The following is a 144,179-nucleotide window of genomic DNA, read 5'->3' as shown; positions in this document are numbered from 1 at the left end:
TACACATAGAATTCATCAAATGCTGGAGCTATACTTCAGAATCTAATGACACATATCTCCCCTCATTCCAAATTTGCCTTTTTATGCTCACAGTATTTGAATGCACTTTACAGTTGAGAAGTTAGTGGCTAGATAAATGAACAACTAGTAATACATTCAACAGCAGTAAATAGCAAGATAATCAGTGTACTATTGGTAAATCTGATGAAGACAAAGCCTACAGATCTATTCCCTATGCACCTGGCCTCCCCAACTCCAATTGCAGGAGATTAAAACTGCTTATAAGCACTGACTTAAATGAAGATTCTTAATTTATGATCAGGTTACTCACAGGGAAAATAATTACCCTCTTTCATCACAACTATCCCATGGGATCCAGATCTTTAGCATCAACCAAAGCACACAATACAGATTACACTAAAATAGCTAACCCCAATTTCCACTGGTAACATTAGAGATTCATTTAGGCAGAAGTGTAACTATGGTGACACATGTGATATTTAATCTTAAGGAAAATAAACTGAATGTTTTCATAATAGCAAACTTACTATAAAGAAATGAATTTCTAATTTATATTATATTGTATCACATAATTAATTAACAGACACTATTGCTCAGAGTCAGCTAAAGTATATAGTAGGTACAATATAAGTTTATTATTCTGTTCAAAATCCTCTACCAAATTCTCGTTCAATTTGTACGTTAGCTGATTATAAATAGGTAGGTGTAGGCATCCTCTGTTTCAACACAAAAAAAATATTCTTTACATGTCATTGAACCATATGACACTGATGTTTTTGTAACTCCAAAATCTCAAGTATCAGCAATTTTAAATAATTTGTCCTAACAAAAACTTATCCAGTGAACTCTTTAAATGATAAACTTTCAATAAGGTTTTAACATAACTTAAGTTCTAATACTATATGTTACATACATTTCAGAAACATGGGTTGTATAAAACAAGGTGTATCATAAAAAGCTTGTGTACCATATATTAGGTAGCAAATGTTAATTTAAACAAGGAAAGATGGGTTCATCTAGCCTAACTTTTCTATCCATGCCAAATCTGAAGCTTGGGACTAATAAGTGAGTTTGACCACTGCAGATCCTGTCATACTTTTAAGTAGGTATAATTGGGTGCATTTAGTGCATTTAAATGGTATATTTAGTTATACATTTTACTCACCTGAATTTATACAAAAGAATTTTTAGCAAAAATTAATAATTGTATGGAAGAAAAATGCATATCTTTTGTTTGATCTCATTTTATATTTGAAATGTATTCATATTGTATAAAAACTTAATGTTTGCATTAATACTTAGCATGTCATTTTGAGTTCTGAACAATAAATGCTGAATGTTTTCTTTTCTGATACCAAATATCTATTGTCTGATGAATGTAAAGAGCAGTACATTATTTTCTTCATCCCAGCATAAATTGTAACAACTATAAATTTGTGGGACTAATCATCTTGCAGTCTCATTATTTCCCCTATCTTCTAATATCCCAGGTTTTATTCTCTCCCCATTTGTAAAGTGATTAGTGCATTTGTTTTACTAGTTGTAAGCTGTATTAACCTATACAAACTGTCTATGGCCAAAGATGGTGACAGCCAAGGGAGAGTGAGATCAGATGTCTTAAGTGCCAAATAGCCTTTTCTCTTCTCCTGACTAGGATATTTTTAAATGCAACTTACATTTGGTGCTTTCCTCATTTGATCATCACAGCAATCGTATGAATAATAAATAGGATATGATGAACTCTGTTTTACAAAACAGAGCAAGAGCCCAGAGAGATTTGTGAGGCATTCAAAATTACACAGGACAGATTCAAAATTATACTGCAAGTCTTTGTACTTCTAGTTTAGTTCTCTTTTTTTTTACTATGTTTTGCTTTGGGAGCACAGAACATGTATTTCAAAGCCATCCTCACTGTAACACTCCCAGTATGCAAACAACAGTTGTGCTCTCTAGGTGATTACTTCCCTATGTCCAACAACTCAAATCAAATAAGAGTTGTGCCACCTCCTTCATTTTATAGATTTAGCAAGACAGCCTAACAGACTTGGGGGAAGTGTATACAAAGACAGCTCCTGCAGCTTTAATTTGCATGGATGAAAGGAAGAGGCAGAAGTATGGATGGATTGTCACCCATAGTGCAAATCCCAGTTCTGATACTTGATTTAATGTTCACACTTACTGTCATTCCTTCCTAAGCATAGTTGTTATCCCTCCTCTTCACCTCACAAATAACACCTTTTAGATGATAATAGTCTTCTTATTTTAAATTGTATAGTGATTTAAGTGAACACAGCAAATCCATTTGTATGATAAAAATAAATACTATGACATTAAAAAAGAAATAATTGCTGACTAGAGAATCTTCCTCTAGTCACATAGAATGAATCAAGTAATCAGAAGCATACATACTTCTGAAAAATTTATGCCTCCTAATAGTTACTACAGAGTTAAGCACAGACTGTAAAGTGCTGTAAAATGCCAACATGAAATTATGAGTGAAAGGATTGCAAACTTGAAGGATACACTCCTATACTTCTTTATTCTTACTTTGGGAATATGCCATTTTATAGAAGATAAAATTTAAAAATATGGAATACATGGGGAGGAGGAAAAGAAATGCTCACGATGGGTGTAAGTGAGGCTATTTTGAAGAATAAATTGAGCAATTTTACATATCCAACTCATGCTAACATCAAGTATTTATTGATTAAATCATATATAAACATAGAGGAGGAAAAGAGATTGTACAATGCACTGTGTTAGGGCTGGGAAGGTGGCTCCATGGTAGAGCACTTGCCTTGCATGCATGAGGCCGTGGGTTTGATTCCTCAGCACCACATAAGCAAAAAAGAAAAAAAAATGGAAGTGGTGCTGTGGCTCAAGTGATAGAGCGCTACCCTTGAGCTGAAGAGCTGAGGGACAGTGCCCAGGCCCAGAGTTCAGGCCCCATGACCGGACTAAAAACAAAAACAAAAACAAACAAAAACACCAATGCACTGTGTTAGGTTGCTGCCTGATCTGACCTAGAATGGCAGAGAAGATTTTCCTGAGGAAATGGTATCTAAACTAAAATCTAATTGATGAGCAAAGAAGAGAATAGGGCAAATATTCCATAGCAGAAACTGTATGAGTGGGTGTGCTGAAGTCAAAGTTGGCATGCTTGTAGAAAGACAGTGAATGAGAAGTCTCCATACATCCAGAAAAGTTGATAGGAGCTGCATCATGCAGGGCATTATGGTCAATACTATTAGACTTCTAGCTTTATTATAAGTATATAGAAGTGAACTCTAGATGCAGTGTAGAGGATGGATGGAAGAAAAGCAAAAGATGATACAGATAGATCAATTGAGGAGCTATAAAAGTGATTTAGGAGAAACATGTACTATCTTAAACTCACCATACATCAAGCGGTAGTGGATAGAGGTAAATAGAAGAAGTACATATCCTTGAAGTAGATTTATGAGAAAAAATAAAACTGGAGTATTTAGATGAAAACTCTGGCTCTGGGAGTCCTAATTGGACTAGCTTTAACCATCATTCCTATACACCAATTAAAAACAAACACTCGAGGGAAAAGATGACACTGTACAAAAGGAAATGTACTTATACCTGACTCATGTAAATGTAACCGCACTATATATCATTTCTATAAAAACAATAAAGTGAAATTTAAAATAATAAAAAAGAATAATTCAGGTAAGAAAAGAATTTTTAAAAAGGAAACAAGCACCAACAATTAGCAGAGAAAAGAGTTTTAATTGAATGCAGTCAGGTTGAGGAAACAAAGAGACTCAGTGACTCCAAGATTGTCTTCGGGTACTGACATAAATTTTAGAGGGAAACTTGAGGGCAGAAACTGAGAGGTATGCAAAAGTCACAGGTGTATTTTGTGGTCATATGTGCAAACTGCAGTCACAGGACTGGTTAAATGGGGCCATGTTATTATGTGTCATTAATTCTTGGCAGGCTGTCTGGTTCTTCCTGTATTCCAAGATGGCTGCAAAGTGACTGTTATATTGGTATGTGAAATTAGGTGGTTCTGGTCAAAGATGTTCACCAATTGATAATTATCCTAAGATGTTTGAATATCCTTATGTTAGGATTTTGGGTGACATCTGGTCCTGATAAGAAGATAAAACTATGGGGCTGGGAAGGTGTCTCAGTAGTCGAGCACTTGCCTTGCATGCTCGAAGCCCTGGGTTCGATTCCTCAGTACCACATAAGAAAAAAGCTGGAAGTGGCGCTGTGGCTCAAGTGGTAGAGTGCTAGCCTTGAGCTGAAGAGCTGAGGGACAGTGCCCAGGCCCAGAGTTCAAGCTCCACGACCGGAACCAAAAAAAAAAAGAAAAGAAAAGAAAAGAAGATAAAACTATCTGAGGGGCAGTTTATTTGTCATAAGATGCTTAACCATTAATCCTGACCTATCTGGACTCCCTGACTCAGGGACAAAAAGGTTAAAATGGCAACAAGGGCTAAAATGGAGTTAGATAGGACAGTGAACATGACCCTCTTTCAAATTTAGCACTACTTGGTGATGAAAGGGACATGGGGTAAGAAGAGATTAGAATGATTTACAGATTTCTGGTTCAGGCCTGGGTATGATGGCTATATTCACTGAAACAGAGATCGAGGGGAAAATCAGGTCAAGAAATAGATGGATTCATTTTTAGTTTGACACATCCAGATACAAAAGTTAAATAGACAACTGAATAATGAGCCTGGAACTCAGGAGAGAGGTTTGGACTGGAGACATGCATTTAGGAAATACTAATGAATGAAAATGCCCAGGGAGGGTTATTGATTTCACTGACAAATGAGTGACAATAATGCAACATAGAGTCTTAAGCCTAAATATACTTGTCCCTTGTATTTGGAGGTTTAGTCCCTTATTAGGCAGATTTGGAAAGACAATTAGGTTTTAGGATTCTCAAATTAAAGTGGATTGCTCAAGAGATACTTGGGAACAGGAGAGATAGAAGACTGAGTCATGGTAAAAATCCTTGGAGAAGAAGTAATACTCTAAGCTAGGAAACCAAATACGAACTTTACATAAGTATGAAGGTTAAAAGCAGCACCACACAAAAGAGGAAAGATTGGGCCATTAGAAGCTAGAAACTGGCAGTCTCTGGTGGCTTACACCTGTAATCCTAGCTACTCAAGAGATCTCAGGATCTCAGGAAAGTCTGTGAGACTCATGTCCAATAAATCACCAGAAAACCAGAAGTGGCGCTGTGGCTCAAATGGTAGAGACTAGCCTTGAGCTGAAGAGCTGAGTGACAGCACCCAGGCCCAGAGTTCAAGCCCTAAAATCGACAGAAAAGAGGAAAGAAAAAGAAATGTTTAAATGTTAATGTAGGGACTATTTACAATGAGGGAAACAGAATTAAGGGACAAAGAAGAAATGACAAATCATCCAGAGAGAACAGTAATAGGAGCTTTACCATTCCTAGCCTTCAAGTCTATAAGGTTAAAAACTGTTGACTGGAATCTGGAGTGTGCCTTGTAACCATGTAAAAAGAACTAAATGTGGCCTCAGTGAATGAAAAAAAGTAAGAAGTTGGACAGAGAGAAGACAAAATATAGAGCAAAAATAGTAAATTTGGTAAAAATAAAAACTTGGAGTCAAAGGCAAATAAAGAACTTTACTCCTAACCTTAAATTCTAAAATTTACTAGCTATGTACATGTCTAAGTTTTGTTTACCAATCTCATATAGATATAGGTGATGCAGAAATCTGCAAATTCTAACATTTATACACTAGAATTCACACATGTGGGTCAAGTATACTGTGGTGAATAAGTGGAATGGATTTCAAACCTTTGAAGGATTTCCACATTAAAGTGGTAAAGAAAACCTGTACACTTTCAACAAAACTAATACCAATGAATATAATATAATGGGAAAGAACTTGGGTTCATTGTGTTTCTAGTGACAAAGGTGTCTACCAAGTATAGCAGGTAAGGCCCAATTATTATTGAAACAGTTAAAATAGATACTGATAACTATTTATCAGAGATAATGATAATAACAATTATAAACGTATTTTGTCTCAAGCTCCATGCTTCCTATTCTATGTACATACTTAATTATATACATAGTAGGCATTACTATCAAACCCATTTTATCTATAAGATAATGAGGCAAAATAACTTTCCCTAAGTCATAGATCTAATAAATCACACAGAACTATCTACTGACGATTGATTTCAGAACATATATTCTACCATTAAGTTATACTGGATAGTAACCTCCATGCAAATGGACAATATATTGCTTAGTATCTTAAATCAAATGATTATTAGAATTTCTAATTCTGGCATTTTGTGTGTATGTGCATGTATAATTATGTATATGTATACACATGAGATATATCTCCACACATAAAACATATACATGTATTTTTTTTAATTTAATTTAATTTTATTTGAGAACATACTGTACAGAGGGGTTACAATTACATGGGCAGGATAATGCATACATTTCTTACCAAGCATTGCAGCCTCCTCCTTTGTTTACTCTTCACCTCCCTTCCCAGCCTCCCCCCTCCCCCCCACCCAATCATACCCCCCCTTCCTCCCCCCCCCCCACACCGACATTGTAAAGCTGGTTTTGACATGACATTTTGTACTTCTCATTGTTGCAACAGGTCCACCTGAATCCTTAAACGACTTGTTTGTCCCCATCTCCTCCACATGTTATACTGACATCAAATATAGTGAAAGCGGGGGTTATACTGTGGGGGAGGGACATACAAAGCAACAAAGGAATAATCTTATAAATGCGTTAGAAACACATACATATACATGTATTTAATATATCCATATATCTATTCATAAAAATGCATACGTGTGTGTGTGGGTATAAAAGTGATCAGTACCAAGAAAAAGCAATGATTCCTCTATTATAATTGGAGACTTCATCAGTATGTGACAAAAGTAATAGGTAGAAAATAAGAAGGATGGCTGAGAAGGTGGCTCAGCGGTACAGTGCTTGCCTTGCATGCATGAGGCCCTGGATTCAATTCCTCAGCACCACATAAGCAAAAAGAAAAAAGCCAGAAGTGGTGCTGTGGCTCAAGTGGCAGAGTGCTAGCCTTGAGCTGAAGAGCTGAGGGACAGCGCCCAGGCCTAGAGTTCAAGCCCCACAATAGACAAAAAAAAAGTTAAATAGAAGTATTGGAGATACGACTCAGTTGAAAGAGTACTAGACAATGAATAAAAGCATCAGGTACCAAGTTCAGTTCTGGTTTGGGGCCCCAAAAAAACCCATTAAATATATACAAGCTATCTAGTCCATGTAGGTATTTCCTTAAGATCAAAGAAAAATATGTCTATACAATGACTTATAAAAGAACATTTATAGAAACTGAAATTGTAATAATCTTAAACTGGAAAGAAGTCAACGTCTATCAAGAAGGGAATAGATAAGTTAGTAATAGAATATCTGAACAATGAAATACTGGTTGGTCAAATAAAAAAAGAAATATTTTATCAATATACACAACAACATTGATGAATATAAAAACCATTATGTTGAGTATAAGAAACCTGGCCAAAGAGAAAAGACCATCATGATTCCATCCATACAAAGCCATACAAATACTCAATTTACAGTGAGAGGAAACAGATCATTGATTACTTGGTGACACATCAAAGGGAGAGCTCAAAACACTACTTTGGGGGTGATAAACACATTCATTATTTTGACCATGAAGTTGATGGTATAATATATACAGAATGCATATAATTTATCAAACTATGGACTTTAAATATTGGAAGTTTTCTTCATATGTCTGGTGATCCTTGACTCATTTTCATATTGAAAAATGAGATGCTTGGCCATGTTCCTTGTATTTCTGCTGTTAGTTCCACCCATTTGGAGACAAAAACCACACTGGTACAACAGTAGGACAGTCTTTTTTTTGGACTGGAGCCAACCTGGTGTCTTGTAGATGTATAGATCTTAGAGTTTCAAAGTTATGTGTAGGTGTTTTCCTATTTAGCTCTCTCTTTCTTTGCTTGGAGAGGGATATTGTGGCTTTGGGGTCAAGATTATGTATACTTGTAACTTTTGAGACAATCTGGGTTTGGCTGATAAGTAGTCTGCTGCTTAGAGTTAACAAGATGGGCCCCTTGTACTCAATATAGTCAAATAGATCCAATTTTGTGGTCAAATATAGAACCAACTGTAAGTTGGGTCAGATATTAAATCATTAGGGATCAATGGGCTGGTACAGATGGAGAAGTGAAGGCTTAGGATTGGAGAGATATGAATTCAAGTTCAGAAGAGAACTTGGGTATAACGATAGTAGAGGGGTAAGAACACCTTAGGGGAGGGGTATATGTAGTAGTAGGAGAATAAAGACCTTGTTACTGAGTGTAAGAGGTAGATAAGAATTCGAAAAAAGGTTATGTGATTCTTTTGTAGGTTCTTCTCCCATGGTATAACCTCTGTTTTCACTGGATTTGAAGCTGGTGTTCTGCATCTTGTATATACATTTTGTAATTTGGGGAGGGGAAGGGATATTGCAGAACACTTAAATGAGGATGCAGGCTGACCCATTGTGATGACGAGATGTACAGGACACTGTATTGAAAATGAATGTTACAATGTGGGGGGGAACGTGTTGGGGAGGTGTGGAGGGAAGTGTGGTAGGGAAAATAAAGGAGGAGGTAACAATGCTTGTAATGACATGTATTCATTACCCTACTCATGTAACTGTAACCCTCTGTACAACATTTTTACAATTTAAAAAATGAATTAAAAAAAGAATGAGATGCTAAAAATGCTAAGGGAAAACTCAGTGTATGTGGATGTAGCTTGTTTATTTACAGGTGTCACCTCTGTTGATGAGTATGGTGGTTCATGCTTGTAATATTACCTATTTAGGAGGCTAAGATTGGAAAGATTAGGGTTTGAGGAAACCCATCTCATCCAGTGAAGAGTTATGTGCAGTGGTATATGTCTATAATACCAGCTATGCAAAATACCTGGGCAAAAAGTAAGACCCTATTTGGAAAATAAAGCAAAAAGTGCTGGAGGAAGCATGACTTAAGAGGTAAGCATGCATAGCAAGTTCACAGCATTGAGATCAAACCTGTACTGCAGAAGAAAAAGAGGAAGAGGAAGAGGAAGAGGAAGAGGAAGAGGAAGAAGAAGAAGAAGAAGAAGAAGAAGAAGAAGAAGAAGAAGAAGAAGAAGAAGAAGAAGAAGAAGAAGAAGAAGAAGAAGAAGAAGAAGAAGAAGAAGAAGAAGAGGAAGAAGAGAAGGATGAGGAGGAGGAGGGGGAGGAGGAGGAGGAGTGGGAGGAGGGGAAGGGGGGAGGGAGAGGGGGAGGGGGAGGGGGGGAGTAGGAGAATTTATAGCATGATTAATAAAGCTTTCCATCACCTTACTTACATTTCTTGATTTGCACAATATACTCCAATAGACAACTTTCTGCTCTCTGTGCTATTAAGTTTTTCCTACTTATGTATCCACAGTATATTGTCATTCACTCTTCAAAATTATTTGGTCTAGCCCCATTGAATAAGTTCATCACTTTCCCTAATTCTTCCTCCTGAAAACCAGTTAATTATTTCCTCTACATGACCTTAATGCTTACATTTTTGCATTAATGACTATACTGCAATAGTTCAATCATTTCATTCAATCTATTCATCTTCAGTGAATAACACAATACCTGTCACATAGTAGATATTCAATATACTGCATAAGTATCTGCATGGCTAAATATAACACTTTTACTTTCATACTTCACTTCTTCTAATTGTTACAGATGAATTTGCTAAAGGGAAAGGATTAATTCCATGATCTGTCTTACCTAGTATATTCCAACTGGATATAATTAATCCTAGTTACTATCTACTGGGTCCTAAAAGACAGATACAGAGAATATTTTAATTGCCATTACTTAAAGGTGGCTTTTATTAAGAAGATTGTTCCCTTATATAGCCTGAATGTGATACTATTTCCCTCCTCCCCTTGATGCTGAAGATGGAACTCAGGGCCTTGCACATGCTAGGAAAATACTCTACCACTGAGTAACATCCCCTGTGTTTTCACTATGCAATCCAACCTGGCACAGGCTTCAGTCCTCTTGTTTCTCCAGCTGAATTGCTGGGATTTCAGGTATGTACCACTACACCTGGCTCTTTATTATTTACATATTCATTAACTTACATTTTCTTAACTGTTCAGATTCTGGACATTTCCGATTTAGTACAGCATAAATGTGTGGAATTTTAGTTTACATTTAGAAGAAAAGTATAATCATAAAGAATTTGGAATATCACAATTACTTCCTCCTAGCATATGCTAGTACCCCTTTAAAATATTTTTGACTCACTAGTCAGAATTTAGGTTTAAATGACCCCATGTGCTTTCAGTCAAACTTTGTCATTGCTACATTTTATTAAACAGTCCATTTCACTTTTAAATTGCTTATATGCTATCACTATTGTAGAAATTTATGATGGGGGGCTGGGAAGATGGCTCAGTGGTAGAGTGCTTGCCTTGCAAGCATGAGGCCCTGGGTTGGATTCCTCAGCACCACATAAGCAGAAAAGCTGGAAGTAGTGGCTGTGGCTCAAGTGGTAGAGTGCTAGCCTTGAGCTGAAGAGCTGAGGGACAGCACCCAGGCCCAGAGGTCAGGTCCCACAACCAACACAAGAGGAAAAAAAGAAAAGAAAAGAAATTTGTAATAGAAATTAGTAAATAAACAAACAGTATTGTATTCAATTTTAAAAGTAGAAAGAATGGAAATACAATAAAAAAGTACCTTGCTTACATTCAAATACATATGATAATTAAGGGGAAATCACATGCAGAATTTTAAAAGCAAAGTTTAAATATACCAATGACTATTTCATCAAAATTTAATGGAAAAAAACCTTTTCTATGACAGCTATGCACATTTATATTGTATTCATGTATATAATCAATCACAACAATCCAGTTACATAGTAATGACTAATGTGATAATAATGAGTCTCCCAACCAAGGGCAATTGAATATGCATCAACTGCTTTTCATATGCAAATTTTATTACTAACGGAGCATTACTATTCTCTGATATTTCTACATAACACTATAATTAATAGAAGTATCCTGTAGAATAAAGGGAAGAAAGGATCCCAATGTTGCATTTTAAAATTTACAAAAGCAAACAATTCATATTTAAAGCAGCAGAAAACCTTCCTTACCTGAGCACTTAATTATGTTTTAAATGATAATTCAGCTAACAGATTTGTATCTAATGTCGAATTTGGCTACAATTTCTAAAGGGTAGCTGTGCAAAGGAATTGCCATTCAAAAAAGCATTTATGTGTCTGGATCAATGTTACCCCTATGAATCTTCTCACTCCTCCCTTCAAATTCCTACTTCCCTCACTTTTTTTTCTTTTTTCTTTTTGTCAGTGTGGCTTGAACTTAGGGCCTGGATGCTGTCCCTGAGCTCTTTTGCTCAAGGCTAGTGTTGTAGCACCTTGAGCCACTGCTCCACTTCTGATTTTCTGGTGGTTAACTGGAGATAAGAGTCTCGCAGACTTTCCTGCCTGGGCTGGCTTTGAATGGTGATCCTTAGATCTCAGCCTCTTGAGTAGCTAGTATTACACACTTGAGCCACCAGTGCCTGTCACCCACTTTTCTTAATTTTGAGGGTACGCATTGAAATTTTTACTGTATTGTGCATGGGTTCAAGTACATGTACATTCTGTATCCTTTCATGTGAAGTTATAAGGTCTTACCTTTCTACTTTGTCTAGTATAATTACATCAATAAGCAGGGTGGTTTACCTCTGAAGGGAAAATATAGATTTCTAGGCATTCTAGCAAAAGGGAAAAGGTGGCCTAGAATCCAATAGTCTTACTTATTTTTGTCTTTTATTTCCCTTAGCTGAGTTAGTCAATGATATTCACTTACATCTAAGTATTTAATCCCCTTATAAACACCCTGGAGAAAAATCAGACCAGATTCTATCCCTGCCCTCATGCAGCATATAAACTGGATGGGGATTCATGATGTAATGAGGAAGCATGAAAATATTCACAGTTCTCTTCACCTCTGGAATGGCATCCTTGCTCAGGTCAAAAACATTTAAGAACACCAGTGGCTCCTGCCTGTAATCTTAGCTACTCAGAAAGAAGGCTGAGATTTGAACATCATAGTTCAAAGCAAACCTAGGCAGGAAAATCTGGGTGACTCTTATCTCCAATTAACCATAAAAATAGTCGATCATATAAATATGTTAGAAACAATAGCAAGAAAGAAGAAACCACTTGTGTCCTTATCATGGGGTTCATTTCATTTAACATCTTGTTGTGATTTTTTTTTGTTGCTTTGTATGTCCCTCCCCCACGGTATAACCTCTGTTTTTCACTGTATTGGATGTTGGTATAATTTGGGGAGTGGAAGGGAAAAAACAGACTTTAAATAGGGATACAGGTTGACCCATTGCAAAAATGAGATGTACAAGACGCTATGTCGAAAAACAAACTTTACAATTTAGGTGGGGGGAGGGGCGAATGTAGTTGTGGATATGGGAGGGAAGGTATGGTAGGGGAAAAACAAAGGAGGAGGCAACAATGCTTGATAAGAAATGTATTCATTACCTTGCTCATGTGATTGGTAACCCCTCTGTACTATATTTTCACAATAACAAACTTATTTAAAAAAATAGTCAATCTGTGGCAGAGCACTAGCCTTGAGCACAAAAGCTTGTCCCTAATTTTCCCCATTTAACTGAAGGTCAATATCAGTAACCCTGAAGACACTGGAAGTTGGCTGAAGTGTCAGTCTTCTCATAGTATATGTGCACCATGCAATCTCTTTCTTTGCTATATTTCTTGCCTAATAAATTTTCTCATGTCAGATGCAAGGATCCAGGTTGAATAGCAGAGCTAACTTGCCTGTAACACCATGCTAGACCTCCTGCTTTTCTACAAATACATCACACTAGATAAACAATTTTTTTCCCTTCAGCTCCCCAAATTATACCAACATCAAATATAGTGAAAACAGGGGTTATACCGTGGGGAAAGGACATACAAAGCAACAAAAAAAAATCACGTGGTACCTTATAAATATGTTAGAAACAATAGCAAGAAAGAAAAAACCACTTGAGTCCTTATCTGAGGTTCATTTCACTTAACATCATCTTCTTTTTTTGCGGGGGGGGGGGGGGGGATCCGGTCGTGTGGCCTGAACGCTGTCCCTCAGCTCTTTAGCTCAAGGCTAGCGCTCTACCACTTGAACCACAGTGACACTTCCAGCTTTTTTCTTTTTGCTTATGTGGTGCTGAGGAATCGAACCCAGGACCTCAGGCATGCAAGGCAAGCACTCTACCACTGAGCCACCTTCCCAGCCCCACTTAACATCATCTTATCTGACCTTTTCTGCTTGTCTCAGATATATACTAGTTATTGACAATAAGGGAAACCATAGAACCTACGTTTCTTTGCGTCTGGGGATACAGGTTGACCCATTGCAGCAATGAAATGTACAAGACGCTATGTGGAAGAATGAACTTTACAATTTAGGGAGGGAGGGGGATGTAGTTGTGAAGATAGGGAAGGGATGGTAGGGGAAAAACAAAGGAGGAGGCAACAATGCTTGATAAGAAATGTACTCATTACCTTGCTCATGTGATTGTAACCCCTCAGTTCAGTAATTTCACAATAAAAAACTTATTTAAAAAAACACATCACACTAGAGATTGAACATACAGACAATAGCCAGATCATATGTGAAGATTCAACTGTGACTCACAACCATTCCAGGAAGCTAGTTTACTATCTACAAGTAAGATTTATAGCAAGTTAGAAACTATGTCTAACAACCAATCCAGGAAGCCTAACAATAATCTTAGTAACAATCAGCTGAAAACAGGAACAATAACCAAAAGCTTCCCTAGATTTGCCCCATTTCCAATTTAGAAACAACTGGAGAAAGCCAAATGTGTATCCTTAACCAGTCACATAGGATGTTCTATATGTGTGCACATCCAATCCACACAGCCTCCAATTGAAGATTATCTGAAACCATCCCTTGTTCCCCAAAGAAAGTTTCCTCATTGTACCTGACTTTGAATCTCTGTGAAATACAAATAATTATGGTTTTGGACTCCTGTCTCATAATGAAATCTAGAAAAAATACTCTCAGCTTGTTGTCATTTCAGTGGTTTTTTTCAACTGAAGGTTGAATCCAGGGCCTTGGGCATTCTAAGCAAATGCTCTACCACTTGAGCAATGCCTCCAGTGTTGGAAAAAGTCATGATCAATAGTCTTACAACAATTATGTTATGACACTCATTTGGGGCCCCACCAGCATTTCTGGTAGCTTACTGACCCATTCAATCACCTTCTCAGAAGCTAGCTGGGAGGCTCTTGATACCTGTCTATTCCCGGAAACTGATCCTTCCTCACTCTAGTCTCCAGTTTCTGGAAAACTACCCAAACCACTAATTGACACCAATTAACCACAATTTAACAATTTTTGAATAAAATTTGGGGAAGAAGTTGATACTGGAAAAAGAGATATAGTTAACCAGAGCATACAGTTTATAACTGAATGTATAAGAGAGTATAAGAAAATGCAAGGGGGAAAAACAAATTAATAATGGCTGGAAAGATCAGAGTGACCACTAGAAAAAATTCATGCCCCACAAGCAGAAAAAGTAGAGTACTTTATAAAAGGAAAATTTTGTTAACAAGAACATATGCTGCAGAGAGAACAACTAGGGCTTGCACTTGACAAATTGGAACTTCTTTGGTCATATTATCAAAAATGTTTTAGTAGAGTGGTGGAAGAATGAATTATGCAGGCATTATAATTAATCTACTTCAACCGAATGATAGATTTTACTTACTGGCTGATAGGTTTTCCTTTGAGAGATTAATGGTATATTGATTGGAACCTCTCAAAAAAGACTCTCTTTAATGGAATGGCTGGTCACTGAAAATGAATTTATTCATCTCTGCATTAATCAGAATTTTAATCATAGAATTCACTCAATAGATGATTATTAAATGGGAGATACTCACTTTCCTAGGGCACTATCACTCTCTCTCTCTCTCTATGTGTGTGTGTGTGTGTGTGTGTGTGTGTGTGTGTGTGTGTGTGTATAATATATATACTTATTTCATAGCCACATTGTCCCCTCCTCCTCATACCTGGGAATCCTAATTGCTTGTGTGTATAACTGGCTTCAAGCTTTGTTCACCTGGAAAGTCCTTTTCCTCAAACTTCATACTTGGTTATCCTGAGTATACCATATGTGCAGAAACCTGGAAAGAAACAGGACTTATAAACAACACACATAGGGTGGTCCAACGTGCTGATATATATCATATGTGTATATATATACTCATCTCTTTCTTAGCTTCTTGCTATCGATTTTAAAATAATTTCATGAATCCTGTGTTTTAAGAAAAGTCTTTTGGGAGTCAATAGGAAAGGGGTGGATGAGTGAAGAGAGGAGGGGGAGAATGTAGTCACGAATCCAATGTATATCTTACAAAACCAAGAGTAAGGGAAGGGGTGGGGAAGGGAGTGAGGAGTGAGAATATTGAAAGGGTTGACATTAATCAAGATACATTGTATTGATAAACTCCTTTGTACAACTACTTAAAGATAAAAATAAAAAAGAAATTTGCAAAAAAAAAGTCTAATTGAGATATAATCCACACACTATGCAGTCCATCCACTTAATGAATGTGGTGGTCTTCAGTGCACTATAATTTTATCAGTCATGGGACTTGAACTCTGGGCTGGACACTGTCCCTGAGCACTTCAGCTCAAGGCTAGCAGTCTACCACTTGAGCCACAGAGCCACTTCTGGTATTCTGATGGTTTATTGGAGATAAGAGTTTCACTGACTTGCATTCCCTGGCTGGCTTTGAACTGTGATCCTCAGATCTCAGCCTCCTGAGTATCTAGGATTACAGGTGTGAGCCACCAGCACCCAGCTACTATAAATTTTTAAGCTGTTAAAAAACACTAACAATTTCAGGTGTATAATCCAGTGGAATTAAGTATATTTCCATGTTCTCCAACCTATAATAAGCTATTTGTAAACTGCTTTAATTATTAACCTTTTCTAAACTGCTTTAATTATCCCCCAAAGAAAGTCTAAAACCATCAAGCAATAATTCTACATTTACTTTTTGTATAATCTTCATAGTTCATATACTTGGATCAACTTGCATAATGTTTTCTATGTTCATTCTTGGTGTAACATCGTTCAGAATTTTCTTTTTATGGGTGAACAGTACTTCATTGTATGTATATATCGCATTTTGATTATTAATTAATTTGTTGATAGGCACTTGGGTTTTTTCCACCTTTTACCTATTGTAAATAATGTTGCAGTAAACATTAGCATACAAATATTTGTTTCAATCCCCACTTTTAGTGTCTGTGAGTACAGTACCTAAGAGCAAATGGTCTATGTTAATTCTATGTTTAACTTTTTGAGGAACTGCTAAACTATTATCCACAGCAGCAGAACTTTACTGATTCCTATCAGTATTGTTTGAGGATTCCAATCCTTCTAAATTCCTTCCTTCATTCCTTCCCTTACTTCCCTTCTTCCTTTCCTTTTTTGTTTTATTTGTTTTTGTTTTTCTGTTTTAGAGCCATCCTTGGTGTGAAGTGGTATCTCACTGTGATTTCATATGAATTTCTTTAATGCACTTTTTTTAGCTTTGCCCAAACAACATTTCCTAAAAGCAAATTTTGGAAAACACTTTCTATAAAGATAGAGAATAAGTAGTTTTGGAGTTTGTAGGTAGTATAGTCTTTTGGTTAGCCATTAAACTCTACCTGCTGTATCATGAGGCAACCATATAATTACATAGACAAATTATTGATTGCATTGGTAGGCTGATTTAACTTATAGACCATAGCTTCAGCCTCCCCCCCCAAATTCCTGCTGAGTTCGATCCATATTCAAAAACATGAATATGGAAAAATCAAGCTATTATTTATTCAAAGATACTATATGCCTATATGCCCAATTAGTAGTCCTAGGTATCCAGTGGTGAACAAGATGCAGTTTTGCTTTCCAGGAACACTTTGTAAAGCTTAGAAAGTTATTTTTTCTTTTACTAGGAAGGCTTTTTATTTATTTTTCTGATGCAATTAAACAATTAGCTCTGTTATAGAGATAGTACATTTTCATTACAACAGGGAACAAAACAAAATACCCCACAATTAAAGGTTTGAATTCTCCTGAGAAAAGTTCTTGGCTCTATCCATTTGCTCTTTTCTTTTTTTTTAAACCACATTCAATTATTTAAGGGAACAAGAGATACTCTGAACTCATGCAATTTTCTTGAATGCTTAAAGTGTACATTTTAATGTGTATAATTTTTAATTGTGAAAATACCACACAGAGGGGTTACAATTACATGGGTAAGGTAGTGTATAATGATTTTTAAACATACTTTCATTGTATTAAAAAGCAAAGTTTAGGAATAGAATTTGATAGTCTTTTAATGATTTTTGCATGTTTAATCCTTTTTGTTAGGCCTTGCATACTCAGTGCTATCCCTGAGGTAAGCAGAAACTGAATGTGCAAAATAAAAAGGGTGAAAAGGACAAAGATTAAGTCAAATATGAATGTAGATAATCAAGTTTTAAATTAATTTAACATGTCCAGCTCACAAAAAGATACTGGCAGCAGCAAAATGATCCTGGATTAAATCAAGAAAGTCTGGGAATGAGAAGAGACATCTAATAGAATTATTATTGTAAGTGTATCTTATTATTAAGATGAATGCAATTCAAATTTTATGTGAACTTCTTGATACCTGCTGAGCAACTGGAAGAATGTTTAAATAAGCCACTAGAAGTCTTTAGACCAGGTTAATCCCCTTCAATTATATAAGTGCTTAAAAGATTACTCCTTACTGAGCTACCTGTGTTTAAAAACTAAATTCAATTTGACAAATGAAAGAGATTTAATTTAAAGAAGAACACAGGGTAAGGTATAGCAATGAGAACTAAGTACTTTAAATTCTCAATTCTAGATTGATTAATGAGGACAGATGGATAGAAAGAATAATATGTAATAGAACAAATAAAGTAAAATGTTAGCTATAAAAAATTGGCATAAAATCATCAATTAAGATGATTTCTTGTATATTGGACAATTTTCCTAATAAAGTAGGAGAAATCATTAAAGTCCTCAATTCTACCTAACTAGTAAAAAAAGCAGTATATTCCCACATTGACAATAAATAGTAGTGTGTGTATGTGTATATCTGTATACATAATCATAGGATAGAAAATAAACAGACAAGAAAGTCTGAGAGAGGCTTATCTTCAATTCACCAACAGAAAAGCGGAAGTGGCACTGTGGCTCAAAGTAATAGAGCTCTAGCCTTGAGTGAAAAAGCTCAGGGACAGTACCCAGCACCATAATTAACAAAAGAAAAAAAAGACACACTTCAATGGCCTAAGTACCTCACAGTAACTCCCAACTGTTGAATATTCCACCATTTCCTAATAGTAGCTCCCTAGCCAACAAGCCTTAAAAACATGAGCATTCAGGTGACACTATCCATATTCAAACAATAACTAAAGAGCCATTGCCTTGGAAATTAACCTTGTTACATTATAATACAATATAGAGGCTTTCTTAAAATTTTACTACTTACCTGAACAAGTGGTTCTTTGTAACATTTAATCTTTTAATCATTCTAATGAGGTAGATAAGAGGCATATAATGACATAATGATAAATAATGTGATCTCTCTATGAGATTGTGACTTGTCCAAAATTACAAAGATATTTTATTGCAAACTGAAGTCCAGAATGTAAGTGTCCCAACAGGCTTCCAGTCTTTTGTTCTCTTTTGTAGCACTATGCCCAAAGAAGCAAATAATATAGGTTATTAGTCGTACTGAATTTGTCACATTCCATTTATAAAGAATATTTTGTCCATTGGAACATATCAGATTAATACACTCTAGGGGCATTTCAGGTGCTTTTCCTGATATTCAGGAATTAAAAGGCAAGGAAAGTGTTTAAGGTAAATAGTAATTTTATTCGAAGTTGAAAAGAAAGCCATACAAGGAAGTAGAAATAATTTGCAGACACCTTAAATGGGGAAGGCATCTGCTGTCATCACATGAGGGAAATCTGAGCTTTTTTATCTCAGTATTTTATCCTGAGGCCTCTCCCCCTTGGGGGAATATATCTTTAGTTTGATTTGTTAAGCAGTGTTCATAAACTGCCAAAGCCCTTTCTGATTGGATGTAGCTTCTATCTTGTTAGACCCATCCATCCTGGATGAAAGTGGGGGGGGGGGGGCTGACCTTCTGTTTTTGTTCTGATCCTGGAAACTGCTGGACAAGAACAAGAAAGGTGGGCTGGGAAGTTGGCTCAGTGGTAGAGCACTTGCCTTGCATGCCTGAGGCCCTGGGTTCGATTCCTCAGCACCACATAAGCAAAAAAGAAAAAACCTGGAAGTGGCGCTGTGACTCAAGTGGTAGAGTGCTAGCCTTGAGCTGAAGAGCTGAGGGACAGTGCCAGGCCCAGAGTTCAGGCCCCATGGAGCCCCTCCACAAAAAAAAAGGACAAGAAAGGTAATTGATGTCCTTTCTTTGTTTCCTGGTATGTGGGCCTTTGTCCCAATTGCCTTCTGTCCCTAACTACCTAACTGCAGTCAAATACTTGTCCCTAAAGTTCATCATATAAAATAATTTTTTAAGCTGAATGCAAAGCTGGAAGAATTGAGATCTGAGGATATTGGTACAAAGCTAAATCAAGCAAGAAAGTCCACAAGATTCTTATCACCAATTGACCATCAAAAAGCTAAAAATAGAGCTGTGTGGCTCAATTAGTGAAGCACCAACCTTGAGCAAAAAAGCAGAGCAAGGCCCTGAGTTCAAGCCCAGTACTGGCACAAAGTTAATAGGTAAATAAACCAACAAACAAATACTAAAAAGCTGAATGCAAGACAGTACAGTGGCTTATACTTGTAATCCTATTATCAAGAAAATAATATTTCAAGGCTAGAAAAATCCAATCTCAACAAATAAGCCAAAGTGTGGTGGTGCACATTGTTATCCCAGCTTTATGAGAGCTATCGGTAAAAGGATTACAGTCAAAGTCCAGCTTCAAGAAAGCATAAGAAACCCTTCTTGAAAAGTAACTAAAGCAAAAAAGGGCTGGGGATGTCATTGTTAAAGAACAGCTGCCTAGCAAGCATGAAGCCCTGAGTTCAAAAAGCTTCTGTCATTATATTCTGAAAACCAAAAATAAAGTGAAATTTCTAAAATAAAGTGAAATTTCTCACAGGAAATTAAGATTCTATCTAACAACAATGTTGACATAGGGAATTTTAATTGTGACTGTAATATAGTCAAATTATTTTAACAACACATAATACATGCATCTTAACAATTTTCTAAAATAAAAAGAAGAGTTAATCCATGGATACAGCTATCACTTGAAAACGTTTTCTTCATTTTGAAACTGCTGTCTAAGCAAATTTATGAGTTAGAGAAGAAAAATTAAACAGAAAATTTATAGTCGTACAACATACAAAATGGATGGGAAAATTTTAATCAGTATGCAGCTAGTACTTAGGTAGGATTCGAAAAGCTACAGAGTTGGGAACTGATTCAATGAAAATGATTAAAGTGCACAATTAATTCTGAGTGAATTAGCAAACACCCAGAATGGCTCAGTGATAAATTGTGTTACAGGAAGTTGGCAGAGAAACTAAGCTAAGTAATGTACGTAAGTGAAAGGTTATGCTATGGCAGTAGTTGGAAAGAGCAAGCAAGATATAAAAACCTACAAGCTGGGCTGGGAAGGTGGCTCAGGGGTAGAGCGCTTGCCTTGCATGCCTGAGGCCCTGGGTTCAATTCCTCAGCACCACATAAGCAAAAAGAAAAAAGCCGGAAGTGGCGCTGTGGCTCAAGTGGTAGAACGCTAGCCTTGAGCTGAAGAGCTGAGGGACAACGCCCAGACCCAGAGTTCAGGCACCACGACCGGACCCAAAAAAAAAAACCTACAAGCTGACCTTATGTGAGATGGAGAATTCTAAAAGTGACTTGGAAAGCAGATAAGCTAGGTATTATACCAATACGTTGTTGAGTTTTCACAGAGAGAATCACACCAGGAATCAAAGGACAAAGTGTAGAACTGCTCTACTTAAGAACTCTTAAAATATGATCTTATACCAACATCAAATACAGTGAAAACAGGGGTTATACTGTGGGGGAGGGACATACAAAGCAACAAAGAAATACCTTATAAATATGTTAGAAACAATAGCAAGAAAGAAAAACCATTTGAGTCCTTATCTTTGGGTTCATTTCGCTTAACATCAACTTATCAGACCATTTCTGCTTGTCTCAGACATATACTAGTAATTGCAAATAAGGGAAACCATGGGACCTATGTTTCTTTGGGCCTGGCTTACCTCATTCAATATAATTTTGTCCAAGTCTGTCCATTTTCTAACAAATGAGGCAATGCCATTCTTTCTGAAAGAGGCATAGAATTCTATTGTGTATATATACCACATTTTCTTGATCCATTCATCTACTGAGGGGCATCTGGGTTGGTTCCATATCTTAGCTATGGTAAATAATGCTGCAATAAACATAGTTGTGCTGGTAGCTTTAGTATGGTCATATTTGTGATTATTCGGGTAAATGCCCAAGAGTGGGATTGCTAGGCATAGGGGAGCTCTACGTGGAGTCTTTTGAGGAACCTTCATACTACTGTTTTCACTGTATTTGATGTTGGTATAATTTGTGGAGGGGAAGGGAACAACTAAATTGTTTAAATAGGTATACAGTTGGACCCACTGCAACAATGCAAGACTTTATGTTTAAAAACGAACTTTGGTGGGGGGGGGGGGGATTGGGAAGGGATGGAAAGGGGAAACAAAGGAGGAGGCAACAATCCTTGATAAGAAATGCAGCACTGGTAGAAACTATATTGAAAATGAACTATACAACTTGTGGATGGGTATGGGAAGGAAAAACTCGGAGATAACAAAAAGAAATGTACTCATAATCTGACTTATGAAATTGTAGCCCCTCTGTACTTCATCTTTATAATAACGATTTAAAAAAATAAGAAAAAAATATGATTTTAGTATTTTTGTTGAGATACTACTTGCTTTATGTTAGGTGAGTTTTGCTTAAACTTTTAAAAAGCTGCTATATTTTGGGCACTTGTTTTTGGCCTTAACACATATATTCCAACCTCCTAATGACCCTAAGAAATGGACATTATTATTTACATTTTCAAGATGAAGAATTGAGAATATTTGACTCCCATTTCCTGTATGAAGCACAGGAAATGTTTCTTTCTGTTCTCCATTTCTCCCTAATTTAACCCTGTTTACTAAAATAAATCCTTGCTAGAACTTTCAAAAAAAGAAAAAGATTAAGAATCTGAGAATCAGTTGTAACCAAACACAATAGGTTCACATCTTGGTGTGTATAAACTCAAAACAAGTTCAATAAAGATACAGAAGAGTGGAAAAAATTTCCTTTAGCAAGTAAAGAGATCTACAGTAGTCATTTCCAAAGTAGTTCCCTCCCTGAACATAGGAAGCCTGGTATTTTATTGTAAAACCTATATATATTCAAGTAGAAGGTCATTAGGGATGGACACATTCGTGAGTATGCTTAGCTTAGGGTCATAATTTAAGAAGGAAAACTGGTAGACATAATTTGGAGCATTCTTAGTTCAAGGTAACAGAGCACATGCTTGAAAGGTTAAAATGCTGCAACATTTCTGAGCATGCTCACCTTACTTTAGACAAAAAAAGACATGTTGAGCCAGGTGCTGGTGGCTTATGCTTGTAATACTAGCTACTCAGGAAGCTGAGATCTGAGGATCGAGTTTCAAAGCCAGCCAGGGCAGGAAAGTCCGAGAGACTCTTATCTCCAATAAACCACTAAAAAACAGAAGTGGTGCTGTGGCTCAAGTGGTAGAGTGCTAGCCTTGAGCTCAAGGGCGCAAAGACAGCACCCAAGCCCCATGACCAAGAACAAAAAAAAAAAAAGACACTTTGAAACTACAGTAATGTATAACACCTTTTCTCTAAATCTGTCTGCCTCATTTAGCAGCCACAAAATAAGGTTGTGTTTTGCCTAACACAGTTTAGGAGAATGACGTTATTTATTTATTTACTTACTTACTTACTTAGTGCCAGCACCACGGCTTGAAGACAAGGGTGCTCTCCCTTAATTTTTTCTCTCAAGTGTACTGCTTTACCACTTAAACCACAGCTCTACTTCTGGATTTTTTGCTGGGTAATTAGACCTAAGAGTCTCAGAGACTTTCTTGCCCTGGGTGGCTTCCAACTGTGATCCTCAGATCTTACTCTCTTGAGTAGCTAAGCCACAGGCAACCGATAAGAACTACTTTAATCCCTTAAAACTGAGTAACTCTAGCTTCATGTTTTGAACATTTAGAGAAATCAAGAAAGGAAGATGTCAGTTACTCAGATGTAAAACAACTTATGAGCAGAATATACTCTGCTCAGTATTATGGAAAAGAGAACTAAAGTAAGAACTCATGGGAAAGGATTTGGTTAATAGCAACTGAATTATAAAGTAGCAATTTACCTATAAAGAATAAAATAGAAACCCACTTGATAGATAATATTAGCCCACAAAGGGTCCCGGAGAAAGGTTGATTTTGTACAGTTACTAAACTAGGATTACAAGATTATTTTGTTTGTTGTTGTTTGTCCTGGGGCTTGTACTCTGGCTCTGGGTGCTGTCCCTGAGCTCTTCAGCTCAAGGAAAGCAAGCACTCTACCACTTGAGCCACAGCACTACTTTCAGTTTTCTGGTAGTTAATTGGAAATAACAGTCTCATGGATTTTCCTGCCCACGCTGACTTTGCACTGTGATCCTCATATCTCAGCCTTCTGAGTAGCTAGGATTACAGGCATGAGCCACCAGTGCCTGGTCATGAAATATGCTTAATGAATAAGAAAATAAAATTGTAAGTCTATTTATCTTATCTTTTTTTGCTCAATAATTATTATCTTAACATCAGACAATATTCCAGAAACTACGGATCTTTAATAGATGAGAATGCTAATAGATATAAAAAAAATTGCATGATGGCTGTCTTCAAAGCTAGCAAGAACATGTCTATCTTTTCCTAGTGCCTCCTTTAAAGATACTCCTCATTAACTCAGTACTACCAAGAATAATGGTTCTTTGTTTATCTCAAAAGCAAGTGTTTAGGGGCTTAACTATAGCTATGTAATCACTTTTGCCATTATATCCATAGGACCTAGCCATGATCAAGTCGAATGTATTTGAATTTCTAAGATTCTGTACCTATATGTCCAAACAGTGGATAATGGATTGAAGGATTAGTTCTCCTTCATAGTTCATTAGTTCAAATGTGCCTCAATAATTAGCTTGTAGGAATAGCTTTATTCTCATTCCATTATTCTACCTATCATTTTCTCTGTCTCTTTCTATGTGTTGAGCACACATGCGCACAGTGTGTGCGTGTGTGAGTGTGTGTGTGTGTCCTTCCTAATCCTAAAAGCTAAATTTCCAAAAGAAATAAATCAAAAGCAGCCTTTTAAAAACTGGATATATGATGCTAGGAGGATGCATCTTCACAGAGGTGAAGAACAAAAAAGTTGGAATCAATAAAATTGGCTCAACACTTGAACTTGTAAAAGACCCTACACTATTTTCTGGCTGACCTATCCCATAGCATAATGTAATAAAAAACTAGAGTAGCATTTGAACTGTATAGATCTATATAATATTGACATATACTAATCATAACTACAATGTTTTACATAGTGTTTATTATTATTTTACTCAGCTTGAAATGTGCAGAACACACTCACAAATGAAATTTAATATTAGATTCTTTTTTTAAAAAATTATTGGGTTAGTAGACTATAAGTTCCCTAGCAACGATAGCATCTCTTGATTTATGAACACTGGCATTAGCCTGTAGAATCACACAAAGCAGCCTTGATGAAATGTAAGCTGACAGGAATACCATATTGTTGAATACCATCTTATGAGAGCCAAGGAAACTAATTCTTCCAATCACCTCTTTATCCTGGGCAATGGTTATATATAGCTCTTTTGTGTACTTTTTTCTTTGTGAGTTCCTTTCAAGCTGAAACTAGGAACTTATACATCTTTTAGACTTTTTTTAAATTTGCAAAGAAGTCAAACAATGCTTTGAAAACAGCAATGTAGTTAAGAGAAAGTGTTAGAATGCTCACACCTTTAGTTCATCACTGTCTACAGAAGGTGCCTGGTGAAATCTTGCATTATGTGACAAACCAGCTTGGTTGTCCTGTGAATAGAGATGCTTATATATACCAATATTATCATAGCCATGTTGCCTGGGTGTAGTAATAAATTAAAACCTGAAGTCACAAACATAACTAAGCCCTGATTTCTATTTTAGAGAATTTTATAGTCTAATAGGGAAGTCAGAGATACAAGAAATTGCCATACACAGCATTTAATGTACATATGTACAAAGTGCTATAGTACAAGAAAGGAATGATTATGATCAAACATAGAGAGAGAGATAATGAAAGTCATATGAACAAAGTCCGAGGATGTCATTTTAGAAGAAGGTAAAAATAATATCAGGTAGACCCAGCACCTGTGGCACACACCTTTAATCCTAGATACTCAGGAGAGTGAGACCTGGAGGATCACCATTTGAAGTCAGCTCAGGAAGACAAATCTGCAAGATTCCAGCTCAAATTAATAAGCAATATGCTGTACTGGAAAAGTGACGACCAAGCTTAGAGATGCTCTAAGTTCAGGCCCCAGTACTAGCACAAAAAAAGAATAAAAATACCAAACAGAAAGAAAGAACAACTTAAATAAAATGTATGGACACTATCTCTTACAAATAAAATAAAAATGTACATTGTATTTCATTGATATTACATTTTCTTTGACCTCTTTAGATAAAATGGTTAACTTGTTTTTCTACTTTAGCAGATATATCAGCAAAATGCTTTTACATCTTGAATGTAGAATTACATATTTAGTCATGTATTCTAACTCAAAGTTAGCTATAGCTACAATGAAGATTTTTAGGAGATATCTCAAACACTATATACAATGTGATGTTTAAATTCTATTATATGTCATATATCTAAACATGTTACCCTAGAAATATGTACAGATTTTATGTGCTAATTAAAAATAACTTTAAAATTTTGATTATAAAAGCCAGGCACCAGTGGCTCACGCCTGTAATCTTAGCTACTCAGAAGGCTGAGATTTGAGGATTGCAGTCAAAGCTAGCCCTGGCAGAAGAGTTCCCATAAGACTCTTATCTCCAATAAACCACTCAAAAACCAGAAGTGTTGCTGTGTCTCAAAGTGGTAGAGAGAGCATTAGCCTTGAGCACAGAGACTCAGGGCCAGTGCCTAAGACCTGAGTTCAAGCCCTATAACGAATAAAACAAAAAGATATTAAAATTCACATACCAAGTGGGTTTTTTAAGTTTTATCTTCGAGATAATTATGTAATAAATTTCTAAATGAATTTCACTAAAGTTGTCTCTTCTTCCTTTCCTTTCTACATGGAAATTCTTTTACTTTTCAAAAGTGATCTTTTCTGGCTTTCTTTATCCAATGGTCATTATCTCTTTGTTACCTCATAATCATTCCTTTGTGTAAAACACACACTCTCTACATGTTTGCCTCAAATGAGGTATAAAAGATGGCTTTATTTTCTGAAATTCTTGTCTAGAAATATTGTTTTGATACTTTGGTTTTTAAGTTCATCTTTCTGAAGTGTAGCATGTTTAAGTTTCATACCCAAGGTTCTTCTTAAAAATGCTTAAACTTGGACTAGGAAGGTGGCTCAGTGGTAGAGTGCTTGCCTTGCATGCATGAGGCCCTGGGTTCGATTCCTCAGCACCACATAAGCAGAGAAAACTGAAAGTGGTATTGTGGCTCAAGTGGTAGAGCACTATCCTTGAGCTGAAGAGCTGAGGGACAGCACCCAGGCCCAGAGTTCAGGCCCCACGATTGATAAAAAAAAAAAAAAAAGCTTAAACTTCTGCTTAGTGAATAAGAATATGGAAATAAACATAGCACTTACATATTACCATTCTAGGGACTTTAGCTCAAAGGTTTAGCTAAGATAGATTTGTTTTCCAGAGTACTGTAGAATTGAGAAGCAATTGCATATTAAATGCCTAAGGAATTTTTTAGAGAGGATTATGTGTACATGCATGTGTGCATGCAGGTATTATAAAACCAGGTTGTTGATATTAAACATAGAGGAAAAATATTTCTTCAGTGTATCCAATCACTGAAGGCATGTGAATTAAATTAATAAAAGATGGTCAAGAGAAAAATAGCTTGTTTAAATTTGCAATGTACATATCTGTGGAAGTATTCAATAAGGAGTGACTCAGAAGGATAGACTACACAGTATGTATACCTAAGGAAAAGGGAAAAGAGAAAGGCTTTTTATGGAAAGAGCAAATGGATATTTTTTAAGAAGGACAAAGAGGTTTCTAGAAGGAAACTTGAAGAAAAGTTTGTGATGTTTGTTTATTCAGGTGCAAGTGGTCCTTTAAGTTCATGGCTATGAACTCTCTCTCAGAGAGCAGATTTATAATAGATTTAGTCTTAGTCTCTCTCCTGACAGGAGAAATCACCCCAAAGAAAAAATTTGTAACAGTTCTGATTTTTCAGAGGTACCTGTTTTTAGTCATGTAAGAGATACTCCAAGGAGACCTCTTACTGTTCTGTTCAATCTCAAATATCTTCAGCATAATACTTAAACATTTTGAAGAGGAAACCATTTTGTAATGTAGTGCATCCAGTTATTAAAAACCATGGCATGAACAATTATATCTCAGTAAAGCTGATAAATTTTCTGAACAGATATTTTTATTCTAAAAGAGTTAGGCAAACCAGGAAAATATATATTTAAAAACCTGGGCATGGCAGATTGTGTATCAGATATAAGCAAGAACTAAAAACATAATCTCTTGCCCCTGTATTAGACTATTTTAAGGGCAGTCATAAATTCCTGTCCCTCTCTTAAACAATACTGATATCCAGCATGCATTCTTATCCTTAGACTAGGACTAGGCATAAAAGTTAGCTACTCCAGGAAATCTTTGCTCTTGGAAGAAAAGTTAACTAAAGATTATCATCTTGGGTTGGGAAAGTGGCTCAGTGGTAGAGCACTTGCCTTGCATGCCTGAGGCCTTGGGTTCGATTCCCCAGCACCACATAAGCAAAAAGAAAAAAAGCTGGAAGTGGCGCTGTAGCTCAAGTGGTAGCGTGCTAGCCTTGAGCTGAAGAGCTGAGGGACAGTGCCCAGGCCCAGAGTTCAGGCCCCATGACCGGACCCCCCCCAAAAAAAGATTATCATCTTTGCTATGTTCACCAGTCCCAAGTTATTAGATCATAAACTCTGTCCAATCTGTGCCAAAGTCAAGTCCCTTACTTAAAAACACCTACCTGAGTCTCCAACCCCACAAAACATCAGATAAACATCCTTCATCCTTTCCTAATTTCTCCATTTTGAAACAATACTAGGATTACCATGGTGTTTTATTCTTTTACCAGAAAATGTCTAATAAATTTAGTATCACTTGACCAACAGATTGTGCTAGTATATGTAAAAACAGTGCTGAAATACAGCAGAAAAAAGGAAAGTGCTAATAGGTGTGCTTATTGTGATGTTGTCAAATAGACCTCTAGAGGTTATTTGCTTTTTATTAAGATCTACGTGTTTCACTGTCTTTAGGCATTTTATGATTATGTATGTTTAAGAGAAATGGATTATAATGTAAATTACTTCTATCCATAAGGATATAAATATATTTTCCTTCTTTATGATGTAATCAATTGAAGAAAAGATGATTATATCACATTTTATTTCCTTGTGGGAATGGATCAGTTTAGCATCTACTAGGAAATTTGTTTGCCTATATAAGTCTGATTTTTTAATTCTCTTTTCAATAAACCAGTTTTAACATTGTTGCAGTTTGAATACAGTTAAATATACCCCACAAAGTTCATGTGTTTAGAGACTGGTCCCTTGTATGTCATTGCCAAAAATTGATAAGCATTGTTTGATATGTGGGGTCCTGTGGGAAGTCATTTAAGGTAGCTCTCTAAAGATGCCTGAGATTTTGTGAGAATGAGATTTTGTCAACTTCTTTTTTGGTACTGGAGAACAAGCCCAAACTCTAAATTGCTGTCTGGCTTCTCACATACACTCCATCAGCCCTTAAGCCCTTACCAGAAACCAAAACAATGAGGCTGCCTGATCTTAGACAATAAACCTCCAGAATGGTAAGTTAAACAAATTTTCATTATGGTAATGAATTACAAACTAACATATGCATCTTGTTTTTTTTTTATTAACGGCTGTGTTAAATAAACACTTTAATGTATGTTTATAGTTCTATAAACTATCATTTTTACTTTTTGAAAGTTTCCTTTAATATGATTGGTTTTTGGAGGACAGTGAATCTGACAATGGAACATGGAAAAGAAAGATATGGATAAAAATCAAGGTTAATGTGATTTTTTTGTTTCTTTGTATGTTCCTCTTCCACAGTATAACTGCTGTTTTCACTGTATTTGATGTTGGTGTGCTGTATCTTGTATATACACTTCTCTAATTCTGGGAAAGGAAGGGAAAAAACAAAATGCTTAAATAAGGATACAGGTTGACTCATGGTAACAATGAGATGCACAAGACAGTATGTTGAAAACAAACTTTACAACTTTGGCAGGGGTGAGAAGGCAGTAGTTGTAGAGGTGGGAGGGAAGGGATGGTAGGGGGAAAACAAAGGAGTAGGCAACAATGCTCAATAGGAAATGTACTCATTACCTTGCTCATATAACTGTCACCCCTCTGTACAGTATTTCCACAATAAAAAACTTATTTACAAAAAAAAAATCTAGGTTAGCCAAGTGCTAGTGGATGATACCTAGCTATTGAGGAAGCTGAGATCCAGAGGATTGCTGTTCAAAGCCGCCACAGGCAGAAAAGTGTGTGAAACTTCATCTCCAAGTAAACAGCAAAATGCTAGAGAGAAGGCAAGGTTCAAATAGTAGAGTGACAGCTGTAAAATGAGTGGAAGTGTAAGACCCCTGGGTCCAGGAAGAAGTAGGTCATTGTGGCTCATAATTGTACTCCCAGACCTCTGGAGACTGAAGTAGGCAGATCATGAATTTGAAGCCAAACATGGCTGCATAGCACAGCCTTGTCTCAAAATGCAAAATTTAGTAGGGTGCCAGTGGCTCATGCTTGTAATCTGAGCTACCCAGAAGGCTGAGATCTGGGGACTTGTGGTTTGAAGTTAGCTCAGGTAGAAGATAGACTCTATCTCCAAAAGTGAGCAGCAAAAAGCTGAGCTGTAGGTGTGGTTCATATGGTAAAGTATTATCTAAGGAAGCAAGTAAGTATGAGGCACTGAGTTCAAAATCCTAGTACTAGCAGAAGGAAGGAAGGAAGTTAGGAAGGAAGGAAGGAAGGAAGGAAGGAAGGAAGGAAGGAAGGAAGGAAGGAAGGAAGGAAGGAAGGAAGGAAGGAAGGGAGGGAGGGAGGGAGGGAGGGAGAAAAGGAGGGAGGGAGGGAAGGAGGGAGGAAGGGAAGGAGGGAAGGAGGGAGGGAGGAAAGGAAGGAGGGAGGGAGGGAGGGAAAGAAAGAAAGAAAAAAGGAAGAAGGAAGGGAATAAAGAAAGAATGAAAGGAAGAAAGAAAAGAAACAGAAAGGAAGAAAGAAAAGAAACAAAGAAAGAAAAGAAAGAGAGAGAGAAAGAAAGAAAGAAAGGAAGGAAGGAAGGAAGGAAAGAAAGAAAGAAAGAAAGAGAAAGAAAGAAAGAAAGAAAGAAAGCTGGGTGCCAGCGGCTCATGCTTGAATCCTAGCTACTCAGGACACTGAGAACTGAGGAGACTTAGGGTCACAGCTCAAAGCCAGCCCAGGCAGGAAAGTCGGTGAGACGTATCTCCAATTAACCACCAAAAAACCAGAAGTGGAGCTGTGGCTCACACAGCTCTACACAGGTAGAGTTCTAGCCTTGAGGGGAAAAAGCTCAGTGACAGCACCCAGGCCCTGAGTTCAAGACCTTCAACTAAAAGAAAACAAAAAGATGGAAGGAAGGAAGGAAGGAAGGAAGGAAGGAAGGAAGGAAGGAAGGAAGAAGGAAGGGAGGGAGGGAGGGAGGGAGGGATGAGGGAGGGAGGGAGGGAGGGAGGGAGGGATGAGGGAGGGAGGGAGGGAGAGAGGGAGGGAAGGAAACAGGGAGGAAGGGAGGAAGCAATAGAGCAAGCTCGGTGAAACACCATAATATCTTGGTTTAGTATGTTTTTAAATGAATTGGACAAGGGAGATAAGAAAGAATTGCTGGTGTCAAACCTTCCTCCAACTCCAAGAAACTTGGAAATTGATGTCTATTGCTTGTGAATGAGAGCAAGAATCAAATCCATGCCTTAGACTTGAAATTCAGTATCACATTCACCAGAGTAAGGTACTAGGAAGATCAAAATGACTCCCACTTCCAGGCCAATACCCACTGACTGATCTATTGGAATTCTGTTAGCCAGGTGGCTAATCATCTCCAACCCTCTCCCACCCCCAAACATGAGCAGCAAAACAGGAAGCAAGACTTTACCAGCTGGGGACAGGGCACAAAATGTAGCATAGAACCTGGTCTTGGAGCTCATGTTAGGCCTGCTGCAATGAGACTCAGGACCAGGCCAGAGCTCATGGATGATATCTCTTGACATCCTCGGCCACCCCCACCCCCCACCCTCCCCACCCCCACAACATCAGGCTGAGATCAATGCATTCGGTGGGACAGAGTCAAGCTTTGATCTATACCAGTTCAAGCCTTACAGTAGAACAAGGCACTCTGCTCCTTAGACTGTGCAACTCTCCACCACTGTACAACCTAGGGTGATCTAGTTTAGTGTCACTCTTAATAGCCAAAGACTGGCTCTCCCACCTAATATCCAACCCCAGGTATCAAAGTTACCATTAGTCCATTGCTCACAATTCTGCCTCTAGAATTTCACTGTCACAAAGCTAAGAACAGTACCCCTCAGTGGGATTGACACATGTGATACTTCTTGTCAGACTGTGGGCTCTTGGGATGTGACTTAGCTTGTGGCCACCTGGGGTTTGTCCATACATGGTGATTCTGCAAGGCTCTGGATGACCACAGACCAGGACTCTCAGGGAGAGAATTAAGGAAATGGGGTATCCTTTTTAGTTTCTCTTCAAATTGATGTTAACAGCAAGAGTGGATTTGGGACAAATCTAAGCTCAGATCGCCCCCTAGTGCTGAAACAGTAGAAACACACCAACAGCTGATATGTGGCAATTCTGAACCCATAGTGAATGCTGGTACTAAATTATACGTATTATAATTGGCTCAGAGAAAATAAGCAACCTGCTTTGGATTTCTGGAAAGATGGTCACAAAGTCAGATTACGAAGACTGGAATAAATGCCTACTCTTTCAATATCCAGTCACCACCACATATCAATAAGGATCAAGAGCTTTCAGAAAAATATGCCCTTCTAGCCATACAACGGACAAGGGTCTCATATCTAAAATATACTTGGAACTCAAAAAATTAAACCACCCAACAACAAATCCTCAAAGAAACAACTGCCCAATAAGTAAGTGGGCGAAAGACTTAAAGAGAAGCTTCTCTGAAGAAGAAAGAAGGATGGCCAATAGACACATGAAGAAATGTTCAACATCCCTAGCCATAAAAGAAATGCAAATCAAAACAACATTGAGATATCACCTCACTCCAGTTAGAACAGCAAAAATCAAGAACTCTAACAACAACAGATGCTGGAGGGGATGTGGACAGAAAGGAACCTTACTTCATTGTTGGTGGGAATGTAAACTTGTTCAACCACTTTGGAAAGCAGTATGGAGGTTCCTCAAAAGACTCCACATAGAGCTCCCCAATGACCCAGCAATCCCACTTTTGGGCATTTACCCAAATGATCACAAACAAGGCCACACTAAAGCTACCAGCACAACTATGTTTATTGCAGCATTATTTACCATAGCTAAGATATGGAACCAACCCAGATGCCCCTCAGTAGATGAATGGATCAAGAAAATGTGGTATATATACACAATGGAATTCTATGCCTCCATCAGAAAGAATGACATTGCCCCATTTGTTAGGAAATGGAAAGGCTTGGAAAAAATTATATTAAGTGAAGTAAGCCAGGCCCAAAGAAACATAGGTCCCATGGTTTCCCTTATTTGCAATATCTAGTATAGGTATGAGTCAAGCGGAAAAAGTCAGAGAATGTGATGTTAGGAAAACGAACCCTCAAATATGTACTTTAATGTTTTTGTTTCTTTCATGCATGTGTTTCTAACGCATTTATAATATTATTTCTTTGTTGCTTTGTATGTCCCTCCCCCACAGTGTAACCCCTGCTTTCACTATATTTGATGTCAGTATAACATGTGGAGGAGACGGGGACAAACAAGTCGTTTAAGGATTCAGGTGGACCTGTTGCAACAATGAGAAGTACAAAATGTCATGTCAAAACCAGCTTTACAATGTCGGTGGGGGGGGGGTATGATTGGGTGGGGGGGAGGGGGGAGGCTGGGAAGGGATGTGAAGGGTAAACAAAGGAGGAGGCTGCAATGCTTGGTAAGAAATGTATGCATTTTTCTGCCCATGTAATTGTAACCCCTCTGTACAGTATGTTCTCAAATAAAATTAAATTAAATTAAAAAAAATTAAAAAAAAAGAAAAATATGCCCTTATCTTGGAGCCAAAATAAGGTAACAGAAACTAACCAGAGGACCCACTATGTGCTAACTCTTCTAAGGGCCTTTGTTTTTTTTTGGGGGGGGGTCCGGTCGTGGGGCCTGAACTCTGGGCCTGGACGCTGTCCCTCAGCTCTTCAGCTCAAGGCTAGCACTCTACCACTTGAGCCACAGCGCCACTTCCGGCTTTTTTCTTTTTGCTTATGTGGTGCTGAGGAATCGAATCCAGGGCCTCAGGCATGCAAGGCAAGCACTCTACCACTGAGCCACCTTCCCAACCCCTTCTAAGGGTCTTTGAAACAAAATCAATGAGACTTAGAAGAACACGGAGTAATTATTCAATACTGTAAAACAGAAACTGGACAAGGAAGAAATTTTTAAATAGCAAACAGAAACCATTGCTTTAATAAAACACACAAAGTTTAAAACATGATAGAAAGTATCAGTATTAGAATTGATGAAACAGAAAAAATAAGTCGTGAACTTGAAGAGAGGCTATGGGAAAATACGTAGTTAGGGCTATGGGTATGATTCAGCTTTGCTATTATTCATGAGACAATGGGTTGATCTGGAGGAGGAGGAGGAGGAGGAGGAAGAGGAGGAGGAAGAGGAGGAGAGGAAGGAGGAGGAAAGGAAGGAAAGAAAAAGAAGGAAGGAAGAAAGGAAAGAAAGGAGGGAGGGAAGGAAGGAAGGAAGGAAGAAGAGAGAGAAAGAAAGAAAGAAAGAAAGAAAGAAAGAAAGAAAGAAAGAAAGAAAGAAAGAAGAGAGAGAGAGAGAAAGAAAGAAAGAAAGAAAGAAAGAAAGAAAGAAAGAAAGAAAGAAAGAAAGAAAGAAAGGAAGGAAGGAAGGAAGGAAGGAAGAAAGGAAGAAAGAAGGAAAAGGGAGGGGAGGGAAGGGAAGTGAGAAGGGAAGGAAGGACAGAATAAAGGAAAGGAAAAGAAGCAAGGGAAGGAAGGAAAAGGGAGAAGAAAAGGATGGAAGGAAGGAAAGGAGAAAATAAAAAACACATAACCAAAAGAAAAAAAGGAGGAACTGAAGAACTGCAGGTGTAGTTCAAATGTTATAGCGCTTATCTAATATGCATGCACAGGAAACAAAAGAAATAAAGAAAGCCTGTGGGCACATTAATACACAGCATCAAAAGAGCAAATATTCAGGTTATTTGGTGTCCAAGAGGAGTTGAGACAATAACAGAAAGTTTCCCAATGGTAAATGCATGAAAATATCTAGGTTCAGGAAGGTCAAAGATAAACATGTCAGATACAATTCTGCTAATACTACTCCCAAGATCTAATCAAAATTTCAAAGATGTAAAATGAAGACTGCAATCTCAAGACAGCAAGAGAAAAAAAATAATACCTAACAGTGTCCCTATTCACCTGACACCTCACATTTCAACAGAAATTACAGGCATGGAGAAAGTAGCCTGAGACTTTTTTTTTTTTTTTTTTGTGCCTGGTCGTGGGGCCTGAACTCTGGACCTGGGCACTATCCCTCAGCTCTTCAGCTCAAGGCTAGCGCTCTACCACTTGAGCCACAGCACCATTTCCGGCTTTTTTCTTTTTGCTTATGTGGTGCTGCGGAATCAAACCCAGGGCCTCATTCATGCAAGGCAAGCACTCTACCACTGGGCCACCTTCCCAGCCCCTAGCCTGAGATTTTTTAACAGTACCTAAGAGAGAATAGAAAAAAAAAGAACTTTCTAAGTACATTTAAAATATGAGACCCTTGCCCTCTGTATGGCTAGTCAGGATCTTCTCCCAATCCATGGGCTTTCGTTGATTTTGCTAGCTTTGCCATGCAGAAGCTCTGAAGCATCATGCAATTCCATTTGACCAACCTTTCTTTCATTTGTTGTGTTTCTGGGTCTTTATTAAGAAAATTTCGGCCTGTGCCAAGAAGCTCTAGAGTTTCTCCTATTTCCTGTAACGTTTTCAGGGTGTCTGCTTTGACTTCGAGGTCTTTGATCTATTTGGAGTTGTTTCTGGTACAGGGTGATATATGGGGATCTAGCTTTAGTTTTCTACAGGTGTTTAACCAATTTGCCAGCACCAATTACTGAAGAGGCTTTCTTCCTAGAACTCAAAAAATTAAATCCCCCAACAACAAATCCTCAAAGAAACAACTGCCGATTAATAAGTGGGCTAAAGACTTAAAGAGAGACTTCTCTGAAGAGGAAATAAGAATGGCCAATAGACACATGAAGAAATGCTCAACTTCTCTAGCTATAAAAGAAATGCAAATCAAAACAACATTGAGATTCCACCTCACCCCAATTAGAATGGCTATAAACAAGAAATCTAATATCAACAGACTCTGGAGGGGATGTGGCCAAAAGGGAACCCTACTGCATTGTTGGTGGGAATGTAAAATTGTTCAACCACATTGGAAAGCAGTATGGAGGTTCCTCAAAAGACTCCACATAGAGCTCCCCTGTGACCCAGCAATCCCACTTTTATGCATTTACCCAAATGATCACAAACAAGGCCATAGTAAGGCTCCCAGCACAACTATGTTTATCACAGCATTATTCATCGTAGCTAAGATATGGAACCAACCCAGATGCCCCTCTGTAGATGAATGGATCAAGAAAATGTGGTGTGTGCGTGTGCGTGTGTGTGTGTGTGTGTGTGTGTGCGTGTGTGTGTAATGAAATTATATGCCTCCATCAGAAAGAATGACACTGCCCCATTTGTTAGGAAATGGAAAGACTTGGAAAAAATTACATTAAGTGAAATAAGCCAGACTCAAAGAAACATGGGTCCCATGGTTTCCCTTGTCTGCAAAACTAGTATATGCCTAGGACAAGCAGAAGAGGTCAAAAGCTATGTACATATGACCAGATAAGATTATGTTAAGTGAAATGAATCCCAAGATAGGGACACAGGAGATTTTATCTTTCTTGTTGTTCTTTATAATGTACTCGTAATGTACTATGTGATTTCTTTTTGTTTCTTTGTATGTTCTTCCCCCATGGTACAACTCCTGTTGTCACTGTATTTGATTCTGGTGCCTTGCATCTTGTATATATACTATTCTAATTTGGGGAGGGAAAGGGAAATAACAAAATGCTGAAATAAGGATACAGGATGACCCCTTGTAACAATGAGATATACAAGACCCTATGTTGAAAACGAACTCCATAAGTGTAACCACTCTGTACAGCATTTTTATAATAAAAATGCACAAAAAATAAAAAATAAAATGAGTAGTAACACACCTAAAAAAAGAAAACAAACTTCACAACTTTGCAGGGGTGGGAGAAGGGGGATAGGTGAGGAAAGGGAAGGAAGGGGAAAAATAAAGGAGGGGGTAATAATGCTCAATAGGAAATGGACTCATCTCATTACCTCGCTCATGTAACTGTAACCCCTCTGTACAGTATCTTTACAATAAAAAATATATATTAAAAAAAGAAAAAGAGAGCTTTCATCAGAGGTTGAAAAACACGTTAAAGCTATATTAATCAAAATAAAAACATAGATAATTGGAATAGAATAGAAATTAGCCAAAGTAAATCCACATATCTATAGCCAACTGATTTTTTTACAAAATTACTAAAAAGATACATTGTAGGAAGGACTGTATTTTCAATAGTGCTGGAAAAATCTGATATACAAAGAAGAATGATGATAAACTTCAAACTCTAACCAGCAATAATGTATTAAACACATAAACGTAAGTTCTAAAACTGTGAAACTACTAGAAGAAAACATGTGGATTAAAATACTTCAGGACTTTAGAATGAGCAAACGCTTTTTAGAAAATATCTCCAGGGGCTGGGAAGGTGGCTCCGTGGTAGAGCGCTTGCCTTGCATGCCTGAGGCCCTGGGTTCGATTCCTCAGCACCACATAAGCAAAAAGAAAAAAAGCCGGAAATGGCGCTGTGGCTCAAGTGGTAGAGCACTAACATTGAGCTGAAGAGCTGAGGGACAGCGCTCAGGCCCAGAGTTCAGTCCCCACGACTGGACCCCCCCAAAAAAAAACAAAAACAAAAACAAAAAACAAAGAAAATATCTCCAAAACACAGGAAACCAAAAGCAAAAATATACAAATGGGAATATATTAAACTAAGAAGTCTTCAGCTCAAGGCTAGCACTCTACCACTGAGCCACAGTGACACTTCCCGCCTTTTTTGTTTCTGTGGTGCTGAGGAATTGAACCCAGGGCCTTGTGCATATGAGGCTAGCACTCTACTGCTGAGTCATCTTCCCAGCCCCCAAAACTAAATTTTATTACAGGAAAAAGAAATAATCATCAGAATAAAGAAACAATCTACAAAATGGAAGAAAATATTTGCAAACTATACATCTGAGAGAGGATATAACACACAAACACACATATGCTGAAAACAATCACTTTAGGAATATATTAAATGAAGATGGAAATTCTAGGAGTTTGAGATTGGGTGTAACCCATCCAGAAAATACTTAATGACCCTCCTGGTTGAACCATATTTATAGTAGGGAGCGTCGATAGAAATATTAAGCCAATATGTAGTTTCATCCCCAATTTATCCATTGTCTATCATTTTATGATAGACAATGATGTCTATCATTGTAGACAGTGCAAGTATAACTCTTGTGTAAAGAACTATCTATTTGAGCATTTCAGGCCCCTCTTTCTGAACATTTCAGACCCATCCTTTTTTCCTCTTCCTATTTCTTTTTTCATGCACATCTTTTCAACAGGATTGCTATTTGAGAATGAAAGTGTTTGAGCACAGATATTAACATCCAAGCATGAGAATGAACACTGTCCAGATCAATAGCAATGTTTGATTCCATTATTCTATGGAATAGAGAAACAATGACATTCATTAACAGAAGGGTTCAAATTTTTCCACATTCATACAAACATTAGTTGTTTTCTATTTATTTGATTATAGCTACCTACTGAGTGCATAGTAGTATCACTCTGGTTTTGAGTAGTATTTCTCTTATTATTCATATTGGGAACCTTTTTAAATATATTGCCGGTATGCATATTTTTTGTTTGTTAGTTTATACTAGGGATTGTATACATCCATTTGTATGTGTTTTTTGAAGAAATATCTATGCAAATCCTTTGCCTATTTTTATGTTGCAGTATTTGTTTTTAATGCTACGATTTAAGAGTGCTGAATATACTATGGAAACGTGTCCCCTATTTTTACATATGTTTTTATTTATGTGGTTTTATAATTATTAATTTTTGAATGTTTTATAATGAACCTAACAGTATGGCAATAAATATACACTAATTGAAGCCAAATTTGGGTATGCTCAAAATCAGGGACCTATAAAGAAAAGATCACTTGTTTAGAATTAAAATTATTTTTTTGTCTCTTATGTGTTTGCTATTTGCTGAATTGGAAGCAAACTGTGCTAAAAACAAACCTCAGAGACAGGCGCCAGTGGCTCACACCTGTAATCCTAGCTACTCAGGAGGCTGAGATCTGAGGATCAGGGTTCAAAGCCAGCCCGGGCAGGAAAGTCCGTGAGACTCTTATCTCCAATAAACTACCAGAAAACCGGAAGTGGCGCTGTGGCTGAAGCAATAGAGCACTCGCCTTGAGCTGAAGAGCTGAGGGACAGCACCCAAGCCCAGAGTTCAAGCCCTACAACCAACCAAAAAAAAACAAACAAACTTCAGTTATTACCTCATTTATCCACTGCCTGGTAATAACAATATATTCTCTGCAAGCAACATACATGACTTAAGGAACCGTAAATATGAGCAGGCACCAGTGGCTCACACCTGCAATGCTAGCTACTCAGCTGAGATCTGAGGATTACAGTTCAATGGTAGCCCAAGCCCACGAAACTCTTTTTTTTTTTTATTTTATTTGAGAACATACTGTACAGAGGGGTTACAATTACATGGGCAGGATAATGCATACATTTCTTACCAAGCATTGCAGCCTCCTCCTTTGTTTACCCTTCACCTCCCTTCCCAGCCTCCCCCCTCCCCCCCACCCAATCCTTCTCCCCCTTCCCCCCCCCCACACTGACATTGTAAAGCTCGTTTTTGACATGACATTTTGTACTTCTCATTGTTGCAACAGGTCCACCTGAATCCTTAAACGACTTGTTTGTCCCCATCTACTCCACAAGTTATACTGACATCAAATATAGTGAAAGCGGGGGTTACACTGTGACAAGCCCACGAAACTCTTACCTTCAATTTACAAAAAAAAAAAAAAAGAAAAGAAAAAGAAAAAGAAACAAAGGCAAGGAAATGAAAGGAAAATAAAAGCAGACAGAGAGGGGGGAGGGAGGGAAGAGAAAAAGAAAAAGCTGGAAGTAGATCTATGGATCGAGTGGTAGAGCACTAGCCTTGAGCAAAAAGTTCAGGGACAGCACACAGGCCAGGAGTTCAAGCTCAAGACAGTCACCCCCCCAAAAAAAATTCTAAATATGAAAATGAAGATGAAGAAGGGTGAGTAAAATGTTAGCACTTAAAATGTAAAAGACAATACCTCCTATAAGTGAATACTTCAGTAAATATCAGCCAGGGCACATTGTCATCATTTTCATTCTAGCAATTACGAAATAAAAATTCATGTTAAATAATGTGAGGCAATACAGCTGGTGAATGATAAGATAAAATTTGAATTCAAGCCTCTCTTTAAAGCTCATTTTTCTCTATGTAATAGTATCAGTTATTATGGTGAAATTTCTTCATTGAATCAGAAATTGGACTAAGTGACTTTATTTCCATTCTTAGATATTAAATGACATATTGACATAAAGAAGCATTGATCTCTGTGTCCATGGTGATTTTCATAGGTTATAAACATCTAAAGTCAAGAATCATTTTGTCATACTAACTTTGAATAATACTAAGAACAGCAACATATGTAAGTGAAATTAGTAACTGTGCTGGTTATATATTAAAAATTGAGATAAAGCTCACAAAAAGCAGAGATACATGATAATCACTATTGTTGGAGTTTTATCAAATAATCAATATAAAATTAATGCTTATTGTACTCGGTGTGAACTTGTTTTATGATATAATTAATATTATTCAAAGCATATTTCATAGAATTAATTTCATGAGAAAATCACGTCATATCTAAGTGAATGAGGTAAAATAATTACAGCATGAAGATCAATTTATTTCAGCCAACTAATTTTTATAAAAATCACTACATAAATAATTATGTTTGTATCATCAGTATAAATGAAACAGGTGTATTAACGCCTAGTTAAATCATAACATAGAAGGCTTGCCAAAAGGCTAGGAAATACAGATTATATTGTCACTCAAACTATATCAGAAGCAATAAATCCTTTTATACTGAGAGTAAACTAAACAGGAGGGAATAAGTACATTATTCTTTATGAAATAGGAATATTCCTTTAATTTTACACATTAACAGAAAACAGATTTTAAAATATCTCAAATTTAGTGAATCCAAACCATAAAAATATATAAACTTGGATGAATCATTTAATATACTTAGTGCTTTTACTTGCTACCAGTATAATTTAGCTTTCCGTTAACTTGCATCATTTGAATGCTCTGATTGATGCATGTTTCCTTTGACAAAGGCACTAAAAAATGTATAATTATTGATATTCTATAAGACATAAACTTTCTGTTGGGAATTACTTCTTTACCAATGCAGGTTTTGTTTCCATTGAGGAATTTGTGCCATAATTAGAAAAATGATAGCCAAATCCTAATGGAAACATTGTTCTCTAATTGGTATTCATTTCTGTCAGACAAGTCCAAGAAGTTGATTTAAGTTAAATCAACTAAATCATATTTTCACTAAAATATCAAAAATGACTGATCCATTTAATTACTTTTTTAAAGAATTAATCATTCACATTAATTGAAAAATCTCTTAAGACTAAAATTTTAATTCAATGAAAATATAAGCTCAGGTATGTTTAGAGATGGAGTAGAATAAGACTGAAGTTTAAAATTTTCTTATAGAAAATGCATACACATTGTCAAATATCTCACCCTCAAATAGTAAAATTTGTGTTTTGAGGGTTTCTTAAACACTTAACCCAATAACAAATGAGCTAGTACCGAGGCATGCTAAAAGCAGTAAAATCATGCTTGAATCTTTCAGTTGTATGATTAAAAAAAGTATTTGCTGCTTATCCAAAGATCCATATATCAAATTAGTTGGGATGATTTATTGATCATAATTTACCTGATGACCTAGAACTGTTTTAAATCAAAGAATCATTAATTTTAAAAGAATCAAAAAAGTCTGAGTACCAATGTGTACATTGTACACATTTAAATAACTCACAAGAATAAAGCTGTTTTCACATATATTAAGATTACACCACATTGTTGTTTTTGTCTTATCAAAAGGTTCAAGGAGAATCCTGATTCTAAAGTGCATAGAAAGCCAGGCGCCTGTGTCTCATGCTTGTAATCCTAAACTACTCAGGGGGCTGAGATTTTAGGATTGCGGTTCAAAGCCAGCCCAGGCAGGAAACTCCTGAGACTCTTTTTTTTTTCTGTCGGTAGTGGGGCTTGAACTCTGGGCCTGGACGCTGTCCCTGCGCTCTTCAGCTCAAGGCTAGCGCTCTACCACTTGAGCCACAACACCACTTCCGGTTTTCTAGTGGTTTATTGGAGATAAGTGTCTCACGGACTTTCGTGCCCGGGCTGGCTTTGAACCATGATCCTCAGATTTCAGCCTCCTGAGTAGCTAGGATTACAGGAGTGAGCCACCGGCGCCTGGCTAATTCAGCCATTTTTGACTTCTGTTTTCCTTTCCTCTGCAGATTAGGCCCCTGTACTTGAACAACAGGAGAAGGTGTATCCTTATTTGTCTCCTGGGAGCATCCTTTTCTCAGTCAGGCTGCCACTACCACCCGGCAAACCTCAGTAAGTGACAAAATTCTTTCAGCAGAGTTGCAACTAGTAGTAGTCTGACCTAAAACTTTTAGGGTAACATTTTAGATTAACATTCAGTGTATTTGTCTTTTTGAGTCATCCAAATGTTGTAGCAACCTCATATTTACTTTCTATGCTACAAATCACACATGGAAGTAACCCAACAATTCCTTGTCATGTGTTTTCCAAATTTGTAAAGAAATGGAGATATATTTTATACCAATGTGTCATTTTCAATGATTTTTTCCATTGTCAATACTACATTCTTTTACTAACCAACTGTGTTACTTTGGAGTGAGAAAAACTACTAATAAAATGCAAGTTATTTATCCTTTTTTTTTTAATCCTGGCTCTAGTGATACTATAAACAAGTGACTGGTAACTACAATTCATATCACACAGAATCCTATGCCAGGAGCCAGAGTCTCACACTTGTAATCCTAGCTACTCAGAAGGCTGAGATCTAAGGATCACAGTTCAAAGCCAGTATGCACAGGAAAGTTCTTTTTTTAAAAATAAAAAGCTAAAATTGGAGCTATGGCTCAAGTTGTAGCGTGCTAACCTTGAGCACAAATGCTCAGGAACAGAACCCAGGTGCTGAGTTGAAGCCCCAGTAGTAGCATGAGTATGCATGTGTACACACGCACGCACACACATAAATATGTTACGTTATTGATATATGATTGGTTCATTAGAGATTTAAAAAGTCAGCACAAGAATTTGTAGAATTCTGCAACCTCATGATTTTTACTGTTATATAAGTACTGTGTGCTAGCTGATTATGCCACTGAATTTTTATATCAGACTTCATTTATTCCTCAGTCACTCTGTTCTGCCTAATTACTCTCTAAATATGGGTTTTTCTGAGCCTTCATATTCCCATTTTTTTTGTTTTAAAGTAATTCATTGGCAAATACTCACTATTTTCTTTTTGCAAATCACTGTATTAAGTGCTATAGAAGACCCAAAGATGAATGACATGTTTTAATAGGTTTAAATTTAGTAAAGAGTGCAATATCATAACATCAGGTTATGGGGGAGTCTCCTTTCCTCCCTTGCTTTTCTTTTGTCTCCAGGAATGAGGAATAGGCCCCATATTCAGACAACTTTCCACCCACAACAAATGGAGCCCTTGGGGTTAGCAGCGGCTGGGAGCAAGGTAAGATCTCTCTGATTTGTTTTGCCTCAACACTTCCCAGATCCCTTCCTAACAGGACACCAAGTGGTGTCCCATAGAAGATACACTGAGCAAGCACCTTGGCACACATGCACCTTACCTTCTCATGCTTGAGGATTATGCAGTGCACGAAGTTGGGAGTGGTGTTGCACAATGTTGTCACCAGTCCACTTAATTTCCCCATCTCCCAGAGCTGCAGCTGGAACCACTAAGATGCAGTGACAAGACCCAGTATTCCTTTCAATCAATAAGCACAAACTGAGCTAAGAGCAGACAGACACAAACAACAGCTGTTGGAACACACTCTCCCCTGGAAAACTACAGAGAAACAGCTTCAGATGGGCTAAGATGCCATTTTAGAAAGTGCTAGTAATATGTTTCCCTTTTGAGTGAATTCTGAAACATCAGTGTGCTTTCCTTCATGACAAGCAGTTTCTCCTATGCCAAATTGCACAGGAACATTGCACACCAGTGCAGAAACTATCAAACTGAGCTTTCAAGGGCATCTTAAGCAACTGTGGCACAGGAGGGATTACGAGCTTCCTGTGAAGCTTCCCATTTTATGGCCACAAACAGCAGACTTCTACCAAACCTCACCTATTAAGAGGTATTTTCCACTTTTGAGGATGATAAAAATCACAGTGTCCTGTTGGGACAAGCACGAAGCTGTCTGAAATCTGAGCAACTCACACAAATCATATTCTATGACCTCACAGTCCTCAGTAAAACACTTAGGTTGTAATAAGGTAAGGATAAAGGAGTATCATCATTGCTACAATAACTGCAAGTTTTCAAAAGAGCACGTAATAGAAAAATTAGAAACTATTTAACATTTGGGAGAATAAAAGCCTTTTAAAATACTTGCTTCCCTTCCCCCCTTATCATGCCCTCATCAACTCACCTATGGGAAATCAGAAAAAACTCTCTCACATTTGACTTGCTCACTGGGATTTGAGAAGCTTTCATAAATCCTGAGAGAAGCACTTCACCTGGGATCTGTGGGTGAGGGTCAGAAAATATATGGATCCCATTGCAAGAATATGCAAATCAAATATCTACTGATTATACTACGACAATCACTTTCCCTGGGTTCGATTCCTCAGCACCACATAAGCAAAAAGAAAAAAGCCGGAAGTGGCGCTGTAGCTCAAGTGGTAGAGCACTAGCCTTGAGCTGAAGAGCTGAGGGACAGCGCCCAGGCCCAGAGTTCAAGCCCCACGACTGGACCCCCCAAAAAAAAAGAAAAAAAAAAAAGACTGCCTAAAATGTGAGCACTGTACTTGATAAAGGAAACTGCATATGCAGATTCAGTATTGTATATCTTATGGACAATTAGATGGAGAGTTGAAATAGAACTTCTTTGATCAGATAGGATCAGCTATAATGTCGTGTGTTAAACTGTCTTGAGTTTTTCTTCTTCTTTTTTGCCAATAAAATTGTAAATAAAGACCATCATACATTAAAATCCAAAATAAGTGATCCTTCACTTATCACAGGAATTATGTTCCAGAGACCCCCACAATAGGTGAAAATCCACAAAGTAGCATTAAGTGAACCGGGATATAGCAAGGGACAACTATAAACTTTGCAGATTGTAATTCCCACCATAGGTGAGGGATCACTGTATACATAAAGTTCATGTACAACTGCCAAAATATGAATAAGTTCTAAGATTTATACTAAATCAGTTTCTTGGTTTTAATATAGTTCTATAGTTAGCTAAGTTATTAACATTGCAGAAAGCTGAGGGGGAGAATACAGAATTTTCCTGTACATTTCTTTCATTTCTATGTAACTTTCTGTGAATTTTTAATTACTTCAAACCAGAAAAGAGAGAATTTCAACCTCAAACTCTCATCAAAGGATAATTAGCAATTATATTTTCCTTCTGTGAAATCAGCCTGATGGCAGAGATTTTACATATCACAAAGAACAATTTTAACTGCATTTTATTACCCTTAACATGTCCTTAATTTTTTTTTGGTCGGTCGCGGGGCTTGAACTCTGGGCTTGGGCACTGTCCTTGCGCTCTTCAGCTCAAGGCGAGCACTCTACCACTTGACCCACAGCGCCACTTCCGGTTTTCTAGTGGTTTATTGGAGATAAGAGTCTCACAGACATTCCTGCCCGGGCTGGCTTTGAACCAAAATCCTCAGATGTCAGCCTCCTGAGTAGCTAGGATTACAGGCGTGAGCCACCGGCTCCCAGCTACATGTCCTTAATTTTTAAAAAATGCATACATCCCAAGGTACGAAGAACACAGGTGATAGAAATATATTTTCTTGTAATCTTCTGTTATGGTTATTTAAAATATTTTATATTTCAACAGACGAGATAACAATATTGTTCCTAAAACATTCAAGATTCTATGGAGTCTCTGTGTGTGTGTGTGTGTGTGTATGTGTGTACACACACATACATGCATATGCATGTACGTACATACACGCGCCAGACCTGGGGCTTGAACTCAGGGCCTACATGCTGTCCTTGAGCTTTTTTACTCGAGGCTAGCACTCTACCATTAAAGCCAACAGAAAACTGGAAGTGGTGCTGTAGCTCAGAGTGTTGAATGCTAGCCTTTAGCCAAATAGCTCAGAATCAGTTGTGTCCAGGCCCTGAGTTCAAGCTCCATGACTGACCAAAAAAAAAAAGAAAAAGAACCAAAGATAGATGAACTACCAGAATTGAAAAAAAAAAAAAATTATGAGGGATGTGAAGGGTAAACAAAGGAGGAGGCTGCAATGCTTGATAAGAAATGTACTCATTATCTTGCCCATGTAATTGTAACCCCTCTGTACAGTATGTTCACAATAAATAAAAATAAAATTTAAAAAAAAAGAAAAAAAATTATGTAATGAAGAATGGCATGTAAGCAGAGTTATGACATTGAAAAAATACTCAGGACATTTTCATTTGCTGAAACTCATTGAATTGCATAGTATAAGTAGGTGAATTATATACAAAATGTCTCAATGAAATTATTTCAAAATGTAACTGGATGGAGGTAAGGTTTAGTGAAGATTCCCTTTAAATGTAGGAACTCTCCACTTAGTGTCCTTGACTTTTATGCAGATTAAGAATTTCTGGACAAGTCAGGATGACAAGAAAACTTGGCAGAGTTTTATTAAGTAAACAAGTAGCCAAGCAGACAGGCAAAAAGCAGACAAACACAAAGAAGGGCAAGGGCACATTCTAGCACAGTGGGGTGCTCTCATAGGGAAACAGCTCCTTGGGCTGTTGGGGTATTTATATGGTAAAGGCAGTGGAGTTATGTAAAGATAGGTGCTTTGTCCTTGCTGGTCACACCTGGTGTTACTTTTTGAGTTTCCAGATAAGAATGCATCCTGCCTTGAAACAAGGAGTCACCTTGCTATCTGCATTTTGGGGCAGGTGGCTTAAGTTTTGGGAAGCATTTTTCTTAGGAAGGCATACATAAATGCATCCCTCAGGAAGGAATGCATCTGTTGTCTCTCTCTGAAGCAAAGACAGTATTTCTAAGTTCTAAATACCATATTTCTGAGTTGCCTTCACCAGGCCTCAGTTTCCTTAAGTTTCCTTATCCTGTTCATTTCCCCCCTACATGACTTGTTCCCTTAATCTTAAGGGAAATACATGAAGGAATATCTCCTGTATTTGCTGTAAGCTGACCGTTCCTCATTTTCCCTAGTCTATCTGACTTCAAAGGTACTTTGAAAGTATGCCAGGCACCATTGACTCATGCCTATAATCCGAGCTGCTTTGGAGGCTGAGACCTGAAGTTTGTGGTTCAAAGCCATCCTAGGCAGGAAAGTCCATTAGACTCTTTTTAAAAATTTTATTGTAAAGATGCTGTACCAAGGGGTTACAGTTACATGAGTAATGTAATGAGTACATTTCTTGTCGAACATTGTTACCCGCTCTCTTTTCTCTTACTACTTATCTCCAATTAACTACAAAAAGCCAGAAGTGGAGCCATGGCTCAAGTAGTAAAGTGCTAATCTTGAGCACAAAATCTCAGGGAGAACACCCAGGCCCAGAGTACAAGCCTCAGGAGCAGCACCAATTAAAAAAAAAAAGAAAGAAAGAAAAAAAAGAGCAAACCTACATTTTTCAGGTTACATGGATTAAAAAAAAGTAGTTCTCTACTTGAAATAATTTTTGAGATCACAATGGTACAAAAGCTATATGTAAACAATAGAAATTTTTCTCTAAATTTTTATTTTTATATTTTCCCCAACTAGTTATATTGTGTGTGTGTGTGTGTGTGTGTGTGTGTGTGTGTGTGTGTGTGTGTGTGTGTGTGTGTGTGTGTGTGTGTGTGTGTGTGTGTGTGTGTGTGTGTGTGTGTGTGTGTGTGTGTGTGTGTGTGTGTGTGTGTGTGTGTGTGTGTGTGTGTGTGTGTGTGTGTGTGTGTGTGTGTGTGTGTCCCCGTCCATATTAGGGCTTTAACTGAAGGCCTGGGTGATGTTCCAAAGCTTTTTCACTCAAGATTGGTGCTTTACCACTTGAGCCATTGCTCAGCTTCCAGCCTTCTGGTGGTTAAATGAAGAAAAGTTCAGTGGCTTCCCTGCCCAGTCTCGCTTTGAACCTCTATCCTCAGCTTAGCCTCCTGAGTAGTTAGAGGGATGAGCCACCCACTGTAATCTGGTTACAACTAGTAATATTCTGTTCTACACCATTTTGTGATGCTGGGCAGCAGCAGTGATCTTCAACTCCCAGTTAGTCATGTAAACACGGAAGAAACAACATTATCTATGGTGTGCATTGTTGCTAAGCTGTGATAGTAAATGAAATAATTGTAATAAATGCACTTCCAACTTGATTTTTCAATTTACAATGGTTAACTCCTTCACAAGTTGAACAACATTTATATACAGATGCAGAGAAAGGCAATTAAACAAAAAATTAAAAACCAATAATCTGTTATATATCCTACATATTGAACTCAAACAAATACCTTACACAGCTATCTGTTAATATGGGTGAAACATACCACATTATAAATGGATTTATTAATGAAATATCACTTGACATTAGAACTCTAGCTATGTCAACAAATCTATTATTTGTTCTTTTTCCTGGAATATTTACCATCATACACATTTAGTAATGTTCAGCTCATAAAACCAAGCCCACAACAACTTTAACCTTTTCCACAGATTAATTGGTATGGAAAAAACAGGAATATTTTCTAAATGTATACAAAATCTTCTACTTAATTAGTACCTCAGGGCCAGTTGTTTATAAACAGAAAACAATAGGGACATGTTAAATATCCCCAGCAGTAGTCTCTGCATACAATAAGGCTTAGAAATAAAAGTTCCCATTTTAAGCAATAAAATTGCTAGCTACAAGATCGCCAATAAGTATAAGAGATCCAAGTAGAATAACTTGCAATCCATAAAGAAATAATACTGTCTGCAACTGCATATACTGGAAAGGAAATATGATTCCCTTTAGTTTGGAATCAGAACTGCTTTTAGAGGATAACAGGGAAATAGACATGGTATTTTTCATTTCAATTTTAAAATTTTACTAAAATATCATCCTCGATATACGAACTGTGCCCATCCTCCACTTTCCAGTAAGCATTCCTAAGTAACTACCTAGTATCTAATTACAAGGATTACTATAGAAATCAGTCACCAATCAGGGAATACCTGCATTGGAAGACCTATGATGAGTTGCAGAGGATTGTACATAAAATTTCACATGAAGATGAGGTTGCCATCTGGTGGATATTTTCTGAAACCACAAAAACATTTATAGATATATGCCTAACAATCTTGTAGGTGGAAATATATTGCCACTTTTAGAGAACATGGCTTCTTTCACTATTTATTGCCTGTTTTATAAGTTGTACTAAATGAATTCCTGTGAAAAACACCAGGAAAATTAGCACAAGGAAACTTCAGATTTAAAAGACAATAAATGTGACTAATAATTTACTAAATTTTGCTTAAATAAATGGTTTAATATTAAAAAGTCTAGAGCTGGGGCATTGCTCAAGTGCCCCTAGCTTAAATTCCAGTATTGCCATTTTTTTTAATTCTAGAGGCAAGATCTATAAAATCTATGAGGTCTGTTTTAAATGTTAGAGTAACATTGGAGATTGTGCATTTATTAACTTGATAGCCTTGCCATGGGGTCTGAAAGTCATATATATATATATATATATATATATATACACACACACATATATACATATATACATCTATATGTATATATGTGTGTGAACAATTAGCAATTCAATCTTTTATCAACTTTATTACAAATGAGTATTGATACAATTATCATATCCATCTTTTTTTGTTTTCCTTTTCTCTCCTTCCTTTCTCTAACAGAACTCTAAATGTAAATTCCCATACATTTGAGTATTACATTAGTCTCTTAAAAGGCAAGAAAATTGATCAAAACAATGTACTAGAAAACTAGCCAAGTGTTCTTTGCAAAATATAAGTCAGTTATCTGAATTGCTTTCTATGGTTGCCAACCAGCCATCTCACAGGTATATTGTTTGTTGATCATGGAAATGAGCAAGTAGAGGCGGAGGGTGGATGAATGCTCATCTAACATGTGTGAGGCCCTGGGTTTAACTCAACACCACAAAAATAGCAAAGGATAATAAAGTAAAAAAGGAATACATACCTGAATTAGATCTGGATTCAAATCTTACCTCTGCTGTTTTCGGTTTATTTCTGTTTTGGGTAGTTCTCTGGGCCTCATTTCTCAACTCTAAGAAAAAGAGGGGCAAATGATACTGTAGGGAAGATAATGGCGGGGCTGGGAAGGTGGCTCAGTGGTAGAGCACTTGCCTTGCATGCCTGAGGCCCTGGGTTCGATTCCTCAGCACCACATAAGCAAAAAGAAAAAAGCCAGAAGTAGTGCTGTGGCTCAAGTGGTAGAGCGCTAGCCTTGAGCTGAAGAGCTGAGGGACAGCGCCCAGGCCCAGAGTTCAGGCCCCAGGACTGGACCCCCCCCCCAAAAAAAGGGAAGATAATGGCATGTTATAGAGATAATAGCACTTTCAAATTGAGAGAATTAACTTTTCAGTTACATGTGAGAAGTTCTTTTCATGTAATATGTAGCTCTCACAACTGTCTAATATCTTCTTTTTAAACTAGAGCACTATCCTATTTTCTTTTTTTTCAGTATTCCATTTTCTACTTCAAAGCTTTTAATTAACATAACCATATTTGTGTGAACCTGACATCAAAGCTAATTTAAATGTAAAATAAACATACAAATTATATATCTAAAAATACTAACTTAAATGTGGCTAATCCTGGGGGTATGACATCATAACTGAAAATGTGATGTTATATGCATAGGTATTTGTGACTTGGAAAATTTTTTTCCTTGACAGCAAGGTGAACACAAAGTTGTTTTTTGTTTTGTTGATCATGGGGTTTGAACTCAGGGTCTGGGGACTCTCCCTGAGCTTTTTTGCTCAAGGCTAGCTCTCTAACACTTTGAACCACAGCTCCCCTTCTGGTTTTTGAGCGGCTAATTGGAGATAAGAGTCACTGGGACTTTTCTTCCCCAGCTTCAAACCATGACCCTCAGATCTCAGCCACCTTAGAATAGCTAGGATTACAGGCATGAGCCACCAGTGCCCAACAAAGCTTTTATGTAAAAAAAAAAAAAAATTTATAAATGCTGAGCAATTAATCACAGGAAAAGCCAGAAGTGGTGCTGGAGCTCAAGTGGTAGACTGCTAGCCTTAAGCGAAAGGAGCTCAGGGACAATGCCCAGGCCCAGAGTTCAAGGCTCAGGAACAGGAAAAAAAATAAAGAGAGAATGAGAGAGAAAAAGAAAGGAGAAACAAACATTACAAATGAGGACAGTGAGCTCTGAAAAAATATTAAGATGACAGAAATAGTCACTAGTGAAAATGTAAGTACAGATGTTTAAGACCCATATAACAGTTAAAGCAAAATTATTTCAAGAAGTGAGGAAAAAGTCCATAGCATTAAATTGACATCTTTATATACCTTTAAATATTTGTTTTACTAAACTGGAAGTTTAAATAAGGATTTGGCTTGCTTATCTATATACTTAAAAGACTGTATAAAATCTTGTTAACAAGAAAAACTTTTTAGTATTTTGTTGGGAGCCAACTATCTCACTGAAACATCTTGAGGCTGTTTCACCTTCTCACCCTGTCCTAAGTAATGACCACCTTTTCACCTTGCCCTAAGCAAACACCCTGCAGCTACTAAGGACCACCTTTTCACCTTGCCCTAAACAAGCACCCTGCAGCTGCGTCGGCCAATGAAAAAGCTTCCTTATTCCAAGCATATAAATACCCTTGTGTGAAAAATAAAAGTGAGCAGCTTGATCAGAATCCTTGTCTTGCTGTCATTCTTCGTGTCTCTTGTCCCTTCATTCCTTCTCGCTTAGGTTCATTGCCCTCGTTGAAGTCCTGCAGGTTGGGACAGTATTTTCTTTACAAAGCCTCCTAATATTCAAGGATACCTAGTATGTGCTTACTAACTACCAGTCTGTATCTCCAGCATAGGCTTTTATCTTGAACTATAAACTCATATATCTAAATGCTTCCTTAATATCATTATTAGCATATTACACAGAGACATCCAAATGATTGCTGATGGGAAGTTAAACAGACTGGGTTCAACTTCTGCCCCCATTAATCAGTTCTGCAATGTTGGGCAAAATGCTTCTTCTGAGCCTTAGTTTCTTCATCTGTAACATGGTAACAAAAATATAACAAGGTACCAGTGTGTCATACCTGTAATCCAAGCTACTCAGGAGGATGAAATCTGAGGATTATAGTCTGAAGCCCACCTGGACAGGAAAAGTCCATGAAACTTTATGTCGAACTAGTCACGAAAAAACCTAGAAGTGGAGCTGTGGTCAAATGGTAGAATACTGGCTTTTACCACAAAAATTCATACTGTACCCAGGCCCCAAGTTCAAGCTGCAGGACCAACACACATGCACACAAAAAAAACATTTCAACTCATTTCTGTTGTCTTTAATATCAGACCAATTTTAGACTTGTCCTAGATCTATGTACTCCTATTAATTTGTAATATTCAACAATTTATCAGAAGCAGATGTTACCTACACATTTTATTTAAGAGTGTATATTTGGAAACACCAGACCCCTCCCACAAAAAGAGGAGTTAAATTTACAATAATGGTCAGGGCACTGGTGGCTTAAGCCTATAATCCAAGCTGTTTAGGAAGCTTAGATATGAGGGTCATATTTCAAAGCCAGCCAGGGACAGAAATGTCCATGAGCTTCTCCAATTAACCTCCAAGAAGTTGGAAGTGGAGCTGAGGCATAAGTGGTAGAGTGTTTGCTTTGAGCCCAAATGCTCAAGGATAGCATGTAGGCCCTATGCCCCCTATTTCAAGCCCCAAGACTAGTGCGTGCATGCACATGTGTGCACATGCATGCATGTACACACATGCACACACACAATTGCAATAATACCTTAGGAAAATCTCTCTGTGTCTGTCTCTCTCTCTCTCTCATAATGACTTGGGAAATCTCTAAGTGTGTGTCTCTCTCCCTCTCTCTGGATGTCAGCAGTACTGAAGTTTGAACTTAGGGTTTCAGCTTGCTAGACAGGAGCTCTACCACTTAAGCTATGCCCTAAACACTTTTTGCTTTAGTTATTTTTCAAGTAGGGTCTTGAGTTTATGACCAGGATGGCCTGGACCAAAGTCTCCTACTTATGCCCTATGCATAGCCAAGATCACAGTTGCATGTTCAGTTTCATTTGAGATGGGTGTCTCATCAACTTTATGGCTTAGCTGGCATTGAAATTTCCATCTTCCTGATTTCTGCCTCCAGAGTAGTTAGGATTATAGGCTTGATTCACAAGGACTAGGCTTCTGTTTATTGAGATGGAGGTCTCCCTATGTTGCTGAGGCAGGTCTAGAACTCCTGGGATCAACGGATTCTCCTACCTTAACCTCTCCAGTGTTGTAACATGGAGCAATAGTTCTAATTTGAAACCACTATTCTACACCAAGGTAACTGACTTATTTGTATAAATTTCAATCCAGGGCTAAGGCTGATTATTTTTAATAAGGCACTTCTGATTCACTTGTAAGACCTGGGTGAAATTCTATTTCTGTAATCCCTCCCTAAAATATCCTGAGTTGAGATGTAGAAAGCATATACATTAGGAAACAGACATCATGAGGGTATTAGAATAAAGGAAGAGCAGAAAATGACCTCAACAGACCAGAAGGATGCTATGGTAAAGCATAAAGAGAGTCAGGAGGTGAGGCACAGGGGTGGAGGGACTAACATTGGATTTAGGGGGCAGGTCCTAGGGAGCTCCGGGGTTTAAAGACAGAGGGAGAAGGCAGTGGCTCAGGTAAGCTAGCTGGAGGGTTTAAAGAGTTTCATGAGTTTTTGATGAAGGTCTGGCAGGCCCAGGAATCTATTGTTTAATTCTCTTGCCCCAACTGCTTCTAGGACTTCAGGCGCCTATCACCTGGGGTGGGAAAGGGGAAGTGGATATTCACATTTAGATTAAGATTCTGGGCTAAGAAGCTCCGGAAGGTCCCCTGGGGAAAGGGTGGTCAGTGGGCCAAGCCAGGGAAGCAATATTGAGTTATGAGAACAAAGCAGATTCCCATTAAAACTGATTACTTACAGCAAGGCCAGGGACACTGTTAGAGAATCCTATAGAAAAACAAACTAGACCAGTTACTTATTTATGAGGAGGAAGAATGAGAGTGGGAGGTTTTAATGATTTCATCCTGTTAATCTCAGTTTCTTAAAGTTCTCATTGTCCTATCTGAAAATGATTTCCTAGTCAAACCACATTATCAATTATATACTGTTACAAAAGAAGTTTTATTGAATTTATATAAATTAGACATATAAAGTTAGAATAGTGATAGTTTAGTATTTTTAACAATAATGTAGGAAGAAAACTAGGTATTTTAATTTTGTTCATAAAATCATGCTTTGCCAAACTGTTACGCTTGGTCTAAAACAAGAAACTAATTTTTTAGTTTTAAATCTGAAGAAAAATCCAGGAGTCTGTTTCATGCCTGTAATCCTAGCTATTTAGGAGGCTGAGGTCTCAGGATCATGATTCCAAGCCAGCCTGAGCAGGAAAGTCCCTGAGACCCTTCTTTTCAATTCACCACTCAAAACTGACAAATGGAACTGTAGCTCCAGTTGTAGAGTGCTAGCCTTGAGCAAAAAATGCTCAGGGACAGCACCCAGGCTGGGAGTTCAATTCCAATGACTAACATGAAAAATCTGAGGAAATGACATAAAAAATATCAGCAGCGTTTTAAAAGAACAGTCATTTAAAGTCATAATGCTTTTACATATAAAATATAATTTCATTCAGCCATTAGACAGAATAATATTTCATTATTTGCAAAGAAATGGAAGGGCCTAGAATAGACGTTAAGGAAATGAGGCCCAGAGGGACAAAGGATGCATTGGTTTCCCTCATACATGGAAGTTAGAATTAATTTATAAACATATATAAGGAAACACTCCACTTCAAGGTGGTATCCAGTTGTACTCAAATGTATTAACTGAAACCAGGTAGATTCAGGGGAGAACTCAAATGGTGTAATTCCTTAGAAAGGGTAACTCAGCCCAACAAGATAAGCAGCAGGAATAAGGTAACTAGAAATGAGGAGTGGGGCCAAGAGAGATGAGGTATATGGTTGAAGAGATGATCGATGAAAGAATGAACTACTTAAAGTTAAAAACATGGCTCATGCCTGTAATCCTAGCTAATCAGGAGGCTGAGATCTGAGGATCTCGGTTCAAAGCCAGCCTGGGCAGGAAAGACCGTGAGACTCCTATCTCCAATAAACCACCAGAAAACCGGAAGTGGTGCTGTGACTCAAGTGCTAGCCTTGAGCTGAAGAGCTGAGGGATAGCACCCATGCCTAGAGTTCAAGTCCCATGACCGACAAAAAAAAAAAAATCCATCATTTGGGCTGGGAAGGTGGCTCAGTGGTAGAGTGCTTGTCTTGCATGCATGAGACCCTGGGTTTGATTCCTCAGCACCACATAAGCAGAAAAAGCCAGAAGTGGGGCTGTGGCTCAAGTGGTAGGGTGCCAACCTTGAGCTGAAGAGCTCAGGGACAGCATCCAGGCCCAGAGTTCAGGCCCCACGACTGACAAAAAAAAAAAAAGAAAAGAAAAGAAAAAGAATCCATCATTTTATGAGCCTGCTTTTTTCATATATTTTGGAAATTTGCCCAAATTCACTAGTATGATGTTAAAGTTATTAGAAGCCTATGATCAGGAGTACTTGTCAGGATGTCTTACATGATTTTCCTGAAGAAGAACTAATTTGGATTGTAATACAATTGTAAATGCTTATAGAGAAGAAACAGTGCTTGTAAAATGGCTGTAGATGAAAAAAACATAAAATGGCCACAACTAAAAATATAATGAGAGCTCATAATAACAATCAACAAGAAAATTTGATAATTTCTATAGTATTCAATATTATGTCAGAATTATGGCTGGTAATATGTATCAAGATATACCAGGCCTTCAGAAATCATACAATTTTAGAATGCATATTTGTAAGGTCCATTCCTGGACAGCGAACAGACCTCGCCCAGTACCTGCATTACCTAGGCAACTGGGACATCTTAACTTGATGTGGCCACGCCTTTCTCCCTCCTGATCCCACTTCCCTTTACCTGGACACACCCTCCCCACCCCCTACCCTATATAAGGCCTAATCCGAGGCCAGACGTTCCTTTTTTTTTCTTTTGCCAGCCACGTGGAGTGCCAACCTTGCCTGGTCCCAGCAGGTCTACTGAATAAACCTACCCCTTACCTGAATACCACCTGCATGGTGCAGTTCTTACTCGGCTACCTCTTTTTAAAAACCTAACATAAATGGTGCCGTGACTCGGATAAATGGCTTAAAGTCAGGATAGCTGGGATTTCTCTCTGGTTTTTTTCCTTCTTTTTTCTTTTTTTTGTTTGTTCTTCCCTTCTTGCTCTGAGGAATACCCACAGTTCTGACGGCCTTTTACGAACCGTCTATCTGCTGCGGACACAGTGCATCAATTCTATTGCTGGCCTCTGCATCTTCCTCCACACTTTTACATTTTGGTGAGTGAACTACTCTACATTTTGGTGAGTGAATGTAGAGTGAACTCTACATTTTGGTTCTCTGTCGTTCAGTCTCTTTCCAGATACCACGCCGGAGAACCTACTAGGCCTTTACTTGACTCTGGTTGCTCGGCCACCTCTCTAGAGGGCTCGGTGCCCCCGATATTAGGAAAAAGTTAAAAAAGGCTGAGAACGGTCCTCAGACCCCTCAACGAGATCTGGTGAGTATGGCATTTAAAGTTTTCAATAATCGAGACCACAGGAGATTGCCGATAAGACTGCTGGGGAGAGGGAGAACTATCAAATCCTGGCTGCTGCCAGCCGGCCTCCTCTGAGGAGACGCACCCAACATGCACCACCTGGAGCATGCTTCAAGTGTGGGCAAGAGGGCCACTGGGCAAAATTCCGTCCTTCACCACGACCTCCACCTGGACCCTGTCCAAGGTGTGGGCAACAAGGACATTGGGGAGCCCATTGCCCCTCCTCACCTCCACAAGGTAGGCCAGCCCCTCCCCCACCCTGCCCACCCAGGCAAGTGGAGCCAGACAGGTCGGAGATTTTCTGCTTGGCTACAGAATGAAGGTGCCCAGGGCCGCCTGCTCCCAACAACCAGAGCATCACAATGACGGAGCACAGGGCGTGTTTCTTTTCTTCTTATTATTTTTTGGTCCCGTTGTGGGGCCTGAACTCTGGGCCTGGGCGCTGTCAGCTCTTCATCTCAAGGCTAGCGCTCTACCACTGGAGCCACAGCACCACTTCTGGCTTTTTTCTTTTTCTTATGTGGTGCTGAGGAATCGAACCCAGGGCCTCAGGCATGCAAGGCAAGCGCTCTACCACTGAACCACCTTCCCAGCCCCCCAGGGTGTGTTTCTATGTAGCCGGTAAGTTAATATCTTTTCTCTTGGATACGGGAGCGACTTACTCCGTGCTGTCAATATACAGGCAAGACTTTTCCCTCCCAGATCTCGGTGGTGGGTGTAGATGGCCACCTACCTGTCCCTCAACTACGGGGCCAGTATTATGTAAAATAGAAGACTTTCCCTTTTCACACTCCTTCCTAATCCTACCTCACTGTCCTACCCCACTCCTAGGAAGGGACTTGCTCTCTAAATTTCAAGTCTCCCTTTCATTCCATATCCCCAAACAGCCTACACCTGTTCTACTTTTATCCTTAGATGAACCTCCACCTGTAACCTCCCAACTAGATCCTTTCCCTTTACCTCCAGATCTTGTCAACCCTCTTATCTGGGATACTTCCACTCCTACTATGGCTAGACACCATACTCCTATCCTGATTAAACTTAAAAACCCTACCCATTTCCCTGGTACTTCCAATACCCCATTTCCCTTAGGCACAGGCAAGGTTTAAAACCCATCATCCTTCATCTTCTTTTTTTTTTTTTTGGCGGTTGTGGGGCTTGAACTCTGGGCCTGGGCGCTGTCCCTCAGCTCTTCAGCTCAAGGCGAGCGCTCTACCACTTGAGCTACAGCGCCACTTCCGGTTTTCTGGTGGTTTATTGGAGATAGGAGTCTCACGGTCTCTCCTGCCCGGGCTGGCTTTGAACCGCGATCCTCAGATCTCAGCCTCCTGAGTAGCTAGGATTACAGGCATGAGCCACTGGTGCCCGGCCTCCTTCGCCTTCTTAAACAAGGACTTCTCAGACCCACTAACTCCCTCTTTAACACCCCTATCCTGCCAGTAGTTAAACCTGATGGGACCTACCGCCTAGTCCAGGACCTGCACACTATTAATGCTGCAGTCCTCATTCATCCTGTTGTGCCTAACCCATATACTCTCCTTTCACAGATACCTCCTGGTACCACCCACTTCTCGGTGCTGGACCTCAAGAATGCATTCTTCACAATCCCCCTGCATCCCGACTGCCAAGATTTCTTTGCTTTTACTTGGGTGGACCCAGACACTTCAAGGGCACAACAGCTGACCTGGACGGTCCTCCCTCAAGGGTTCCGAGACAGTCCCCATTTCTTTGGACAGGCTTTAGCAAAGGATCTCCTCTCTCTTCAGGTGTCTCCTAGCATTGTTCTCCAGTATGTGGATGATCTTTTGCTTTGCAGCCCTTCCTTTGAGTTGGCTCGCCAACATACAGCTGACCTCCTCAACTTCCTGTTGACAAAAGGACATAGAGTCTCTCCTTCAAAGGCCCAGAGAGCCGAAGCCAGAGGTAACATACTTGGGTTTGTCCATAACTCCTACAGAGAGAAGAATTACTCTTGATAGAAAAGCCTACATTGAGTCTCTCTCTGTCCCACAGACCAAGGAGGACATTCTGTCTTTCCTGAGACTTGCAGGCTTCCTTTGTATTTGGATACCCGGTTTTGCTACATTAGCCAAACCTCTTTATGAGGCATCCAAAGGTTCCCTAGCCCATTGACACCCCATTTAAAGTTCTGAAGCAAGCACTTCTTCGGGCTCCAGCACTGGCTCTACCCAACCTCAAGGAACCCTTTATACTCTATGTCACTGAGAAGTGGGGAATTGGCCTTGGAGTTCTTGAACAAATGTCAGGCCCCTCATTTAGACCTGTGGCCTACCTCTCAAAGCAGCTAGACCCAACGGTAAAAGGCTGGCCAGCCTGGCTTCGAGCTTTGGCAGCAGCAGCCAACTTAGCACAGGAGAGCACAAAACTCACTTTTGGCCAACCCACTACCATTCGCTCTCCCCACAGACTAAAGGACCTTTTGTCTCATAAACCCCTGTCTTCCCTTTCCCCTTCCCGCCTATAGCTGTTTCATGTTAGTTTTATTCAAAACCCTGACTTTTCACTGGAAAGCTGCTCCCCGCTCAATCCAGCTACCTTGCTTCCATCCAATTCTAACCCTCTTTCCCATTCCTGTACAGAGACCTTGGAGGAATTCACACCCCAGTTTACAGGTATCTCAGAAACTCCTCTTCATGACCCAGAAGACACCTGGTACATCGATGGCAGTTCCACATCTACCTCTTCAGGAAGCCGAGTTGCGGGCTATGCCATCTTTAATAACTCTACCATTCTTGAAAGCAGCCCTCTGTCCCCTAGCACTACCTCACAAAAGGCAGAACTTATAGCTTTAACTAGGGCCTTAATTCTAGCCAAGGGTTGGAAGATTAATACTTATACAGACTCAAAATATGCCTATCATATTCTCCATTCTCATGCAGCAATCTGGAAGGAGCGTGTCTTCCTGACCACCAAAGGGGGACTCCCATTACTAATGCCTCACTTATTCTTAAGCTATTAGAAGCTGCTTCCCTTCCCCAACAGGTTGCGGTCATCCACTGCAGAGGACACCAGACAGGATTGGATGCCATTACAGTCGGCAATTCAAAAGCAGACCAGCAAAAGCAAAGCTAGCAGCCCAGAGACAACTCCAGGGACAACTTCCAGCTCCCTTGCTACTGGTATTGCCTTCAATTCAACCCTCTTATACCCCACAGGAGCTCGAGGAACTTACGCACCAGGGAGCCTCCCAGGAAGCACAGAGATGGTGGTCTCTGGAAGGACGAGTTGTTCTTCCTGAGACACAAGCAGACAGCTTTCTTTCCCAGGTTCACCAGGCGCTGCATATTGGATACAAGCCTCTCTCCCACCTTCTTAAACCTTTAATCCATTGCCCTAGCCTAACTACTCTAAAAAGGCTATTACCCAAGCCTGCCCCACATGTTCTCTTACCTTCTCACAGGGTGGTCTCCGACCAGCTGCATTCCCCACACACCAAGCATGGGGACATACCCCAGGGGAAGACTGGCAGATACACTTCACTCACATGCCCAGATGTAAGCGGCTGAAATACCTTCTAACTATGGTTGATACCTTTTCAGGATGGATTGAAGCCTATCCCACAATGTTGGAGACTGCTGATACTGTTGCCTCTGTCCTTATTAAAGAAATTATTCCTAGGTTTGGCTTACCCAGGTCACTTCAATCTGACAACGGACCTGCTTTCATCTCCAAAGTGACCCAACAGGTGGCATCCTCTCTAAACATCCAGTGGAATCTTCACATTCCTTATAGGCTTCAGTCTTCTGGAAAGGTTGAAAGAGCTAATGCGCTCCTTAAAACACAACTTACTAAACTTTCTCTAGAGCTCCAGCAATCCTGGCCAGAACTGTTATCCCTGGCGCTCACCCGCTTACCTGTTTCTCCCCGCAGCCCTACTTTCCTCAGCCCCTTTGAATTAATGTATGGAAGACCTTTTCTCCTAGGTAATTTCCCTACTGACAATACCAAGACTCCACTAATAGACTACCTTCCTGTCCTAACCTTTCTTAGGCACATGCTGCGCCAACATGCTGACCAGTGTCTCCCTCAGCCTCATCAAGGCCCCTTTCCCACTCCCCCAATTTTGCCTGGTGATCAAGTGTTTCTCAAGACCCTTAATCCATCTGGTTTACACCCTAAGTGGACAGGCCCTCACCAGGTTCTGCTGACCACCCCCACAGCAGTCAAGCTCAAGGGACAGCCCCAATGGATTCACCTGTCAAGAATAAAAAGGGCTCCTGCTCCTGCCCCTTCTATACCAACACTGACTTCCAGGTACACCTGTTCCCCCCTTGGGCCTACCAAGGTAAGGCTATCTGGCATCCCTGAAGATCCAGGTGAATAACACTGAGCTAACTGCTCTCCTCCCCAAAGACCTTACTACCTCATCCCTTAGGTCACCTCCAAGCCATGGACATCCAATCTTTTCTTTCCAGTAATATATTTCCTTTTCATCTTTTTTCAGCCCCCTGCCTGGGAAGACTTCCTCCAGACTTCATCTAAGAGACTCACTTCTTGCAGACATCATGGAACTGGCAGACCTGGAAGCAGTCACCTTCTACTAGGCCACCCCTCTTCCTCCCCCCCCCCCCACCTTTCCTTTTTCAGCCATGCTTCTCCACCATGCTGGGTGGGGGCAACAGTTCAGTCAAATTAACTTCTTTTGCTGCCTGAATAGAATGGTGTTCTTTTCATCAGCTACCCAATAAAACCTAGAATTTCCTAACCACCCCTTTTTTGTGAACCAAACTTCCTTGACACCATGTGAGATTTTTCACCAATACCATTTCTGGCCTTCACATCCACGTCTACACCACTTCTCTACTCTGGTGAGTGAAACCACTACAGCTCTCTGTTGCTCAGTCTCTGTCCAGATGTGGCACCACGCCAGAGAGCTCCTACGGCCTTTAGCTGAAAGGCCGGTCACCTCTGAAGCTGAGGACACTTGGCTTTGAGGGCTTGGCCATTTCACTCTAGAGGGCTCTGGGGGAAGTCGGGACGCTGCTTCTGCCTGGTCAGCTCTCCTTCACTCACCAGACTGACTCTACAACTTTTTGTTTGGCTTGTGCCCTGAAGAGTGCAATGCAGGCTGGGTCCTGGGGACCGCCCTCTAGGTTCCCTCTCAAAGGCTAGCCATTCTAGGTTTAAAAATTGTCAGTTTCCATTTGTTCAGGTTTCCGTCAATGCCTCATGAAACTTCTCCAGACTTCGTCCAAGAGACTTGCCTCCTCCAGACTTCATCAAAGGACTCAACACCCAAGTGACAGCTGCAGCTTGCTGCCTTCTCCCAGCGCGGACCACATCCCAGCCTTTTACCCTTATGACGCCCCTTGCCAGCAGGAAGTAGCCAGAGAAAGTCTTCGCCCTTTTTCATAATTATCAAAAGGCTGGAATGTAAGGTCCATTCCTGAACAGAGAACAGACCTCACCCAGTTACCTGCATTACCTAGGCAACTGGGACACCTGGAAGAGGTCACACCTTAACCTGATGTGGCCACACCTTTCTCCCACCTGATCCCACTTCCCTTTACCTGGACACACCCTTCCCCGCCCCTACCCTATATAAGCCCTAAACCGGGGCGGGACGCTCCTTTTTTTCTTTTGCCAGCTGCTTGGAGTGCCAACCTTGCCTGGTCCCAGCAGTTCTACTGAATAAACCTACCCCTTACCTGAATACCACCTGCGTGGTGCAGTTCTTACTCGGCTGCCTCTTTTTAAAAACCTAACAATATTAAAAACATAGTTTTACATAAATAACTCAGAGAAGGTAAAACTACTTTTTTATTTTTTGCTATTTTTATTTGATAACAAAAAACCCAACCAATAACATTTCTTTTCCTCAAATTCACATGGGTTTTAGGAAGTTATTACCTTTCCCTGGAGAAATAACCTTCAGACAAAAAATTAACAGTACCACATTGCAAAATCTGTAAACCTCAGAAGTCAGTAGCCTGAAGGACCAACCCCAGGGAAGGGAGGGAAATGAGTGTCACAAGAGAGACGAGCACAATGGTTTTCAGGGCCACTTAACCAGGACAAAACTGGCATCCTTTCTCTGCATAGCCACCAACCAAAAACATCATTGTTTGCTTATGGTTTGAAAACTTTTTGAATGAAACTCAGGCTGCTTTGAGGAGAGATACAATGAGACAGATTCAAGTATGAATTAATCATACCAAAATCCAAGGTCAGGAAAGGACCTATAGTTTGGGAAAAACCCAGAAGTGTTTATCTCTTTCCACCAACTGTCTCCAATGGATACACTTGAAGGAATATGGAATACATTTCAGGGATCAGACTGATCATCACATGACTTTTAACACAGTAGTTACCTTCCTAAGTGGTAGGCAGCTTATTACCTGAAAATGTTGCAGACACTGAGACTGGCAAAGTTTAAAAAAATATAGGTAGAAATTGTGCTTCCTTTTGTATGAATCAGCTTTCTGACTGCATTTTGTTCTGGCCAGGAAGTTTCTCCTTCCTACTGTACTACAGAAACTTATTTATGTACCCTTGAACTGAAGGACTGCATAGTCCTAAACAGGAAAGTGTCTGGAAGTACAGTAGTCAGCATACACCATTTTCTCTTACTGATTTGGTCTTCCTCCCAGCCAGAGAACTGATCCTCAAGGTTAGGGTGAAGTTTGTTTGCAAGCCCATCACTGGGGCAGTGACAGGGAAGGTGGCTCTTGCCTAGTAATCCTTGCTACTCAGGAGGTTGAGATCTGATGATTGAGGTTCAAAGCAGCCTGGGCAGGAAAGTCCATGAGACTTTTATCTCCAATAAACTAACAAAAATAAAACCAAGCAGTGGAACTGTACCTTAAGTAGTAGAGAGGAAAAAAATGCTTTATGGTGGGCTGGGAAGGTGGCCCAGCGGTAGAGCACTTGCCTTGTATGCCTGAGGCCCTGGGTTCGATTCCTAAGCACCACATAAGCAAAAAGAAAAAAAAGCCGGAAGTGGCGCTGTGGCTCAAGTGGTAGAGTGCTAGCCTTGAGCTGAAGAGCTGAGGGACAGCGCCCAGGCCCAGAGCTGAGGCCCCATGACCGGACCCAAAAATAAATTTTTTTGGAGAGCACTCCAGACCTTAGTTCAAGCCCTAAGGCTGTTACACACAAAGAAGTGACAACAATGCAATGAATGTAAAGAGGTTTCCTTTGGTGGAAAGTACAAATGGGAGGGTGGAAAGAGTGAAAGGGGGTTATTATGGTCTTAAGTTTCCATGAAGGGTAGGGTTATGAGATGGACTGTCAGAGGGGACAGGGTTTGATTGGAGCATATTATATACACATAAGGAGACAGCACAGTGAAGCCCGGAGTTACAACAAATAAGTGCTAATAAAAATGGAAGAGAATGAAAAATGTATTTCCTCCAAAGCAAAAGGACCTGATAGTATATAATTTCGTTTGAAAATACAAGAAACTCTGTTACTGTTTTAATGAACAATTTAGGAGGGTAATGCTATTGTTATTACTATGTCCAGGTCAGATGCCTGTGGCTCACACCAGTATCTTGGCTACTCTGGAGGCCTGATATTTGGATGATTGGAGTTCAAAGCCAACTGGGCAGATAGGTGTTCAAATAACCATCTAAAATTAATCAGTTAAATGCCAGGATTGAGGTGTGGTTCATGTGGTAGAGTGCTAGCAGTGAGAAACAAAGCTAATTGAGAGCATAAGGCCCTGAGTTTAAGCCTGGGACTGGCACACATATAAAAACATTTTTCTTTTTTCAATTTGTGTAGAAGCAGAATGAAATAATTTACTGATATATAATCCCAGTTGCTATATACAAAAATGAAATTTAAATGATTGGCTTATTAAACTATTTGTATTAGTTCAGGTGGGAAAATTCAGAATATGCTGTTAACAACAAAAAAAAACCCTTCACTGTGATTCTTGGTATTTTGTTTAAAATAAAAACAGAATGTTATTGTTACTGAACTTTAAATACAAAGACATAATGAAACTGTAAAGCAAATATAAGAAATGTATAAATCAATATTATTCTGCTTCAATATCATTTGCCTGTATTCAGTGTTTTGTAGTAATGAAAATAGAAGTAATAGCAATTATGGATGTTTTTAGCTTGATATTGGTTGAAGCTCTTTAACATATAATCATTTATAGTAATAATATAGGTACAAATTAAGCACTGTTTTTATCACCATTTTACGTATAAGCAGATGAACATAGATTTGTAAACTGCTCAAGGTTACACAGGTTAAGAAACAATTGCAGAATAGAAACTCAAGTAGTGTGACCCCCCAGCACCATAATTTATCCATTATTCTATATATTGTATATAAATCAAGAATGGTTTGTGTTTTGGTGTCCAATATATCTGCTACATTCCAGAATAAATATGCTTTGTCTATACATGTGTTTACTACCATGGCCAAAACAGTAATTTGTATGTTAATTAGTTATTACCACCTTATATAATAAAGAACAATATGAACAAATGTTATGTGAATGCATAACAAATAAGTAAAAGTGGAGTTTTTCTACCCCATTTTCCTACATGCAAAGGGCAAGTGAGAACTGAGGTAGGCACAAGAGGTGGTATCCTATAGGCCAAATTTTCATGGCAAAACCAAGTGTTACATTCAAAAAGAGGGGAAAAGGCTATATACAAAGAGGTTGCTCAAGACCAACACAGATGTCTTAGAAAAAACTTGCAGAAGGGAAGCCTCTAGCCACAGCTACACTCATTCCTTGTTTACAATCTTAAGTATTTATAGTGGGTCTGAAAGAATGCTAGAATAACCTAGAGAAGATGTTTTGAAAGTAACTAATGTTGGGACAAATGGTAGGAAATAAGTAGTAGATGGAAGTAGGGAGGGAGCTTAGCAGAGGTAGCTGCTCAAGGTCTCAACTGGGAATAAATTTTGGTCCAGTACTTGCCAGGAGAATTTATCTGGTCTGGGAGAGAGGTGAAGCCTGGAGTGTTAGTGAATCAAGGCATTGTTCTGTGGCTTGAAACACAAAGTATGTCAAATATAACCAAGAAAGATATGTGGTACTCAGTGATGGCAACACAATGTGCTTGAGATTTTAATTTTTATATTTTACTATTTTTGAAAAAACAAAACCAAAACAAAAACCCTTACCTGGGTAAAGGCCCACATCCTCACCACGTGGGACCACAACGATACTTTCCGGAGGCTGTCGCCTAGTCCCGCCTCTTTCACTAAGCGGGGCTTTGGCACCGCCTCCGTGACGCAGCTTCCGGCGTTGCGATTTGGGACGGACGCACGCACGAGATGAAGTGCGTGTTTGTAACCGTAGGGACCACCAGCTTTGACGAGCTCATAGCGTGTGTGTCGGCGCAGGACAGCTTGCGAGTGAGTGTGGGGAGTCGCGAAGGGGGCCAGGCGGGCGGCGGCCCGTCGTTCCAAGCTTTTAGCCCTTCTGCTGGCCTTGGAAACCTGGCCTGGTTGTTGTATTCCGGGCGGGGGGCAGTTGCCGCTCTCCGTTGCCAGTCCCCTTGGTGACCCGTCTCCTTTTCCAGCAGGGCTCTAAAGCTCCTTGGTCCTCTAGGTCTGTACCTTCCCTTTTTCCACACGCCGCTCCTCGGTCTTTCTGGCACCTCCTTTCCTGTGCTTTCTTCCCTTCAGAACGATGCCACTGCTCACTTTTCCTAAGGCTTCGCTTTTTGTAAATGTGGCTGGGGTCAGGGTGAAGGTCGCGGATCGCCACCAAACCTCTCGCCCTAAGGCCTTTTAACTACCTCAGCGGTCCCCTCCGGCCTTATCCCTAACCTCACCTTTCCTAACCTCTGGCGCTCATTATGGGACAGCGTCCCTGGCGGCGGGTCCGGAACTTCTGAAGGCTTGAGGTTGTTGCACTAGAACCTGTGAGGCCAAAACAGAGGCTCTTTCAAAGTCCTCTCTTGCCTGCTTTTTAGTGCTGCGCTGTGTCCTTACATTCCTCAGGGCTATTAATTCCAGTTCCGGGACGGGGAAGGGGGAATGAGGTACTTTAGAAAACTGAAATGACCACAGGTGTTCTGGTCAGAACTCCCGCTTTGAAGGTTGATTATTAACTGTTGGTGTTAACTGTAGCCAGGCCCAGCTGTTAAGAGTCGACAATTACAAAGGCCCGGGTTTTCTTATTTCTTTTTATAGATCATCCAGAGTCTTGGTTACAGCCGACTTATCCTCCAAATTGGTAGAGGAACAGTGATACCTAAACCATTCAGTACTGAGTCATTTACTCTGGATGTTTACAGGTACAAAGATTCCTTGAAAGAAGACTTTCAACTAGCAGATCTTGTTATTAGTCACGCAGGTAATTGTCTTAGAATCTCTTAGAATCTCAGAGTTCCTTCTTTGATTATAAATCATATTTTTACCTTCTCATGATATCACTACATTTACTGTATAATACATTCAGTATTATTGGTATGTTTCTCTTGTGAATGAAATTTTCATATTGGTGGATAAGAATAAGAAATTATCTTAGCCCAATTTTATAATAGGACCCTCAATTCAGAGGGACAAAATGGTTTACCCAAATAGCATATGTAACAAATTGTCAACTTGAATTAGGACTTGAACTTACATGTAAAGCAATGTTTAAAGATTGGAAATATGCCTCAGTTAGTAATGCACTAGCCAATGAGCAGAAATGGAAGGTAACAAGTTTGAGTCCCAGTCTTGGACCTAAAAGATAAAGAATGTTCAGTCTGCCAGTTGAACTGCTCATAAGAAATTGTTAGTGTATCATATTCACCATTTTCATTTTGTGTCGGTGTGAAATAAATGCAGTAAAATATTATGTAACTGTGTAAGTAGGAAATTATTTGTAATTTATGTATAAGACTTTCTTTGACAGAATCCTACAGTTTTGAATGCTGTGTGGTGGTGGAGGGATGTTTCTTATTTTTCAAAAAGTTTTTAGTTTAAAAAGACAGAAGACACTAGAAATAATACATTATTACAGATTGGTGACTGAAAATGTGTAGCTACTCTAAATGCATTTGTGTATATTAACACAGTTAATCTTCCCAAACAATTCTGTGTGCACTTTATGTTGGTATTGTTCCATTTTATAGATGAGAAAATAGACACAAAACAGTTACGTAGCTTGTCCAGCCAGGAAGTGATGGATAGATAATTTGGTGCTGTGTGTTTGTTGTTTACAACTACCCTAGCATGGGATATCAAAAAATCTCACCTAACAGTCTACTCATTCCCATTCCAAATATCTAATAGATGAATGTTAGCTCTCATGAGCTCTCTACAAGTATGACATACCAATAAATCATACTGTTGTGAGTAGCTCTAAAATATTTTTTGCAAGTACCAGGAATTTGAATCTGCCTAATAAATATGAAGCCTCTACCCATAGCCTGAACCTAGTGTATTAACAAGAAAGAACAACTAATAAATGTACTCTAGTTTACATACTTTGCTCAACTAAGTTATGCAGCTTTACAGTCAAGAAGACTTGGTAAGTAACTTTTGTTTGTTTTGGTGGATTGCGGGGCTTGAACTCAGGGCCTGTGTGCTGTCCCTGGGCTCTTTTGCTCATATGTTATTAGCAAATTTGATTTTATTTTTGTAGGTGCAGGAAGCTGTTTGGAGACTCTGGAAAAAGGCAAGCCACTTGTGGTAGTTGTAAATGAAAAGTTGATGAACAATCATCAACTGGAATTGGCAAAGCAGCTACACAAAGAGGGACATCTCTTCTACTGTACTTGCAGGTAGAGACTGATAATTTGATCTTTTACCTAGATTTATCCATCTGTTCTTACCCGCCTACCTAACCCATGTGTCTCTTTTATTTCTTTTCCCAGACATACATTGATTTTCCTTCCTATAAAACGTTTGGCCTTGATGTGTTGCTTTTTTTCCTATATGTCATTTCTTTGCATGTGAATTTGAGACTTTATATTTTCACCTGGATGTGCAAATTTCTGTGAATCTATTATTTGAGTTCCTTATTTTGATTTTTGGTTCTTAAAGTATTTGCTTCTTTTTTTGTGAGTTTGGCCTTTATAAATCAAAGGAATCCTTAAATGTGTTGCTCAGTTGTACCAAACAATGTAGCAGACACTGTTAAGAGCTGAGAAATAGTGATAAATATGAAGTAATCTCCATGCTCTTGCTGTACTTGAATACTAGTCATAGAACTTCAGATGGTGAAATATGCTACAAAGAAACAAAGAGTGATACCATAGCTGGATTGAAGACTGCTTAAGGAGAATACTCAGAGAAGTCTAAACAAAGTAAGTGAGACCTGAGTAAAAAAAGGAAATGATAGAATGTTGTAGAGGCAGAGAACTGAATTTCAAAGTCCCTTAATGGGGGTAGGAAGTGGCTCAGTACATAGAACACTAGTCATTGAGCATAAGCAACAGATACCAAGTGTGAATCCCAGTCTGTAACCTAAAAAAAGAAAAACTCCTATGTTAGGAATGAGCATGGAGTTTGGTGTTCTTGGGAAGCAGGAAGGTTAATGTGACAGTAGTATAAGGGAGAGTATATTATGAGGCAGAGAGAGGATCTCTTATGTGAGAGTTCTGATTTAGTGTATGTTCAGTGAGAAAACACTGGAGAATTTTAAGCAAAGGAATTATGGTCAGAAATATTTTTTACTAGAAGTACATTAGAATAACCCAAGCATTGAACAACATTGCATTAAGAAGTAAGAGGGAAATTGGCTGGGTTTTGTTCTTTGAGGTTCTACAAGCTTGCTGATGGTCCAGGGTGTTAGCAATTGCCATTTTTTTGAATTTAAAGCCTTTCCTAATGTGATGTTTAGAAACTAGCATGCTCTAATGGTATTTTACTTCATAGGATAATTATACATGTGCATTTCATGTTATAGTAAATGTGTTTTAAAATAAAGTAAAAACTAGTTTAGAACCTAAGGTTTTTAAATTTTTTCTGCTTCTTAGACAATCAGTAAATACTTATTCATTAGATATCTATTGAACACCTATTTTGTATCATTTTCTTTTTTTAATTGTGAAAATACCTTACAGAGGGGTTACAATTACATGGGCAAGGTATGAGTAAATTTCTTATTTTATATCATTTTCTAGCAGTGTGTATGATATATATACGATATATATGATATATCATACACACATAGATATATAGGTAGAGAAATCTGAAGAAAGCAAAGATTCCTACTCATTGAGAAAACAGATTGACTATTTCAGGAGGGAAATTGGCTGGAGGTATGGTTGAAGTGGTAGACTACCAGCTGAGTAAGCAAGTTGAGCAAATATGGAGCTCTTTAGTTCAAAACTTCCTTTTGGCAAGAAAAGAGAAATAAGCCAGGTGCCACTGGATTAAACTTATAACACTCGAGCAGCTGAGATCCAAGTGACTGAAGTTCAAGGGTCAGCCCAGACAAAAAGAATAAGGCTGTACAAAATCACTAACAAAAAAGCCAAGCTAGAGGTGTCTCAAGCACCAGTCAAGCACTCAAGTTGAACAAGGATAAAGACATGAGTTCCAACTCAACTCCATTATGAGAGGAATATAATGGAAGTGAGTGAATGCAGTCTTGAAGTACTTTGGGTCAAAAAAGAAGCTAAATAGTTAAAATTATGTATGCTATAGATAATGGTTATGTCTGCCCTTGGGTAATTGAGATATTTAAAGGTTGACACCTTTTTAAAGAGAGGAATATATTCTTGTGTTCCAAACTCTTCACCATACAAGTTGGTGTTTCCAGATAACTTTTGGTAAGTTTTCACTCAATGTTAAAAAAAGTTTTCACTCAATGTTAAAATTAAGCCTTGATTTTAAATGTACAATAAAAATGAATTTTATTTCACAGAAATGTCCTAAATTTTAACTTGGGCTGAAGAAGAAACTGTACAAGTCACTAGTTTCTTCGTTCTCACAGTTTTAAAAGTTATATGTAATCAGAAAAATCAAGCACATGAACTATTGAGCAAATTGTTTATATTTTCATTTTAGGTAAATCATTTATTTTCCCCAAGATTAGGCTGTCCTAATTTAAGAGACTGGTTCAAACATATGTCTGAGGTACTAGTTTTGTGTTGTAACTTATAACCTTATTTCCAACATGTAGGGTGAACATATATTGCTTAATTACATCTGAAGTTATGATAGTAAATTCCCAGTAAAAGTATTTCCCAATCTTCATTCATGGTCTTGTAATCTCCATTAACATTTTCTATTGCTATACTAATTTCAGTATGCATATACTACAATACTAAGAATACATACAAATTCATACCTACAGTTTGAGCATCACTGTATTCTTGGAAGTTAGATTCAGTCATCGAGTGGACAGCAGATAAACTAATGAAATTTTCTCCCATGTTACCTAATATTTTTCTTCTTTTGTTTTAGCACGCTTCCTGGGCTGTTACAGTCAATGGACTTATCAACACTGAAATATTATCCTCCTGGACAGCCAGAAAAATTTTCTGCATTTTTGGATAAAGTTGTTGGATTACAAAAATAAACATTAAACTTTTAACAGTTAAAAAATACCCCTAAATATAATCCATTAAATGTGATCAATTCAAAATAGACACATAAAGAATAATATATACTACATACACCCATTGAATGTATAGGCAATTTTATGGCATAAATTTGCATTTGGGTCCAAATCTTATTTGAAGTTCATAAATGTAGATTTTCCTAAATCTTTAATATGTAGTGAGCCTTCATTGTTTTGTCCTAGAATCTCAAATGGATTTGGAAGTACTTTTTGAAATGAGCAAGGTATGATGATGTACACCTGTAATTCTAGCTCTTGAGAGGCTGAAGCAGGAGGATCATGAGTTCAAAGACAGCTTGGGCTACATAGCCAGACTGTCTAAAAAATGTAGGAAAATGTCAACAATTATAAATGAAGTTTGATATATTTTAGAGTATAAAACAGTAGCATTATTTTTGCATGAGAGCATCTTTAGCTTCATGATTCAGAGAACCAAATTTTTTTCCCAAACAGCAATGATGAAGTAAAAGAGCTTAGTAATTGTTTAATAGTAAAATGATGACCAAAACTTGTTGACACATTATACTCAGAGAAATTACTTTCATCTTGAAAAAGAGTGGATATCTACACTCTTTAAATTCTAAAATATAAACAGAATGTGACAAAATAACCTTGGCTAATGTCAAAGCTTTAAAGAGTAGAAAAGTCTAAATCAAATAGTGTGTAACTGTCTGGGTACCAGTGGTGCACGCCTGTAATCCTAGCTACTCAAGAGATTGAGATGTCGGGATTGTAGTTCAAATCCAGTTCTGGTAGGAATGTCGATAAGATTCTTCAATTAACTATCAGAAAGCTAGAATTGAAGCTGAGGCTCAATTGGTACAGTGCTAGCCTTGATCCAATAAAAACCCTTCAGGAACTGTGCCCAGGCCCTGAGTTAAATTCCAAGGACCAGCACACATAATCAGTAGAATTTGCTGTTATTTTTTAAGGGGTGCATTTGTTTTTTTGTTTTTTGTTTTTTTGTTTTTTTTTTTTGTCAGTCATGGGGCTTGAACTCTGGGCGTGGGCGCTGTCCCTCAGCTCTTCAGCTCAAGGCGAGCGCTCTACCACTTGAGCTACAGCGCCACTTCCTGCTGTTATTTTTTAAGAATGTTCTATTGTAGTGATAATGAAATATTTACTGTATCAGAAAATTGGATGTTGCTGTGTTTATATAAAAAGTTTTACAAATAAATAATAAAAATGTGTATAATGGCTTAAATATATGGTTGTAAAACTCATGTAGATCAAATGTATCCAAGTCAAAATGGGTACATTTAAAATTCTTTTTTATTAAGGTCTGTGCTTTCAGTAACTTTAAATTGGATTATCCTTGAAGGTCATAGTTCTGTAGTAGAAAGCTTAGATATACAAAAATAACATTCTCAGCCTAGTGTAGTGGTGTATACTGTAATTCTAGCATTCAAGGAATAGAGTGATAGTGCCAAGTACTAGGCCATCCTGGGATACATGGTGACACCTGTCTTAAAAACTTAAACAAAAATCCTGTTCACTCTGGAGATCTACTCATTGTTTTCTCAAAATGTTAACCTGTTTCTATCATTTTACTTAGGATGTATTACATAATGGTTTTTGTAGATTTTTGGGATTGTGTTTTACGTGGCTAATATTAAAGTTTTTGCTAATGGTAGAAGGTGGTGGCTCAGTATCCTGGGTAATAGAAGCCAGCCTGGATAAAATTTTGCTAAGAATCTTAAAATTGATAAATTCACTTCTACATAGTTGGGAATTCACAGGACCGTAATCCTATTGTGTATTAATGTGATCTAGTGTTTTAGAAAAAGTTCTATTCAGATCCAGATAGAGCCTTAGTGTTTTCTTGGATCTTTAAACATTTTCTTATTTGAGTAAAATTTTTATCTAGTTTATGTTGGTAAGTCAGTCTTTGCTTATGGTATGAATGGGTAACCATAGAGAACCTGAAATGAGTCTACTCAAACGAGACTGAAAAGCTTTGAAATCCTAGGTCTTTTGAAACTTAACTGTAAACTTTTAAATCTAAGGACACTGTAAAATCAGTTTAATTTGGTAAGGATCATCAAGATTAGTTTAATGGTTTTCAGCTTACTAATGAGACCACAGTTTACAGTTTGCCTAATAACAGCTTTTGGCAGAAATGTCACTAGAAATAGGTCCTTGACTCAGTTCTGTGCTCATTTCTACCATGCTACAAGCTTTCCACTTCTTTATCATTGTCTACTTATTCTAATTACTCCCAATGAAAGTTTTGCTTATTTGAACTTTGTTTTGATAGGAAAATTTCACACTTAACTGGATTTTCCTTTGGTGTATGGATAATCACAGATTTAAAACTATAATTCATAAGTTCTGAGAAATTGCTAAAATGTTTTTTGTGGAATGCAGGATATATTGCGTGAATAAAGACAATTATAAATTGTCAAGAGTTGGAAGATGATTTAGAGAATAGTAAAAACTATCTATGAGGAAACAGACTAAGACATTAATTTCCAAGTTTATGTCTTACTTGTCCTTAGAGAAAAAAAAACAGGTAATCCAAATTTTATTTGAAATATTTTTGTAATAAAGTTAAATTTTGTTTCATTACATAGTAGGGCTTCAGGTTCTCAAAGTCAATGTGTTCAATGGAACAGGATTTATTTAGGTTTTTTTTCTTCTGCCTGGGCACTGTCCCTAAACTTCTTTTTCTCAAGGCTATTGCTCTACCACTTGAGCCACAATGCCACTTCAGCTTTTTCTGTGTATGTGGTACTGAGAAATCGAACCCAGGCCTTCATGCATGCTAGGCAATCACTCATCTGCAAAGTAGTAATAAGTGAACTGTGATATCAAGGGACAACTATATAATGCTGCTACTTTGCAGATTTTCATCTATCGCAGGGGTCTCTGGAATGTAACTCACATAATAGGTTGAGGTATCACTACTATTTGTGTATTTTTTTGAACTATGATTCATCGAAATGAACGCTCTATAGTGAGGGATGACTATTTAAACTTACGGGAATAAAGAAGCAAAAGTTTAGTATTGAGAAAGTCATGAATAGGTTCAGAAGTGGACAACTAATCATGAAAATTTATAGTTTTGGAGGACTTGAAAAATGTTTTTATGAAATGACCTTAGTAATTAGAGATTTAGTTAATGATGCTTATAATTGAAAGGAGAACTATAAAGCTATTATAATTTAGACAGTCATACAGTGAACTTGATGATAGGGTTTTGGAACATTTAAATGTGTGTACTATTTATATATTTGATTTTTTTTTTTTTTTCGGTCGTGAGGCCTGAACTCTGGGCCTGGGCGCTGTCCATCAGCTCTTCAGCTCAAGGCTAGCGCTCTACCACTTGAGCCTCAGCCCCACTTCCGGCTTTTTCTGCTTATGTGGTGCTGTGGAATCGAACCCAGGGCCTCATGCATGCAAGGCAAGCACTCTACCACTAAGCCACCTTCCCAGCCCTATATTTGATTTTTTTGTGTTACTCCTGGGATTTCAACTGAAGGCCTAGGTGCTGTCCCTGAGTTTTTTTTACTCAAATCTAGTGCTCTACCACTTGAGCTACAGCTCCATATCTAGCTTTTTTTGGTGTCAATTTGGAGATTAAAATCTCACAGACTTATCTGCTGGCTTCAAACCCTGATCCTCTGATCTCAGCCTCCTTAGCTATGTAGATTACAGGCATGAGCTATTTTTCACCTGGCAGATGTTTGATTTTAGACAAAATGTTTGGATTTTAGAGTTGCTTTTAAAAGGAAGTTCTGTAGGCACAGAAAACAGAATATAAAAGGTTAATGTTTAAGTACAGAATGATTAGCCATAGTACAGGATTTTTCCTGGTACTTATGGTATAAGCACTTAGTGCCACTGATTGGTTCACAATACAAAGAATGTTAGAGATGACTGGAAATCTGCATACAATCTTGTGAAATGAAATGTGCACAGATTATTTGAAGTTAATTTTAGAAAAGATTTAGAATGGATGGTCAAGAGAACCCTCTGATCAAATTTTAGTATGGCATCATTTTTATGGATGAATAGTAGATTTGCTAGAACTCATTAGGTTTTTAACCCTACAAAATAGCTATTACTGATATATTGTTCCATTTTAGAAGTGAAACTAAACATGGCACATATTGAGCCAAAAGAATGAAGGAGGTTTGCAAGTATTAATGGGAATACTATGCTACAGATTTATGGGAGACAATAGGAAAGAATATTTGAAATCAGATGAGTCCCAAGAAATTCAGATTGTATGTTAGCCATAAGCATATATATACATATTTATATAATATGAATGTATATAATGCAATACATATTCATCTGTAAATATGTATGTAATACATACAAGTATAAATATGTATATATTTACATATGCATATGTATACTATACATAATGTATGTTTTATATACATATACACACTCAGTTTGTGCATTGCTACTTATAAGTACATTGATTGTTATTTGTAAAATTTGTGTGAGGACATTCTCTTGGTTTACCTGATCTTTGTTTTTCCCTTAAATATTTGTGCTTTAAGTTTCTCTGATCTTTTATTTATATGCCTTTTCTTGATATTTTCCTAATTCTATCTTTATTACTGTATAGCTCCCAACTCTGATTAGAGCTTCTGAGTACCATTCCTAATCTGTTCATAATTTGTGCCTGTTAATTCTGTAAGCACCTCAACAAATGATGTGTTGTAAGCTAAAATTTTATTGGTCCCTTTCTTCCTGAGATCTTTATCTCTAACACAGACACATACATACATACACACACACACTCACTCACTCACTCTAGTCCTAGAACTTGAATTCAAGGCCTAGATGTTCTCCCTTAGCTTTTTTAGTTAAGGCTAGTGCTGTACTACTTGAGCCACAGCTCCGCTTCCAGCTTTTTGGGAGTTAATTGGAGATAAGAGTTTCATGGCCTTTCCTTCCTGGGCTGGCTTCAAACTGCAGTAGTTCTCAGCCTTCTGAGTAGCTAGGATTAGAGGCATGAGCTACTAGCATCCAACTATCCCAGGTTTTTTTTTATTGCTATAAAGTAGCTAAGTGACATAATTTTTGCCAGGATAGGGGCTTGAATTTAGGGTCTTTGTGGTGGTTAGGGTTTTTGTTTGCACACAACTGATAGTTATTTAAGCCACAGCTCCAGCTTGACTTTTTGCTGCTTAAGTGATGGAGTTCCAGGATTCTTTGGGCTGGCTTTGAACTGATATTCCTCCCCCCTCAGGCTCCTGAGTAGCTAGGATTACAAACATGAGGCACTGGTATCTGGCTCAAATTGAATGTTTGTAATAGTATTTTAGGATATGTATTAGGCTATTTGGTGAAGGATTTACTTCACCATTTACTTCTAAATTCCTTGTTTCCTAAACCCACAGTCACTGTAAGAATAATGTGTGGATGGCGTATATTATTTCCACTTTAGTGCAGAATAACATACTGATTATTTCTCCACTGCTAAGTGGAGTGAAATGAGTGTATGATGTATTCCCAGATGTAGAAGTGAGAACATTCCTAAATCAATGGGTGTAGTAATTTATGGATCTCAGATTTCCCACTTGGAAATATTAGGTGATTTCTAATACATCAAACCAATCATGTGGCACAGTTGAAAGTTTTTAAAAAGGTCACTGAAAGAATACATTTTCTCTTGTTTAGATTTAGGGAGGACTAGGCTTAGAATTGTAATACATAGTTCTAATGATACAAAGAGCAAGATCTTCATTGAATTTCATTAAAAAAATTTTGTTTTTGGTTGTGGGGCCTGAGCTCTGGGCCTGGGCGCTGTCCCTAAGCTCTTCAGCTCAAGGATAGTGGTCTGCCACTTGAGCCACAGTGCCACTTCCGGCTTCTTTTTTGCTTATGTGGTGCTGAGCAATCAAACCCAGGGCCTCATGCATGCAAGGCAAGCACTCTACTGCTGAGCCACCTTCCCTGCCCCTTGAATTCATTTTTAAATTTATATTCATTGTGCAGTTAGAGTTACAGAAAATTGAGTTATATTTAGAAGGTTAAGTGTCCAGTGCTTCAAAACAAGGGAAAAAAGGTTCTAAACTTGATTCCTCCCTCCCCTAAAAATCTATTTCTAGAGTGATCAGACATTGCAAGTATCGCGTTGAACAAAATAAGCTTTTTAATAAAAATATCCTTTAGTATTTCTGAGTCAGTGTATATATTTTAAATTATTCTTAAATCTCTAATGTGCTTCAAGTGAAATGGGGACAAAAGGAAATGGAAGTGCTTCTTTGGTAATGTTTATCCTGTTTGGCATTACTGAGTAAGGGTAACTGGACTGTAAAATGCATTCTTATTTTCTCTTTCCTAACTTTGAAAGACACTAAACGGGGCCGTGAGACCATATTTTGTTTCAGAGCCATTGTGTTTCCTTCCTCTATTAATTCTGCTTTGTTATTTCTATTTGAGTATATATCCTTGAAGGATACATATTCTAAGTTTCTGTTGAGAAAATTTTTTTAAAAGTTTACTGTAGTTTTAGTAACCAAAAAAAATCTTAAAAAGATGTTCTAAAGGGTCGTTTTCCCCAATTGTTGCATGTTATTTGCTTTTAAAGAATTTAAATGAATTATCCAATTATTTGCTAGCGTAATAACTAAGACTCCTTGAAACTATTTTTATGGATAAAAATCAAATTTGACTGCCATTGATTCATAGATTAGTAATTACTTAAACTTGTAAGAATTTAGAGGTAAAATGTGTATCTCCTATTCACAACTGAAAAACAGACCTATAGAATTTAAGTAGTATAAATATCAGACCAAGAAAATTTAAATAGTATAAATAATATATTTTCATGATATTTTGTCATTCAGAAATTAAAAAGAACTGCATGAAATCATTTTTCTATATTTACATCTTACCTTATATGTCAACAGATACATGCTTTAAAAGTGATTTTAGGTGAATATATACCTCATTTATTTTGTTGGAATATGAGTGTTGTGTCAGAATTACAACCATCAGATTTCATGTATTGTTTTTCCAAGAGTTTTTCTCCATTTGAATGTTGCAAGAATATATAGACAATTCTAGCAATTAAAAGTATAAATTACAGTCTCTAGGTATAATTCCATATAAAAAGTGTTAAGCTGGACATGATGGTATATTTCTGTAGTTCCATAACTCAAGAGGCTGTGACAGGAGGATATTAGTTCAATACTAGCCTAAGCCATATACGTCCTTCATGAAAAAAAAAACCAAGTAGTATTATAGGCACATCAATTTCATGATAAGTTAGGTATCTAGTAGCAATAATATTTAATTAGGCACCTATGTGCTAAACACTGAATATGCAATATGTAATTATTGCAACAGCCTGAGATCTGGACTACAGAGACATTCTATGATTTCTCAAATTTTCAAACACTGGTAGTGATCTGTGGAATTAAAACAACTAGTAGGCATTCCTTAGAGCCTTTAATATTCCCAATGGACATTGTCAATTTTGAAGATAGGATTATAGAATGTATTCTTTATTGAATTTTGGCCTTGCCTTCAATTTATCTTTTTAGAAACTTGTAGAATACACTGTTGTAGAACAGTGATTCTCAGAGTTCTCTGGATTAATATCAGCACTATCTAGGAACTTACTGGAAATGCAAATTTGGGGGATCCATGCCCGAGGTACTGAAACAGACTCTTCGAATAATATGTTTTCACTAATTCTCCATTTGAGAATCGATGCTCTAGAGGTTTGGAGTAGTTTGCTGTGGAAAATAGGCATTTCAAGTGCAACATATTTCAAAGGAGTGTTTGATACCTTGAAAATTGCTTTCTATTACATACAAGGTTAAATATGCCAGTCTTTAAAAACTTTTTGTTTTAAATAGTTGAACAAAGAGATTTCAATATGTTAGTTGGAATACATTTCATCTTGATCAAGAGTAACCCTTTCAGGGGCTGGGAAGTTGACTGAGTGGTAGAGTGCTTGCCTTGCATGCATGAGGCCCTGGGTGCGATTCCTCAGCACCACATAAGCAGAAAAAAACCGGAAGTGCTGCTGTGGCTCAAGTGATAGAGCGCTAGCCTTGAGGGACAGTGCTGAGGGACAGTGCCCAGGCCTAGAGTTCAGACCCCATGACCAGACTCCCCTACAAATGAAAAGGATTAACCCTTTCATAATTCTCCCTATCTGAACAATCCTATTAAGTTGGAGAATATATTCTGAGCCTTTGGTCCTATCTGTTTAGCTTTGGTATGGGATTACAATAGTTGTTTGAATGTCAGAATAGTGTATATAATTTTAGTTCTACTACTACTAAGACTAGCTTTCAAAATTGAGCCAATCTTGTAATGATTTAAAACCTGTGCATCTGTAAAATAAGTGGTCTTGTAGCTGTGAATGTTTACTTTCACAGCTTATGAACTTTGAAATTTTTATTTTCTAGTGATGTTTAAAGTTATTTTAAGGTAATGCATATGCATATAATATCAGTTACTTCTACAGTGCTGATAAGAAATAGATATCCAGTCTTATAGCTGACTGTAATATACAGTTTTAAATAGTATATGGAAGAAGTACTTTAATATTAGTATTACTTAGAAAACATAACTATTCAAAAAGTACAATATGAGATGTATGTATATATATGTATATTTATTTAATGTGGGATGGTTAAATCAAACTAATACTCATATAGTCACTTTTTAAGGTGAGACACTATATTTATTTTAAAATATACATTATTTACTGGAATTAACCTGATCTACAATAGATCTTACATTATGCCTCCTTTCCACCTCCATTTTACACCTTTCCCTCTCATCTCCAGCTTTTTGTAATCATTGATTTACTATCTACTATCCTGAGTTCATCTTTCCCTGAGTTCATTTTTTTAATTAATGAATTATTTCATAACTCATACAGTACCAACCTATCTGTGCCTGGTGTATTTCACTTAGTGTAACATTCTTTTTTTTTTTTTGGGTCTGGTCGTGGGGCCTGAACTCTGGGCCTGGGCACTGTCCCTCAGCTCCTTAGCTCAAGGCTAGCACTCTACCACTTGAGCCACAGCACCACTTCTGGCTTTTTTTTTTTTTCCTCCTTATGTGGTGCTGAGAAATCGAACCCAGGGCTTCCCATGCAAGGCAAGCACTCTACCACTGAGCCACCTTCACAGCCCTACATTCTTTTTTTTTTTTTTTTTAATTTTATTTTATTTTATTTGAGAACATACTGTACAGAGGGGTTACAATTACATGGGCAGGATAATGCATACATTTCTTACCAAGCATTGCAGCCTCCTCCTTTGTTTACCCTTCACCTCCCTTCCCAGCCTTCCCCCTCCCCCCCACCCAATCCTTCCCCCCCCTCCCCCCCCACACCGACATTGTAAAGCTCGTTTTTGACATGACATTTTGTACTTCTCATTGTTACAACAGGTCCACCTGAATCCTTAAACGACTTGTTTGTCCCCATCTCCTCCACAAGTTATACTGACATCAAATATAGTGAAAGCGGGGGGTTACACTGTGGGGGAGGGACATACAAAGCAACAAAGAAATAATCTTATAAATGCGTTAGAAACACATGCATGAAAGAAAAAAAACATTAAAATACATATTTAAGGGTTCGTTTTCCTAACATCACATTATCTGACCTTTTCCGCTTGACTCATACCTATACTAGATATTGCAAATAAGGGAAACCATGGGACCTATGTTTCTTTGGGCCTGGCTTACTTCACTTAATATAATTTTTTCCAAGCCTTTCCATTTCCTAACAAATGGGGAAATGTCATTCTTTCTGATGGAGGCATAGAATTCCATTGTGTATATATACCACATTTTCTTGATCCATTCATCTACTGAGGGGCATCTGGGTTGGTTCCATACAGCCCTACATTCTTAAGGTTTATATTCACATTGTTAAGGCTGAATTATATTCCAGTGTGTATAGACAAAGTATCAATGGATATTTAGGTTGGTTACATATCTTGGCTGTTATCAATGCAGTAATGAACATAGGAATGCAGATAACCCTTTCACCCTAACTTTATTTCCTTTGGCTATGTTTCTAGAAGTAGGCTTGCTGGATCATATGGTAGTTCAATTTTTAGGGTTAGAGATAATCTTTATATATATATTCCACAATGAATGTACTAATTTGCATTCCCACCAACATTGCATGAATTTCCTTCCTTTGCCCTATATCCTGTCAAACATTTATGTCTTTCTTTTTGACAAAGGTATTTTGACAGATGTAAAATGTTATATTGTGATTTTCATTTATATTTATATGATGAGTAGTGATGTGAGCCTATTCTTCACATACCAGTTTGCCATTTTTGTCTTTTGAGAGATACTTGTTTAGTTCTTATGCCCATTTTTAATAGGGTTGGATTACTATTGAGTTCTATGGTGTCTCTCTCTCTCTCTCTCTCTCTCTCTCTATATATATATATATATACATACATACATACATACATACATATATATGTGATATTGTTACTGAGATATGTAGCACAAAATATTTCTCCTCATTTGTGGGGTGTTTGTTTCTTTTGTTTTGTCAAGGTATTTTAGTTAGATATTATCCCTTTTTTGTTGCTACAGCTTGTGCATTTAATATTGAAGTATGTTTAGATTCTTTCTAGTTTTGAAGTGATCATGACTATCAATAAAGCTGCTAGAAATTTCACATGTAGGGTTTTTTTGAGTGTGTACATTTCTCCTGAGTAGATACCTACAAGTGGGGTTACTAGGTCAAGTAGAAACTGATTTTTATAGGAAAATCAGACTGGCTATACTATTCCAGTATATCAGCATGTGTTCCAGTTGTTTCATATCTGGTGAACAACTTGTATTGCCAGTTAGTTATTCTAAAATTTATGTCATGCTATCTCAGTAAAGATATACAAAACATTGGGAGTGGGGGTATATAGTTCAGATATAAATTTATGGTAGAACATATGTCTAGCATGCACAAGACCCTGGATTTGATTCCCAAAACTAACAAAAAGATAATATGGTTGATGTACACATTGGAATGCTGAACTTTATTAGGGAAATGAAAATCAGAATTATAGTGAAATTCCACTTGGATGGCTATAATTAAAAGATGAAAAACAATTTTGATTAGAAGTAGAGAAATTAAAACCTTCATATACTGCTGGTGAAAATGTTAAAATAGTGCCTCTGCTGTGGAAGAGTTTGGCAAATGCTTATAGAATTACCATATAATCTAGCAACTTAATATATACCAAAGAGAATTGGAAAAATATATTCAAGTAAAAAATGGTATATTTTACATACATTTTACTATATTAATGCTTATAGCAATATTAATAGCCCTAAACAGAAATATTTCAAAATTTTAATTGATGAATAGTGGCTTAATTATATAATGGATTTTAATATAATGGATTTTAATACTGGTGTGTTCTACAACATGGGTGAACTTAAAAACCTTTTTCTAGGTGAAAGTTGCCAACCACAAAGGGCTACATATTGGATAATTATTTGACATGTCCACAGTAGGTAAATACCTATATCAGAAAGTATATTAATTGCTGCCCATGATTAGTGAAAATAGGAGGATTAGTGATTGATGGCTATAGAATGCAAGGTTTCATTTTGATGAAAAATTAATTTTGATGATGGATGCCCAACTTTGAATGTATTTTTAAAGAATCACCAAATTGTTTACTTTAAGTTGATACTTGTAGGTATCTTAAAGCTGTTATGCTTCACTTTTAAGAATTCAATGGTTTTTTTAAGTAAATATGTTGTTAAAGATTTTTATCATTACAAAAATAACCATTTTATTTCCTTGTTTCAGTGCTTATACCCACTACAGCCCCAAATAACTATTAATCTGCTATTTCCATAGGTTTGTCCTTTCAACATAATTCATTTAAGAGGTTATATCTTTTGGGATCATGCACTTTCTTTAAGTTGAGGGTAAGATCCCCACATACTTGTTAAACTATTACAGTCATCGTAGTAGGTGTGTAAATGATGTCTCATGCATTTTCCTAGTGAACAATGAACATGTTTTTATGAGTTTTTTAAGAATTCCTGTATCTTTTCTGTAAGAGGTTGAATTGCATTGTTTTGTTTTTATTAACTTTTATAGTTTTTGTTGTCTTTTTTCCCTTTTGGTTTGGGGATTAAACTCAGAGCCTTTTGCATGCTCAGTCAGTGCTTTTACCAAAGAACTACATCTGTAGCACCAGAGAGGTTTGTTCGGTTTTTTTGGTTTGTTTGTTTTTGTTTATTTGGTTTTTTTTTTTTTGGTCTGTCATGAGGCCTGAACTCTGGGTCTGGGTGCTGTTCCTCAGCTCTTCAGTTCAAAACAAGCGCTCTACCACTTGAGCCACAGTGCCTCTTGTGGCTTTTTCTGCTTATGTGGTGCTGAGGAATCGAACCCAGGGCCTCATGCATTCAATGCAAGCACTCTACCACTGAGCCACCTTCCCAGCCCTCAGAGAGTTTTTAGATGTTTTCAGTATTCAATTTTTTGTTAGCTACATGTTATATAAATATTTCCCTCTGGTTTGTGAAAATGTCATTTACAGAGCAAAAGATTTTAATTTTGATAGAGTCCAAAAGATTTTAATTTTGATGGATTCCAATTTTTTTTTGTGCTATAGTTAACAAATTTGCCTAAACTGGTCAAGTAAGTTCTGGTTTACAACTCAAAATGTCCAGTAGGATAAGGTATACAGAGAGTGTCCTTGACATCTTGTTTCCTTCTCCCCTCTTGGGAGCCAGCCAGCCAGCCCAAGGGTATGTTCAAAAGATTGTATTTTACATTTAACTCTTACCTATTTTAAGTTACAATTGTAAATGGTGTGAAATACATACAGGTCAGGTGTTACTTTCTATATATGTGGTAAATACTTTTGTCTGTTGAATTTCTTTTGTACTTTTGTCAATCAATTGGCCATATTTATGTAGCTTTATGTGCTTCTATTGCATGTATTTTTCCTGCTCTTTGCTGTCCAGTTCCTAATTTTTCTGATCTTATTTCCAGTTGTTTCCTATTTTCTGTTTCTTTCCTCCTTATTCAAAATGTATATGAATCTTTCATTTCAGTTTAAAAAGTGATAGATATGAAGAATTTGTTTTTCTTTGTAAATTATGCCAAAATTAACATTAAAATTACAACCATTAACTTTTGTCTGAATTAATGATCTTAAAATGGTGATGCATCTTTTCAAACAGTATATCTTATCACTTTAACAAAAGGCAACACTTCCCCTGTTTTATGTTTACTTAAAAAAAGAAAATTTCAAATTAGCCTGGTAAAGGAAATCGAGATTTTTTTCCATGCAAACATTTATTTCATTCCTAAATTGTAAGTGCTTCCTAATGTTTTTCCTGTAGGGGGCAGTCATGACTATTACTGCATCCACAAACATGTAAAATAATTTTGAAAGCAACTTAGTATTACAACTTCTCAGCTTTTACCTATATATGTATGTATGGTGATGTGAATCTATCTCCCTTAAAGTATTTTTTCTTTTATATTTTTATTAGCATAAATTGTACAAGTTTCATTGTGGTATGTCCATACATTCATATGATGTACTTCATTTGAATTTACCCCCCCCCCATTACTTTTAGTTTTCCCTCTTCCCCTTTATTTTTAAGAATATATTGTTACTATCTTTAAGTAGTTGTACAAAGGGAAATAAGGAATGTGATTTTAGAATTTAAGTAAAAATAAGGTTCTATGTAATGGAATGAAATAATATTTTCTTAGAACCCACAGCAATTTTTCTGGCTAAGTACTATAATAATGAATTGAATGACATATCTAGTGTTCATTACCTCTTTTGTTGTTTGCCTCAGCACCTAGAATGGGTCATATTGAAAAGTATGGATATTTTCAGAGCTATTATTGTTTCTACTTCTTAGATAACTTTCTGGCTTAGTGCCAGTGGCTCAAACCTGTCATGCAAGCTATTTAGGAGGCTGAGATCTGGAAGATTGTGTTTTGAGGTTAAACCAGGCTGAAAATTTTAGTGGACTTCTCAGCTAAAAGCAAGGTTGGAGGTATTGCTCAAGTGATAATAGTGTTAGCAAGCAGAAGATACTAGATCACATGAACGTTTTTCTTTTCCTATTAGTGCTATACTAGTTGGGAGACATACTTCAAGAATTAATAAGAGTTTCTTAATATAGATAGTAGATTTGGTTTCTGTACTCCTAGCAGGTAGTTATCTAGAATTAAATGAGATTGAGTATAATGATTGAGTCTCATAACTTAAATATTCATGAAGTTGCTTTGGCACTTTGATCTGTGACCTCTGCCTCCACAGATTAAAAGGAGGTCCCCTCTTGGTTTTGAAAATATTCTTTTTATTAGCATATGCATATTGTACAAAATGGTTTCATTGTGATTTTCATACGTGCATGTTACTCAAAGGTAATTTTTTTTTTTGCAAATATTAAGGCTTGAACTTGCACTCTCACTTGGCTTTGTTGCTCACTACTGGCTCTTCTACCACTTAAACCACACCTCCAGTCCAGGTTTGGCTGATTAGTTGGAGATGGAGTTTTACAGACTTTTTTTCTGTGTAGCCTACAATGAAACTGAGATATTCCAGGTCTCAACTTCCTGAGTAGCTAGAACTACAGGCAATGAGCCATTGGTGCCATGCAAAAAATAGTGTGTGCATATGTACACGCCCGCGCACCCTGGTTTTAGGGGCTTGAACTCAGGGCTTTGACTTTCGTTTGGCTTTTTGACTCACAGTGGTGCTGTACCAATTGAGTCACATCTCCAGTTCCCACAAAATATATTTTTAATGCAAAAGCCCAGTAACTAGGATTTTCTCCTCAGACTTCCTGAAATTATGAAAAGAGCAGGGCACTTACAGAAACTAGTTGAAAATCCAGGCAGAGATCTTAAGGTGGACTAGGCTGAGACTAATTGTTTTATTATTTAATTTAATTTAATTTTTTTTTTTTGTGAACATACTGTACAGAGGGGTTACAATTACATGGGGAGACTAATTGTTTATAGGCTGGCAATTGCAGCTTCATACAGCAGTTTGTCTTGTGAAACTATAAACCCACTTTGCCTCTGAGACCTGAGTTCAGCTGCTTATGTATACTTTTCTTAGCCTTGTACTAATTGAATTAGTCCCACTCTTCCAAAGTTGTGTACCTTCTGCCTGCAGTGTTTCCTTTTTTAAAGTTCCTTATTCCTGGGGCATTGCTTCTTCCTCTTCTTTTTGCAGGTTCCTGCCTTGACTTGAGCAATCCAATCCCCTGCTTTTCCTGCTCCTATGAGGTACCAAGATTCCACGCTGCTGACTCCCAACTGCTCCTTTGTGCCTAGACCTTGAACTGCTTTCTGGATACACCGCTGCCCCACTGTTGTGCCCCACTGTTACTTCATTCTACTCTTCTATTCTTCCTCGTGGCAAGATGCACAAAGGATGGAAAAAGTACTGCAGCCAGAAGTCTTTGAATGAATCATCAATGGATGAATATTTAGGCAGTTTAGGGCTGTTTCGAAAGCTGACTGCCAAGGATGCCTCTTGCCTCTTTCGGGCTATTTCAGAGCAGGTAAAACAAGAGGAAATATGTCTTGCTATAGTCACCTTTCTGAGTTTGAGATGTGGCATAGTCCTGTAACTAAATTGGTAGCCTAGCAAGAAAAGCAAAAGAATTGCTTAGAGAAACACCCAGGACTGTATAAAAAGAGGTTGTTCCTTGTTAGTGCAAACTGAAACAACCTGTGCCACTGCTGATCAGTCCAAGTACGTTGCCATCTTTTCTATTTAAAGTTTGTAATGTAGGGTTAAAGCAAATTTGAGAAATTTTTCTTAATCTTCATAAGTATGCACTTGAGGAGTAGAAAGGGGGAAGGAGTAAAAAAATACCACCTTATCTCACTAAAGAGTACGAATACTTGCTTTCCCTATTTTCCACATATATTCTAGAGAAGGGAAGATTGTATCCAGTTCATAATCTTTAAAAGCTTGTTTCAGATGATTTTTAAGAGTAAGATACTCTTTCTCTTCTTTTGTAGTTATTTTGCAGCCAGGTCCATCATTTACAAGTCAGGAAGGCTTGCGTCTTATATATGAAGGAGAATCAACAAACTTTTGAGTCTGTAAGTAGCATATGTGCCCTAAGGTACATATTGTTGGTAAAGTAGTTGTGCAAAAAGAATTTTAAGCACGTATGAAAACTCTATCTTTTGTCTCCTATTTTCTCAATAGTAAATATTTTCTAGCTGGCCTCCCACTTAGCATGCTTCCGCACTTCCTTCCAGAATTAGGCTGTTTTGTACAGTAACTTAAAAAATCTGGGTGTGGTGGCATATGCCAAGCACTACAAGACTAAGGCAGGAAGAGTTCCAGGTGAGGGCTATCTTGGCTACAGTGAGACCTATCTGAAACAAAACAACTAGATAAAAATCTTTGTATTTCCCACTTCTCTTCCCTAAAAAGTTATTTTGACTGCTATTTTTATTATAATTACTCAAAAAAGGTTTTTCTCCTTTAAAGTCTGCAACTTTAAAATGCACATTTTAATATGTGTGCAATCATTTTCAGCCAATTTGAAGAGTCATAAAAATTGTAAAGAAACTTAACATCTTTTTAAATATGAGAAACTAGTAATTGTAACTGTTCCACTAATGATTGAATTTGTGAAAAACAGCTTCTAGATATTCAGTGCTCTAGTTAAGGAAGCTACAAATTTACCAAGTTCAAATTTGATGTGTGCCTTTTCATGTGACTTTTCAGTTTTTACATTTTTACCCATTGAAATACTAATTAGTTTCTTTCTGTTGACTGTGGTATTTGTCTGCTTTCTGTTTGAAGTTTACTCTTAATTTTTTTCAACAGGTTTCAGTGAATTTTAAAATGTTATGAAGGATTCTTTAAAGCTTATTGTCTTGAAGTTGATTATATTTTCCACACCTGGGGAAAGCATTGTTCATGACATTCAAATGAAAGACCATGGTGTAAAGACGTGTACCAAGTATTTTTATACATTCATATCACCTGGGGATCTTGGTAAACTACAGATCCTAAATGAGTAGGTCTGAGTTGAGACCTCAGATGAGATTTCTGCATTTTTGCCAAGCTCTCAAGTGATGCATAGTTTCAGTTCTTGAATTGTATTTTGAAAACAAACATGAAATTAGAAGTTATGGATAAATCTCATTATGCTGAGTGGTAGAAAATCTAAATGCCCCTAACAAAAGTTTATACTATGTGACTGTCCTTTAAAAAAACAACCTCTAGAGAAAATACTATTCTGTAGTGAAAGAAAGCACCTCAGTGGTTATATCAGTTAATAGAGACACAAAACAGGAGTTAATTTTGATGATTGTTACATGGGTACATACATAAGTCAAAAAATTGCACTGTTTGAATTATGCAGTTTATTGTATGTCAATTAGGTGTCAAAAGTATATGAGGATTTCTTTTATCTGGTCCTGGGGTTCAAACTCTAGGCTTGGGTGCTTTCTCCAATGTCATTTTTGCTCTACCACTCTAACCACAGTGTCACTTCCAGATTTTTCTGTGATTAATTGGAGATAAGAGTCTCACAGCTTTCCTGTCCAGGCTGGCTTCAAAGCTCAACTTCTTGAGTAACTAGGATTACAGATGTGAAGCACTGCCACTGGGCTAAGTGAGGAAAATTTTAAACTGAATATCTTAAAGTCTGTAGTTATGTACATGAATGAAACTAGAAATGTTCCCTGAGTTTAATAATGTACATGAATAGAACTAAAAATGTTCCCTGAGTTTAATTCAATTTTTTTTGTGCTATTCCTGGGTCTTGAACTCAGGACCTGGCAATTCCTCAGCTTTTTTGCCTAAGACTGGTACTCTACCACAGCCACAGCAGTACTTCTGGTAGTCGTTAATTGTGGTTAATTGTAGATAGAATCATGTGCTTTCCATGCTGGACTGTTGTTTTTTTTTTTTTTTTTTTTTGGGTCCGGTCGTGGGGCCTGAACTCTGGGCCTGGGTGCTGTCCCTTAGCTCTTCAGCTCAAGGCTAGCGCTCTACCACTGGAGCCACAGCGCCACTTCCGGCTTTTTTCTTTTTGCTTATGTGGTGCTGAGGAATCGAACCCAGGGCCTCATGCATGCAAGGCAAGCACTCTACCACTGAGCCACCTTCCCATTGAACTGTGATCCTCATATCTCAGCCTCTTGAGTAGGATTAGCAGTATGAGCCACTGGCACCCAGCAATTTCATTTTTATTGAGGTGTATTTGACATATAGTAAGAGAACAGTTTAGTTGTAGCATATAGTTCTCACCATCATATACAATCATGCAGTTGCCATCACAGTCAGGATGTGGAACATTTTCATCACTCTCAAATTCCCTTGTGCCCCTGGGGCTTTTCTGAGATAAACAAAATTTTCTTTAAAAGTTTCTCAGTTAAAATTTTAATACTTTTTCTCTCAAATTCGAAATCTTTATGTTTATTGACCTTGCTTGATGTATGAAAATTGTCATTTTTACCTAAGCTGGCATTTCAAAAGAAACTCAGAGCATATTCTTTGATGAAATACACTGGAATATAGATAAGGTAGAACAACCTGTCAGGTGCATTTCTAGTGCAGCTTTCCCCCACTTAACACTTCTGTGCATGTGGAACTCCTCTTGTGGTGTTGTACAAACTAGTAATTGTTAACCTGAGTAAAAAACTCTATAATCAGATATCAGTAATCTTGTTTATTTGGTTAAGTCAAGTTTGTTTTATTTTTGAAGTATGTGGAGGGATCTTTTGAGAAATACCTGGAACGGTTGGGAGATCCCAAGGTAAGATGAAGTAATGGGGATTTAATATTTTCAGAGTGATTTGGAATAGTAACCTTAAACATGTCTCATCACTGTAACTAGACCCCAAATATTTTCTGAAGTAGCTGCCTGTATTGGGTGAAATAGTTACCTTGAAAAGTTAAAGACAAGGATTGGCTTATTGTGTTAGTGTTGAATATTGAGAATTGGTTTTTAACAATGTCATCATTCATAGACTACTAGAATCAATGCTTGGGAAAAAGGACAGTGTTGGGAAACAGCTTTTTACTTTAATGGGGGAGGAGGGTAGTAATATCATTAAGCGATCATTTAAATAATGAGTAATTGCTCTACTTGTAGTTATCTTTTGTGTGTAAGTAAAATTGTAAGGCATATTTTATGTGGCCCAAAATAATTTTATGTGATAAAATTGATTTTAATTTTCTGGTAAAAACCAAATTTTTAAATATTCGGCTTTGCTTTTATTCTTCTTCCAGTACTACTTTCATATCTTTTAAGTCTGTCATATCATATTATTTGTTAAGGAATTTCAGTCCATTTTTTAATTATTTACCAAGTGTCATTTTTACATTCTCAAACCAAATTATGGTATCTTCTACAAATCCTTTATCTGATAGTATTAAAAAACAGTGCTTAAAATTGTTAAACGTAAAAAAAGCTTCCTAGCAATAAAATGGTTTTACAATCTTGTATACTATTTATGTTTAGGAAAGTGCTGGCCAGCTGGAAATACGAGCTCTTTCTCTAATTTATAAGTAAGTTGTATCTTCTTTTCTTTGAGAAAGTGTATGTGTAAAATTTATATTAAAGTCCCGTTGGGGAGTTAATATGTTGATGACGTAGAGTGAAGATGTCAAGAAAGGCAAGGTATTGTAGTTTTGGTTAGAGAACCTTGTAAAAAGATGATAAATAGCCAGTGGTTATAATCCTAGCTACTCAGGAGGTTGAGATCTGAAGATTGTAGTTCAAAGACAGCCTGGGCAGAAAAGTCCATGAGATACACTCATATCTCTAATAATCTATTCTGAAAAGGCCAGAAGTGGTGCTGTGGTTCAAGTGGTAGAGCGCTAGCCTTGAGCACAAAGGGGCTCAGGGAAAGTGACCAGACCCTGAGTTTAAGTCCCAGGACCAGGCAAAAAACAAAATGATAAATATCCTTACCTCTATCAATTGTGTCTGTTAGCATGGGAAGATAACTTTAGAAACTACTGGAAGTTGGACATGTTGGTGACACAAACTTATAAATCTGAAATCCCAGTACTCAAGCAGTTAGGATGGAAAGATTGTGAGTTTACGAGACCAACTGAGCTACATAGTGAGACCCTTCCTGAATCATCTATTTATACATCCAGCCATACTAGTATAGCCTATAGGAAATGACAATATTTATCTTAGAAAAATATTGAATATTTAAATTTGCTTTTCAATGTTTTTCTCAGTGGGGCAGTATCCTTCCTAACAAGCTAGAAATTGGTTTGCATGGTGGGTGCAATGGTTTAAATTTGGGAGATGGAGATCAGGGAGTCTTGGTTCAAGATCAGCTCAGCCATAAAAGTTTGCAAGACTCAAACCAGTGGCAGTACACAGTAATGTGTGCCTGCTTTCTAGACTGAGCACAATAGTTGGGCATAGTGGCAAATTCCTGTCATCACCAATTATTATTATTATTTTTTTTGGGTCCGGTCGTGGGGCCTGAACTCTGGGCCTGGGCGCTGTCCCTCAGCTCTTCAGCTCAAGGCTAGCGCTCTATCATCACAGATTAGGTCAGCTTGGGCATAAAGTGACACCCTTCTGCAAAAACAACCAATGCAGCTTGGTGCCAGTGGCTCACCCTTGTAATCCTAGCTACTCAGGAGCTGAGGTACAGGGATTGCAGTTCAAAGCCAGCCATGGCAGGGAACAATCATGAGACCCTCCAATTAAGCACCAGAAAACTGGAAGTGGCACTGTGGCTCAAGTGGAAGCATGCTACCCTTGAGCTGAAGAGCTTAGGGTTAGCGCCCAGGCCCAGTGTTCAAGCCCCACAACCAAAAAACAAACAAGCAAAAAACCAATGCAGAAAGGTGCTGGAGATAGAAGCTCAAGTTATAGAGTTCCTGCCTAGCAAGGAGGAGACCCAGAGTTCAATTCTCATTACACCTAAAGAAGAAATTGGTGTACTGCTGTGGTTTATGGTATGTCAAATAAAGGATTTTTACCTAAATAGACAATATGGTACATCTGTGCTATTAAAATTCCATGGGGAAATTAAGTCTCCTTATGGCAATTGTAATGAATAAAAGGTATAGGACTACCATTCTCTTGTTGTTGAAATTCTGTGTTGATCTTTAAAGTTGGAAAAATATCATTGAAGAAAACCATAAGATTTTGAAAAATACTTGTGTAATATAAGCTACACAATATTGCAAATCTTGTTTACTCAAGAATTATGATCTATATGAGACTCCTTGTACACTCTTAGAGTGGTGAGCTGGTAGAATCAGAAAGCTCTTATGAGAACTTGCTCATCAATGTTTTTCGATTTGATCATTTCTTATTAAATCTCACAAGTTTAAATGAGCTGGGCACCAGGTGGCACACACGTACAATCCTAGCTACTCAAAAGACTGAGATCTGAGGACTATGGTTCAAAGCAAGCCCAGGCAGGAAAGCCCATGATAACTCTTAACTCCAATAAACTATTCAGAAAAAGCTGGAATTTGTACTATGGTTCAAGCGGTTGAGAGCTAGAAAACGAGTACAAAAGAAGCTCAGCGGGGCTGGGAAGGTGGCTCAGTGGTAGAGTGCTTGCCTTGCATGCCTGAGGCCCTGGATTCAATTCCTCAACACCACATAAGCAAAAAGAAAAAAGCCGGAAGTGGCACTGTGGCTCAAGTGGTAGAGCGCTAGCCTTGAGCTGAAGAGCTGAGAGACAGCACCCAGGCCCAGAGTTCAGGCCCCACGAACGGACCCCCCAAAAAAAAAAAAGCTCAGGGACAGTGTCCAGGCCCAGACTTTAAGCCCCAGGACAAGCAAAAAAAAGTATAAATGAGAAATTGAGCAGATAGGTATATAATCAGTTATTATTTACTCATTTGCTTATTTATATTTTTTGAGACTGGGTCACTATATAATCCAGGCTATCCTGGAACACATGCCTCAGCCTCAGAGCTGAGATTTCAGGTGCACATCACCACACCTGTTCCTAGTTCTCTTAATTCACAAGTCAGCTTTGAAACTGGCTTGATGCCTCTTTGTATATGTTCTTTTAGTTAAGAATTATTTTTAAATGATTAAAAAGTCTAATGAGGAATACTTCAAAGTATTTGTAAATGTGTTGAATTAAGTTTTAGTGTTGATAAATGAAGCCTATTGAAACACAGTTGTGCTCACTCATATAAACATTGTGCTGCTTTCATTGTAAAAGCAAAATTGTGTTATCCAGATGATATGCAACAGCTGAAATTGGAATGGTTCTTGTCTGACCTTTTACACTCACTCAAAATTTTCTGCTTTTTAGCAGAAAACTTGTTTATTGCCTCTCAGACTCACATACATGTAATTTTAGTTTGTGTGTATATGCCTGTATGTGTATGCATGTATGTTCATGCATGTTCCTGCATGTGTTGGTCTTGGGGCTTGAACTGAGAGGGCCTGAGTGTTGTCCCTGAGCTTTTTTACTCAAGGCTAGAACTCTACCCCTTGAAACACAGTTCCACTTCTGGCATGTTTTTTTGTTTGTTCGTTTTGGTTGTTTTTTGGTAGTTAACCATAAGAGTCTTGGACTTTTCCTGCTCATCATGGCTTCAAACCACCATCCTTAGACCTCTCAGCCTCCTGAGTGTAGGATTATAGGCATGAGCCACTGGTACTTGACATTAGTTTGTCTTAATCTTCATGTTGCTCACAAATAAATATTTAGAAAAATCCATAGATCCTTTTGCTCTACCTTGAATTAACTCTTTACTTTGAATTCACCTTTAGTTTCTTAGTGTTCCCCACCACCCCATTTGTGGGGCTTGAACTCTGGGCCTGGGCACTGTTCCTCAGGTCTTCAGCTCAAGGATAGCACTCTAGCACTTGAGCACAGTGCCACTTCCGGCTTTTTCTGCTTATGTGGTGCTGAAGAATTGAACCCAGAGCCTCACGCATGTGAAGCAAGCACTCTACCACTGAGTCACCTTTCCAGCCCCATATACTTGTTCATATAGCTATTTCTTTCATATACTAAGTTACCTCTTTCTACATCCACCTTTGTATTCTTTCATTGTAGTCGGGATTTTATTCTTTATCGCAATCCTGGAAAGCCACCAACTTGCGTCACAGAAAATGGCTATGAAGATAAGGTAAGATGGATGAATGTTGAACAAAAGAATTTGAATGATGCTGCTGGCTTGCAAGGATATTAGGGGGGATTTTTTTTTAATTTAGTTAATGAAAAAGTAAATGATCTAAGTGACAATATACTCTCATTCTAACCTGTCCAGTCATTCTCAGTTATAGTGACTCTCAAAACAGCTGCATTCTTGTTACTCCTCTGTAATTGGAAAAGGCAATATTTCTAAAAGCCTAATTGGCTCCTCACTGATCAGAGGATAAAGCTCAAATTCTGAATGTAGGCAGTGTGCAAAAGTGACCAAGAAGTTACAATATGTGTGTGTACACATGTGTACATCCCAAATGTCAAATTGCAATATGTGTGTGTACACATGTGTACATTCCAAATGTCAATTCTTTGATGTTCTCCAAACTCTTCTGACAGGTATTTTCTTCTTCCTTTTTTGTCCCCATAACCAGTTTCTGTGTAATTACACTGTCACTTTACATTTGTATACCTGCTTATTTTTTCATTGAGTGTCAATTGTCTGCCGCCTTGTGAATTTCTTAGATGGAAAATAGTATAAAGTAGTTTAATTGTTTGAAAATATTAAACAATTACACTGTATTTCAAAATACAGTATTTCTTACACAAAGAATTTTTTTTAATTTAAAAAATAACTATTCTGGGCTGGGAATGTGGCTTATTGGTAGAGTGATTGCCTTGCATGCATGAGGCCCTGGGTTCGATTCCTCAGCACCACATAAGCAGAAAAAACTGGAAGTGGTGCTGTGGTTCAAGTGGTAGAGTGCTAGCCTTGAGCTGAAGACCGGAGGGACAGTGCCCAGGCCCAGAGTTCAGGCCCCATAACTGGCAAAAAAAATACCTATCTTATGTATTTAATTAGACAAGTTCTTCATCTTCATACCATGTAGCATAATTCATATACCATTCTATTGGCAAGGCAAGACTGGGAGAACTTACATAGGCAAAAGACCTGAATTAAGGAAGTGGTGTCAGAAATAGAGAAGACTGAATAGGAGATAACACGGAAGACAACTGTAAATTGGGACACTTCCTTTAACCATGGCTACTATTTAATTTTTTAGCTAATAATAAACCCCTATCATATAAAAAGCAGTTTTCTGGACTTTGAAGATAACAGAATGGCTATAATAAAATATTTGTCTTTCAGACCATGAAGAGCATTGATTATATAGATATCAAAATAGTTAATTACAATGATATAATCAAGCATGTACAAAGGATGCAAAAGAGAAAGCCCTTTTCTGCTTGTAATCAGAAAAATGAGTCTTAAATGTGAAGGGCAGTCTACTCAAATGGCAAGAGATCCTTTGGGGACTATTTAAGCTGGACAAATTGAGTAGCATTAAATAATAAGGGGTGGAATAAGCTGGTCCTAAGAATCTGACTGGGTATTGAAAAACTAGTTAGTAGAAGCATTTGTCAATATATTAAGAGTTTTGAACATTCAACTTACAAGAATTTTGTATTGTGTATAACTTAGTACCTCCTTGCTGTCCTTGTTTTTTTTAATCATTTTTCCATATTATCTATACATTCAACATCTTTTTTTGTTCATTCCAGTACCAGTATCAGGGCCTCACATACCCTTGGTTTTCTTGTTCATGGCTAGCATTCTACCACTACAGCCATGTTACCAGCCCAGATTTTTGACTGGACAATTGGAATCTCATGAACTTTTCTGCCAGGCTGGCTTCAACCTATGAATCTCCACATCTCAACCTCTTGATTGCAATATGACCCATTGGTGCCACAGAATAGTGTGTTTACTTTAAAAAAAACAACTATTTTTGTTTGGTTTTGTTCCAACTTGGAGGTTTGTACTCAGCTTGTTTTCTCAAATGGCAGTTTACCACTTTCTTGAGTTCTCAACTGGCACCTAACCTTCGATCTATTTTAAATTCAAACATCAACGTACTTAATCCTTAATGTGAATTGACAGTGTTTAAGCAAAGTGCAACATAATCATAATTGAAAAAGTATAGGCCTTTATATGTTAGCAGTTGTATACAGCATTGACTGACATGAAATTTGAATGTTTGCATATTTACTAGAGATTTTTAAACCTGTAGGTTCTCTCCTCAAATTTTTGACCTATTTCTTTTCTTTTTCTTTTTTTTGTACAAACACTGGTGATTCAACTCAAGATGGCTTACTTTTGCACAGGTTTTTTTTTTCCCTCATGGCTGGTATTGTATCACACCTACAGCTTCTCTAAAAATTTCCTACACAGAAAAGTTGAATGAATCATATAGTAAATATTTATATGCTTAGTTGCCACACTTAGTCCCTATGGTTAAATAGTTGCAGTTTAGATAGGTTTTCTACCATAAAAATACAGAAGTATGGGGCTGGGAAGGTGGCTCAGTGGTAGAGCGCTTGCCTCGCATGCCTGAGGCCCTGAAGCCCTGGGTTCGATTCCTCAGCACCACATAAGAAAAAAGCCAGAAGTGGCGCTGTGGCTCAAGTGGTAGAGCGCTAGCCTTGAGCTGAAGAGCTGAGGGACAGCGCCCAGGCCCAGAGTTCAGGCCCAACGACCGGACCAAAAAAAAAAAAAAATACAAAAGTATGAAATCTTTTGGTGTGTAAATCAAAGAATACCATGTATAAGGATCATGTACACATTTTATGCAGAGCTAATACTTTTAGGATAGTGATAAAATACCTGATTTTGGAATTTATAAAATACATTTGGCCAGGTGCTGGTGGCTCAAACCTGTAATCCTGGCTACTCAGGAGGTTGAAATTTGAGGATCATAGTTCAAAAGCCCAGGCAATAAAGTCTGTGAGACTCTTATTTCCAATTAACCACTCAAAACTTCATGGAGAACTGAAGCTAGAGTGGTAGAACACTAGACTTGGTCACAAAATCTCAAGGATGGTGCCCAGGCCCTTAAGTTGAAGCTTCAGTACTGGTATAAAATACATTTGTTTATATTGAAATTACAATATGTAGCAAGATGCAAGTAGCTCACACATGGAGTTTTAACTACTCAGGAGGCTGAGATCTGAGGATCATGAATCAAAGCCAGGATGGGCAGGAAAGTCCTTGACTCTTGTCTACAATAAACTGCTCAAAAAAGCCAGAAGTGGAGTTGTGTGGCTCAAGTGGTAGAGTGCTAGCCTTGAGTGAAAAAGTTCAGGGACAGAGCCTGGGCCTTGAGGTCAAGCTCTGTGTTCAGTCCCCAGCACCACCAGCAAAAACAGAGCAATTAGTTAAAATGAAAAAAAAAAGTCATGAACACACTAGACAGTATGTGGAAAATGAATTATACAACTTGTAGTTTGGGATGGGAAGGAATATCTGGTAGAGAGAAAGGGAAGGGGTGGTGTTTTCCATAAAGAAATATACTCTTTAACAGACTTATGAAACTTATCTCTCCATATAACACCTTTATAATAATAATATTTTTTGAAATGTTACTAACAAAATTTCTTTATGAGGTATACCTAATATTTACATTCAAAATTTAAAAAATACAAATTCATGTAGTTTATTACTTGTTGATTAACAATTTAATTCCATGACTGTTAGATGTAATATTAGGTTTCTGTTCTTTTCAGATTGTACTCTGTTATACAAGTAATGGTCATTACGATTCTGTGTACTCAAAACAATTTCAGACAAGTGCAGCCATTTGTCAGGGTAAGTGAAGGCATTATAAATAATTGGGTGTGATTTCAAATGACTTGTTCACAGTTCTTTTTTTCGGGGGGGGAGGTCCGTTCATGGGGCCTGAACTCTGGGCTTGGGCGCTGTCCCTCAGCTCTTCAGTTCAAGACTAGTGCTCTACCACTTGAGCCACAATGCCACTTCTGGCTTTTTTCTTTTTGCTTATGTGGTGCTGAGGAATTGAACCCAGGGCCTCATGCATGCAAGGCAAGCGTTCTACCACTGAGCCACCTTCCCAGCCCCTTGTTCACGGTTCTTAAATAGGAGGTCTCAGCATAAAAAAAAGACTCTTTGAAGAACTTGTTAGGATCTAAAGAGTTTATATACTTGAGTTATGACTAGTTCTACATTGTCATAAAAAATCTTATTTTGACATTTGAAGTTTTTGTCCTTTTATTCCTTCAGCTGTACTGTATGAAATTCTCTATAAAGATGTATTTATTGTGGATGAAGAAGTGTTGAAAGCTGCAATTAATTTGTTTCGAAGTGGTTCCAGGAAGAATAGAAACAATGCTGTGATTGGAAGTGAGAATGCTGATACTGATCAGAAGAGTTCAACTCAGGACAGGTAATAAAGGGAAAAGGATGTCAACTACAGGATGATCATTTTTCATGTCTTTGTTTATTATCAGTGGAAAGTGGAAGAGGCCTAATAAGCTATAACATAGATTGCATATACATAAACACATAATACATGTACGTTTATAAAAGTTTTTTTAATGGAGAGAAATTCCATCAAAAAGATATTTTCTTGTGGAATGTTCAGACTTTGGTGGCTCTGTTCAAGTCACAGTGTATTTTATATTGTGAGAAGGGACTTGAGAGCTATCCAATGACTTTCATTATTTATTTATGTATTAACTAACTACTCAGCATTTGTTAGGATTCTGGGTTTATTGTCAGATTTTTTGTTAGAGTAGGTTTATAAACCTGCCTTTTTTATTGCTACTACAGTTTAACCTCAAGGTCTCACACTTGTTAGGCAGTTGATTTTGCACTTGAACCATGCAACCAGACCTTTATTATTGTTACTTTGCTATAGTGTCTTGCTACGTGGTCCAGGTTGGCCTTGAACTCATCATGATACTTTATGCCTTAGATTCCTGAGTGCTGGGATTATTGGCATGTGCCACCTGCAAAAAACAAAACTAAATAAAACCCCAGAAAAACAAGCATTGTTATTTTGAAATGGCAACTAAGATTGCATAACTTGCACACACATTTAGCAAATAGGATGTCTCTGTCTAAAAAGTAATTATAAACTTTTGAGTATATTCACAAACTAGAAGTATAGACTGTGGGCAGTTGCCATTATTTAATAGATGTAGTTGAAAACTTTGAGTTTTTAGATAATGAAATGGGTATTATCTTACATTTTCTTCCTGATTCTTAGCTCTGTTTAGAAACTAAGATTTTTGTAGCCATCAAGTATCATCTTAGACTTGTGGTTTTTATTCATGTTTTTAAATTTTATATTCCTGAATTTTTAGAAATTTGGAGAGAAAGTACAAGATATTCTCACAGAAGGTAGTCAGTGTCAGATCAGGTGAAGAAATGAAATAACTCTTAGTTGGGACAAATAGACTTTTCTATTAATTGAATTTCTTTTAACATTAACTATGAAGAAATCTTTGAAGAGTGGGAAATACACTAGATGCCTTAAAGATAAATAGAAATGGACAGCAATAAAAGCTGCTTATCCCCGTAGAATTAGGAAATACAGGTAAAAAAATTATTTAGTCATATAATAGAGATCTTATATATTACTTATATCTTATATATTACTTATATCTTATATATTACTATACTATTACTTATATCTTATATATTACTTATATATTACTATACTATAGGTGATCTGAGTTGGGTCTTAACAGCTGTGGGAAAACACAGGAACAAGCATTTGAGAAAAAGAACAAATTGAGAAGAAAGGTTTGGAAAGTTGAAATTCAACTTAATATTCTTGCAACTTTTAATTTTTGATAGAAGATAGTTTAATTTTTCATTTTTATTTTTTGTACAAGTAGTTATACACGGAGGTTACAGTTTCACACGTCCATTTATTTGTTTGGTGCACCTTGATCAGTCACCTCTTCTCTCAATCTCTCACCAGTTACAACAAGGTTCTCACTTCCCCTTATCTATTGAGTATTATGAGTAAGTTCATCCATCATTCCTTTTCATTTATCCATTACCCAGCCACTAGCCCCCTCTCATTGAAAAACATGTTTCAGCTTCCTGATACTTACATTGTTACCTAAAAGAAAGAAAACAGGAGAATTTTTTCATGCCAACATTGGGGATTCAATTCAGGGTCTTTGCGCTTTCACAGTGCTCCTGGCTGGCACTCTACCAAGAGAGCCAGGCCTATAGTCCAACATTTTTGATGGTTAATTTGAGATAGTAGCCTCAAACTTTTCTGCCATAGCTGGCTTTTTGGACCATGAGCTTCAGATCTCATCTTCCTGACTATCTAGGATTACAGGCATAAAGTATTGAAGCTTGGCTAGAAACAAATTTTTTTTTGGGTCCGGTTGTGGGGTCTGAACTCTAGGCCTGGGCGCTGTCCCTCAGCTCTTCAACTCAAGGCTAGCGCTCTACCACTTGAGCCACAGCGCCACTTCCGGCTTTTTTTTTCTTTTTGCTTATGTGGTGCTGAGGAATCGAACCCAGGGCCTCTTGCATGCAAGGCAAGCGCTCTACCACTGAGCCACCTTCCCAGCCCTAGAAACAAATTTTTTAAACCTTATCCAGGACCACAGTAGAAGGCAATGGTGTTTCAGGGTTAAAGTTGCTTCATTCTTCTCTTAATTACTTATCTGAAGGACTCCAGGTTTAGGCAAACCAAAGAAGTATAAAGGCAAGGTTTCTTAGTTGTCCACTGCCGCATAACAATATTGCACCAACTTGTCATCTAAGACAACACAGTTATGGTTAGCCTAAGTGGTTTAGGAATTTGGAAATAGGTTTAGTTGAATCTTGTGACACTTTCATGAGACTGTATTGTCAGGATTGAGTTTTTACCTGGTGCTTTGATTAGGGAAGTACCTGCTTCCCCATTCTTGGTTCTTGGCAACATTTATTTTCTCCAGCTATAATACTGATGCTTCAGTGTTTTGCTGGCAGTTAATCAAAGGAAATTTCCTTCGTTTCTTTTCTACATTAGCTCAATGAACTTGGCTGTTTGTTTTCTTACTAGTGACAGAGAAACCAACAAGATGAGTACTACATTCTTTCTTAGTGTAATCAAGTAAGTAATGTATTGATTAGAAGCAAACTCTTGGAGTAGGAAAAACACAAGAGTGTAAACAGTAAAAGCAGGGTCATGGGAACCATCTTAATGTGCATTTGCCCTTGGGAGCTCTTAAAATACAGATATAATCTATTGAGTAATTGTATTGTAGCACACAGTTACAAGGAAGGCATAATGCAGATGTTGGGGTGCAAGCTTAATTTTTAAAAAAATTTTCGATCTGAGCTACTTTACCACTAGGTGGTTGCATAGTTGTTAGATGTGAATAATTATTTCATTTAAAGCCCTTTGTTCTAAATCTTTTTAATTAGGACTGAAGAGTGTGGTACCTTCTGCAGTGTTGAAAATATCCCAGAGGGTTGTATTCAAGGATCAGAAGAATCAAAGGTTTGATTTTTTTTTTTTTAAGAAAAAAAATTTTCATACTACTGGCTCAATAACATGATAATTTAAAAGTTAACGTCAGGTGACCCATCCTAATTTTGTGAGGTGCATATAGGAAGTGGTCGTGTTTTCCTTTATTAAATACCTACCTGTTTAAAACTGCACTAATTTTCCTGAATTGCTATTAATGAAATTGTGAGTTTTTCAATGCAAAATCTGACAAGAAATTTCAGATCTTTTTTCAAGTTAAAATTATAATAGGCCAATATTTAGTCTATAAGCAGTCTTTTTGTACAAAAATTGCTTTATTTAAAGGATATAGTGTCTTTGTTATTTCAAGAAATTAGGTACTGATACTGGTTCTTGAGGAGAAATGTTAAACATACATATAAGGCCTATAAAATCAAGCAGGTTTTCAAGTTTGTAGTTAATATTTAGTATGGTGAATGGCTAAGAAGCAGGAGAAAGATAGTTCCTTTGGGAATTATAATAAAATTTGACAATAAATTTTTCAGAAGGAAGAATTGAAAATGGTGAATTTGTAGCTTGATTATTTTTGTTTTAGTCTCTAGAAAATCTGCCGAAGTTGTTCTTCCCCTATAAGGTGCTCAAAGCCCTGGATCCAGAAATCTATCGTAATGTAGAATTTGATGTTTGGTTGGATAGCAGAAAAGGTAATGAAATATCAGTGTGATCCATTTGATACCTGACCAATCCAGGATAATTTTGCAAACTGTTTCTTGGACGTTTCTAACATACTGACATAAGCATGGAATTTTAAGCATGTATTTATCAATCTATATTTTAAATCTCAAGGAGGAGACATAGATTTAGAAGTGGGGAGGGATCTTTTTGAACATTTTGCTTACCTGGAATTAAACTTTGCAAAGATTATATGGGCATAACATATAGATAACTTTAAGAGTTCCAGACAAGAACTCTTTGTGACTAGAAACAAGCCTATCTGAAAGTTATGCATTATGATTACCCTTCAGGAGTAGGTGAATAATTTAGATAGACCTGTGGGCCACATATGACTGATTACCTGTTTTTCGTCCATGGGCTTTTATATTTCAGTTGATAGAAAAAATTAAAGGGAAGTATTTGTGACATGAAAATTATGTAAAACTCAAATCTCAGTGTTTATGAAGTTTTATAGCAAAATTGAGTAGTTCTGACAGAGTCTGTGTGGGCCAGGAAATTTAAAATATCTATTATGTGGCTCCTTACAGAAGAATTTGTCAACCATTGAAATAGGTAATTATTTATCTCTGTGAAATGGATGAAATTAAACTTTAAAAAAATGTTCCACATTCAGCTTCTTGAACTTTGGTGAGCCTAATCATGGTTAGTTAAATAAGGTTAAGTTTATAACATAATAAGTTGTTTTTAAAGAAAGGTAAATAATACTTTCAAATGGTCCTGCTTTAGTATTTGACTACTTACAAACTCTATGTTTTCAACCTGTTTGTATTTTAAAACACAAAACTATTCTCCAAAGCTACTCTAAATTGGCCACAGGAATAATCCATCAAGAATGTTAGAATTGGGGCTGGGAAGGTGGCTCAGTAGTACAGTGCTTGCCTACCATGCATGAGGCCCTGGGTTTGATTCCTAAGCACCATATAAGCAGAAAAAACTGGAAGTGGCACTGTGGCTCAAGTGGTAGAGCGCTATCCTTGAGCTGAAGAGCTAAGTAAGGGACAGTGCCCAGGCCCAGAGTTCAGGCCTCAGAACTGATAATAATAATAATAATAATAATAATTAAAAAAAATTTTAAACAATGTTAGAATGACCTTACAATGATAGCACTGTTAAATACTATGGTAAACATAGATTAGGAAATGTTTGAAAATTGCAAGTAATCCAAATCAGTTGTAATCTAGTTTTATTTTTGTTTTATTAGAACTCCAGAAATCGGATTACCTTGAGTATGCCGGGAGACAGTACTATTTGGGAGACAAATGTCAGGTTAGTTCCTTCTTTTTCAAAACTTTTTTTTCCCAAATTTTTGCTTATAGTCATCAATATGAGTTGGGCACAGTAGTCACCTATAATTCCTGCACTCAGGAGCCTGAGGCAAGCTTGGGCCAGACACATAGTGAATTCAAGTCCAGCCAGAGCTATATCTAGTGGACCTTTTCCAAAAAAACTGGATTGTAAATATAACTCAGTGGTGGAACCTATTTGACTAGGATATGTAAGCTTCTGAGCTTGATCCCTCATACTACAAAAAGAAAAATTTGATCAAGATTTTATGTACAAATGTTAAAAAGATGTTTTTAGTATTTTATTGGATTTTAGTTGCAAACCTTTGTGAAATTTATTTAGATGTAAGATTCATCCCGTATGTACTTTCTTCATTGATCTCTGTGGATAGTATTGTCATTTAAAAATAGTAGATATTAAAATTCACTTGGGAAAAAATATTATTTTTGTCTGGGAGAAGCCAGGTATGTCAGTAGACATGACTAGATACGTTGCCTTTCAGGTTCGTTTGAAATTAGATGGAAAATATTATAATGCTCATATTCAAGAAGTAGGAAATGAGAACAATTCAGTAACAGTTTTCATTGAAGAACTGGCAGAAAAGTAAGACCATAATAATTTGTTTTTTTGAACATAATTTGTTAAAATACTAAAGTCTTGTATCACTATGGCATTTTCATAGTATTAATGTTAAAATAATCAGAAACATCTGTTACTGGCCTAATATTTTACATTATAAAGCATCTGCTGAAATGCAATGCCTAAATACAGTAATCACATATAAGAACTTCCAAATCGTAGTTAATAGTCAACTTATTAGAACTAAGTACAACAGAATATTGGTGTAAAACTGTCCATCATAGTAATTGAACAGGTAGTTTGAGTTTTCTAGCATCAGAACAAGCTGCGTTAGTCCTTTATAATTTATATGCAGTGTCAAAAACAGATTAAACTTGATCTCTGAAGTCTCAAAATTACTGTTTTCAATGTATTCAATAAATTGAATTTCCAGGTATTGGTTATGCTGTTAGTAGTACACTTTAAGATACATTAAACTGAGCTGGTGACCCATGCCTGTAATCTTAGCTACTCAGGAGGCTGAGATTTGAAGCTAGCCTGAGCAAGAAAAGCTTTGAGACTTTTATCTCTAGTTAAGTAGCAAAAAAGCTTAAAGTAGAGCTGTGGCTCAAGTAGTAGAGCAGTAGCCTTGAGCAAAAAAGCTCAATGACAATGCCCAGGCCCTGAGTTTAAGCCCCAGGACCACCATGCACACAAAAGATACATTAAACTGAGCTATGTTGACCTAACAATCAGAAACATTTCCGGAGTTTAAAATAATAATTTCTTGCTCATTTAGCATGTCCATAATGAGTCAGTAAAGGAAGATCTGGGCTGATAGTGGTTCCCTCTTTACATACATTTTTCCATGATCACAATGAGGAAAAAAAATATAACAGACCACTTGCTGGTCCTTAAAAATCACATTTTTTTATTGGCCAAAGTAAATGGTTTCTATAGCCATTGGAGTAGGGAGCAGATATGATTGTTCTAAGGAGAGGGAACAAATCTTTATGATCTAGTAACAGTCTACCACATATGATAGTATGTACAACAAATTCTGAAATTATAAAAGTACTCCTAGATTTTCTAACTTACAAACAAAACTAAACAGGGAAGCTAGTAAACAATAGATTTAAAGAAAATGCACTTGAAAATGAATCATGAGGGGTGGTGGGGATATGGGTACTGAATGAGAGTAAAGTCTTTGTTGCAGTGGCTTCATGGTGACTCATTTAACTTTAAGGCATGTTGTTCCACTGGCTAATTTAAAACCAGTTACCCAAGTGACATCTGTTCCTTCCTGGAATGCTGTACCAAGTCGAAAAGGAAGAGGTTATCACAAAATACCTGGAAGCTATGTCCCAGAAATAGGTTTGTATGCTAAAGGTTTTTATTTTTCGCTTTCAGTAGCCCCCTTTATATACCAACATTGTACTTGGTAAATGTATATTATATGTCTTGTGTGATTTCTTAGCTTACATGTTACTGATGTTTTGGGATGACTAATGCTTTGTTGTAGAGGAGGGTTCTCCTGTGCATTGTATCATGATCCTTGGCTTCTAACTACTAGGTGCTATTATGACAATCAAATAGGACATACCAGATGTACCCTGAGGAAGAACATGTCAAAATGTCCCTGATTGAATAATTGTTATAGGTGGTTGTGTAAACTTAAGCTAGTGTAGATTTTATGCTGTAAACTAACTTGAAGGGAAAATGTTTTTCAAATCACCAAGAAGTAAACTCAGGAAAACCACCAGAGATATTAAACATAGCTTTCTGGAACATAGTAATGTGGGTGACAATTTCCTTCTTTACATCTCTTTCATTTGTTCCTACAAAAAGCATCTAAAAACTTTAAGGCACATGTGGAAGTAGAGGGCTGCTGGATTTTTCATTTGGTTATGAAATTTACTATGTTTATTGTTTAAAAGCTATGTCAGAGATGAGTATAAAGCAGCGGAAGAAGATCTTCAAAAAAGGCCGAGGAAAGGAGGTCCATATGAATATGGCCTGTGGCAGGGGAGAACCCATCCTCCCACCTAGGCTTCACCATGGAATGCATTATGGACATGGTCCTCCACTGCAGTACTCACAGATGGCTGGCAATGTTATGTCCAGTGAATATTTTTATCCTCAACATTCATCTCAAAGACATGGTCGTGGATATGGGATGTTCAGGTAAGACTTTGACTTTCATGACAGTGTATATCTTATACAAATAATTCCTGAACAGAATTATAGAATTAAGAAAAAGCACTTAATTATAGAATTAAGAAAAATCATTTAGACACTTTTTTATTCTGTGTCCAAAGAGAGCTTAGAGCTGATATATACTTAATTCTTACCAAAAGAATTTATTGGCCAGTTTATATTCTTATGTTTGGAAATGCTGAACAGTTGAAGAGATACTTGAAGATAAAATAGTATCAAATAAGTGTCCTTAGGATATTTGCCACCATACTCAAGAATAATCCTAATACCAGTGCAAAGTTCTTCCTAACTGGATGTTTCCAGAAAGGCATGCTGAATCTGTTTAATTACAGAGGTTGACTAAAATCAAAAAGTTCCATTTTTCCTTTCCCTTTACTTTTAGGGATTCATCTCACTTTATAGATAGACACAGTGTACCGAACCCTAAAGTTGGTTTTTACCCTGGCCCAGGTAAAAGGTGCTTCCAGAACTATGATAACATCTCCTATAGATCCCGGTAAGTAGTTGAAGTGTTCAATGTTAGAAAAAAATGTCTATGTCTGGTATTATTGTTGAAAATGTAATATGGACTAATTTTTGAAGGTATCAACTTTATTTGAATTATTATTTGGAAAGTATAAGGAAGCTGGGCAATGCTGGTTCATGCCTGTTATCCTAGCTGCTTAAGATTAGGGGAACTGTAATTCAAGGCCAGCTGGGTAAGAAAAGTTTACAAAATCCTTTCTCAATGTAGAGCTGGATGCAGTGGGGGTAGTATTTGTTATCTTAACCATGTCAAAAAAGCCTGACATAGGCAGATCATGCCCAGTTATGCACTGAGGTAGGAATCAAGACCATATCTCAGAAATAACCAGAAAACAGACTAATTGATAAGAAGACCATCCTGGCAGGCTCTCTAAGCCTCAGAGTTCAAACCTAGTAACTTAAAAGAATGAAGATAGCCAAGCATTGGTAGCTTATCCCTGTAATCCTAGCAGGTAAGAGGGGTGAGATCTGATAATTGCGGTTCAAAGCCAACCCAGGCAGGAAAGTCTCTGAATGTCTTATTTCTAGTTAACTACCAAAAAAGGGAAATGGCACTGTGCTTCAAACTGGTAGAGCACTAGCTTTGAGCACAAAACCGGAGGGACAGTGCCCAGGCCCTCAATTCAGGCTCTAGGACTGGCACCAAACAAACTAACACAAGTTATTGCCATGTTTTAACTTACTTGCCCTTTTTATTTTCCAAATTATGTAAGTTCCTATAGACGTGGTCATCGTCAGATGCGTTGTATGAATAAGGAATGCCAGTACAGCTTTGCCCCAGGAGGCCAGATTCCCAGTGGCCTTCAAGAAACTGTTGCTTACTACGAAGTTGCAGAAGGGAATGAGACTGCTTATCCAACTTTACCTGTAAGTGGATCAGAGCTTCACTTGTAAAGCTGTTACACCTTTTTAAAATTAAAGGTAATATATGTAAATTTTAAGGTTTTTTTTTCTGGTGTTAGGTATCAAACCTGGGTCTTTATACAGGTAAGGCAAGTACTTTACTTTTGAGATATATCCTCAGCCCTAATTTTAAGTATTAGTTTGGCCCTAATTTTAAGTATTAGTTTGAACAACTAAATAAAGTCCTTCAGGGCAAGCACCAACTTAGCTCCTTAGAGCTTTTAAATTTGATTTGTTTCTTTGTTTTTCTTGAGACAAGATCTTATTATGTAGCCTAGGCTAGCTTTGAATTTACAATCCTCCTATCTCATTCTCCCAAGAGTTGAGGTTATAGGCGTTTGCTACTGTACCTGGTGAAAATAGTTTTTTGTTTTTTTTTTCCCAAATGCTATTCTTGGAGAAGTGGATAGAGTTAGCTAACCTTGCCTATATATGGGCTAATATATTCCGGTTTCTTGACCATTATTGACATATTTTTCAATTCTAAACTACAATTTGAATTAATTACTTATTAAATTAACACACTTCTCAAAATTGCAGTTTATAGTGTTAGTGTAGTTTCTTTAAATTACTTTCAAATCATCCTAATACGTTACTAAGCAGAGGATTGCAAGTGTGTGTATGTGTGTTTTGTATGTGTGTGTCTTGGTACAGAACCATGGAGGTCCTCCTACGATGGTTCCTGTTACTTCAGGATACTGCGTTACAAGGCAAGGACATGGCTCAGGAAAACAGACTTTGAATTCAACGGAGGGTAATGGCAGTAATGACAATGGTGAGTCATTTAGTGTCAAATAGAAATAGGAATTAGAACATAAGAGTTGTGAAGTGAACCAGAGGGTTGGCTTAAGAAGGTCTAACTCTGTTCTGCTGTCTTATTAAAAATACAAATTATATAAATTCTTTTAAGCTTTCTGGGTTTTTGAGTATGACCTGATATTTTCATAGATTTCTATTCTACATTGTTATAATTTATTTATAGTACTCTGAATAGAGTGAGTTTTATTTGATGAGATAACAGTATGAAAAATACTCCTTAATGATATTGTACTGTTCATAGTTTTTACCATTTGTATACTTTAGGCTTCTCATGTGACTAGTACTTTACCTGATAAGACTGATGTGAAATAAATCCTTCCTCCAAAGTACTCTACTTCATCTGTAATTATTAGTATTTATTGAATCTTAATTTGCTGTCTGTTCTAGTAAAGTATATTTATAATTTAATGAAATTCTTATTGCATCCTTCTGAGAAATTTGGAATTCCTATTTTATAAATGAAAAAATTGAAATTCAAAGATAAATGATATTGCCAAAGCCATACTTTCTGTAAGTGGCAATGTCTCATAATTTTGTAGCAACTTTATTGAGACATAAGTTATATATTGCATAGTTTACTCAAAGTGTACAATTAAGTAGCATTTGCTGTACTCAGATTGGCACATTCACCACCACAGTTAATATTAGGACATTTTTGTTCCTTTTTTTTGCCGGGGGGGTGGGGGGGGGGTGGTCTGGTATGGGGCCTGAACTCTGGGCCTGGGCGCTGTCCCTCAGCTCTTCAGCTTAAGGCTAGCACTCCACCACTTGAACCAAAGTGCAACTTCCGATTTTTTTCTTTTTGCTTATGTGGTGCTGAGGAATCAACCCAGGGCCTCATGCATGCAAGGCAAGCGCTCTACCACTGAGCCACCTTCCCAGCCCCTATCTTCCATTTTTATCATCCTCCAAAGAAACCCCATATCCACTAGCACCCACTACCATTTACCTGTGATCTCCTTCCTCCAGCCTTTGGCAATCACCAATCCATAGTTTACTTACTCTGGACATTTCATTTAAATGGAGATATGAATCCTTTGTGAATAGAAGAGTAAGATTTTGAACTGGTATTTATCTCTAGCACTTTATATATACCACACATATCACAAACACACACACTCTTACTAATATTACCTCTGACCATGAAGTGTTTTCTTTGAACAAGTAAATATTTTGCTGGTCCTGGAGTTTGAACTCTTGCTCAAACTCTCCATTTGAGCCACAATTCCAATTTCAGCCTTTTCTGTGATTAATTGGAGATAATCTCATAGATATCTCCCCTAGCTGGCTATGAACTGTGATCCTCAGATTTCAACTTCCAGAGTTGATAGGATTACAGGCTTGACCATTTACTTTTTTTTATTGTAAAGATACTGTACAGAGAGGTTACAGTTACATGACTAATGAGTACATTTTCTATCAAGCATTGTTACCCCCTCCTTTGTTTTTCCCCTACTATCTCTTCCCTCCCCAACTCCTCCCTCTCCCTGCCAAGTTGTGAAGTTCATTTTCAACATAGTGTCTCATACATCTCATTGTTATAATGGATCATTGTGTATCCTTGTTTCAGCATTTTGTTATTTCCCATTCCCCTCCCCAAATTAGAAAAATGTATATATAAGATGCAGGGCACCGGAATCAAATACAATGACAACAGGGGTTATACAATGGTGAAACAACATACAAAAGAAAAAAATCACATAGTACATTAAAAACAACAGCAAAAAAGAGAAAAAGCCTCTTTTTTTTTCGATTGGTCGTGGGGCCTTGAACTCTGGGTTTGGGCACTGTCCCTCAGCTCTTCAGCTCAAGGGTAGCGCTCTACCACTTGAGCCACTTCCAGCTTTTTCTGCTTATGTAGTGCTGAGGAATTGAACCCAGAACCTCATGCATGCAAGGCAAGCACTCTACCACTGAGCCTCCTTCCCAGTCCCCCAAAGCCTCCTTTAATATAATAAACATGTACTGAAAAACTGCAGATGATTTAGTGGCTTTAAGGTATAAGTTAATCTGAATAAAAATCCTTACTTGTTATATTCTTCTTGCTAGTTATATAGAGGAAAACACTTTAAGAATTTAATGAGGGCAAGAATATCTGACACAGAATGATGTGTGAAAACATGCATGTCCATGAATGTTCTTAAAGATCCTTACTATGATCGTTTATTCAGATGACTTTTTAACTTTTCCTTGTAGTCCGTATGAGTAACTACATATATACTATTCACAGTGACATATTTAAAATAACAGAACCTTTATTCTGAACTTAAGTCTTACTATCTGTTTGGTTGATAGTACTATGTTTTGAAGAATCGAATCCAGTTTACATCTGTGGGCTTTCTTTGGTAGAAAATTATAAAGTTGGAGATTTACTTTGTGTTTCAATTGCCTGTTGATATTAATGGAGAGTACTTTTGTCTATTATCATCCTTTGAAGAAAAACTACCCATGCATACTTTGAAGAAATACACATATATAGACATATGTCTATATACACATACATGAAACATGCTGGAAAACAGATCAGGAAAGAAATTACTTTTTTGTGATGCTGAGGTTTGAACTGAGGCTTGGGTTTACTAGACAAGCACTCTAGTTCATACTTGAGCAATGGCCCAGCACTTTTTAGTTTTGATTTATTTTTCAGGCAGGATTTGCCTAGGACTTACCCTGATCCTCCTACCTGTGGCCTCCTGTGTAATTAAGACCACAGGCATATACCAACAAGCCTGGTTTATTGTTTATAGCCTATTTCTGGTTTCATTATCTATTGACTAAAAAGCTCAAATACCTATCAAGAATATGCTAATTTTGGTTTTGAAAATACACTCATGAAACATAAGAAAAAGCAAGGACTGCCTATTTGGTTCTGTTAAAATAATACAACATTTTCCTTTATTATTTGTAGGGGGATATCATGAAGAATATCTTTACTCATCAGGTCAGTGAGATTCTAGATAAAACCTTATGTCTTTGATGAAATTTCAAATGTAATTTTTTTTTTTTTGCTTTACATTGACTCTTCTAGAAACTGACTATGGAAATTCAGATGTGTATAGCACGACTGCATCTACAGCAAACTTGGTAGGTACTTAATAATGGCAAACATTGTTAACTCCTACTATAAATTAGGGTACTGTTCTCGGGGTTCTACATATACATGTATTTAAGTCAGCAAAACACTTTGAGGTAGTTAGCGTTGTTCCCATTATATATCTAAAATTGAGGTCTAGAAATAAAGTAAGTCGTTACCTTAACTCATGTAACTGTAACCCCTTTATAACATCTTTATAATAAAATAGAAGTTAAAAAAGAAATAAGGCCTTTAGTAAGTTAATCTATGTATAGATATATCTATATCAGAATAAAAAGAAATTCTTACATTGACAGTGACATTCTTTTAAATGTTTTTATTACCGGAGTTTTTTTGTACCAGAAATTTTCATTATGATTTTTGTATCAGAATGAGCTATAAATTTTATTTACTTAATACAATTAAGTTTGCTTCTTGTTTATAGTATGTGCACAGTGAAAGCCTATAGAAGCTACTCCATTCATGATTGCCAACTCAGGAAATCAAAGGTGGTAAATGGTGCACTGACTCTTAAAGTTTCCACTGCAGATGCCACATACCAATCTTCTTTATTTCATTGACTACATCAAATCTCACTGAGTTTAACTTTTGTCTACCTGGAAGGCAAAAAGTTAGAAATATTTTGACAGCATTAAAACTATAATATTCAACTAAATTTCTCTAAAAAAGGGAAATAGTGATTTTTGTACTAAGGGAAGCAGCCTCTGAGCCCCATTCAGTGTATTCAGATGCAAAAGTGAGGATTTCAAAATGATTATGTAAAATTCCTCATACTGGGTTCATCTGTTGTTCTTCCTGAACTAGACCTAAAATCAAACCTACAAAGTTTACTGTTCGCCGGTTTTAGAGTGGTGCACATGAGATGACCAGTTACACTAGTGTTCCTTCTCAGAATGGGGGAAAGTGGAAGAAATGTAGTTTTTGGCCTATCACAGTTCTGAGATCATTATGGGTATACTATGTAGCCACCAAGTTATGCGTGGGAAAGTGTTTTCTGGTTTATTATTTTCTGAAACTCTTGTAAGAAGACCTACCTGTCCCTGGTTATATTTGAAGGTGGTAATTTGGTAGCTTGCCTGCTTCTTTCACAGGACTGGGGCTCACAGATTATTTTACTTTCCTTGAATAATATTATTTCTGAGTCTTGGTTTCTTTGGCTGTGACATTAATTTATTTAATCCTCTATTTTATCCCTATTAGTTTTGTGTACCAATAACCATACTTCTGATTCATTTTATAGCTATGCTAATCAAATTTGCTATAATGCTTTGCTTTCTTATTTCTGAGTTTTACTTGATTGTGAACATCTAAAACATACCAGCCAGCCAGGAGCCAGGGGCCAGTGGCTCATGCCTATAGTCCCAGCTACTCAAGAGGCTGAGATGTAAGGATCATGGTTCAAAGGAAAGTCTGTGAGACTTTTTTAAGTCTAGGCTTGGGTGCTGTCCCTCATCTCTTCAGCTCAAGGCGAGCACTCTACCACTTAAACTACAGCATCACTTCCGGTTTTCTAGTGGTTTATTGGAGATAGAGTCTCACAGAGATTATTGTCTGGGATGGCTTTGAACTGCAATCCTCAGATCTCAGCCTCCTGAGTAGCTAGGATTAAGATAATTGGAGTGGCACTGTGGCTCAAGTGTTAGGACACTTGTCTTGAGTTGAAGAGCTCAGGAACAGCACCCAGGCTCAGAGTACAAGCCCCATGACTGACAATAAATAAATAAACAAAACAAAATATATCAGACTTATTTTGTATATTTTTCCTTGAGATATTTTGTCCACATGTGATAATTTAGTGATTGCCCATAGCTGAACTTTCTTTGAGGCATCTTTTCTTCAGAAATTTTCAATGATTTTGATCCATGCTATGAAAGTGAATTCTAACTGGTTTTTCTCAAAGTATTCACCTTATATTTTAGGGTTGAAACAGTTATCTCTTCAACCCCATGGGTTACTGTATACTAGGGCCCTCTGTTCCTTTTCATTCCTATCCATAAATTACTAATTCTTTCCTGTGAAAGATTGCTGATTACAGTCTGAAAACCATGCTAGTGTGTGTTTTCCTAATTTCCTTAAATCATAAATCTTACCAGTAAGATTTTTTTCAGTTGATATTATTTCTTTTTAAAATATTTTTTGTTATTGTAGAACGGTATACAGAGGGGTTACAGTGACATGAGTTAGGTGACGAGTACAATTCGTTGTGAACCATGTCTCTCCTTCCCTTGCTCTTTCCCAATTTTTCCCTTCTGTCCCCAACCACAGGATGTATAGTTCATTTTCTGCTTAGTGATTAGTGAGTACCAGTGTCGTATTTATCCTTTCTTCCACCTTCTCTGTGCTTTCCCCTGCCCTCCCATATATAAACTAACATACAAGACAAAAGGAAAAGAAAAAAGCAACAATAGCAACTAAAAAAAAAAAAATTCACATAGCTATTGTCATTCACTCCTGTGCATATATCCTTTAGCCTCACTGTGTGAATGTCTAGAGTCCTGTATAATTTGTCATGTCCCAGTGGATATTTTTTCGATCATTCATTGTGTTTACATGTAGATTTATTAGGAGCATTCTAATTACAAAAAATGAAAGAAACCGGGCTGGGAAGTTGGCTCAGTGGTAGAGTGCTTGCCTTGCATGCATGAGGCCCTGGGTTCGATTCCTCAGCGCCACGTAAGCAAAAAGAAAAAAGCCGGAAGTGGTGCTGTGGCTCAGGTAGAGCGCTAGCCTTGAGCTGAAGAGCTGAGGCACAGCGCCCAGGCCCAGAGTTCAGGCCCCACGACTGGACCCCCCACCCACCCAAAAAATGAGGGAAACCATGCAAACTGTATCTTTGGATCTGGCTTACTTCACTATGATTTTTTCCAAGTCCTTCCACTTCCTAGCAAATTGGCAATGTCCTTCTTTCTGATGGAAGCATAGAATTCCATTGTGTGTGTGTGTGTGTGTGTGTGTGTGTGTGTGTGTGTATACACACACACACACACACACACACATATCACATTTTCTTTATTCATGTACTGAAGAGCATTTGGGTTAGTGCTATATCTTAGCTATGGTAAATAATGCTGCAGTTCACATGGTTGTGCTGGTAGCTGTAGTATAGCCTGTTTTGTGGTCAATTGGATAAATGCCCAGGAGTAGAATTGCTGGGTTATAGGGTAGCTCTTGTTTAGTCTTTTGAGGAACCTCCATACTGCTTTCCAAAGTGGTTGAAGAAGTCTCCAACTGTGTAATAGAGTTCACTTTTGGCCACATCCCCAACAGCATCTGTTATTGTTTGTTTTCTTGATAATGGCCATGCTAACTGGGATGACATGGAATCTCAATGTTGTTTTGGTTTGCATTTCTTTTATGGCCAGAGATGTTGACCATTTGTTCATGTGTATATTGGCCATTCTTACTATTCCTCTGAGAAGTATCTCTTTTTTACCCCATTTATTGATTAAATTGTTTAGATTTTAAGGATTTATTTTTCTCTGATCCCTTTTTATTCACACTTCCACTTATGGCTTTTTATTTGATAAGTAATTGGAGATGGATCTATCAGGGACTTTCCTGTCCAGTTTGGCATCAAACCATGAACCTCAGATCTTAGCCTCCTGAATAGCTAGGATTATAGGCATGTACCATCAGTACCTGGCTGACCATTAACATTCCTGTTTATATTTCAATGGCCAAACAACTAATATGGCCATACCTAACTTTTATTTTTTCACCTGAAATTATTAACCTATATTACTTGTGTATATTATGGGACATTTCATTGTGATATTTCTATATCTGTATATATTATGCATTTTCTTATTGTAAAGGTGATATACAGAGGGGTTATAGTTACACAAGTCAGGTAATGAATACTTTTCTTTTTGAACAGTATCACCTCTTACCTCTTTTCTTTGAGTTTTTCACTCCCAACCCTTTTCCCCACAAGTTGTATAGTTTGTTTTCAACATAGTATCTAGTGAGAATCACTGCTGCATTTGTTTACCTTTTTATCCCATCATTTCTATGCTCCACCTTATCCTCCCCCAAACAGATAAACTTATATACAAGAGAAAAGGTATAAAAACAAAAACAGTGACAAAGGAGAAAAAAACAAGTAAAATAACATAATACCTCTTGTTTCAGTTTCTTGGAGTTCATTGTGATAAGCATCATTTTATATGATCATATGCCCAAAGCTATTGAACTTTAGTGATCCTCTCTTAAAGATATCTTTTTTTAGTTTCAATGTGTGAATTTAGAGTCCTGTATAATTTATTATGTCCAAGTGTATTTTTTTGTCTTTTACCATCCAGCATGGTTACTTGTAGATTTATAGGCACTTTGTGGTTATAACAAATAAGGGAGACCTTGCGACCTATGTTTCCTTGGGTCTGGCTTACTTACTTCGCTATGACCCAACAGTTCCACTCCTGGGCATTTATCTAACAAACCACAAACAAGGCCACACTAAAGCTACCAGCACAACCATGTTCATGGCAATGTTGTTTACCATAGCCAAGATTTTGGAATCAACCCAGATGACCTTCAGCATATGAATGGATCAAGAAAATGTTGTATATATACACAGTGGATTTCTATGCTTCTATTACAATGATATTGTACCATTTGTAAGGAAATGGAAAGACTTGGAAAAATTGTATTATGCATTGATTTTTTAAAAACTTTTTAAATTATCTGTAAGTAGTTGTAAAAGAAGGTTTCAGATGGGCACTGATGGCTCACACCTGTAATCCTTGCTACTTAGGAAGCTGAGATCTCAGGATCGCAGTTCAAAGCCAGCCCGGGCACGAAAGTCCATGAGACTCTTAGCTCCAATCAACACTTCAGAAAACCAGAAGTGGCTCTGTGGCTCAAGTGGTAGAGCACTAGCCTTGAGCTGAAGAGCTGAGGGGCAGTGCCCAGGCTGAATTTGAGCCCCATGACTGACAAAAAACAAAAAAAAAGGTTTCAATCAATATTATCAGTTTATGAGTACAGTGCATTTTGATGAATGTCATTCCTTCCATCATTGTCCTCCATATCTCCCAACTCCACCTATCCCCTCTAATTATCTTGTTTTATTTTCACATATGCACATTGAATATTGTGAATGTATTCACCCTCCCTTTCTCTTTTCATTCTTTTTTTTTTTTTTTTTTGGGTCCGGTCGTGGGGCCTGAACTCTGGGCCTGGGCGCTGTCCCTCAGCTCTTCAGCTCAAGGCTAGCGCTCTACCACTTGAGCCACAGCACCACTTCCTGCTTTTTTCTTTTTGCTTATGTGGTGCTGAGGAATCGAACCCAGGGCCTCAGGCATGCAAGGCAAGCGCTCTACCACTGAGCCACCTTCCCAGCTCCTCTCTTTTCATTCTTTTGTCTCCTTGCTTTTTGGTATTATTTTGTTAAATTACAGGTTGTTTGAAGGAGTTAATTCAAACCTTTCTCACATATATCTTACTTAAGACCACATGTTTAATGATCCAATATATATTTGCAAATATGTTTATAATTTGGATCTAATTTCCACATATCATACCTTGATTTTTCTTTACTAGTATTTTCCTGCCCAATCCTTTCTCTTCCCTTCTCCAGTCCCTTTCCCAGTCCTTGGATATTTCTGTCCTATTTTCTGTCATCTTTTATTTTTAAACTGAAATACATATCTTTATGTATTTGGTTTATTTCATAATATGATTTTAGAACCTTGGACAGTCCTTGGAAGCAAAGATAGTACCTAGGAAAACTGGAAATGAAGAAGGGATTTTACTTTCATTTTTTTTCATTATGATTACTTTTACCTTGGCAGCTTTATGTACTAATTTTGCTTTTACTCTCCAGGCATTATACTGAGAAGAGAAAAATTTTTGAGATGCATAATTCTTTTACACCTTTATATTTTTCCCTTACTTTGTCTCTTTTAGAGAACAAGTGATTTTTTTCCAGCCCAACCATCACTTTATTCTCGTATCACATGCTTCTTTTATACCATCTGCTGACATAATTAGTACCAAAAAGAAAAGACAAGTAAAACAGACTCATCATTAGAGAGGGCAAGCTTGGTCACTTTATTTCTTTCACTTTAATTTCACTTGATACTTGGTCCTTTTTATTGTAACTTTATCATATACTCTCATAGCTTTCAATTATCTTCATGATAGGCTCCACTTCTACTCTTCAATCACCAAATTCACAAAACTTTAAGTCATTTGTTTTCAGCATTCTGAAGTGAGAGTACCAATATACGACTTGAATAAAGATTTCCAGGCACAGAAAGAAACCAGGAAAAGTGGTTTCTACTTTTTATTTACATGCTCATCATTGAAGTCTTTCGCTAGGTATATTTTTAAGCATTCATACAGGGCTTGCTCAGCCATGACAGATGTTTTGTTTTCAACAGGTGATTTGCTTATACTTAAACTTTGGAGAAATGCAATATTAAATCCATGCTACATATTGCTCACAGTGCATAACATATCAAATATGTAGTAACTTTCACTTATTACTCCTTTATTCTTAGCTGCTCCAGTAGTGTGTCATTCCTATGTCTGATTAGTAGTTGTTTTTTTGGGGGGAGGGGAGTCCAGTTGTGGGGCCTGAACTCTGGGCCTGGGCGCTGTCCCTCAGTTCTTCAGCTCAAGGCTAGCACTCTACCACTTGAGCCACAGCGCCACTTCCGGCTTTTTTCTTTTTTTGCTTTTGTGGTGCTGAGGAATCGAACCCAGGGCCTCATGCATGCAAGGCAAGCGCTCTACCACTGAGCCACTTTCCCAGCCCCTGATTAGTTGTTTTATAAAGCTTGGTTCTTTAGCCAGAAGTAAATAGTATTTGGACCTTACTACATCCTTTACGTCCTGCTTAGCTAGGATATAGCTGAACTATTAGCTAACCCAGTCTTCTTTCTTGCTTAATCACCAGAGAGAAGAAGGCTTTTGTTTAGCAATATTATTGTTTTTTCCTACTGTGTTCAAAGGTCTTCAGTCAAAAAAGACCAATGAGAAAATGATTGGTTTATCTAGATTCAGTCTACAATTGGGCAGAATCTCCCTGGATAGGGAACAGTGCAGTAGCCTAAACCAGGAGCTAGAGTCATGATTCTTTTTAAGGTACTGTCATAGTAATCATTTCCAAACTTGCATGATTTCAGAACAGATCACATTCACTTAGCTTTAGATATTATAATAAATTAGTTTTAATTTCTTGATTTCACTTTTTTCATCTATATTTCTGTGTTCATTAAAGTCTCTTTACGACAAAAGACCGTGTTCTCTTATCTGCTTAGGACACAGTTACCTCTTACATCTACTCCCAGCAGGTAATATTTATAAGTTACCAAGGAATCTTTTATAGTGGGTCAAACAGAGGATGTGGATTTTTCCTTTCCATTGCCTTTATCCAGCTATTTGTGTTTCTAAAAGTATTATTGTATCTTCTGGTACCTGGTACAGTGGTTAAGTTCAAAAACCTGCTTGTGGCTTTGAAATTATGTAATCATTTAATCACAATCAAAAAAAAAAAAAAAAAAAGAACCTCGGGGAAGGGAGGGAGGGAGGGGATGGTAGGGGGAAAACAATGGAGGGGGTAACAATGTTCAAGAGGAAGTGTACTCATAACCTCACTCATGTAACTGTAACCCTCTGTATAGTAGCTTTACAATAAAAAAAAAAAAAAACCTGCTTGTGGCCGCTGTGAACCTCTTACATAATGAATGAGTCAGTACTAAATTAACCTGTCAGAAACATCTGATTAGCTTGCACAGGTGGCTCACACCTGTAATCCTCTCTACTCAAGAGGCTGAGATCTGAGGATCACGGTTCAAAGCCAGCCTGGACAGGAAAGTTAGACTCTTAATCTCCAATAAACCACTCAGAAAACCAGAAGTAGCTCAAGTGGTAGAGCGCTTGCCTTGAGCTGAAGAGCTGAGGGACAGCGCCCAGGCCCAGAGTTCAAGCCCCATGACCGACAAAAAAAAAAAAAAAGGATAGGTAGCTACAGGTATGACTCTAAGGGTATAGGACTTGCTAGAGGCCCTGAACTCAAACCCTAGAATCATGAAAAAGAGCTCTGTGAATAGCTCAATACTGTATGTTGTGAGAAGGTAGTCTGATCTCTTAAAGACTATGGCCTAAGTAGAAATTGTAGCCTCAAACAACTGTCCTCATACGTTCACAAAGTTCCATAAAATGCAAAGCACTTGTTCTGCCTTAAGAAACTATGTGGGAAACTATGAAGTATATGTGTTTATATGCACATATGTACATATATAATGCACAAATAATGTGGGAATACATATTTTGTGTATATATACATATACTAAATGTATCATATACCTCTAGAATAGGATTCAGAAAATCCTGAAGTTACCTTTTCAGGAAAAGGTTGCTAAGCAGATAAAGATCAGGTTAGAGAGAAACTGCATTGTACACATCTTGATGTTTGATTTTTAAATTATATTAATAACTATCTTTTCAGAAAAATCTCAAACTAGAATCTTCTCAAAGAAATAAGCTTCCTTTATATAGTATTTATAGAGCTTGACATCTTGTTTTAATTATCAATACACATTCCTAAAATTTAGGATCAGATAAGAAATGAGTACCATTTTAGAAACCAAACTTAAGAGTTCTGAATTTTCTTCTCTTTGTAGGTGATAGGAAATTCTGCAGCAAGTGAAAATTCCTGTCCTGGTCATGTTCCAGCTCCAGTCTTACCTAACTGTGCAGCAGGTGATCAATCTAGTAGTACCTCATCAGTTTCTTCGCAGAATTCTATACAGCCTGTATTTGTCACTCCACCTACTCAAGGCAAGCCAGGTAGGTTGTAAGCAATTGCTTATTTGGGGAGTCTCTTTTTCTGATGACTAACATGCATACACAACTATTCTGGTGATCAGGTTGATTTAATTTCCACAATTTAACTTGTTTAACCTACTTAAGATTAGTATTTTTAGTCAAGAGATTTGAGAATCAAGATTTTAATTGTCTTCTGGTAAATTTTACTGATAAAATTTTGTTCTTCCCTTTTTGTTGCTTACTGAAAGGGTTAGTACTAGTTTCTAAAACTTGGAGTCAAGTTTTATTATATAAGAACTGACACAGGCATGCTTTCACATAGGATACGTTTCTGAAAGTTGGCTTTAAAATGTTTCCTTTGTTATGAATCATTACCCCAAGAATGTCATAATAAAGAATATTAGGCTTCCAATCTTTAAGAGATATGGAATCAAATCCTAGTTTCATTAACTTATTAACAGTATACATTTGGACAGTTTATCCTTTATTATGTATGAGTATGGGAGTACTAACAATACCAATTCATGAAGTAGTTGTGGAATTACAGTTAATGTAATTTAAAGTTCTTAGCAGTTCTGGGAAAGTGATGACAACATCAAGATAGCTTTTCAATCCTAGTTCTAATAAGAAAATGGATTTAACAAAACCAAAGCCCATAGATAGTATCTTGCATAAAAGTAGGTGACTTAGTATTCTCTTAGACATCTAAATTTAAGCAGATAGAGGAAAACCACTATTCACAAAACCTGCACGCTATCAGGGTTTGTGTGGAAGTACAGAGAATGTTGCTATATAGGCCTAAGAATTAATTTTAAAAAGATTTAATAAGATTTTACTGGAAAGTAGAGTGTCCAGTTTGAAAGCAGCATCTAAAACTGGGAAGGGATTTGATCTGTCCAATACTAAGTACATGAGGGAAATAGTAAAAGGATCAAAAATCTTAGAACAGTTCATTTAGAACTCACAGAAGTGATCGGTCAGGGCTCCCTTTTGGGATTGTATTTTTGACTAAGGAAAAAAAAACTGCTAGGAATGGACTCAGAATTCATCAGAATGGGAAAGAATGTGTCCATATTAACATTGGAGAGACCAGTTAAAGAATTACAAATTGCAGTCATATGTTTTTGAACACTATAAAATCAAAGAGAGTTCATGAATTTAGGAAAGCCACCATTTATTCCACCTCATCCAAAAGTTTATGAAAAGTGTTCATAAGAGGAAATAAAAGTATTTAAGGTAAAAGTTTATAAACAGTTATTTTTTTTTCTTTTGTCAGTTGGGGAGTTTTGCACTCAGGGGTCTGGGTGCTGTTCCTGAGCTTTTTCTGCTCAAGGTTATCACTATACCACTTAGAACCATAGCTCCCCTTCTGGTTTCTGGTGTTTTACTGGAGATAAGAGTCTCACAGACTTTCCTGTCTGGGCTGGATTCAAACCGTGATTCTCAGATCTCAGCACTCTGAGTACTTAGGATTACAGTCATGAGCCATCAGTACCTGGCTTAGCAAATATCTTAAGGGGAAAAAAGCAGAATAATATCATTGGAGAAGGTGAAAACATGTCAGAAATTTGCCAACTAAAAACTCTACGAAAACTTCCAAAATGAGATTTATATTAATAAAATAATGTAAAATATTACTGAATAATTAGAAAATTTCACAAAGTAAAAATTCAGGAAAGACTTGGAAAGAAAATATTATTTCAGTAGTATAGTTTGTAAGAAGCCTGGTAAGCAGAGGAAGAATTATAAGTAAGGGGAAATCTAAAACTGAATGAAAATCAAAACGAATTCAAAGTTGACACACTGAAGCGAAAAGAGATCAAGTAGTGATGATGTCATTTGAAGAAAGCTGAAGAGAACTAAACAAAAACAACAAAGGTATAAATACCAAAAAAAACTTGATTGATATTTAAAAAGCTTAAAAATTTTTGAAGCATACTGAAATAGCATTCATCATACCAGAGAGCATCCACTCAGAACAAGCAGCACCAGTATAGTCTAGAAAAATTACTGGGCTTGAAAGACAAAGTCGTTTGAGCTAAACAAACTGAAATATAAGAAGAAATTAGGGGCAGCATATAAAAATCTGAGAAGATTTCCATAAACACTTCTGGAAGAATCTGCTAGTGCTGTGCTTTGAAATAAGGTACTCACTAGCCACATGTTGTTAGCATTAAATAAAAAACTTCATTTCGCACTCTCATGAGCATCTTACCAAGTACTCAACAAACCGCAAATCACTTGTACTCCCTTATTGGACAACACAGAGTATTTGTACTATCATAGAAAGTTATTTTGACAAGAGTATATTAGGGAATAAGTTTTTTGAGTTTTGAATTACCAAAAGAAAATTACAAGCATAATAGAAGAACCAATGTCAATAATATATGGATACCCATAGAATAAAGAGGTCTAGGAGGTTGAGAACATACTATGTAATAACCTTATATTTGGAGAAGGAAGATAAGCCTTTTTGTGCCAGTTCTGGGACTTCAACTTAGGGCTTGAGTGTTGTCCCTGAGATTCTTTAGTTAAAGGCTCACACTTGGGCGGCCACAGCTCTACTTCTGGCTTTTTTTGTTTAGTGGATATAAAAGTCTCACAGACTTTTTTGCCCAGGCTGGCTTCAAGCCATCATCCTCAAATCTTAGCTTCCCGAGTAGCTAGCTAGAATTATAGACATGAGCCACACTAGTGGCCAACTGATAGAGCTATTTTTCCAAGTGGGAAATTTGAGAGAAGGTGTGTAAAACATTTTAATGTCATCAATCACATTAGCTTCTATTATCTAGATTCTCCTTTTTCTGAGTGTAATATAGGCTAGAACAAATGAGCAATTATGAGATGTTCTAATTTTGTCATCCTCTATGGTCTTGTGAGTCAGAATTCTCAGGGGTAGTACATGCATTTTACCCTTGAAAACACCAGTGTATTTTTTAGATCTCTTCAATGAAAATAATTATCAGAAGCAGTATATATCCCTGCCACCCAGTTTTTGTAGTCTTAATATACCATATATCATCTTGAAAAAATTACAACCTTGTGGGGAAATTCCAGGTCTGAGCAGGGCATGTTGAAGCTGAGTATTGAACCTGTTATTTTAATATCAGGGAAGCTTTCAAAGGAGCTATCTTTTTTTTTGGGGGGGGGGGGGTCCGGTCATGGGCCTGAACTCTGGTCCTGGGAGCTGTCCCTCAGCTCTTCAGCTCAAGGCTAGCACTCTACCACTTGAGCCATAGCGCCACTTCGGCTTTTTTTTTCCTGATTATGTGGTGCTGAGGAATCAAACCCACGGCCTCATGCATGCAAGACAAGCACTCTACCACTGAGCCACCTTCCCAGCCCTCAAAGGAGCTATCTTTATTTGTGGTGCTGAAGTTTGACTCAGGGATTCATGATTGGTATGTAGGTGGTCTTCTACTTGAGCCCCAGCCCCTTTATGTGAGAATGGTTTCAAACTTGCATGGTCTGGCTTCAGGCTGCAATCCTACTTATACCTGTCATATAACTGAAACTGCAGTTTTAAATCACTTAGCCAGCTTTTTATTAGACATGGGGTTTCACTAACTTTTTCGCCTATGATTCCTAGAACTGTGATATTTCCAGTTTCCATGGGATTCCAGGCAGGAGCTATTGCATTCAAGCTATCAGAAGCTATCTTAAAGACGTTTCCACAGTCATTTAACAGGACAAACTGAGCTTCAATACTGATAATTGTAGTAGATTAGAATATAACAAATTAGTGAAATTTCTAAGTTTCTAATAATATTTTTTAAAAAAAGGCATCTGAAAAGGATGAAGGAACAAACTCACTTATCATTTGGAAAAGGTGAAAGAATTAAGCATTTAACTGTTTTTTCTTCTATGATGTGACCACTAGGCAATCAAATGAGAGAAGGAAATGTCTCTTTATAACAGTATTCTAATTAGTCAATGATAAAGAAGCAACAATTTATAATTTTGTACTCATTGTATGGATGAACATTAAACATTAATAGCTGTTAAGTTAAGCTATCGTTTGAATCTCTACTATTCTTCAAAGATTGTGTTGAAGGCTTATTCCATTATGAGTTCTATGGGGAGGTGGTGGAAACTTTAAGGAGAGTTCTAGTGGGAGATCTTAGGTCATGGGGGGTGTGTGCTTGAACAGAATAGTGGAACATAATCCCTTTTACTCTCTCTCTCTCTCTCTCTCTCTCTCTCTCTCTGCCATGAAGTGAACAGCTTCCTCTGCCATATGCTTTCACTATGATGTACTGCTTCCACAAAAGGATCAGAAAGCAATGAGGCCACTGGATAGATCGTGTAGTGAAACCTAAATATGAGTCAAAACAATCTCTTTATGAAGTAATAATCCCATGTATTTGTTACAGTAATGAGAGTTGACTAACAGATTGCAATGACAGTCAGACAATACCTATAAATACATCAGTCCAGAGTGATCAAGTCTCCTGGATCATGCTCACTATACAAAACCCATTGACCTATATGAATAAAGGACTAAATTTATACTATGGGAAATTCAGTATGCTCAAAGGATGTAAAAAAAACATTAAGATATGAAAGGAATGGTAGAGGAACCAATAAATTTTAAAAGATTCAAGACATCAGAATTTAAAAATATATTAGACTAAAAATTTGTATAAGGATGCACATTTAGGTCAGAAAACAAAGGAGAAAACCACAAGGAAGTGTTTACTGTTAAAAATAAGGCTAGGGGTGGGAAGATGGCTCAGTGGTAGAGCGCTTGCTTTGCATGCATGAGACCCTGGGTTTGATTCCTCAGCACCACATAAGCAAAAAGTAAAAGGCCAGAAGTGGCTCTGTGGTTCAAGTGGTAGAGTGCTAGCTTTGAGCTGAAGAGCTGAGGGACAGCGCCCAGGCCCAGAGTTCAGGCCCCACGACCGGACCCTCCCTCCCCCCCAAAAAAAAAAAAATCAGGGTAATCTTTACTGTGAGAGGAAGATGGTTTTAAGAGGGGCAAATAGAAATCTTCTGGAGTAGCTGATAACTTTTTTGGGGGGAGGGGAGTATTATCAGGTCTTGAAGTCAGAAACGTGTGTGTATTTTCTCAGCGGCACTCATCACTTGAGCCATATATTCAGCCTAGCTTTTTACTGATTATTTTAGAGATAGAAACACCTGTACTTTTCTGCCTGGGATGGCTTTGAACTATGACCCTTGGATCTCAGGCTTATGAGTAGCTATGATTATAGGATGGAGCTAACAGTGCCTGGCAGGTTTCATTTCTTGACCTGAGTAATATTTACCTTAAAATAACTCATTAAGTAAAACATTAGATTTACTTTATATAGCTTTCATTTATAAATAAAGAAGTACTTTGTGTACTTGGAGCAAAGGCATGCTATAAATGATACAAATTTTTCATTGGAAATGTCATTGTAGACCTTGGTTTTACTACTTGCTGCTAATATAGGGAAAAACATTGGTTAGCTGCTTCCAGCAGAAATCTGAGCTTACAAAATGCAAACAGCAGGTAAATCAAACACTGTAACTCTTCATTTATGTGAATTATTCAAAGTGTACCCTTTAAATGCCAATATTTTTCTAAAAAATAACTGCTGACTTCATTTTACATTTTGTTCTTTAAATAATTTCCAACTCAAAGATAGTCTGATTTAGTTTTTTTTGACTACATTTTAGTAGCTCTTATCAGTCCCCCAAATGAAAAAACAAAAGTTTCTCATTTTCATGTCTCTTCAGACCCCTCCCATTTTGCTTTAACTTACTACTTATCTGAGAAGGTAGCTTCATGGGATGGCTGCTTTTAATGTAAGTCTTCTCATTGTCATTAAATCCTGTCAACTGCAAATTTTTGAATTCAGTAAGTACTCCTATGGTTTTTGCCAGTACCAGTATCTGTTTGTCTCTATTAACAAAATTTAAGGGGCGCTAAAAATTCCATAGTGATCATGATAGGAGTAATTATTTTGGTGGTTGTGGGGCTTGAACTCGGCCTGGGCGCTACCCCTGAGCTCTTTTGCTCAAGTCTAGCACTTCCAGTTTTTGAATGGTTAATTGGAGATAAGAGCCTTGCAGGGAATTTTTGCGTGGCTGGCTTTGAACCATGATCCTCAGATCTCAGCCTACTAATCATCTAGGATTACATGTGTGAGTTGAGCCACCAGTGCCTGTGTGTAAATAGTATTTTAAGCCATTGCTTTATGAAGTTTTCCATTAATTAAGAACATTTTACTTCCATTATTTCCTATTGAGTTTATGAAACCATTATTAAATCAGGATGAAATACTCATCTTTCGAGAAACTGGAAATTATAAAAAGCTTTTTCTTAAAGAGCTTATTGTTGTAGGATTACCCAAATTGTAATTCCAACAATATAATCACTTTAATTTAATTTTTTCTCTGATTCTCTCAGGATCATGATTTTTAAATTATTTCTGTGGCTAGTAGTTGCTTTTATGTAATGATCGTAATCACATACTGCTATCCTCAACTAATTGACTATTGACTTTTATTAAAAAATGTTATATTGGGGTTGGAAGCCTGGCTCAGTTGGTCATTGGGCCAAAGTGTCAGGGATGGAGGTTGAGATCTAGTATTGGACCAAAAAAAGTGTAATTTGTTTTCAAGTGTTAGTTTGAAAGGATTAAGAACAATTTTGTTTGAAACAGCCAGTTGATCGAAACAATTTTACAAGTAGAGGTTATTAGTCAATATTCTGAAAATTAATTTCTTCTGAAACTATAACAGTAGAAATTTCTATATGTGTATCACAATACAAAAACAATGGAAGTTTAAAAAATATGTTCTTTAATAAAATTCATTTTTGGTAGCTATTCAAATTTTGACATGCAATATACTGTATAACTACCACCACAATCAGGAGAGAATTTGATCATTTTGCCAAAATTGTTCATCAAAATATGATTACTGTAAGATACCAGATTTATTACTATTAATTTATAAGTATATAAAAAGTATAAATACATAGACAAATCCAGCTTATATGGACTATTGTCATTCTAAACTTAAAAGATAAATTTGGTGGTACATGTCTATAATCCCAAAACTTATGTGGGTGACAGGAGTATTGAGAGCTCAAGGCTAGCTACAGCCCAACAGGGCTGGGAAAGTGGCTCAGTCATAGAGTGTTTCCTTGCATGCATGAGGCCCTTGGTTCGCTTCCTGAGCACCACATAAGCAGAAAAAGCCAGAAGTGGCTTTGGGCTCAAGTGGTAGATGGCTAGCCTTGAGCTGAGAGACAGTGCCCAGGCCCAGAGTTCAGGAGAGAGAGGAGAGAGAGAGAGAGAGAGAGAGAGAGAGAGAGAGAGAGAGAGAGAGAGAGAGACCCAAGAAACACGAAACAGATCACAAAATGTTAAGCCTATACTAAATTTAATGCATTCTGGACTTAATCTAGGGAATAAGTAATCATATTTGATAATTTAGTTTCTGAACTGGCCAAAATGAAGGGTTCTATCATTTATCCATAAAGTTTGAGCAAATTCACCTGGCATATATGTATTTGTATTTAGCCTTTTTGTTGTAGATTCTATACCTCTTTAGGAATGGAGCTATCATGTTTAGAATTTCCTATATTCCTCGGATGCTACCAGAAGATCTTCAGCAATTCCTGAAGTTTGTACTCTATGTTGTCTCTTAGTTTCTGTATCTTGTGATTTGAGAGAGACAAGTCAAATCATAAGAATTAAGTGTTCTTTGATCATACTGGGAACATATGAAACAGATAAACTACTGCTTATAAGATGTTATGGTTGTACATTTTACTTTGTTTTTTTTTTTTTGTTTGTTTTTTAAGTACTTGTACAAGGGAGTTGACATTCAACAAAGCAGTTTGTAGATACAGTAAATCTTGATCCTGCTGGCCGAGGTGGCATGCGCCTGTAATCCCAGCTACTCAGAAGGCTGAGCCTGGAGTAAATCTTGATCCTTGTCAGCCCTTTCAACATCCGCAACTATCCCTCCCATATATATTGTTTTCTTTGTCATATTTGCTTCACTATCTTCTCTGTACCACTCTGTTCCTATTCTAGGTGCTGTGGCCTCTCTGCCACCACCACCTCCTCCTCCACCATTACCTCCTCCCCCTCTTGAGATAGGAGAAGCTTCTAATTTCCCACCACCACCTCCACCTTATTCCTGTGATCCAAGTGGAAGTGATCTGCCTCAAGGTAAGCATATTTTTGGAGAGTTGGATAATGATATTTATATTTCATAGTTAAAAATTTATAATATTATTGGGTTCAGCTATGTGGTACCTACCAGTAGAAATCAAATGAAAATTGTCGAAAGCAAAATGCTAGGGAAATAACTAGGGAATAGAACAACTGAACACAGATTGTTTTCTACATATTCAACAGTAGGTTGCTTGGGTTGATACATGCTAGGGTTTTGTTGTGTTTGATAGCTACATGGCTACTCAGAAAAACATTCTCAAATACACAACTTGTCTATTTTTCCTGAAAAGCAGGAGTCATTATTGAAGTTTTCTCTATTTGTTAAGTTTTTTCACAGGTTCATGAAATTGTTAAAATCTTCAATATTTTGGATGCTAACTGAATTTTGAAAATGTGAACACTTCAAAGGTTCTAATCTCAAGATGTAAATATACGATATGAGATAGGGGTTGAGGTTGTTTTGATTTTTTTTTTTTCCCCCAGTATTCCAAAATGTATGTCAAAATGATTTTCTTCTCCCTACTTTGGTGTTTCGGTGAAAGCTGAAAGAACTAAAGTGCTAGCATATTTTTGAGCTCTCTCTGATCTATTTTTTCAATCCTTACACTAGTACCCCACATGTGTGTGTATGTGTGTATGTATGTGCCCGTGTGTGTGTATGTGCGCATGTGTGCACATGTGTGCGCATGCATGCTTCTTTTTTGGCTTGTGCAAGGCTTGAACCCATTGCCTGAGTGTCCCTGAGTGTTTTTGCTCAATGCTAGCACTCCACCAATTGAGTCACAGCTCCACGTCTTTTTTGTGGTTAATTAGAAAGGTCTCACAAAATTTCCTGCCCAGACTGGCTTTGAGCCATGATCTTCAGACCTCAGCTTCCTGAGTACCTAAAATTACATGTGCAAACCACTAGTGCCTGGTCCACAGCTGTTTCTTTTCTTTTTCTTTCTTTTTTTTGTCAGTCGTGGGGCTTGAACTCTGGGTCTGGGCGATGTCCCTGCGCTCTTCAGCTCAAGGCAAGCACTCCACCACTTGAGCCATAGCACTATTTCCGGTTTTCTAGTGGTTTATTGGAGATATGAGTCTCATGAACTTTCCAGCCTGGGTTGGCTTTGAACCGTGATCCTCAGATCTCAGCCTCCTGAGTAGCTAGGATGTGAACCATGGTGCCCGGCCACAGCTGTTTCTGTAGTAAAATTTTAAATTGAAATCCAGTAGAGTGAACCTTTAAGTTCTCCCAGTTTTTTTTCTACGAGATAGCTTTAGATACTTTAGGCCATTTCTATTTTCATTCATTTATCAGTTTTTACCCCTACATTCTAAAAAATACTGAGAATAGGGCTACATTGAATCTGTAGACTGATTTGGAAAGAATTACCATTAATCAGTATTATCTCTTTAAATCCAGGAAAGTATGGTCTTAGTAATTTTTTTTGGTATAGTTCTCTATACCTTTTGTTAAATATATTGTATGTTTGGGATTTGATACTGTCCTATCTAGTATTTAAACTTTGACTTTTCAGTTCTGTCTTTCTAGTATATAAAATAAAATTGATTTTTGTGTTAACTTGGAACAGTTAGTCACTTCTCAGTTGATCTCACACCTTGGCTATGTGTATCACTTTGTCTTATCCTATATAGTTCAACAGATTAAATACAGTATTTCAGACTTGCTATAAATCTAGTCTGTGCTCCATTCCAACTTTATATTCTATAAACTGTATGCCCCTGGTTTCTACTCCTATTTCGCTGGTGTGATTATTTAACTCAGATTCTGTCAACATCTGTTCTTCCATCTTCCAAAAGATACTTCATAAACATTAATAGTTACTCCCTACTTCACTTGGCCCTAACATCTACTAGTCATTTTTCTATTTCTGTAGCTTTGTCTATTCTAGATATTTAATGTAAATAGAATCATAACAATAACTTGTTTTTGTCACTGGCTTCTTTCACTTAACATATTTCTTAGGTTCATCCTTGTCATAGCAGGCACCAGCACTTCATGTTTTTATAGCTAAATCATAAATGTGGTATATGGATATGCCATCGGGAAGTTTTTGTGATGATATGTATAGTTATCAAAAGTAGAATCACATGTCATTGTCTTCCTACTCTTTTTTCATTTTCTTTAGCTTGAGCATTTGGCTTTACAATGGACTTCCACATAATAGTCAAAGTAGAAGCTTTTCTTTTAAAATGACACTAAATACGTTTGCATGGGGAATCTCCAACAAAATAGAGATTTTTCTGAGAATTTATTAGTGGGGCTCTGGTTATGTTATCTTTATAAGAATAAATGTGCTCCTCAGGCAACTCAGTAAAAATAAATTTAGAGATACAAATAGAATGATCCTAACAACTGGGAATATAGCTCAGTCATAATGCTTACATTTAGTACATTGATGACCCTGGGGTCAACACCTCTCTCCCCCAAAATCAAACAAGCAAAGAAGAATGTGAAGGACAGTCTCTCTTTCCTCAAACATCTAAGTCTATATATTTAGGCACGTAGGTGGGATTTTTTTGGTGTGTGTTCTGGTAGTACAGCTTGAACTCCAGAGGCTTGCGCTCTTAATTTTTTCTGCTTAAGGCTGACACTCTTACCACCTGAGCTATACCTCCCCTTCCTGATTTTTACTAGTTAACTCTGTAGGAGATGACTCCCATGGACCCTTCTGCCTGGGCTGGTTTTGAACCATGATCCCCAGATCTCAGCCTCCTGATTCGCTAGGATTACAGGTGTAAACCATCAGCGTTTGTCTCATAAATTTTTTATGAAATATTGTAATATCTGGAGAAATCTTAACCACCTTATGATCTGTACCCTATTTTAAGTTACCTTCTTCACTGCATGCTCATTTCTCTTTAAAGTTCTTGTGGTGGTTTATTAATCATAAGAAGCAAGAACAAGATGAATTATCTAATGTGTTTGTTGTCTCATGAGGTATAACTAATCATTATTTTGTATTGTATAATAATGCTAGTAACAGGGACCAAAATGGTTGCTTATATATATTTGACCCTTGGTATTTTGGGTATGTTTCCAAAGAGCAGTTAAGGAAAAGCAGCCAATGTTCAGGATGAGCAAAATGTAAACACAACTACTCATAAAGTTACTGAGCTTCTCCACATCAACTGAACTGTATTATGTAGAATCAGGAAGTTTTTTTGCTGGACTTGGTCAAAAGTATAATAGATTTATTAATAAGGTAGGCTTATTATAAAGTTGTAGTTAAAATTTACTCTTCTGACAAGCAAGATAATACTTTTCTAGGTTTTTCTATATATTTACATAATAGCATTCCTGTAGATTCTGCCTACTATTAGGACTCGAGATAAAATTTGTATTTTTGCAATTAGACTTCTATGACAGAGAATGAGCTTAACTATAATGGTAAGTAATGGTCATTTGCTTATAATTAAACTGGAGGATGATATCACTGTAAGAAGATGATAATGCTGTCTAATAATGCTCAAAGAAAAGGCTTTTAAATAGTGTGATTGCTTAAGTCAGTTCCACTAAATTGATATTTTTTATTTTAGATACAAAAGTTTTACAGTATTATTTCAATCTGGGATTGCAGGTAAGAGTCATGTTAACATTTCTTTTATAATTCCAGTATTGTTTTCTAAAAATGGTGTAGGTGAGATTTTTACTTTAACCTCCCATTGGTTTGGTGTCTCTTATTATAAAATAATTATTAAATTAAAGAGTGTAAGGATTAATCTCTAAGCAGTAGCATATATTAAATTGTTTCTTTTTTTTTTTTTTTGGGTCCAGTCGTGGGGCCTGAACTCTGGGCCTGAGCGCTGTCCCTCAGCTCTTCAGCTCAAGGCTAGTGCTCTACCACTTGAGCCACAGCGCCACTTCTGGCTTTTTTCTTTTTGCTTATGTGGTGCTGAGGAATCGAACCCAGGGCCTCATGCATGCAAGGCAAGTGCTCTACCACTGAGCCAACTTCCCAGCCCATTGTTTCATATTTAATACTGTACACCAACCCTTTACTGTGTTATATATTCTAAATGGATTGCCCTACTTATTTAAAATGTTGTTGTGACTATGTATTTTATGGGAAAAGTAGACTAAGTTGAAGATACTTGAATATACATATACACACATATGTGGTACTGAGGTTTGAATTTAGATGCAGTACCACTTGAGCCACACCTTCAGACCTTCTTATTTTTGTTATTTTTTGAATTGAGGCTTTTTTTCCCCCAAGCCAGCCTAGATCATAGTCTTTCTATTTATGCTTCCAGGATAGTTGGGATGACAGGCACACACCACTTAACTTAGTTTTTTAATGGTTGAGACAGGATCTCACAACCTTTATGCTGAGGACAGCCTTGAACCATGATCCTCCTGACTCCCCAGTATCTAGGATTACAGATGTGAGCCACCATAACTGGCTAAGGTAGCTGTGTGTGCGTGTGTGTGCTTGCCAGTCCTGGGGCTTTGAACTCAGGTCCTACGCCCTGTGTCTCTAAGCTATTTGGCTCAAGGTTACCACATTAGCCACAGCTTCACTTCCAGCTTTTCTGCAGGTTAATTGGAGACAATAGTTTCATAGACCTTCCTACCCAGGCTAGCTTTGACTGTGATTCTTAGATTTAAGCTTCCTGAATAGCTAGGATTACAGGTGAGCCAGCAGTGCTTGGCAGGTAGGTGTATTTAAAGCACTTACATATTTAACTCCCCTGAGCTGTAGCAATGTGGGTACTAACAAGTGTGTTAATAGCACTGAAAGATTTTACTAATTTGAGACAACAGCTCTATTATTGTATACTTTGATGAAATACATTTGACTTATAAAAAATTGACATATTTACTGTAAAAGAAGATGCATGTTTAGATTTGGCAGCCCATAATGAACTATAGTCTCCTGGATAATGCTCAGATGTTTTATATTTCCTAATTTCCCTAAAACCTGACACACATCATTAGAAACCCATCTTCCTCAAAAACACAACTCTAAATTTTCTGTAAGTGTAATTTCAAGAATTGATGAATTATTTACACTTTATTTTTGGTATTGGTTCTGGAGTTTGAACTCAGGGCTTGGATGCTTTTGTGCTCAAGTCTAATGCTTTACTACTTTGAGCCACAGCACCATTTCTGGCTTTTTGGTAGTTAATTACAGAGGAGTCTCACAGACTTTCCTACCCAGGCTGGCTTTCCAATGTCTGCCTCCTGAGTAGCTACAAGTAAAGGGCCCAGCATATATATACCTTTTTTTTTTTTTTTTTTTGCCAGTCCCACGGCTTGAACTCAAAGCCTGGACACCCTCCCTGAGCTTCTTTTGCTCAAGTCTAGCATTCTACTTGAGTCACAGCACCACTTCTGACTTTTTCTGTGTATGTGGTACTGAGGATACTGAGGAATTGAACCCGGACTTCATACATACTAGGCAAGCACTCTACCACTGAACCACATTCCCAGCCCTATATACTTTTAACTATATTAATTATATAGTGACATATAGAAACTTTGTTATATTGTTCACAACATTGAGACATTTTAATAAAGTCCAAACACAGTAGAGCATGACTATAGTCATAGCTACTCAGGAGGCTTATAGAGGTGGATCACCTGACCCCACAAGTTGTAGGGGACAACATAGTGAGATCTCATCTCAAGAAAAATTTTCTGCTTTTTAAACATCCTAGAAATACCAGACAATGTAATGTATAATATTTTAATCAGTTTTTGAATTAAAAGTAATAGTGTTGGGCTGGGAAGGTGGCTCAGTGGTAGAGCACTTGCCTTGCAAGCCTGAGGCCCTGGGTTCGATTCCTCAGCACCACATAAGCAAAAAAAGCCGGAAGTGGCGCTGTGGCTCCAGTGGTAGAGCGCTAGCCTTGAGCTGAAGAGCTGAGGGACAGTGCCCAGGCCCACAGTTCAGGCCCCACGACCGGACCCCCCAAAAAAAGTAATAGTGTTTATGAAGGTATAAAGAACCTAAAAATCTTCAGTATAAGTACTTTATGTGATATATTTCCTTTTAGTTTTCTATTTTTTGTTTTAAAATATGGAATATAGTACATAATTTCTAATCATTTAACTTAATACTGGCACACTTTTCTTTAAATATTTTAGGCCTCTTATTTTTTTTCTGATTTACTATTCCATTATGGGTATATAATAACTTATTCATACAGTTCCCTATTGTTGAATACTGAGTTGTTCAGTGTTTGCTTTTAAAAATAATGTATAGCCAGGTTCAGTGGCTCACAACGGTATTACCTGGTAGGAAACAGAAATCAAGGGATCATGGTTCAAGGACCTCCCAGATAAATAGTTAACAAGTCTAGATCCCAGTAAATTAGTTAGATATGGTAGCACATAGCTGTTATCACAACTACTGGGAGGCACAGTAGAAGGATCTTGGTCCAAGACTGACCTATACAAAAATGCAAGACCTTCTCTGAAAAGTTAAAAAAAAAAAAAAAAAAAAAAGACCTGAGGGTATGTCTAGCTTGTGAAAAGCCCTGATGTCAAATCCCAGGTTTGTAGTAATAACAAATAATGGTATAACTAATATCTTTGTTGACAGCTTTCTATGTATATCATTAATTTAGCATGCTTTTCTAAATGAATTCCTTTTTTTTAAAAACTATTTATTTTTGTCGGTTGTGGGACCTGAACTCTGTCCCTCAGCTCTTCAGCTCAAGACTAGCACTCTACCACTTAAGCCACAGTGCCACTTCTGACTTTTTCTGCTTATATGGTGCTGAGGAATTGAACCCAGGGCCTCATGTGTGCAAAGCAAGCACTCTACCACTGAGCCACCTTTCCAGCCCCTCTAAATGAATTCCTAAGTCTAAATATGAGATACACATACTACAAAAGTTCCCAAAGTTCTAATAGAAAGCAAATTTATAAATGTTAATACAAGCATCTGAAAAGTGAAGCCCAGTTTTTTTCTGCTGGTACTGAAGTTTGAACTCAGAACCTAGTGTTTGTTCAGCTACCACTCTGTCACTTCTTTTTTTTTGAACTCTGAGCCTGGGCACTGTCCCTCAGCTCTTCAGCTCAGGGCTAGCATTCTACCACTTGAGCCACAGAGCCACTTCAGGTTTCTGGTGGTTAATTGTAGATAATAGTCTCATGGACTTTCCTGCCCAGGCTGGCTTTGAACCATGATCCTCAGACCTCAGCCTCCTGAGTAGCTAGGATTTCAGGCGTGAGTCACCGGCTCTCTGCTAGATTTTTTTTTTTCTTAAAAAAATTTAATTTTACTGTTATTGTAAAGGTGATGTACAGAGGGGCTACGGTTACATAGGTTAGGTAATGAGTACATTTCTTCCTTCTTCTTTTTCCTTCCTTCGTTTTTTCCACGCTTTCCCCTCCTGAACCTCCCTTCCCTACAAGTTGAATAGTTTCATTTTCAACATAATGTCTAGTGAGTATCAGTGCTACATTTGTTCATCCTTTGTCCCGCCATTTCTGTGCTCACCCTTATGCTCCCCCAAACAGTTAAACTTACATATAAGACAAAAGGTACAGAAATAAAAAAAAAATACAACAACCAAGGAAGGAGGGGGGAAGAAAACAAGAACCAAAATAACATATGGCCTCTTGTTTCCATTTCTTGGAGCTTGTCTGTGACCCATCAGTTTCACTCCTGGGAATGTATCCAATAGACCACTAACAAGGCCACACTAAAGTTGCCAGCACCACTGTGTTCATTGCAGCATTTTTTTTTATTGTGAAAATACTGTACAGAGGGGTTACAATTACACGGGCAAGATAATGAGTACATTTCTTATCAATAATTGCAGCATTTTTGGGGGGGGGGTGGTCAGGTCGTGGGGCCTGAACTCTTGGCCTGGGCGCTGTCCCTCAGCTCTTCAGCTCAAGGCTAGCGCTCTACCACTTGAGCCACGGTGCCACTTCTGGCTTTTTTCTTTTTGCTTATGTGGTGCTGAGGAATCGAACCCAGGGCCTCAGGCATGCAAGGTAAGCGCTCTACCACTGAGCCACCTTCCCAGCCCCATGCATTTTTTTTTTACCATAGCATAGATATGGATTCAACCCAGATGCCCCTCAATAGATGAATGGATTAAGAATAATATGTGTATGTGTGTGTGTGTATATATATATATATACATATATATATGTATATATATATATACACACACACATATATATATATATATACACACACACATACCACATATACACAGTGGATTCTGTGCTTCCATCAGAAAGAATGATATTGTACCATTCTTAAAGAAATGGAGGGCTGGGAAGGTGACTTAGTGGTAGAGTGCTTGCCTTGCATGCATGAGGCCCCGGGTTCGATTCCCCAGCACCACATAAGCAAAAAGGAAAAAAGCTGAAGTGGCGCTGTGGCTCAAGTGGTAGAGCACTAGCCTTGAGCTGAAGAGCTGAGGGACAGCGCCCAGGCCCAGAGTTCAGTCACATGACCGGACCCCCAAAAAAAAAAGAAATGGAAAGACTTGTAAAAAATTACATTAACTAAGGCAGACCCAAAGAAACATAGGCTGCATGTGTACCCTCATTTGTTGTAATTAGAAAGTACCTTTAAATGTACAAGTAAACATACTGGAATGTAAAAGACAAAAAATACACTTGGGCATGATAAATCATACTGGACTTTAAACAGTCACATAGTGAAACTATGGTAGTATATTCTTAGGAGAAGATCACGAAGGTTCAGTAGCTGTGCACAAATGATCATATAAAATGATGTTTATCTAAATGAAAAGGCTTTTTTTCTATTGGTTCTATTTGAGATGGAATCTCCCAGAATTCTTTCTGGGCTTCCTTCAAGTCATGATCCTCCCAATCATGAGTAGCAAGGTTTACAATTAAGTGTTCATTTGTTTATGTCATTTTCCTTTCTTGCTCCAGTGCTATCACCACAACTACTGGCATTCCATGTTCTACATGCCACAAATGCAGCCACAGCAACTTCATGTAGACAATCTTCCAATTTGTTCTGAGTCACCTCTGGTAGACCAAACTGCTCCTCACTTGTACAATGAGGTAGAGATAGCAGATGGTACACAGGCAGAAGCATCAACAAATGGTGAGTATCAAATGAGATTGCCAGGAAGAAAGGCAATTGAATTTTATTGTGTACAATTTAATTATAGCCTTCAGATGTTTGATTAGATCTATATACTTAGTCTAGCAATTCTGAAAGCATGATTTCTGGTTCCTTTGGGGTTTGTGAAACTCTTTAAAGGGATTCATGAGGCCAGAAGTATTCACATTAATACTTCGATTTTGTTTCCTTTCACTGCCTTACATTTGCATTCAGATGTAAAGATTATTGGTGATTCACACTATTGTTACCTAACAACAAATTGGAGTAATTCCATCAGACTATGCTAGTAATCGTTATCTTTCTCATTGCCATGAACTTTTAGTACAAAAATGTCAAATATTGGGGCTGGGAATGTGGCTTAGTGGTAGAGAACTTGCCTAGCATCCATGAAGCCCTGGGTTCGATTTCTCAGTACCACATAAACAGAAAAAGCTGGATGTAGCAATGTGGCTTAAGTGATATAGTGCTAGCCTTGAGCAAAAGAAGCTCAGGGACAGTGCCCAGGCCCTGAGTTCAAGCCCCAGGACTCACATCATCACCATCACTACCACCACCACCACCACCACCATCATCATCATCATCATCATCATCATCATCATCATCATCATAATGTGTCAAATAGCAATTTATCTTTTTGATTCATCAGAGATGTTCTTTTGGTTGGTGGAGGTGCCAGTCCTTGTGCTTTACATAAAGTGCCTGAGCTTTCCCTGAGCTTCTTTTGCTCAATGATACCACTACCACTTGAGAAAGCCACAGCTTCACTTCTTTGCTTTTTTTTCCCCTTTTTTTGTTGATTGTGGGGCCTGACTGTGGGCCTGGGTGCTGTCACTCAACTCTTCACCTCAAGGCTAGCACTCTACCACTTGAGCCGCAGTGCCACTTCAGGCTTTTTTTTTTTTTGTGCTTATGTGGTACTGAGGAATCGAACCCAGGACTTTATGCATGCAAGGCAAGGACTCTACTACTGAGCTCCTTCCCAGCCCATTTTTTTGCTTTTTTGGTAGTTTAGTGGATTAGATAAGCGTCCTATAGATTTTCCTGCCAGGACTGGCCTTGAACAACAGTCCTCAGATCTCAGCCTCCTGAGGAGGTAGGATTGTAGGCATGAGCCATCAGCTCCTAGAGAGGTGTTCTTTTCAATAAATCTTTGTCCTTAAGCAATTGTGTATTATACTCTTTGTAATAAAATGGGAACACCTCATAAAACACTTCTACAAACAAAAATGCGATGATAAATTTAAAGAAAATGACGTGTATTACTGAATTACTAGCTAACTGCATAGAATACTTTTTTACTTGAAAGAATGAGTGATAGACAAACTAGCTTTTCAGACATAGTTGTTCCACCCATCATTTTCTCAAATGAAGAAAATGAGCCTGTCACTTAAGGAAAAGCATCTAGTAATACTTGTTATCAAAGAACGTTACATATTTCTAATAGAAATTTGAGTTTGGGGTAAACAAGTATGCTATCATGAGCTTATCAGCACCCAGTATGTGAAACCCATTAGAAGAGTTTTAGCTAGGTGGGACTATTAGTCAATGTAGGTTTTTTAAATTGTATAGTGAAATATGCCCACATTTGCAAGATCTGCATAGCTTAAATGTTCCCAATTACCCATGTATGATGTTAGCCACCTCCAATTTTGTAGAAGAACTATCTCAAGCACATAATAATTGATTTTTTTGGTCACCTATGGGGCTTGAACTTAGGGCCTCTGGGGACTGTCCCTGAGCTCTTTTGCTCAAGGCTAGTACTCTACTACAGTTCTACTTCCAATAATAATTTTAATGTAACAGAATATAGAAAGTCCACATTGCTACGGGTCTTAGAAAAACTACCACTTCTGTTCTTTTTGTGAAGCACCAAAGAATATCTTCAATTACCTGAAAAGCTTTATTATTAAAAAAAAAACCTCAACATCATCGCTGATAACTTAGCTGTATGTGGCCAGATTTCTTCATATACTTTAAAACAATATACAGTAGATTAAATAACAGGAGCTCTATGGGAATCCTGGTATCTTCTATTTAGTCATGCTTTAGAAATTTGTACAGGCACAGCATAATCATACTCTTCCTTGTTTTGTTGTTTTGGAAGTGCTTAATTTTATTTAAAATGTTAGCATGTAATATGCCTGCTATATGGATTGCTATTTTACCTCTCATTTAAATTCCTAACAGTAAATATTAACTATATCTTACATAAACGAAAGCTATTTGGTATTATCAACTTTTTAAGTGTAAAGGGATTATGAGATCAAAAACTTTATAATATGTGTTCACAGTATAATAGAATGAGGAAGTATTTGGATGAATTTAGAGTAGAATCTTTGAATTTCCCTTCTTAAAAAGAAGTGTAAGGTAGAAGAAATGGTAAGAAGTAACCAAATTTGTTTCACATTCCAGCATTGCTACTCACTGTTGGTGATTTTGGCTACTTACTCATTCTCCCTAAAACTGATAGAATAGGAATAGGAAATAGGAAATTGATCTAGATGAGTGTATTCATAAACTGACATATGGTTTGTATCTTGAACTAAAAATAGTAAAAGTACAAGTGCTTAAAAAATCTGTTTGAAAGCCTCATGTATACTAGTCCTAGTGCCATACTAGGAATGCTGATTTATATTCTTCTTCCCTCTTTAAATCATGTTAGTAGTTTGCAGATGTTACTAGTCTTAGATGCTGTTATCCCTAGTGTGCTGGTGTGAAGTGGTAATAAAAATGTTAATCTTCATTATATTTTTGTACAGTTTATCTTTTTTTGTTTATTTTTTCCCGTGTGCCAACCTCAGTGCCTTGACCTTTTTTTTTTCTTCTCAAGGCTAGTACTCTACCAGTGTGAAACATCTCCACATCTGGCTTTTTACTAGTTACTTAGAAAAAGCTCTTGGGATTTTTCCCTAGCTGATATTGGACTACAATCCTCAGATGTGTCGCTGCCTCTATGTAGCTAGGATTACAGGCTTGAGCACTGGTACCCAGCTACAATGTACCTTTTTTAGAGCTGTTTATAATTATAGAAAACAGAGACTAGCACTTTTAATTTTACAAAATATTAGCCTATGTTAGCCTAAGTAATGAAAGATTCCTTTTTGATTAGTTTGTATAGTCAATATAGTAAAGTCAGAATAACATCTTTTTCCACCAAAAGTGATTTGTGGCAGAAAATCTGATACAAAATTAACATGATAGGGTTTTTTTTGGGTAGTACTAGATGTTGAGCTCAGAGCCCTTCTACTTGTTTGACTTGGTTGCTCGTTTTGAGCTCTTCCAATTGAACCATGCCTCTAACTTTGCCTTTTTTCTTTTTTTTCTTATTATTTGGAGATGGAATCTTTTCTGCCTGGCTGAACAGGAGGACTGTGATCCTCCAGATACCAGTGTACTTAGTATCTAGGATTATAGAGTGCCACCAGTGCCCAATTTGATGCTAGGGTAACACTTGTGAGAAGATCCTTTAGGAATTTTTCAGAACTTTCTTTTCGAATATAGACCAAATGGTATAGCTACTTGGGAATTTTGTCATTGCTAAAGTGGTACAAAATTAACTATTTAGAGTTTATGTGCTAATACTGTAGAACAATAAGGTAATAACTATAGCCACCTCTTCTAAGATTTTAGTCAACTAGATTACTAGAACAATAGTGGAGAATATTTATGCATTTTTGCTTATATATAAACAACATAAGCTTTTTTTGTTGGTGGTGGTGGTCATAAGGCTTGAACTCTGGGCTTGGGCATTGCTCTTCAGCTCAAGGACAGCGCTCTACCACTTGAGCCACAGTGCCACTTCCTGTTTTCTGGTTAATTGGAGATAAGAGTCTCACAGACTTTACATTCCTGGGCTGGTTTTGAAACTGTGATCTTCAGAACTCAGCCGACTGAGTACCTAGGATTACAAGCATGAGCCATCAGTGTCCAGCACATAAGCTTTTTTATTTGGATATTTTCATGTAATCTTTCGGTAGGTCATTGTAGAGACTATTGCATATATCTGATGTGTTTCTGCTTTAGTTTCTGTGATCTCACAATTAGTAATTTTTAATTTTTACTTGTAAGAGTTTCCATTTAATTGCTAGTACATTTTTGTATAATATATTGTATTCATTTTTTGTTTCAGATATTATTCCAAATGCTGACCCTGTATCTATCCCTCATGGAACAGTCTATTATCCAGTAATGTCAGATCATTATGGACAACCCCCTTTGCCAGGTTTTGATTCCTGCTTTCCTGTTGTGCCAGATTATCCCTATGTTACCAACTGGCATCCTGTTGGTGCAACATATGGTGGTTCTTCGCAAATCCATGGTGCTATAAGTCCTGTCCCAGTTGGCTATACGGCTTCACCTCACTTGGCTTCTCATTACATACCTCAGAATATGTAAGATTCAGCAGTATGAAGCATTATTGCACTGCCTTTTGATTGCTATATTTTTTTCTTAAGGTCTCCTATGTAAGTAATTTTGGTGGTAAAAGTGCTTACTCTCTTGTATCTGCCTTTAAGATTTTTAAATTTAAAGTAGTCCTTTAAAATGAAGAATGTTACTTTTGAGTTTTTGAATAAGAAAATTGAGAAGGATGTATAACTAGCCTTATATTATTATTTTTCTATCAGCCAGCTTGTCAACATTGTATTAGTTGATGATGCCAATTGACAAATGGAATAAATTATACCAATTATTTCCTTTGTTATTTTGAGTGTATTATTTTGCTCAAAATTAGAATTATTTCTACTTTCCTGGAAAGTAAAGCATCAAAGCATAGAAGCCTTTGATTCTAGGTACTAAATATTAACTGAGAGAGTTCTCCAGATTTATTTTAATTATATGACTGGAGTTGTATTCTGTGATATCAGTTTTGAAGGAACATGGTGCTCGGTTTAAAATTTATTCCATATTTACTGCTTAATTTTTGATTTACATGATTGTTTTTCTGTGCAGTATTAAATTGGTGTCTTTTGCACAATTACCAGTAAATAAAAACTAGCATTTAAAATTGCCATAAATGACTGTGATTTTCTTCTTTTCTTCATTTTCATGGTAGCAAAGCATATACTACCAGACATTTGTTTCAAAATGTTTTCTCTGTGATTTTGGTTGCAAAAAAATAAGAATTTAAAGATTGAACTAGAGGAGAGTATTTATTTGCAGGACCACTTGAAATGTTTTGAATCTCAGGTCATTGCAAATACATAGTACCATGCTGTATTTCTGGTTTTGTTTTTGTTTTTTATTTAAAAAAAGTTACTACCCTCTTATAGAACTTTAACATAGACTTTCTCAATGTGTCATACTTCCAAAAGTTGTTCATATCTTGTAAATTTTTCTATTCTAGTTAAAATCTCTCAAGGCTTGACAACTCTGACTTCCTGTGAAACATATTTTATCATTCTTTTTTGCCTTTATCTTTCAGCTATCAAAAAAACCCACATTTATACTTGTGAAGCAGTCTATCTTTTTTCACTTTGCAGTTTTTCCCCAGGTAAAAGAAACTATTTTAGACCTATTTCTTGAGGTGCTTGAATAGTAATAAAGTGTAATACTTTGTAGAGAAGGTACATCCTTTCAGTCCTCTAGCCTCAACATGATTGACAATGATTCCCAAATAGATCATCAAACTACTTACAGGATTCTGATTCGTAATAGACACATTACTCACCATTTGTTGTAGTAGTTGTTGTTTTATATCCTTGAATTTAAGAATGCCTTCATCTACCAATTGACATCTGAAAAATTTAATGGATGATCATGATAATACACTTATCTTTCCAACAGCCAAACTCTGTATAGGGGTGAGAGGTGTGGCTCAATGGTAGTATACATGCCTAACAAGCATGAGGACCTGAGTTCAAATTTCAGTACCACCAAAAAATGCCAACTGTGTGTATGCTAATATCTTAATATTTCGTTTAACCCTCTAGGGTGTCATTTTGTCCTTCCTATAGTTTGTTTTAT

At 37.4% G+C, this 144,179-nt stretch overlaps 1 protein-coding gene across 1 annotated transcript; it reads left to right on the top strand.

Annotated features, from left to right (window-relative positions):
- Nucleotides 1–66,406: 66,406 nt before the first annotated feature.
- On the top strand, nucleotides 66,407–143,224 carry Alg13 (ALG13 UDP-N-acetylglucosaminyltransferase subunit). Its single transcript, XM_042690057.1, has 27 exons — nucleotides 66,407–66,524; nucleotides 67,308–67,470; nucleotides 68,749–68,887; nucleotides 71,520–71,616; nucleotides 86,950–87,198; nucleotides 87,665–87,748; nucleotides 90,376–90,426; nucleotides 91,135–91,181; nucleotides 94,679–94,751; nucleotides 98,333–98,414; nucleotides 98,847–99,009; nucleotides 102,006–102,081; nucleotides 102,644–102,752; nucleotides 103,985–104,049; nucleotides 104,570–104,670; nucleotides 105,872–105,999; nucleotides 106,563–106,809; nucleotides 107,225–107,338; nucleotides 108,081–108,234; nucleotides 108,925–109,045; nucleotides 111,998–112,030; nucleotides 112,118–112,173; nucleotides 120,814–120,979; nucleotides 128,995–129,132; nucleotides 132,682–132,722; nucleotides 138,017–138,194; nucleotides 142,345–143,224. Exons 1-27 carry the CDS (start codon nucleotides 66,444–66,446, stop codon nucleotides 142,608–142,610), a joined length of 3,222 nt encoding a protein of 1,073 aa, XP_042545991.1. The 5' UTR covers nucleotides 66,407–66,443; the 3' UTR covers nucleotides 142,611–143,224.
- The last annotated feature ends 955 nt before the right edge of the window (nucleotides 143,225–144,179 follow it).

Source organism: Dipodomys spectabilis, unplaced genomic scaffold, assembly GCF_019054845.1.
Source record: "Dipodomys spectabilis isolate Male_0828 unplaced genomic scaffold, ASM1905484v1 ptg000132l, whole genome shotgun sequence".
Classification (NCBI taxonomy): Eukaryota; Metazoa; Chordata; class Mammalia; order Rodentia; family Heteromyidae; genus Dipodomys; species Dipodomys spectabilis.
The sequence above is the reverse complement of the archived record's forward strand: the minus strand, read 5'-3'. Positions and strand labels throughout refer to the sequence as shown.

Excerpts from the sequence above, each read along its gene's own strand:
- Alg13 (XM_042690057.1), top strand. The coding sequence starts at position 66,444 with ATGAAGTGCGTGTTTGTAACCGTAGGGACCACCAGCTTTGACGAGCTC. Across the intron at positions 102,082-102,643 it reads AAGGATCAGAAGAATCAAAG|TCTCTAGAAAATCTGCCGAA; the intron begins GTTTGATTTTTT and ends TTTTTGTTTTAG. Across the intron at positions 106,810-107,224 it reads CGTGGATATGGGATGTTCAG|GGATTCATCTCACTTTATAG; the intron begins GTAAGACTTTGA and ends CTTTACTTTTAG.